The sequence below is a fragment of the Octopus sinensis genome, linkage group LG3 (genome assembly GCF_006345805.1).
Source record: "Octopus sinensis linkage group LG3, ASM634580v1, whole genome shotgun sequence".
Classification (NCBI taxonomy): domain Eukaryota; kingdom Metazoa; phylum Mollusca; class Cephalopoda; order Octopoda; family Octopodidae; genus Octopus; species Octopus sinensis.
Window position 1 is genome coordinate 91,294,094 of NC_042999.1, and position 144,179 is coordinate 91,438,272.

Here is a 144,179-nt window from a genome sequence, read left to right on the forward strand (position 1 = left end):
TCAAAATCACCAAATAAATTAAATCTTATTAATTTAAAAAAGGCTATTTTTTTTAAAAGGTTAATTTTAGAAAAAAGGTCCATTTTAAGCCGTTGGTCCAAAGGCTTAGACCTGCGGTCATTAACAATTAAGAATTAACACCGAGCGAAACAGGATATATTTAACGAGATGCCCCTAATGACATCACTTGACGAGACACTTCTGCACCGAGGGATGCACCACAACCAGTTGTACAGTTTCCCACTCGCGAAGGATCGACACGATCGTTGTGAACAATAAAATTTCTCGTATATTCCATTTCCGTCTCTTTCTTTTGTATTATATATATGTATGAATGTATGCATGTATGTATGTATGTATATACATATATACATACATACATATATATGCATATATGTGTGTGTGTATATATGTATATATATATATATATATATATATATATATATATATATATATTATATATATATATAATATATATTATATATATATATACTAGCAGTATCGCCCGGCGTTGCTCAGGTTTGTAAGGGAAATAACTATAAAGCATTTTTAGAGAGTTATAGCCCAAAAATAGCAAAAAAAAAGGAAAAAAATGATGGTAAATTTTTTTGAGAGTAAAAAAAGGTGGAGTTGCGTCCCCTAGACAGTTTGCGGTTTGTGTTTCTGATTCTCGACCCCATGTCGAATTTATCGATTTTGTTCAGAACTGGGGGAACTTTTCAAAATTTTCGCTGCGTTAGTTTTGAATTATGACATTGGGCTATGTGTGTGTCAAGTTTCATCAGAATCGGTTGAAAGCCGTGGTCAGGGTGAGGGTACAAGCAAACAGACACACAGAAACACGCACAGACAAACTGCCGTTTATATAGAGAGAGATTATTGTATTGGCATCCTTTCTGTCTCGGGAGACAATGGAGTTGCGCATGAAGTAGTCTAGTCCGGCTTTTATATTTCATGTCCTGATACATTTCCTGCTGTGGCTGTGTAGTCCTATCCTGGACAAACACTCCCTCTGGCAGGTACCGCAAATGTAGCGAAAACTGTTCCTGGCTGGTTGTAGTGCCATAGTCTCTTGTTTACGTCTCTTCCTTTGTTTCCATTTCTCCTCTCTCTCTCTGTCACTCCTTTGTATTCCCTCTTTTACGGTACGTCGCCATTCTCCACGGTTGCCGGCAACTGCCTCCCAACCGCTAATATTGATGTTGCAGGCCTTCATGTCCCTTTTGCAAACATCTTTGTAACGTAAGATCAGTCTACCCTTAGACCTAGTAACCCTAGCAAGCTCTCCGTAGAGTATGTCCTTGGGGATTCTGCCATCTTTCATACGGCTAACATGCCCAAGCCATCTCATACGTCTTTGTGTGAGGAGTGCAAACATGCCTGGTATTCCTGCTTGCCTGAGGACATCTTTGTTGGGGATATGATTCTGCCATTTGATGCGGAGGATTTTTCGGAGGCAGCGCAGGTGAAAGATGTTTAGGCGACGCTCTTGGCGTGTGTATAGCGTCCAGATCTCACTTCCATACAGTTGAGTGCTGAGTACACATGCCTGGTAGATCTTCATTTTCGTGGTCTTGGTCAGCTTATTGTTGTCCCAAGCCCGTTTGGAGAGTTGGGCCATAGCAGCAGCTGCCTTGCCAATGCGTATATTGAGCTCAGCGTCAAGGGATAGGTTGTAGGTGACGGTAGAGCCCAGATAGGTAAACTTCTCCACCTCTTGTAATCTGTGGTCTCCAATATGTATGTTTGGGATGTCCGATGTAGCCTGGCCCATGATGTTGGTCTTCTTAAGGCTGATAGCTAAGCCAAAGTCGTTACATGCTTGCTCAAAACAGTTAATGAGCCTTTGGAGGGTTTCTTCTGTGTGTGATACTAGAGCGGCATCATCAGCAAATAACATCTCCTTGATCAGGACGTTTCTGATTTTGGTCTTGGCACGCAGGCGCGAGAGATTGAACAGTTTCCCGTCACTTCTACTGTGCAGAAACACTCCATCATCTGACGTCTGAAAGGCATGTGAAAGTAAGAGCGAGAAGAAGATGCCAAACAATGTAGGAGCGAGGACACAACCTTGTTTTACACCGTTTTTTATTTGGAAGGCGGCTGATGTTGAACCGTTGTGCTGTATGGTGCCTTGCATGTCATCATGGAAAGACTTGATGATCCTCAGCAGCTCTGGTGGACATCCGATTTTTTTTTTTTTTTCATCATTACACGGAGATCCTTTCTGAATTCTACTCTATTGACCCGCAGTTACCACAGCGCGAATTGTGACAGAAACCACTCACTAATTAGAAGCAGGGTGAGGATTCTGCCTAAAAAAGTCCATCGCTCCAAGAAAGTGGGCCGACCACGCATCAACACCGCCAGAACCTTGGACCCTACACTGCGAAAATGTTTTGCTGCTTCTATCAAGGTTGCCCTCTGTAGCTGCCCAACCTCCTCTGCTGAAAGTAAGTGGGACTATACCAGGGAAGCCTTGTATACGACATCATTGGATACTTTCGGCATGAGAGAAAGGCAAAACCCAGATTGGTTCAATGCTGGGCTCTCAGAGCTGGAGCCAGTTATCGAAGCAAAGCGTGCAGCTCTGGTGCAATACAAGAGTGACTCTTCTACAAAGTCACTCGAAAAACTCAGAAAGGCACGAAATAAAACCCAACTGACAGCCAGACGCTATGCAAATAGGTATTGGCAGGAAATCTGTCAGAGTATCCAGTCAGCTGCTGACAGGGGCGACACCCGTGGGATGTATGCCGGTTTGAAGAAGGCCCTCGGTCCATCCGCAACCAAGTCAGCCCCTCTGAAATCAACTATTGGAGATCTCATCAGGGATCAAGGCAAGCAAATGGATAGATGGGTGGAGCACTGCCAGGATCTCTACTCACGGGAGACCACAGTGGCTGAGGCTGAAGTCGAGAGTGTCAAGATCTTGCCAGTCATGTGCGAACTTGACAGTCCGCCATCTATAGCAGAGCTCACCAAGGCTGTTGACTCCCTAGCAAGAAATAAGGCTCCGGGAAAAGACGGCATCCCCTCAGAGATCATCAAAGCCGTCAAAAACACCATCCTGCTTCGGCACCTTCATGAGCTTCTGTGTCAGTGCTGGGAAGAGGGTACAGTCCCTCAGAATATGCGGGATGCTAACATCATTACGCTTTACAAAAACAAAGGTGACCGTGGTGATTGTAACAATTACCGTGGTATATCCCTTCTAAGCACTGTTGGAAAGACCTTTGCCCGCGTTATGCTGGCCAGGCTACAACTACTTGCTACTCGAATCTATCCGGAATCGCAGTGTGGCTTTAGAAGAAGCAGATCAACTATCGATATGATATTCTCCATACGCCAACTTCAGGAGAAGTCCAGAGAGCAGAAAATGCCATTATATATGGCCTTCATTGATCTAACAAAGGCTTTTGACTCGGTAAGCAGAACAGGCCTCTTCATCCTGCTCCAAATATATATATATATATATATGTGTGTGTGTGTGTGTGTGTGTGTGTGTGTGTGTGTGTGTGTGTGTGTGTGTGTGTGTGTGTGTGTGTGTATGTGTGGTGTGTGTGTATGTATATGCATATATAAAATACAAAAAATACAGTTATATCTTGAGATTGATAGTGATAATAATACTCAAAATATAATATAGACCTGAGTTGTAGTGCTCCAAATGAACTATATTCCACTTCTTAATTTGAGCTGAGGCAATGCTAGCAGATCAAATACATACATATATTCATACACTCCTTTATATTTACAGAACGGATATAAAATTCGATATATATAAATATAATAATATAATAATATATATAAATAGATAAAAATCATATAATATATATAAATATATAAGAATCAGTGTTACATACAAAACACAGTGAATTTACGCTTAAAGTTATAAAACATTGGTATAATAAAAAATTTGGTATAATAAAACATAAAAAGGTCATATTAAATTTTTCATCTACGGGCCATTTCGGAGACGCGCGAATTAATATGATACATTTCATATTTTCGAAGGGCAGCAACATCAGACTCCTTCATTTACCAAATACCACACATCACGGGAGATTTAGTGAAAGTATAGCAAAGTAAACGGCAACCCTAGCTCTAAAATGGCAAAGCTAACCCTAACCCAGTATGGCCGCGGCTCTCGGTCTGAAACTAGAAAAATAACAGAAAAAGAAATATATATATTGCTTAAGATTAATTATACATACACCTCATTTGAATTATATTTTCATATTTAATATGAAACCGCATCTACCTAATTCGAAATTTTCAGAAAGTGCAAAAAAATAAAAGCAAAAGAAATATATTCATTAATCAATGCAAGCGATTTATTTAAATACAGTAACGACTGCTGCTTTAAGATCTTTTACATTAATCAGATATTAAGTTTTACAAAAAAATTCTTTTAAAAATGAAAAGTTTTTCTGATTTAAACTTTTATCGTTTTAAAATCGAAATCTGTGATGTTCGAAGCAGAAAATCAAAGAGCGTTTAGAAAAGATAAAAAATAGTGGGTGTGGGACGTATGGTTAAAAGCATCCACACAAAAGTGAACGAGTGCTGTAGTTTATCATTAGCTATCGCTCGAGAAAATGCCATTAATAATGTTGTAATACACTTATAAATGTTATTAATTTGAATCTATGAGGAACAACATAATGTGTATGAGTTTGCTTTTAAAACGGATTGAAAAGTAATAACGGAGAGTCAAAAAATGAACGTTTATCAAAATAATTAGGGGACAAAGAGACAACTTACGTTGATAAGAAAATAAGTTTTCAAAGCGAGAGAGACAGAGAGAGACTGAGAGCGAGAGAGAGAGAGAGAGAGAGAGAGAGAGAGAGAGAGAGAGAGAGAGAGAGAGAGCGAGAGAGAGAGAGAGACAGACAGACCGACAAACAGAGAGAGGTGAAGAGATCAAGAACGAAAGTAGCAACAATACTATTCTGATCTACGTGTTTTACAGAAGAAATATAATTAACTACAACGAATATAATTGGCGTAAGATTTTTACTGCTACAGGTGTTACTGGTTTATCTATCTGTGCATTTGTTTTTAATGTTTTCTTTTTTGTTCCAGTCATTTGACAGCAGCCATGCTGGGGCACCACTTTCAAAGATTTGTTGTCGAATAAACGAATGACCATGGGATTGCACCTAGAGAGTTACCCTCTGATGCACACGTCCAGGCAATGTTGTTTATAGAAGAGTAGCAGTCACCCATGCATACAAACCTCCCATCTCCACGCCACCGAATGTTATCTAAGGGAAATGACTGATATTTGGTTTCCAAGATTCCCGTGAATTCGTATGAAAACAAATCTAGAATTGTATCGGGTGAGTCATTGTGTATAATGTCCGTCCGTGCAACATCTACATTCTTCTCTGTGCCTGTGATATCTTTTAGCCCTGCCGTAAGGCTTTACTTCCACACACGCCAGCTTAATTTTATTCGTCCTTAGTCGAAAGACTCCTGTTGTTATGTCCTGTTATTTGTATTTGTGTAACTTTCCCTAATTTTCCGTCCTTGTTTTCGTATACATTCGCTGCTTTCTTCCAAGGAAGCCAATGCTCTTAGCTTAGTTTTTCCTTGGGGGTGGCCAGATTGGAGCAACCTCGAGTATAACCAGCCGAAATTACAAAGATAATCTGGAACTCGATTGAGAAAGAAAACTCCGAATGACCCGTCCTTGTTTTCTTTGTATCGTCTATCTGGATGTTTTGTGGTCCGTTTCTTGTATCACCTAACTCTTTGGATGTTTTGCGTTCTTGTCCCATTTTGTGGAAAGGATGAAAGCCACTTGTGAAGCGCTCTGTCTGCTGCCAGGAATCGTTAGAGAGTGGGTTAGGAATGCCTTGGCTAATGATGCGCAGACATGCGTTGAGGCTGAGACATCTCTGGCGCCACCTGGAGGGTGATAAGGTGTGGAGTCCGCTGGCAGAGTAATTCTTCCCGCGACCGGCCTCTATGGAGTGATTCAAACCCGGTTTCATTAAAAGATATAACCTGACTTTATGGTAGAAGGAGTGCCGACAGGCACTCACGCTGATCAACAAGACAGGCAAGGCCGATAGCGGGAATACCAACTCGGTATTCTATAGAGGGCTGGTAGAGGCTAAAAATGATGACGTCCTAGGAGGGGCTGTGGGGTTCGATGAGAACCAGCTTACCAACCTTTCAGGCCGGGGTATTTGGATAATTACCAAAAATCCCTGACCTGGCAGCGTTATAGGAATGCTTTACCTGTTCGCGATAAGTTATCGAGACATGGAATGTCAGTGCCACCGACATGTCCAGGATGGAGGCTGGACGACAAACCTGTTCAGCACGCTTTTGTACGTTGTCGGTCGGGAGCTGTCAAGCTTGATAAGTTACGTAGAACACGTGTTGTCGTATCTGGGACGAGTACAGCTGTCGGCTGAATGTGCGATTAAGCTGATACCACCAACTAGACTCTCGAAGGAAGGTGAAGCATGCTTTCACTACATGGTTATATAATATATATATATACACACACACACACACATATATATATATATATATATATATATACATACACACACACACACATACACACACACACACACACACACACACACACACACACCACACACACACACATATATATATATATGTTATATCGCAATACTACACAGTGGCTGTGTGTGCTACGAAATCCTCGTCATTACTGTTATGTCGCACGTTCGGATGACCTCTACTCGACTCAACTCTCAACGTCTAGACTTCTCCCTCTATATCTATGTATTGGGCTAGCCTACTTCAGCGTCTGGGGGCGTCCACACAACAATATATATGTGTCTGTGTGTTGTGTGTGTGTGTGTGTGTGTGTGTATGTATGTGCGTGTATGTATGTATGTGTGTATGCATGCATGTATGTGTGTGTGTATGTATGTGTGTATATGTATGTGTGTGTCTGTATGTGTGTATGTATGTATGTGTGTGTGTGTGTGTGTGTGTGTGTGTGTGCAATACTTAGGTTACTTAAAATATGATTGAATTCTACCAGATGCTATAATTTCGTATACGGTGTATAAAATTTGTTGGATATTTTTTCAAGGAACTATTTTCACTGGGATATTTATACGCTTATCATTTCTTTGGCATTTACAGACCACTGGTTTGTGACATTAATCAAAGAGGAAAATGTAATATCTCCTAAGAGTTGTAGACATTTTAAAGTGTTCTCTTTAACAGTGTTTTATAGAAGGTTATATTTAGTCTCCCGTCAATTGGATAGTAATAGACAAGTACTATCTTTTACTGCTTGCACTTCACTAAACATAAAACAGTTATCACAAATTTCACATATGGCAATCCGAAATCTTAAGTAAATTGTTAAATATATTATATATATAAATCACCAACTGTTACAGTGGAAAGCTGATAGCGTGTCTAATTGAATGTATTTCCTTCAGTCTTGAACAGTTTAAGTTCAAATCTTGTTCGTTTCTTTAAGCGGTCGTTTAGTAGAGCCGATACAATTAGAAGGCACTTCAGTTTTCTGGCGTTTGCAATTGAAACAGTAATGGTTCAGTGCCCTTTGTTCCACACCTTTCAAGTTTTATCCATGTTTTTGCACACACACACATATGTATGTATACATAGGTTTATATGTGTATATATGTATATGAATATACGCGATATATATTTCTATATGCGTGTGTACATATATATTTATATATATATATATATATATATATAACTTAGATATGTTTCGGCCAGAGATTGGTCCAGGCCATGTCTAACTTAATAGCACCACCTGATAGGATTATTCGAATCCTGTTTAAGTCAAGTTTTGTTCAAGTAGTGAGTTCTTGTTGGGTGAGTTGTATCCAGTTTTGTTCAAGTAGTGACTTCTTGTTGGGTGAGTTGTATCCAATTATGGGTGGCTTATCTGGTATTCTTTGAAGGAATCTATCCAGACTCTGTTTGAAGTTGATGGGATCCTTTTCCTCTTTGATCTCCCTCGGGACAATGTTAAATAGGGCAGGGCCTGTTGAGGAAAAGAAATTATGTTGCAGTGTACATGTATGTTGTGATCTTGAATTTGGCAGGGGACGTATAGCCCGTGGTCCAAGTCTTGGATGAACCTTGAAGCTAATGTTTAGGTCGTTTGGGCAAAGTTGGCGGTATATTTTCCAGTTGGCGGTATATATATATATATATATATATATATATAATATATATATATATATATATATATATATATATATATATATATATATGTGTGTGTGTGGTGTGTGTGTATCTATATGTATATGTATGAAGTTCGCGTGTTTAGTGGTTAGGGTATTAAATCCATGATCATAAGATCGTGAGTTCGATTCTCGGCGGCGAGTTATGTCCTTGAGCGAGAACTTTATTTCGCGTTGCTCCAGTTCACTCAGCTAGCAAAAATGAGTTGTGCTTATAATCCGACAGACCAGCCTCATCGCATTCTGTGCCACGCTGAATCTTCATGAGAACTACGTTAAGGGTATCCGTGTCTGTGGAGTGCTCAGCCACTTGTACATTAATTTCACGAGCAAGCTCTTCTGTTGGTCAGCTCAACTAGATCACATGTCGACGTAACCAACGGAGTGTCAGGATATGTATGCATACGTATGTGTATGCATGCATGCATGCATCTATGAACACATGTATGTATGCAGGTATGCATGCATGTATGTATATATTTGTTTGTGTGACTATGTGTAGGTATGTGTGTATGGATGTAGCTGTAGTATGGCTGAAAAGATAAGTAGTTCGTTTCACATACCCGAAGTCTCTGATACGATCCTTTTGCATGGCATCTCGGGCAAATGTTATTTTTGATAACCTCAGGTCGACATACACCTTGTGAGAGAAATTGTATTTGCCAAAAACTATATAGAAGCCAATCGAATGGTTTGTACCAGTAACTTAAAAGGTACAAACTTATTACACTGATTTTGTTAGAGAATTATTAAAAGGGTGGTAAGAATTATTAAAAAGGTGGTACACGTGTTTGTGAAATGCTCTGGTACTTACGTGTTAATTTGGGAGCAAGTAATTCAGTGGATCAAACAACTGAGTTTTTATCGTCCATCGACGGGGATCCACCACCATCATATACGTACTTAAATGTGTATGTGTGTGTGTTTGTATGTGTGTACGTGCATACGTGTGTGTGTGTAAGCTTTTGGTGGGAAGATTAAAACATATAAGTGACAACTTCAATATGATACTGCAATTTTCTCCCTCGCATTAGCGACGGTCTTTTCTTTTTTAAGTATCTTTTGATACTGCACGACCTGTGTAATCTGTTATATGAAATACATTGCTGTGTTATTGGTAGGTTGGTGTGATATTGAAGGTTAAATTGAAACGAGACAGGCTTGACTAATATAATCAATCTGATGTAGCGTTAATATACAAAATGTATCCAATCGAACGGGAATCTTCTCTGAAAAATTTCATCACATTCCCAGTAAAGAAAAATCAAAGTGTGTATTGGCTTTTTGTTCCGCTGATAACAGACTCGTTTTAAATTGGTTAATAATTAATTGTTTTCAACACCATGATATTTTCTTTCTTTACATAAATTACAACTTGGTAATTAGTAAACAATACTACATAATTAATTAAATTTTATTTTAATAGCTCTTTTTTTTTTCTTCTTTACAAATCACATTATATTCACTCAAGAATATCTGTGTAAAGAAAACTCGATACGTGAGCAAGATCAAATAATGAATTGATTATTTCATAACGATACTTTTATTTCTGAATGTTTTATATTTAAAAGCTGTATTCTTTTGATAAGCAGTGAAGGAATGATGCATTATTTTCTCAGACTATACTTCATTAAATATTCAATTTTACATTCATGTTTCTTAAGATATTCACATACAAATAATTAATCTGCGAGTATGTTTGTTTGTTTTCATACATAAGAGATAGTGTCGAAGTAGAAGGCTGTCAAACGACAGAGTGACTGTAGGACTTCTATGCTCTGATACAATATAGTATGTGTAAAGAACATGCATACATAATAAAAATTTTAATATCTAAATCTGTTTCTGTGTATATGTGAGTGTGCATATATGTATGTATGTATGTATGTATGTATGTATGTATGTATGTATGTATGTATGTATGTATGTATGTATGTAGGTATGTATGTACAATGTGTGAATGTATGTATGTGTGTGTGTGTATGTATGCATTATGTACGCATGTATGTATATTTGTGTGTATGTAGTATGTATTTAGTTAGATAGATAGATAGATAGATAGATAGATAGATAGATAGATAGATAGATAGGTTTTTTTGGAAAGAAATTCCTGTCACATTTTTGATATGATCGCGTTGAGGGTACTTTTTCAATACTTGCGGTAGAATAAACGTTTATTTCTACATTCGAGTGCTTCATTCCTTTTTAAATTACGTTATATGCATGGTGGTTAAATTCGTATCGATTTTATCCTTTTAAAACGAGTTTAGATAAAACTTCTATCAGACACTGCATGTAGTACGGATTTAAAAGGGACTCTTAAGCAACAGAAGCGGCAAGAAATATTCGTTCTCTCTATGGAAATGCAGTTTTAAGTGCCCGGACATGCCAAAAGTGGCTTGTGAAGTTTCTCTCAGAATATTTTTCTCTCGTTGATTCCTCTTGATCTGGACAAGTTCCAGCTCTGATCGTGGAAGATAAAAGTAATACACTGTGATATATATATATATATATATATATATATATATATATATATATATATATATATAGATATCTTTATATATATAAAACTGAGAATGTGTGTCAGTCTGTCTGTGTGTTTCCCTAAAACTTGAGAACTACACAACCAATTTCATTCAAATTTTACACATGCCTTACTTAGGTTCCGGGGAGTGTCATCGGCAAAAAAAATGTTCAACTTCTTGCCTAGAGCGAGCCCATAGTAATATCATATCTTCTCCACTATTTCAGTATTACGTGTTAAAAGTGAAACAAAAACATTTCTCTATTTTATGTCAGATGCTTTCATTTTAACAATAAAAATAATAATAACAATTGAATTATATGTAGTAAGTAATAATTAAAATCAAGCTAAAGTATAATATAATCGTAACATACAAAAGTGAAAATAGCAATTGCTATAAAATTGCATCAATGATTTGTACTTGAATAAGTGGTTTCACATGAATGGGAATAAATTAAAAATAAAATTAGCGTGCAGAAATGAAATAGTCCAGATGGATAATAAAAAATTAAATTAAAGAAAAGACTATTGTCTATAAAGTATTACAATGTAGAGAAAAAAGAAGAGCTTACAATTCCAGTCTGTTATATATTTTGAGTATTGTTATCACTAGCGATATCAAGATATAACTTTGTATTTTGCATTTTATGTGTAGGTAGATGTATAATTAAATTTACATGTAATATGTACACATATATATACACATATATACATGCACTAGCACTATGACCCGGCAACGATGGGTCTTCAATGCTAGTATATATATATATATATATATATATTTATATGTGTGTGTGTGTGTGTGTGTGTGTGTATACATACATACATACATACATACATACATACATACATACACATACATACATACATACATATATGTATGTATATATTTATAAGTATATGTATGAAGGTGGAGGCGCAATGGCCCAGTGGTTAGGGCAGCGGACTCGCGGTCATAGGATCGCGGTTTCGATTCCCAGACCGGGCGTTGTGAGTGTTTATTGAGCGAAAACACCTAAAGCTCCACGAGGCTCCGGCAGGGGATGGTGGTGATCCCTGCTGTACTCTTTCACCACAACTTTCTCTCACTCTCACTCTTACTTCCTGTTTCTGTTGTACCTGTATTTCAAAGGCCCGGCCTTGTCACTCTCTGTGTCACGCTGAATATCCCCGAGAACTACGTTAAGGGTACACGTGTCTGTGGAGTGCTCAGCCACTTACACGTTAATTTCACGAGCAAGCTGTTCCGTTGATTCGGATCAACCGGAACCCTCGTCGTCGTAACCGACGGAGTGCTTCCAAAATATGTATGAAGGCGCGTGGTTTAGTGGTTAGGATATTAAGTCCACGATCATAAGATCGTGAGTTCGATTCTCGGCGGCGAGAACTTTGTTCGTATATCAGATTGATTATATTAGTCAAGCCTGTCTCGTTTCAATTTAATCTTCAATATCACACCAACCTACCAATAACACAGCAATGTATTTCATTGGTCGTGCAGAATCAAAATATGTAATCCCATTTGACAGCAGAATAAATATCAAGGTAGCTCAGAAAAGGAAAAAATATCGGGACCAAGCCAGAGAGATGAAGGAATTGTGGAAAACGAACGTGAAAATTGTTCCTGTGGTGAAAGATGCATCGAGCACAACGCCCAAACTTTTTTCTAACAGGCTGAAATGCGCTGTAATTGAATCACATATTGTCGACCCGCACAAACAAAAAACTCTATCCTCTATTCTCCAAGAGGCCTAGGAAGGCTTTTGAGATTTGAGGAGGTGTATTATCATTCAAACCTGAAGATAAGTTCCGTGCAACTTAAATTTACATGTAATAATTTCTGTAGTATAATGATAATAATGGTTTCTTATTTATTATGACACCACCCAAAACAAAAATCCGTTTGGTTTGTATTTGAAACCAACCTGACTTTTGATTTGTGGGAATGGAAAAAAAGTTTTGTGCACTATTCTTACTGCACAAAATTTAATTGTATATCAAATTTTGTTGTAACAAATGCTTACGAGATAAAATTGCTCTAAATGTTTGAAGCAGTAATATTAATAGAAAGCCTCAAGAAAAAAAATAGTGAGGAAAACAAGGATTACCATCACTTTGGAATTCGAAGAGTATCTTTCTACGTGGATTTATACCCGCGAGCATACACACACACACGCACGCACACATACAGATGCTTGAATATACATGCATATATACATTTACATACATACATATATATGTATAAATATGTATATGCATATTTATAAATATGTATATATATATATATATGTGTGTGTGTGTGTGTGTGTGTGTGTGTGTGTGTGTTGATGCTGTTGAAATTCCAATGAAGGAGCCTTGGATCTAGGTTAGAAACCGGCTCTTTCTCTATTGGCAAGAAATACTGAAATAAAACTAAATAATGACATACATATCAGGTCATCCATAAGTAATGTCCAAATTCTGTGTAAGGAAAAAACTAATCTAATTTTACTTTTTATTAAAGTTTAATCTGTATATATTTCCCATCATTGTCGATGGCTTCCTTCCATCTATTCATGGTTTTTTAAAAAGTTCATTGGAGAAAATCTCTTGCTTTTATTGAGAAGGATGAGAGGTCAGTTTCAATTTATTCGGGGATTTTGAGTAGTAATCCAGCTAAATGACTCAGTAAGCTTCGAAACAAATGGTAATCAGAAGGAAAGAGGTTCGGGGAATAAAGCAAGGAAAGGGGTTTTTATCCCAGCCAAGTTCTTCGATTTTTTCTGTTGTAATCTATGCAGTGTGGTGCATTGCATTATCATGATGAAACACCACACCCTTACGATTGGCCGCAGCAGGCCTTTTCCCCCAAAGCAGCATCCAAACACTTCAATTATTGGTAATAGGCGTGAGCAGTAATTGTTGCATTAGTTGGCAGCAGCTCAAAGTGGATGACTTCAATGCAATCCTTCGAAACAGAAAGAAGAAACTTTTTTACATAGAGGTCTTTTGGGGTTGTGGTTTAACCTGTTTTCCACAACTAAGCCATTGCCTGCATCGCTTAGCATTTTAATAAAAAATCCATTTTTCATCAAGAGTAACTAATCTGCCCAAAAATGGTGAGATACGTTCACAAAAGTAATGAGATGAGCAGATGTCTACTCGTAATTTTCGGTTGGCTTATGTCAAATCATGGGTAACCCATTTTCCAAGTTTAGGCATCTTTCCAAGCTGTTGAAGATGACAGTGAACTGTTGAATGGCTTGAATTGAGCTTGCTTGCCAATTCTTCAGCTGACACAACATTAGCCTTCTCAAGCTCTGACAAAAAGAAGCTCATCATCAAATTCAACAAGGCGTCCTATTCGTGGCCTCTCCCTTAGACTGAAATCACCATTTTTGAAATTTAGAAACCATGTTCTGCAACTTCTTTCGTTCAGCACTATTCCCCATAAATAACATGAATATTTCGGCTTGCATCTGCTGCACTGTTTCCCTTTCTGAACGCATGAAGCATTATGTGCCTTAAATGCTCCTTCGATACATCTATCTTTGAGGGGTTTATGTTAGTAATTAATTCAGTCAGATTATTCTGTAAAAAGAAATTATATTACGTTAAAGGTTTCCAAATCCATATGAGTATCAATCAATACCATTTGACATTTTAGAATACAGAAAAAATTTGACAGAAATTACATATGTGATATTTCGAACATTATTTACGGAATGACCTGACACACACACATACATACATACAACATACATACATACATACATACATACATACATACATACATACATACATACATACAAACTGACACACATACATACACACATACATACATACATACATACATACATACAAACTGACACACATACATACACACACACATACATACATACATACATACATACATACATACATACATACATACATACATACATACATACATACATACATACATACATGAGAATAATGTACAGCCATATATGTTAGCTATCCTGCAGATGTGAAGGATTCTCCTCATGCCAATGAGAAGGAACTGCTTCGAATTCTGCAGCATATTTAAATTGATTCACATTTATGTTAAAAATTATCGGTGCATTTGGTTGTGTTCTTAAATGTTTAAGCTAAGGTTTTTAGGCGACGAAAGAGAGGGGCTAACATGCACACTACAAAAACAATCTGTTAGCGGAGCACTAAAGATAGGCAAGACTTCATTTTATTTAAATTTGAACGTTTAACTTTTATTATCGTTGTCATTCATATTCATATCTGTTTCTTACTTACAAATGAGCTTTCCTTATGGGGAGAATTCTTATAAATAACAAATAATATATAGGCGCAGGAGTGGCTGTGTGGTAATTAGCTTGCTTACCAACCACATGGTTCCGGGTTCAGTCCCACTGCGTGGCATCTTGGGCAAGTGTCTTCTACTATAGCCTCGGGTCGACCAAAGCCTTGTGAGTGGATTTGGTAGACGGAAACTGAAAGAAGCCCGTCATGTATATGTATATATATATATATGTGTGTGTGTATATTTGTGTGTCTGTGTTTGTCCTGCTGGTGTGTTTACGTCACCGTCACTTAACGGTTCGGCAAAAGAGACCGATAGAATAGGTACTGGGCTTACAAAGAATAAGTCCCTGGGTCGATTTGCTCGACTAAAGGCGGTGCTCCAGCATGGCCGCAGTCAAATGACTGAAACAAGTAAAAGTGTAAAAGAGTAGAGAGATATATGTATATGTCTTTTTCCGTTCATGCACACATATATACATGTACGGTAAATGCATGCATTTATTTGCATTGCATGCAAAGACTATATAAACACAATGGACTGACATGTGAATAGATTCAAGGGTGGCGGTGCAAAGTAACAATAATCTTTGTCCAAATAAATTGACTGCTGTAATGATTAGAAACTGAAGAGTTGCATATCATTAAGTAAGGAAGTTTACATTCAAAACACGTATGAAATAGCGTTATTGTTGTTGTTATGTAGCACCACATCTGTTCTGAACAAGCAGAATTATGATTAAAGGCTTTGTAGCTGAAGCGACCATATAATCTTTTATTCAAACACACTTTATGTAGGTGTACGTTCCCCAAATGTCCCTGTTTCTAAGATTTGACTGCTAATACATCAGATCGGGCGACCACGTTGATAATTTATTCTAATGATTGTATTCTACTGCATTTTCTAAAAAAGAAAAGTTATTTCTATTAAGAATACTGTTAGTGAACGACCATAATCTGTTCGTAAGATTACTCTGCTTAATTTTCCAAGTATATTCTTTAATGACATGTCACTTCAACTTGTCAGAAATGTAAATAAGTAGGGGCTGGATTGAACTTCACAAACAAGTTAGATGAATATTAACACAACGTTATTGGTGTTGATCAGCTGGTGCTAGTTCATGTTCTTAACCTTACAAGATGATTTATGTAGATTACGAATTTTACGTTTCATGAATACTAATGAATGTATTATTGTATTTCTAAATTCGTGTTCGCCATTATCACGTTTCCAGATTCCATCCACTCCAGAATCCCGGCTTAGACCTCTAAGTAAATTGTTATTAAGTAAGGAACAATATGTGTATGTTTGTGCTTATGTAAGAGTGAGAGTGTGTTTAATTGTATTTTCTGCAGTTTAGAATACGTTTTGTTATCATGAGTCGCTTCGGAATATTGGGGCTTTACTAATCATTGTGACGAAATCAAATAATATTATTGATGATGATGATGATGATGATGATAATAATGATAATAATAATAATGATGATGATGTTGATGATGATTTCTTTTATTTGCCACCAGGGTCTCCCCGAGCACGTAGTCGCACTTCTCCGCTATTAATCCTCTGTAAATATCTAAAGTGGAACATCCACCTATCCTGTTGTCCGACTTATAGAGGACAGTGAGCGCCTGAAGTCATTCTAAGTGCCAGGCACCCAGTCTCGGCCTATCCTTTACCCAAGATTGCAGCTCCGTCAAGGAGACGAGCTGCGGAAATGCATGCCTCATAAACGAAGCCCACACACATTCACCTTCTACAAATCGCTGCAGGTGACGCAACCTGAGCTCGTGTCAGCACATTAAAATCCATTGAATGCCTAAGCCGCCACGAAAAGGAAGTTGGCAGCAGACTGACCGCCTGACTATTGGAATGCGCCCTTTCCACAAGAAAATAAACAGGATACGCTCCAATCTAATCAAGCAGTAACTGAGGCAAAGCACAACAGTCAGACGATAAATAATGCCTGAGGCAATGTAGGCATTCGCCACCTCTGCCCGACCTTTCGGGGACAACTTCCTCTCTGCCCATTTCTAGGTAAGAGAGGTCACCCTGTTCGTCACCTCTTCCCAATTCTTATCCACCTAGAGGTCGGGACCAAACTAGATCCCGAGTAGAATCACTGGTCTGTCAGTCTAGCGTCCGACGACGCCGTCCGAGAGCATTGATCTACCTCTACAGGTGCCCAGTCATATTTTTTAACTGTTTCAACTTCCGCAGGAGTGGCTAGAGAGCCAGCACACACAGAAGGGGTGACAGTGGGCAGCCCTGACGGACCATACGTGCGATACTAAACGGTTCCGCTAAGTGACCATTTACTTTGACCATCGAGCAGGTGCCGCTGTGCATTGCAGTAATCCAGCCTCTTAAAACGGGTCCGAACTGGGCCGCTTTAAGCACGGCTTCCAAGTAGAGATGGCCTGCCCTTTTGACTGATCTAAATTTATCAGGACCCCGCCGAAGCCACCTTTAGTTCCAGCCCTCTCTACGATGTATCGCATAAGGTGGAGGTTGTCATAGATAGACCTGCTCGGGATTGCGCATATTTGTGCCTCCCCGACCAGACTACCAACAACGAGCGCCAACCTTTTCGCTAACATCCTGGCCAAAATCTTAAATTCTGTGTTTAGCAGAGGTATGGGCCTAAATTTCCCTAGCACATCCCCATTGTCGGTTTCCTTTCTCAGCAGTGTTACTACACCCCGGCTAACAACACTAAGAATTCTCCCGTTCTTACTGTAGACATCTGCCAAGAAGCTTCCAAGCAAATCTGGCATGGAAACCGGGCGATTTGCGACTTGTGCAATCGCTCATCGCCCCCTGTATTTCAGAGCCTGTAATCAGCTTTTCGCAGAACCTCACGTCCGTCATCGAGAACCATGGTAGGCCATCTAGGTACGAAGTAAAGCTCGCTACCGTCATCGACCCATCACCTTCCCCAAACAGCCGCGCAAAGTGCTGCTGGAAAGCGGCATACATATCTGCTCAGAACCGAGTAGCACACACCCGTCCTGATCTGTCAAAGACTTGATCGCGATTTTGTTTCCACGTCGCGTCTCTACTGTTCAGGCCCATCGGACAGCTTTAGTTCCTTCGTGTTTTAGCGCACGAGCCTTAGCTCTGGCAACTCACTCTTCGTGTTTTGCTTCAAAGAAGTGGTCAAGGGCCATTCTTGCCGCTAACACGTCGATCGCGATGCCTTTACTAATAGCCTCTTCTAGTTTACTAACTAGTTCTCCCTCTAATCTATTTCTTTCTATTGTTAACTCTTGGCTAAACGCTATCGATTCTACTCTAATCGCTCACTTCAGAGCGATTCACCACCGGTTGTTGACGATAGCTCCCGTCAACTGCCGCTTAACTAGTTCGCTAGTCCGGTCTCGGTAGTATTTGCGAGCCGGTAAGGATACATTCAACTTCCAGTAACCGGTACCCTGTCTGCGGGTCCTATCTAAATTGACTGAGCATATCACAATTTGTGATCTGTGTAGCCGAGTAATTTAAATTGTAGACAACCTATGCTTTCCCTATCCTCTGACCTAACAAATATTCTATCCAAATACGATCTGAATGACCCGCTGTGGTTGCTCCATGTCCACACTGGTACATCAGAGAAATCCATTCGGTACCTGTCAGAAGACTTAAGTCCTGAGCAGGTTTTCGAGGCTTTTACACCCCATTCTACTATGTACTAAACCTACACAGTCCTTCCGTGCGTGCGTCCAAAATACTATTCCAGTCCACCACTACTACTAAAGTGCGAGACGTTCCCAAGAATGTTTCTAGACGCCTGAAGATATATGGCCTTCCAGCCCCTGTTGCGGCATAAACCACCACTATTTTAAGGGTGCCACCTTCAGTGATGCTCACGTCCAGGACCACCAGCCTGCCATCGTCTAGATCCACGAAGATAGTCCGTACTTGGAGATCTAAGGATTTCCAGAGTAGCACTGCTACACCGCCACCCGCTCCCAATAGACCACAAGATGAGAATAATTCGTAGTTTTCGAAAATGGCTGCTAGAGTTTGTTTTCTGGAGATCCTTGTTTCACTAATGGTAGTCACTTCCAAATCAAGTGACCTGAGATCATTGAGCAAGCGAACTTGCTTCGAGGCGGATCCCAAGCTACGAACTTTCACACTCCTTGTTCTCAGCACAGCCATGCTAGTCGAAGAAAGAAAACGAGGGGGTTACTCACCTTGGTTTTCGAGAAGCCTGGAACTTTCGGGCTTCTCTACTGGCGAAAAGTTTATAAAGGATTGAAAGGTACTGTTGATATTGGCGTGAATGGAACTCAGAACATAAAAATTCAGAACAAGCACTGCAAAGATTCAGCCAATCTTAAAACTAATAATCAATATTAGTATTTGATTATATTTTTATAGACCACAGTATAATGAAAATAAGAGTTACTCCAAATCTTGAGTCTCCAGACAGAAATTCTCTTCCCCCAGCAATTTAAAAAATGCAGTTTGTCTAACGTTGATGCATGTTATTACTCTTGTTATTGCTTTTGTTGTTGGTTAACCCTAATTCAGCCCTATTTCATCAATTCTGACGCAAAGTATTCCAGCTTTGATTATTCCCACTCTTTTTCATTCTCCATTTTACCCTTTATCTCTTTTTTTTATCATTGTATTGCGTAAGAAGAACGCGGTTTAGGAAGTAGGGCTACTGTTCTAATTATGATTAGCATCACACATATCTTCTTTTTCCACATTCTTCAACGCCGTAACCACCGTTCCCTCTAATTTTTCTCAACCACTAATTAGAATTTTTGATGTATTGATCAAAAGTATTCTAAATTCAAAGTTAGTGCGTGGCATTTAAACTTCCATGCAACGCACATTTGTAAATTAGGATAAGCAGCAACATTTTCATGTGCGCAACAGCAGTTTGATTGCATATCTGTTCAGAGGCGCAGCTTAGTGGATACGTTAGTTGTAATCTAAATTTTGAGTACTTACCATATATTCAAATTTTTAAACCTTATAGTGGATTCTAGGTGTATCAAAGTCCCATATAAAATATTCGTTAAACGATTTGAATGCTCTACATTCTACGCCCTGGCCTGTTAGAATATAGTAATCCTTTAAGGTCATTGCTATATTAGTTTCCACGACTTTATGATATGATATCAGTCTCGCTTCACAGTCGCGTAAAATGCAATTTCTCGACACGCCTTTCAGCACATTTTGTCATTATGAAATTCAAGATTTTCTGGTCTTGCTTTTTACAGCATCTGATAAAGTGTATCAAATTCTTTTCATTATTCTTTGAAAGTTAACATTAGTCTTTTATATTATGTACACTGTTTACATTAGTTGGACTGGTGTCCTCATCTTCATTGCTGTTTTAAATACCTTTCCGCAGTTGTACGCTTTAACCTTCTTCAGGTGTCATGTGATTCGTCTTAGTGCCTTGGTGAAATGTAGTGAAAGTAACCACCAAGATGAGGACACAGTCCGACTAATGTAATTAGTGTACATAGTATAAATTCTTCATCTCACAAACATAGAATTTATTAGTCTTTCAGGTGGCAGATACCTTTCATAACCGAGTTTATACTGAATTAGCGAAACACGTGAATATTTCACAGAATTAATACTAAATTTATGGAATTATTCCTGAAACTTTTATCCAAAAAGCCTGAAAGCGTCGCCTGCGTTGTGTCTGTATCAAAAGTGAAGGAAATTAGAATACGATGATTACTTAATGCACTCTAATAAATGTTCACTCATATTTTTCCATTTTACTCATAAACAGAAAATATTACATTTTATAACTTACATGGTCACAACTTCATATCTAGGAAACAGAAATTTTATAGTAAAAAAAATCATCTTATATGTAAAATATAGAAGTAAGATTTTCACGAGGGTAAAAATTTAATGCAACATGGCATACTCTGAAAGCCACATCATAACTTATAAGCCAAGGCAATGCGTCAAAGTCAATACACATATCAATTTGCGTACACCTTTCAATCCAATACTTCTTTGCAGACTATGTTCTTCGTGTAAGTTCTCCTTCTTATTTTCCCTTGTTTGTCAGTGTTGATAATTTTAATTCTCACATCAGATAATTTGCAAGCCTTTGAGAATGACAGATATAGCTGACCATGGCCGAATACACGTTTAGGCAAGAACAGTCTCACTTTATCAAATGTCTGCCCTTGTGATTTATTGATAGTCATTGTATATGACAGGCGAGCGAGAAACTGGTTTCTTTCTAAAGTTGAATGGTAAGTTTGGGATGATCATGCGTTAAGTGATAAACGATATAAAAAACTTAGTTTAATTTTTTAAAAATACCATCGCCACCTCCGCCACTACAACCACCTCTCTCTCTCCCTCCCTCCCTCCCTCTCTCTCTCTCTCTCTCTGCCTTTCTTTAATCTCACCATCAGAACATCACCCCTCTGCTAAAATTATATTCCCGACACTCCTCTATATCACTACCTTCAACTAACTTTTTTAAATACGTAATAAATATTACGTCCCCCCTACCACATATCATGCACGCTTCTCTCTCCGTCTTTACTCTCTCCCTCTTTTTCTCTCTCTCTTTCTGCCTACTCTTCGCCTTATTTTCTTTTCCTCTCTCCTTTTTCGTTCTCTTGTTCTCTCTTTCTCTTCAACTAATCACGTGAAAGCGTTACAATTACGTTCCTATCTACCTCACGTCATAGACGCTTCTCTCTTCCTCTTTTTTTTCTCTCTCTCTCTTTTCTTTCTCCCTCCTTTGCTCTAATCCCGTGAAATTGTTACCGACGGACTAAGTAACGTGATGACAAGCAGAATTATTATAAGATGCTTGATTTTTAAGAGCTCGGTATCTCTCTTTAAATCTTATTTTTGCTGCCAACTCTTAGGCTTTCTTTTTTATCTCTCAAGCTGTCCATAAAAAGGGATAATTTCATCCAATCTCTAATTTCTCTCCGAACCGTGCCTTAATCCCATTCCTATCTAGATTGGCAGCAGGCGCAATACATTGCAGATATTACATATTTGAATAATGTGAAGTGAAATTTCTTTTGCCATTAACTAAACCAGGCATGGGCAACTTTTCCGAGAAACTAGCCGCATGAGACGTAGTTCATCATCATGTGATCTGTACTATTAAACATATTCAAGATAATTTTTCGTCCAGAGAGTCCTGCGAGCCATAGTTTGCCCATGGCAGAACTAAACGTTACTTGATAATTATTAGATTCATTCCTCCACATTTTCCCAATTCATAAAAACAAATTAGGTTGGATCGTAGATAAAACTCTGTATTGTTTAAGAATATTACGATGTACAACAATAGAATTAGTAGATACCGAAAAGTTACATAATGTCATGATATTCATAGAACATCTATTCGGCTCATTCAGCTTTTGTCAACATAGCGATACCTACATTCTTCGTAATACCAGTCACCCAAAATTCGTGACCTTACGTTGAAATCCTTATTATTAGGAGGACATTGAAATTCGTAGAAAATGCATACACACACATACACACGCACACACACGCATACATACGTGCATACATATATACATACGTACGTACATACACACGCACATACACACATACATACACACATATATACACACATACATACATACAATCATACATACATACATACATACATACATACATACATACATACTACATACATACATACATACACACATGTACGGTAGTTTCAGGTTTTGAGGGGTGAGGAACCGCTTGGCCACTCTTGTCCTCTGATCTACACTGACTCGAAGTAATTGCGTCTGTTAGGATCCCAGCTGTAGGTTAATTAGGAGAGAACCTCTAGTTCTCTTTGGAATACCCTTCTAAGAGAAGATAAACCCGTATAATAGAAAAAAACTGAAGTGCAGTTAGTTTTTCGTCGTTTCAACCTTTGTTGTGTCTGCTCTGAAAAGTGGGTTCAATGCTAAGAATTTTATGAACTCTCAGAAGGTTTGCACAGAGTATGGATTGCTATGTTTAAGTGGTCTTAGTCACGAGTTCAGTTCAACTATATGTGTGCTGGGGTCGAGACAGTTGCATTGATCAATAAAGATTCTGGTGCCTTCCATTTTCCGTCTCTCTCATTAGTCATATGTGTGTGTGTGTGTGTGTGTGTGTGTGTGTGTATTAAAAATAAGGAAGACAGGTTTATGGAATTACCCTGGGTTTCCCCGTCTATAAAGCGGGCGTATCGTCAGACCCCAAAACCTGTTGCACTAAGACCTCATTGCGGCAAAATACCCACCCCTAAAAGGAAGAAGTCTTAGGCCAACAGGTCTTGTGGGCTGACAATACACCATAAAGCTAAACCCTTTATGGACGGGAAACCCATGGTAATTCTATAAACCGGCCTTCCCCATTTTTAATATATGCTGTTCTACATCTTAGAGTATGCTTCTTCTCCGGATGTATGTTTTTAACAAACGATATATATATATATGTATATATATATATATATATATATATATATATATATATATACATACATACATACATACATACATGCATGCATACATACATACATACATACATACATACATACATACATACATACATACATACATACATACATACATACATACATACATACATACATACATACATACATACATACATACATACATACATACATACATACATACATACATACATACATACATACATACATCTTTTGGATTTTCAGAAAGAGAAATCGACTGGCTAATTCGTACATTACAAGTGCAATCTGTGAGTGGAACAGTAAAAATATGCAAGACTTCTCTCAAGTTCCAAATATAGAGCCTTGTATCTTTGTTGGAAACCGGCTCCCTCCTCAGTGGAAGATTTCTAGTAATTAAAAAATAGAAGAGACATACATACATGAATTCACACTCGTACATATATTCGTGCACGAGTGCGTGTATATAATGAGCTTAAATATAATTAGCGCATATATTAAATATTATGACAAATATATTGATATTTCTTAAATCAGAGACTCCAAAATAAAACGTGGAAGAAATTTATACTAAAATCATCTTGAGGCAAAATAGGTTCATCCTTATGAAATTTTCAGTTGGATAAAAAGAAATCGATAATTCGTAGCTGGACAGCATAATTATTCACTATTTAAAATTTCCAAAAATTTTCCGATTTGAAGGAGATTCGATATTACAAAAAAAAAAAAAACTCCACTGTGCTTTGAAGGTATTAATTCGTATGATACGTTGCTGTCGTTGCGGAAAATCGTTGCTATGAGAAACATGACCTCACATTCTCAGCGTGGCGCTGTAAATAACTGAATGAATGAATGAATGAATGAAAAACGTATTGCTAATTTTACAAAGATTTTTTGTAATATAGAAGCTTCTAGTAATTTCAATTTTCATGTAAATTTTAAATTATGAATAATTTGGGTATCCAACTTCAATTATCGATTCTTGTCCGCTGAAATTCCACATGAACCCAAGCAATGCAATTTCATGTTAGGTAATAATATATAGGAATGATATATAGGAATTGCACAGCGATTCATTAGGTAATGATATATAGGAATGCACAGCGATTCATTGAGTGTGGCAATTAATCAAACGGGAAAAATGGATCTCAAATATACCAAATAAAGGGAATATGAAATACTTGTACAAATTACTTAACGGGACACCTCGATGCGTCCACAACTATTCACCTCATCGTTTGACGTTAAACTAAAGACAATAATTCGTATAGCCACACTGTACATAGCATGGCTCAGTGGTTAGAGCGTCGAGCTTACGATTGTGAGGTTGTGAGTTCGAATCCCGGACCGGGCTGCGTGTTGTGTTCTTGAGCAAAGCACTTTATTTCACGTTGCTCCAGTTCACTCAGCTGTAGAAATGAGTTGCGACGTCACTGGTGCCAAGCTGTATCGACCTTTGTCTTTCCCTTGGATAACACTGATGGCGTGGAGAGGGGAGGCTGGTATGCATGGGCGACTGCTGGTCTTCCATAAACAATCTTGCCCGGACTTGTGTCTAGGAGGGTAACTTTCTAGGTGCAATCCCATGGTCATTCATGACCGAAGGGGGTCTTTACCCTTTTTACATAGTAATTATTTACATCATGAATGGTTGTTATTTAAATTAATCAAGAAGGAAGAAAATTACGAATAAGTCACTTTGTGGTTCAATGAGAAAGAATGAGTATTTTACTGAGATAATATATACATACACTCACAATACACAACTGAGTAGGCGTCAGGTAAGTTGATATGCTTTAATCAATACCAAGAGTTATATAAAAGAGAGCCGCACAGCTACCTAGGTAGTATAATTTTAGGTCATTTAAGCAAAATATTAAATTACACACACACGCTCATATGCATGCACGCTCACTCACACACACACACACACACACACACACACACACATCAACACGGCTGAGTTGACGTCATTTATCCACACTCTCATCGGTAACTATGATTACTCGCATGAAACCTATGGTATCGTACTATTGAATTCGCCACTAATAAGTCCATATATACGAGAGGGTTCTGAAAAGTTCCTGGCTTTGGGTAAAAGAAAATACAGGAGAATCAGTTAAATACGACTTTATTAAGCATATACCCCTCAGATTCACACACTTATTGCAGCGGTCCTTCAGTTTTTCTAAGCCCTGTAAATGAATTTGAACGGTTGGGCCTCCAGCCACGCCTTCCACCTTAACCTTAAAGCTAAGAACTTTTCAGCACCACCTCGTATATAAATGCATAAGTATACATACCTGTCTGTGTGCATGTGTGTGTGATTGCTCATATTGACTATTCAGGGGTCAAAGGGGCACATAACATCAATTATATAGCATGTGTGGTTCACCTTGTCCGCCACCACAAGGTTCTGCTAGTTGTGCTCTAACATCAGTTCTGTTTGGATTGGGAAATTTTACAGAATTTTGCAGGTCTTCGACTCCGCCACTCTCTGCAGTTTGTATTCATACCACGTCTTACCTTTCTCTAGACCCCACTTTTCACATTATTCTCTTCGCAGGACTTTCACTATCTCATCGCTTCACCACAACTTATAACGGTTTTGGACAAATCTACGGCATTCGTTCACGATATGGGCAATAGTTTTGTATACTCTATGACAGATTCGGCACAGTGGAAACAATTGCTCACTCCTCCAATTTGTAGCCAAAGTTTGATCTTGCGGTGCTTGTATGGTGGTGGTGGTGGTGTGGTGGTGGTGGTGTTACTTTCGCACAGTTTATACACACTTTACCGAATTCTAATTCGAAAAAGTGACTTCCCACTGTGGAAACTGCAGAGTAACATACCACTAGGTTGTCCCAAATAAACTTTCTCTTCTACATTTTGTAGTAATTCTTCATTACTTAACAACAGGCAAACACACACACACACACACACACACACACACACATACATACATACATACATACATACATACACACATACACACATACATACACACATACATACATACATACATACATACATACATACACACACACACACACACACACACACACACACACACACACACATACATACATACATACATACATACATACATACATACATACATACATACATACATACATACATACATACATACATACATTTCATTCACCGATCAGCTAATCCATCACCATGCCAATCGGAGAGATTTCTAAGACAGAATGACCACATACCTTGAAAGAGAAGGCAATTGTCAATTAGGTCAACCCTGAAAGATGGGAGACAAAGTCGATGCAAGTATGGTTTGAACACAAATTGTTTGATCCCACGCCTTGATTCTTTTGCTATTCACTTCCAGCCTTTTGTACCTAAAATCTATTATGGAATCTATTTTGGTGTTTTCTCGTTATGTAAATAGTTCCATCGTTGATCGCAATGACTTTACTCTTACAGTATTCTCCATTTATTGTGTTTAGAATACGTTGCTTTCTGATTAAATCGTTTATTTCGTTCCAGATCTTAGATCAGAATGATTTAGATCTTCCTGGGAAGAGTACTTTTTGCTACGATATTTCCCCCTCACCTCCAAATATAAAGGGTTAAAAGCAAACTTATGGTTTATATTGTCTCATTGTAATACTTTTTTCTTCCGTTAGTGGAGTTTCTTTTTTCAGAACGAAGCCTGGGCTCACATTTCAGAAATATTAATTCCCCCTCAAGATCTGGAGTAGAATCTCCGTATATTTTTGTTAGTTGTTGGTGTGTTGTGAATTTATCGCTAGTTTTTCATTTTATGATAATATTTAGCTGCCATATTCTTCAGCATAAATTCTTTATACTTTCTTCTTGAGTCTTTATCTACCTGCGTTGCTTATGATGGGTTGTTTCATTGCTCCACACTCTGCAAATACCTCCCAGATGTTCTTTAAGAGTAAGAGCAGCGAAATATTCCAATATTTGCCTTCACATTTTAAACACCGTCTGCATTTATTTTATCAATAACGTTTATCGTGAAGGGAGCTAGTTTTCTCTCCTATCAAAAAGATCCTGTTGCTAAACTTTGGCTATAAAATGTTTTTTTTAACTGCGTATATTCTACATTTGTTTGTGCTGAAATAATATGTAGAGATACCGTTGCATGCATGTATGTATGTATGTATGTATGTATGTATGTATGTATGTATGTATGTATGTATGTATGTATGCATGTATGTATGTAATGTAATGTAATTATTCAGTTTTACTTCAAGATTTCTTGCAAAGAGCTGGTTTCTAACCTAGATCCAAGGCTCCTTAAATGGAATTTCTAAAACATCAACAGGGTATTTTTGTATGTATGCATACGTGCAGATTTGTATGTTTTGTTTTATGTATGTATTTTCATGCATATAGTTGCATATCTAGACATGCACATATATACTTAAATGGTAAACTTCTGGAAAGTTTTACATATTTTTACAGTTCCAATGATGGCGTGAATCTGCAATCTTCAAATCAGCTTTCTCTTTTCTGGTTTTGAGAAACCTAATTTCTCAATGTTGGTTTTGTATGTATGTATGTATGTATGTATGTATGTATGTATGTATGCATGCACGTATGTATGTATGCACACATGTATGTATGCACACATGTATGTATGCACACATGTATGTATACATGTACATGTTATGTTACGTATGTACAGAGTGTTATTATGCATTCAAGTCTACATGGGAATGTATATGTATATACGCTTATATGTATAAACGTATCCAAGTTTTAATGTAAGCTTGCACAAACCAACGCATTCACTTATGCATAAAATATGAGTTTATATACATATCGATGGAGAGTTAGGGAGTTAGGTAATTAGATAAAAAGGCTAATGAGTGTACAGCTAAACAAAGAGAAGACATAATTAGCCATCAAAGGAAGAATACACAAATGATATGACAATAAAATGATAAAAGCGATTGGAAGAAATGTTCCCAGTAGATATCATTTATTCTCCACCAGTCATTTTGCTCTATATGTAAAGTGCAATAATAGAAACAAAACATCTATTTCATACATACACCCACGCACATGCACTCACATGTGCGCGCGTACTCAGACAAACACACACACACACTGAGGCATAATATGAAAATTACCTTAGTTTATTAACATAAATGAAAAACTTACACCTTGAAATTGAAATTATCTGAATGTAAAGTGAACTGAGCGCCTTGAAGTGTAATTTATCAGTTTGTCGACGAACTGGTGCTACTTTTGTACAATTTATTTGTTTAACAAAGCAATTACCACTAGCATGATACTTCAAAGATAAACTTTTCTTTGTCAGTGATATGTACAAAACAAACACACATACATATCATACATGCATACGCACATGCGTATATATGCGTACGTAGCTATATGTATATGTGTATATGTCTGTGTGTGTGTGAGCGTGTGGGCATGTGAGTGTGTGTATATGTGTGTGTGTGTGTGTGTGTGTGTGTGTGTCTGTGTGTGTCTGTATGTATATAGATACAGGCGTGGTGGTGTGGTATGTAGCTTGCTTCCCAACCACATGGTTCCAGGTTAAGTCTCACTGCGTAGCACCTTTGTCACGTATCTGTTGCTGTAGCTTCGGGCCGACCAACGCCTTGTGAGTTGATTTGGTATACGGGAACTGAAAGAAGCCCGTCATATATACATGGGTTGGACAAAATAATGGAAACACCTAGCATCATAGCATCATAATTTTGAAATATCTATATAACCGTCAAAAGCTTGTTTATTTTTATGCTTTTTGATTTATTATTAGTGTTGCTTAATGTGTTTCTAACACTGCTACTTCTTTTCAGATATCATCAGAAAAAGGTAATTAAAATTCTTTAAAATGACAGCTCTATTGGACTTTCAAAGAGGTCAAATTGTTGGTGCTCGCATGGCAGGCGCTAGTGTAACGAAAACAGTCGAAATGCTTGATGTATCAAGAAGTACTGACTTGAAAGTAATGATTGCCTTTGAGAAAGAGGGAAAAAAACCTCATCGTCGAAACAAAACTCCGGAAGAAAACCAAAACTTTCAGATAGGGACCATCGGACTCTTACACGAATTATTAGAAAGGACCACAAAAGTAGAGCTCCCAAAATTACTGCAGAGCATATCGAGAACCTAGTTTCCACAAAAACTGTTCGCCGGGAGCTGCACAAAGTCGGATTTCACGGGAGGACTTCAATCAGAAAACCACTACTTTCAAAAACAAATTTGCAAAGCGTGTGGAGTAAAAACTTACAGAATTGGTCCCTAGAGCAGTGGAAGAATGTTATTTTCTCAGACGAGTCATCCTTTAACTTATTTCTAACCACCGGTCGAGTATACGTGTAGAGACAGCCAAAAGAAGCTTTTGATCCAGACTGCCTTCTTCCAACTGTTAAACATGAAGGATGATCTGTGATGATCGGCGGGGGTGCTATATCTTGGAAATCCGTTGGCCCAATAGTTTCTCTTCATGGCAGAATTAATAGTGAAGACGTTTTAAGCATTTTCTCTGATCAAATTCATCCTATGGTTGCCGAACTGTTTCTGAAGGGAAACGCAATCTTTCAGGATAAGGCATCAATTCACACAGCTAACGTTGTTACTGAATGGCACGAGGAACATTCTAGTGAAGTTGAACATGTTATCTGGCCAGCACAGTCTCCAGATCTCAATATTATTGAACATGTATGATGCATTTTAGAAAAACAAGTAAGGAGTCAATATCCTCCATCATCATCACTACAAGAACTGGACACTATTTTAGCTGAAGAATGGACTAGCCCAGTGAGAGATATGCGGTGTCCTTTATTAATATTCATGAATGATGCAATATGGTTCCGATATTGACTTTTGAAGGAATCTGCAGTCTCACCAATATATACAAATACATCTGCTAGTTTTCTCACTATGCATTTGTATATTACATTCTTCCGAAAGCATTCGTTTTGCAGAAGACATATGTTCTCTTCTCTGAAACTACAACTGTTTACCACACTGCCTTCTACTCGATCGTAATATGTCTTTCTTCAATTCCTAATCTTTCTTTTATAGTTTCTGTTGTTATTATTAGACTATTCTATTGGGTGGCGAGCTGACAGAATCGTTAGCCCGCTGGATGAAATGCTTAGCAGCATTTCGTCTGTCTACATGTTCTAAGTTAAAATTCTGCTGAGGTCGACTTTACCTTTCATCCTTTAGGATCGATAACTTAAGTAACAGTTGAGTACTGCGATCAATGTAATCGACTTAACCCTTCCCCCAAAATTTCAGGCCTTGTGCCTATAGTAGAAAGGATTATTAGTTCTCTCTACAGAGCGGCAAGCTGGCAGAATCGCTGGCGTGCCGGGTAATATGCTTAGCGGCATTTCGTCCTTCTTTGCATTTTAAGTTCAAATTCCGACGAGATCGACTTTGCCTTTCATCCTTTCGGTATCGATAAAACAAGTACCGGTATTACACTGGGAGTTGATTTAATCGCCAGTCCCTTCCTCAAATTTCAGGCCTTGTGTCTATAGTATAAAGAACTATTAGTTCTCTATATATATATCCTTCATTACCATTCTTGTGGTTGCGTTTAGATCTATTATCATTAAAATTTTCAGTGTATCTCTTTTTAATTGCACTATTCTTGCCATCGCTTATATTATTACTTTTGTCATAATTATTTAGATGGGTTTAATTATTTTCTTCTTTATTATTACAATTCTTATTAGATTGATAATTTTTTTTCAACCCCATTAATTGTGTTAGTTAACTCTTGGTTTATCTTTATATTATTAAATTCATGAATGTAGTATTCTAGGTTATTAGAAGTAGGGAACGATAATTTCACTGTATGTCTGATTAAAACTTCGTAGTATTCGTCAGATTTTGGAAAATGTTTATCCAATGCAGCAAGCACGCCCGGATGATATTTGTAATCCGAAAATTTGATTATATAACAAAATATTGCATTTTTATATACTTTTTGTTCGGTCTATACTAGTATAATCTGTGGTAGGGCCATTAGCTAAGGAGTTACAGCTATGAGTGATACTTCGATTAGTCCTATTTTCTCTTCTAGGTTTATTTATTGTGGCATTTTCTCTCTTTCTTGGGTTACGACGGCCACCTTCTTTTATTTCGTGTTTATAATTTCTTCTACCAAATTAAAGTTTAGTGCTAGTATTATTGTGGCTATGTCGATTAATAAGATCGTTATTAGGAATATCTTTGATATTCTTAGCATAACAAGCTCTAGCTAATATTGCGTTGCAATAATGTGTCAGTGACTTAAATATTTTATTAGCCGATATTCGATTAGATATTTTTTTTTTACAGATCCGTTTTTTCAGAGGGTAGGTGATTAGAGTTACATTTGTATATCTTAGGTTTTCGTTAGGTTTATGGTATGGTTCAAATAATCTGGTATCCAGACTAAACGTTGCCTCAGAAAAAAGTGCCGTATGGTAATTATTTTCTATAGCGACAAATAGTCCGGAATTTTTGAAGAATTTAAAAAGTCGTTTCATGCATCTCTTCATTTCTTCCTTACTACACCTACCTAGTATGAAGGGAGCTAAGTATACTGCTCCCATCTTAGGAAACCGGGACTCGATCTGGATTAGACTATATAATCCGACAAGATCAGTGATTTGTGCTGAGTCGCTTGATTCCGTTGCAATGTCGAAAGTGTCAACCCTATTGGATCATGTCCAAAGCTTATTATCGAAATCTGAGCACTACGTGCAGCTAGTATAAAATCTATATCTTATCTAGATCAATCAGAATTGCGCACAGCAAAAATTATAATATTGTCAAGAAGTTTATTCCTTATTTCACCATATAACGAGTCAGAATGTTACCGATTGTTCCACACCGACTATTGCACTAGGATAAGCATTTTACTCAGTCCCAAAGATGTAGGACGTTATTCAGTCAGCATAGATTAAGAGTACAGCTTAGCTGTGCGTTTAGTATAAAAAATATTGGTGAACGCCCATGTGGAATGTTATAACATGTAGCTAGCTACATATGGCGAATAAAAGAAGAAAGAACTCCGTACAAAACTGGAAACTACAAGAACAACCTGAACTGTATCTGAAAGATGTAAAAGATGCAAGATTTGCTTGGCCGAGAGAAGAATCCTAAAAGCACTCACACGAACCAGATGGCTTCATGAAGTCAAAGAATGAGCTATTTTGCTGTTACCCTCGTAAAAGGAAATTCGTTCTGACAACGTGGCCTTTCTCTTTTATGGATTAGAGAAGAGAAAGCATGGGCACATGCACAACTGACTCCCTTTCGAGCTGCTACAATCACCCTATGGGGGTGGGGGAAACTTTTCTTTCCCTCCTACTTATTACCATTACGAGTACACCAGAACAGTAATATTTACTTCCAGCATAAAAGAGGCTACGCACTTCCGGCCAGCATATATGAAGAGTTGCCAATATATCCTAACCCAGTAATTTGCACGAAACCGTCGGTAACATCCCAACCAGTTTTATGGCATAACAAGGAATACTGGGATTGACAATATAAAAGTATAACCACTCAATTTCTCTTTTAGAGGGAGCTGCTTTCTGATTTATGGACAACTACCTCATAATATATTTACATACATACATACATGCATACATACATACATAATACATACATACACGCACACACACACACACACAACTTAAAAATTGAACCTACCAAGTTAGAACACAACCGGCTAGATATCGTTATGTTGGACCACAAAGAAAAGACATGTTCTGTTGTAGAAATCAGATGCCCTCTTGGTTAGAAAAATACTAGAGAAAGAGGACATCTATAGAACATTGATAAGGAACTTGCAAATCCAGTACCAAAGACACACTTTCAGCTTCATACCCATTGTTATTGGAGCAACAGGATACATACCAGGATAGCAGAGTATGGCTGAATTTGGAGTCTTGGAGAGAAAATGCAAATCCTTAATTCATAAACTACAGATATCTCGGTAAATGAGAGGGTCACTGGTTCCGTAGTCAAACGGAACAAACTCCTTAAGTATCGGGACTTGTCAGTGAACCATTTCTTCTAGACTCTGGTGTTTGCGACGTTTGGAGGGGCTGAGGCACTAACAGCGAAATTCTTGTCGCAGTTAGCGGTTCGCCTCACCGAGGTGTCAAGTGATGCCCATGAAGGAGCATGACTGTTCCAACGCCTTAGCTTCGCCATTGCCCATAGTAATGTCGCGAGCGTGTTGGCTTGCTTCTGTAGGTTCCGTTGAACCTTGTTGTGTGCGACAAATTGAAGCACTTAGCGTTAAATTGATGTTTTCTTCTTTCTTCGCTCATGTTCGTGTTTACTTCTATTTTGGATTTCTGTTTTAATGTCTTATATATATATATATAATTTTAAAATTTAAATCTCAATTTTCACGGAATATTAGGGGGGAAAAAATGAAAAGACACCCCGATGGCTCGGAGTTTATTATAGAGAACCATACAAGATATATTAATAATTTCTTCTGAAACTGCATTTTGTTTGAAGCATTTGATTTTTTAAATGGTGAGAAATTTCACATAGATCTCTCATAGAGAGACATCTCTCAAAGCTATAGTTCTTGTTACTTATCACTTCTACCCTGAGAAATGTTATCGACAATTTTTCACTTTACTTCAGTAATTTCAACCATGCAACCAAATCCATCTCTAATATTAATCCACCCTTTCACTTTAGATTAAGCCATAAAAAAAAAATTTAACGATCATACACAGAATTGTTATGAACATCCCAATTACTATTCTGTATGTACGCAGGTAATAAAGTGACATTTTACATATGACGAAGCTGGTTGACGTGAAAGAATAGTTCTTAGACCATCAAGAATTGAACTCAGAATGTACATGTACGAAAATAGACACTAAATTGCGTTACGTTTGAATTTCTCTAGCCTAAAATTAATGGCAGAATTTTAGAATCGTAAGACGTAAATAATTTTTGTTACATAGACTTAATAGAAAAATTAGAAGAGTTATTTCCCTTGGTAACTAATTTCTTAGTTATTCCCCTTTAATTTTCTTGTTTCTCGCATTTGTGTTTACTTCTCTGGGTTCTTTCAGAAATTTATTTTTGTGATCCTCTTCATAAGCTTTATCAGTTGAGGAAAAGTATTTTAAGGTTCAGTGCATATCAATTACAGTTGTATCATAAAGAGAAACAGAGTATAGTTTACAAAAATAACATTACTGCATGATTAAGAGTTCAATAAGGTAAATAAAAGCGACAATGATTGCTATTTACCTTATTGAATTCATCATCATCGTTTAACGTCCGCTTTCCATGCTAGCATGGGTTGGACAATATGACTGAGGTCTGACGAACCAGATGGCTGCAACAGGCTCCAATCTTGATCTGGCAGAGTTTCTACAGCTGGATGCCCTTCGTAACGCCAACCACTCCGAGAGTGTGAAATTGTGAAATGAAAATATAACATTACTATCATACCTCGAGTTTGGAGAAAAATACATCCAATACGCAAGGGCGAATAGAGGTAGCAACTAACTTTATTGCATATGCTGCTGCATACTTCTGAAATTTAGTAAATGCCATTTCAACATGGTTGTCATATACATATTGTTAGCTAGATTGTAAATGACTTATAGGCGCAGGAGTGGCTGTGTGGTAAGTAGCTTGCTTACCAACCACATGGTTCCAGGTTCAGTCCCACTGCGTGGCATGTTGGGCAAGTGTCTTCTACCATGGCCTCGGGCCGACCAAAGCCTTGTGAGTGGATTTGGTAGATGGAAACTGAAAGAAGCCCGTCGTATATATGTATATATGTGTGTGTATGTTTGTCCCCCTAGCATTGCTTGACAACCGATGCTGGTGTGTTTACGTCGTCGTCACTTAGCGGTTCGGCAAAAGAGACCGATAGAATAAGTACTGGGCTTACAAAGAATAAGTCCTGGGGTCGATTTGCTCGACTAAAGGCGGTGCTCCAGCATGGCCGCAGTCAAATGACTGAAACAAGTAAAAGAGTAAAGAGTAAACTTATGCTGCAGAAATAAGCAGGATGAAATATGTATTATGATAAATTAATCATACATACAGCAGTTAAATCTGAGTGTCGTCATAGAGTTTTCATCTGGCCTCTAAGAATTATAGTGAAGTCCATATGATTTCTACAGAGTATCAATAATTTAGAGTATATATGTTGCTGTAAAACCACAACCACATAGAAATACACTACTGCTATCCAATGGCCAAGACAAAAGTAAAATCAACAGATATGATGTTAATATATATTCAGCTTTATCTTTCTCAGTTGATAATCACAATTATTAAATTTGAACAAATTGGTACCAATAATATACTGTTTGAGTATGTGTATACTCTTCCACCTACAGATTATTGATTCCATTATCTTACTATTGTTGTAAGACCAAAGAACATGTCATCAAATTTCTTTATGAATCTTGATGTTTTGCAAACAACTTGCACATGCACGTGCTACCAGTTGAAAGCTCTGCATACCAGAAGTCAGATCATTAGGAGAGAATGTGTGCCGTTTTGGAGCCTACCTTTTGATGGCATCATTGCACACCAGCCCCACCTCACTAGATCAACTGGTTATCCAAATATAGCTCAATATTTCTCTAGCCATCAGTCATCATCTCCTTTTAACCAAATCCAGTGGCTAGCCTTTTCCACTGTAGTTGGGATTTTGTTCATGGTGGTATTTACTTTATGATGAGTGAGGCCTAATGATAACAACAGTCACCTCACACTCTGTACAATGATTCCTCTACATCTGACTTCGATTGGAAAGTGCTCTGCTTTCCAATTATAGTCCCATCCCCATTTCAACATGGACAACGAACGTTAAATGATGATGATTTTGAGAAAAATAATTATATGATGAAAAATCATTGGAGTTGAATTCAAAGTGTGATTGTGGCATCTTCTTTACTGGTATAATAAATTCAGGACTAGTTTATCCAGTGTATATATTAAGATGTAGGTTAATATTTGAGGAAAAATTTTGTAAGATCAGCAACTTCACAGAGGCTGCCTGAATATGATTATTTAACATGCTGACATAGTTTAAGCAATTGTGAAGCATAGTAAATACTCATTTCAACCTTACCTCATCTGATCAGTGAAGACAAACTTCTTGAGATGCCATCTAACCACTTTTTCACATGATCTTCCTCTACTAATAATACTTTACACTGTCAATCAACAGTACATTTCTAGTCATCTTTCACTGTCTGTTTAAAAAGATAGTCCAAATTAACTGAAAGCATTCGAGCCATGACAATTCCAACTTCTATCCAGACACAGTGAATCAAAGACAACATGACACAATATTCTTTCCAATGTTGGTAGAGTAGAATCTGAGAGAGATCTGAGTGCTATACATTTCACCATCAAGCTCCATTCATTGATTCAGCGGATTTATGTATCAACCACATGCCCAGGAAGAAGTTACTATTAACAGCAAATCCAAGTAAATGAAAAACACAGTAACACTACAATAAAAAAATTAAATATTTATTGCATTATTTATGCTTCTTGGATTTCTTGAATTTTTTTGATTTCTTTTGGACAGTATTGTCTTCCACCTCCTTCAGTTGACGTTTCTGCCTGATACTGCAAAACAAAAACAAAAAAAAACAAACATTAGTGACTACTGTGATTTTGCATAAAAACACATGTATGTTGCTTGTTACTCAACACACCTAAGTGCGCTTGAACTTATCAAATATGACTTTACACCAATAAACATATATACATATTTTTGATATGTTTAACATTAACAATGAAAATGCTGACAGTAACTTTGAAGTTTCAGCTCACCTTGAACAGACTGAAAAGTATTCAGTAACTCTTCTGAATTGATAAATTGTTTTCGACATTAATGTGCCCCAGCATGGCTGCTATCTAATGACTTAAGCAAAGTTAAAGGTTTATAACAATTCAATTGTCACACTCTTTAATGTTGTGACAATTATTGTCAGTGTTCAGGTAACTAGCAATAATGCTTACATGCAAGGGATTCTCTATCTTCGAAGCATCATAAGGAAATGGTCATACTAAATAGCATTACCAAATAGACCCTTTAAGTGTACACCACTTTTAATGGTAAGCTACCACTAATGAAAGAGTAGTTGTGGTTTTCTGGATATTCACAACCTGCAGGCCGTTGCCAGTACCACCTGACTGGCCCTCGTGCCAGTGACACGTAAAAGCACCCACTACACTCATGGAGTGGTTGGCATTAGGAAGGGCATCCAGTTGTAGAAACTCTGCCAGATCAGATTGGAGTCTGGTGCAGCCATCTGGTTCGCCAGACCTCAGTCAAATCGTCCAACCCATGCTAGCATGGGAAGCAGACGTTAAATGATGATGATGCATTTCATATTTAAAATGAAGATAAAACCTGGAAACTAAGATTGAGAAACATAATCTTGAAAATATATGTAAATGCAACATAGTGAATATTATATCACTCTACCCATATTATATTTCGTTATTTGTGTCTGGTACTGATTGTAGTTATGCCTAGGCATTGTCTACAAGGGTTTCAGTTAATTATATTGTCTCCAGTACTTAGTCAAAGTTACATTTCATCAATCTTTAGCTACTGAAAAGATGCATTCAACAGAGTCACGTCCCTTCAAGAAATTACCTCCCTGGGGATGTAAATAGAAGAGCCAGTGTGATTGAATTCAAAATTAAGAGACAGTGAAGCAAATTTCTTAACACTGCCATGTCTGCACCCATATCCCTTCCTTATTCTCCATCGACCACTGCCAATATACCCTGCATGTCCTCTCAAAAAGTTATACACTAATATTCTTGCAGAGCCACTCAAACTCATGGATATTCATTTGAGATGAATAGGTACAATATGGTATAGAGGGAGTTTTCTTAGAAATATAATTCTAGGGAATACAAGCAAACACAGCACGGAGAGTCTTTCAAACAGACAGAGGTGATAATGAGAAGAGATGGATGCATTTTAGCCCACCTGAGAGTACAATAAAATAGTAGAGAGAGATGAAGAGAAACAGAGAGAAAAAAACAAACCAATTTGAAAATATAATAAAACAGCACAGAGATTGTTGGTGGTGGTGGTAGTAGTACAGAATTCACTAACCTTTTGATACTGATACTTTTTAAATTCTTCTTCCCAGTAGAGAGAGCCAAATTCCACTGATCTTCATCTCCCTTCACAGCAAATTGACTGAGCTCAGATTCTTCCAGGATTGGAGCTATTTTCTTTCTCATCTCCTCTTTGACTTCTATGGCAGCAGCATCCTGAAAGGGAATCATACCAATTTAATCTTCATATGACTGTTAATAAAAATTTCTTACCAAAGAACAAGGTTTCAAATTTATGAGTTGGGATATAGTCAATTATGGCAACCCCACAACTTCATGGCTAATTTATTTCCTCAACAAATCTAACCAATTTGAACTTCATGAGATTTGAATTCAGAATGCAACTAATTGCTGCAAGCTATCAGGTCATTAAAAATGAAATGTCCAATTTTCTAATGTAGCAACTTTGACAGTTGTAAACTCTAATGTTTTATCCTGAAAATTCTTTGTTTTACAACACTGAAGAATTACATTATCACTTTTTGAAATGCAATTCATGGTGTCTGATTATATTGAGTTTATGAGTTTTCTCTTGTAAATCAATTTCTGTGAACCCATGGATAGATAAAAAATTTGAGTTGTTTAAGAAGCATTTTTCCACCCAACACTCATCTCGTCCATACTTATTGCTAATTATACAATTGCCATGATCTTCCCAACATATATTGACAGATCTCTTTAATGCCCATCTGCTCTTTCAGCTCACAACCATCATCACTTTCGTGCAGGTGAATGATACATGTCTGATCAATTACACCCACTTCCTTTTTCTCAGCCTTTGTCAATATTTCATATCAACTACTACAAAGTACCATACTTTCTCTAATGGGTTTCATACAGGCTACCCACATCATGTCAAGAGAGAAAAAGAAACCTCCTTTTGCTAAGCAGTGCGACATTGAAATAGTGACAAGGAAACAGGGTTCTATTTTATATTGCTCATTTGTGAGCAATAACATTGGCAACTGGCTAATCATTAGCTGAACGTGTTGAAGCAACTAAAAAAAACTATAAAAAAAAAAAAAGCCCGCCTTAGTAATTTTATTGGCAATTTCTCTCTCTCTCTCTCATATACACACAGAGTTTATTTCTATACAGCTATCTATTAGTTTTCATTTACAAGTCATATGCTCAACTTGAGATTATCACTGAAGGTACTTGTCGCAAAAGCAAGTACTGAGATTGAAACTAGAACAAAATAGCAAGTCAAGCAAACTTCCTATTGACATGGTCATCTTTGTTCACTCTAAGTTTCCACTAAGGAACTTACCAATTCATCATCTAGCGTCTGTGCCACTGGTTCCATGGTAATTTTGTGTTCCTTTATAAGGGTCTGCTCCACAGATTTCTCAACAATAGAGTTAAGATGCTGTTAAGATAAAAAAAATATTTCAATCAAGAGAAAAAAATCACCAAATGTTTCATACATAAACAAATAATCAAAATGCTAAACAGAAACAATTTACAGGAATGGCTAATTTTCCACAATTATTTCTTTATTTCATGTACTGAAATATGTGCTATATCATCATAGCTAGAAATATTTGAGTAAGATATCATTATTATTGGTCAGTGTGTGTGGAGCTTCTTTCAGTTTCCATCTACGTATGATGGGCTTCTTTCAGTTTCCATCTACCAAATCCTCTCACAAGGCTTTGGTCAGCCCGAGGCTATAGTAGAAGACACTTGTCCAAGGTGCCACGCAGTGGGACTGAACCCGGAACCACGTGGTTCATAAGCAAGCTACTTACCACACAGTCACTCCTACGCCTATTTTGTTAGCTAATCTAGAACAATATATCTGTAGACTGCATATGATTATATAAACAGCTATGTGTTTATGCCAGAGGAGCCATCTACGCATTAATTAGTAGTAAAAACAAAAAACGCAGAAAGCACTGACCATATTGTCCCACACAATAAATTAATGCATGTCAGAGCAGAAAAGAGATACAACATATATATATATAGAGAGAGAGAAGAGAGAGAGAAAGAGAGCAATGAATAGCACCAACTTCCATAAACTAATCTATAAAATAACAAAATATTTATTTCTATAGTTATGGTCCACAACAAACAACAGTCATGCAACTATGGTCTAAAACAAACACTACAGCCCTGTTGCTACAGCTAGCAATAAATTATAGAATCATGTTGCAATACCAACAACAAAATACATAATCTATTTTCTCTGGCTAACAATACACTATACAGCACTGTTGTTATGCCAACAACAAACTACACAGAATTATTGCTATACCAACAGCACACTGCATAGTAACGTTGCTATGCCAACAATTAACTACACAGTGCTGTTGCTATGCCAACAACATTTTACGGATTCATATTGCTTTGTTAATAACAAACAATACAGTACCTTTCTAATGGCAACAACAAATTACACAGCCATTGGCTATACAAGCAAATTTGATTTGAGCAATATAATAAAAGTAAGACATGAGATTACCTGGACAACTTTGCGAATAATTCGGTTGTAGAGACCCAGCAATTGACTGGCAGCGAGTCCTATGTTCTTCTCTAGATCGTCAACTGTCTTGTGTTGCAGACCAATGCCAAGTAGCAAAGCCTGAAAGAAAACCCCAGATAGGAATTAGTTGCATAACTGAAACATCTAATGTGAAAGTCAGCACCCCTCTCTCTCACAAGCAATTCCTTCTTCATCATCTATATACCTCATCATCATCATTTCACATTCATTGTCCATGCTGCTATGAGTTGGATGGTTTGACCAGAGCTGGCAAACCAGAGAGCTGCACCATGCTCCAGTCTGATTTGGTATGGTTTCTATGGCTACATGCTCTTCCTAACCCCAAAAACTTAACAGAGTGGGCTAGGTGCTTGTACATGGCCACTGCACTGGTGCTTTTATGTGGCACCACAAGGTGATAACATCCTCCAGTCACATCCTCTCCCTTTTATTGCACCCCATCCTCAGAACCACTTCCATTCCTTGTTATCTTCCTCCAACCATGCTATACTCAATCCTTAACACCCCTTTAATTGCTATACTCCCAATGCCCTCTCATATATAACATAATCCCCACCCCTGAGCCACTTGTATCACTCACTTGTATCACATTTAACCATCTCCCCCTTATGTTCTTATGAAACATACCCTTCTAACCCCTTCCCTGCTCACCCAGTCCAATCCTCTGTATCACTTCACCTATGTTCATCCCATCACTGCACCTTGAGGTTTATGTCCTGACACAAATATCTACTATCCTCACTCACTTTCTCCATTTCTATCTAAGTCTCACTTTCTTTACTTTCTTCTATAGCTGGAGTACCCTTAAATCTCTTCTACAACAGATTATGTTATTCCCTCCATTATTCTTTTAATCTCTCATGAACTGGCACAAAGCCAACTCTCTCAACACTACTTCTCATAGGCAAGGGGTCTTTATTTTTCAAGTAGTTTTGCAATCCAGCCCCATGCTACTGCCATGAAGAAAGCACCCAGCAGACTCTGTAATGTGGTTGGCATTAGGAGAGGCACCCAGCCATAGAAACCAGGCCAAATCAGAATATAAAGCTTGGCAGTCCTCTGACTTGCCACCCCTTGTCAAACCATCCAACCAATGCCAGCATGGAAAACGTATACACACACACACACAATCAGCAAGGAAAATGGATGTTAAATGATGATGATGATATAAACTAAACAGAAGTTATTTTTAACTTATATCTGGTAGGAGAAAAGGAAGGCCAGGAAGGACTTGAATAGACATGCTTTGGAGTAGTGTTGAATGCAAACACCCAGCAGTCTTCGGTCTCTGCAGTGCTGTAGCACTACTAATAAAGTGCAAGATTGGAAATAAGAGGCAAGTATGAAACAAAAAGAAAAAATAACATTTACAAAAGTAGTAGCAGTAATAATAAGCACCAAATATGCACTAGACTAGTGTGCACAAGAGTATAATACAGGGTGGATTAAATCCATGCCCACTATGGCAGATGGTTGCTGATTCACTAAAACACTGGAAACAAACAACTTATGAAATTAGTTATCTCCCATTATGTTGCAAGTTACAACACTGCCTGGCTTCACTTGGCTTTTCATTCTTCTTAGGTTGATAAAGTAAGTACTGCAGTTGATATAATTAACAATATTATGATTTCTCAAAGATAAAAGATACAAAATCATAAGCCAGTGTTACAACTAATTGAATTATCGGCAATATATGGCTAATGTTACATTCTCTGTTAATCTCAGATGGATGTATGAATGGTAGAGTCGGTTCTAGCAGAGATCTCAGTTCAGAACATAACTCAATACAACAAAGAACTATTTCTACTATACCAACTCCATACAATGAATAGGAATGGATTCTGTTATTGGTGCAAGGCCAAACATTTTAGAAAGAGAGTGTTGGAGTAAATTTTATTGGAATATCATTTGTTCAGAATAGCTAGATTTGGGCTCAGAACACAAAGGGTTGTAGCCAGGTACTGTGAGGCCTTCTTTGTGGCAACCTTCTGTTTCTAGATTTCTGAACCAGAATAATGGAAAATTTCTTGTATTGGAGCAAGTAAAGTGTGATCTTGTTGCATAGAAAAATATATTGCATAGAAAAGTATATTGGGGCATTCTAATGATGATGATGATTGGGTTGGAGTGGCAGGGATGCAGGAAGTGAAAAATAAACTAACAAAGTGGAAAGACAATAAAAATATGAAGTAAAGAACTGATGCAATAAAAAAAAACAAAAAACAAAAAGCAAAACAAATAAACAGAAACTAATTCTTTTACCTGCTGCACAGCACTGAGATGAAGATCAGGTAAGCGTTGGAGATAATACAGTTCAGCAATTGTTGGCATCAGATCCATGATCAGATGATAGTCTATCATATTTTGGGAATATAACTCCAGTCGCTTTAAGTCAAATACAGTCAGTTTGAAATCCAATTCTTGTTTTGCCAGAGCTACAACCAGAAACAACAGGTTAATAGAATGCATCATATGATCCCCAGAAGTATATGCAGCATTGATATTAAGACAATGAAACTTGACTGTTATAACATTTTTAATGATTTCAGTCAATAGGCTTCCCTCCACCTACATCACGAACAGCAAGTGTTATTTCAAACTGCTTTAGACACCCATCTTTCCCCATCAACCTACATGGACTATGACTGGGTTCTCTGTTCAGAATTAAAGGACCTTTCATATCATAGAAGTAACCTTTATTCTCAGTAGCTTAAAAATGCAACTGCAAGCCCACTTGGTATCCCTACACCAGAAAGAGATGTTTGTTTCTCAGCCATAGTGAAGGCAACCCACATAGAAACTCCAAATATGAAAGCAAACCCAACAAGAGCAGTAGTTACTCTGAATGAAAACTAATACTGAATACATTGTTGTGGCAGACAACCTATCTTATGGTGGTAATATGATAAGATACAAGAAAAAGTCTATGATGTGAAGTAATTAGAAATACAAAAGCCATCTAGGTCTAGGAATCCTGTATAAAAGAAAACAAAATTATGTACTTTGCTATGTCACTCAAATTCACTAGAGCAGTAGGCTGAGTAATTTTTATGGTTCTTGGGTCACAATGGTTATAAGAATAAAGTTTGAATTTAGGAGTACCAGAAATATACATTCATTATGCTTAATGTTCGAAAAGATTTGAAAATACTGGGTTCAAATTTTGGCACAAGGCCAGCAATTTTGGGGAAGGAGGTACGTTGACAACGTCAACCCCAGTGCTTGATTGATACTTATTTTATTGACTAAAAAAAAAATGAAAAGCAAAGTCCACCTTGGCAGAATTTGAACTCATAAAGATAGATGAAATGCTGCTAAGTATTTTGTCCAGCATGCTAATGATTCTGCCAGTTCACCATCTTAAGATTTTAAAATATTAAAACTTAAGCAAAAACAAAATACTGCTTGAATCAATAAGGGAACATCTATATGACCTGCTAGAAATAGTAACTAAACCTTCTTCAAATCACATCCAATTGTCTTTAAAAAAGACACATTGGGAAATGTAGTCCTACGTATACATGGATGTATGGCCATAGATGATATACAAATATTGGAACCCATAAACAAGGAGATGACATGACAACATTCTGCTTACCTACTGCCTCTTCTTTACAGTGTTTCTGTTGGAGAATACTAAGTGCAGTACTGCAGCTGAAGGAACGGAACTGGTAAGAACACAGGGAAATGAAACGACGACGGAAATCTAAAGTGAGAGAGAAATTTGTGAAATAATGTAAACATACAAAAAGAAATACAAAAAAATAAAAGCCTGCAGGTGTGTGTGTGTGTACACAGGAAATATATGTACATTAGGAGTGAAGAGTCACACTTTGAGAATTACAAATAAAAAAATGTAATTAAAACAAATTTATTAAACTTTCAGAAATCTGTGACTTTTGAGCCACCCTATATATATATATTTCTATACGTGCACACACACACACACGCACGCAGACATATATTGCTGATTTATTTTAACCATCTTGATGGTGATTATTTCTTGGCTTAGAATGAAGAAAGATAACCTCAAAAAAAAAAAAAAATCAATTCTTGATTTACTGATGCTATGTTTGTTTTAAGAGAAGGTAAATGAACAGGCAATTCATTAACTGTTTCAACCTTAATAAATAGACTGGCCTTTCTTTTATATAATCCGGGGGAGGCAAAGCAAGTTTCTGTCACTCTAATGAGCATCAAATATGTCAGCATTCTACAATTTCTATGACTCCACTTATCATCATCATTATAATGTTCACTTTTCCATGCTTGAATAGGTTGGCTAGAATTTGTTGAGATAGGTTTTTTTATGGCCAGATGCCTTTCCTGTCGCCAACATTCACCTGTTTTCAAATAAGGTAATATCCCACCATGGCCAGACATATTTCCCAGAATATTGGAAATGAAGACTACCATTATCATGACAGAGATACTTATTTACAAATATTGGGTGATGTCAAGTCATTGAGACAGTAACACAAACACACACTCACATATATGTATATATATGATGGGCTTCTTTTGGTTTCCATCAATCAATTCACAAGACTTAAGTCAGCCCAGGGCTGTAGTAGAAGACAGTTGCCCAATGTGTCACGCATTGGGACTGAACCTGGAACCATGCGGTTGGGAAGCAAACTTCTTTGCACACAGCCATGTCTGTGCCTAATAGTAATGATATCTAACATACTGAACCAGGCCACAAGTAAAGTAGGGGAGACAATTGATTTAATCATCATCATCATCATTATGGAAAACAGACGTTAAACGATGATGATGATTAAATTAATTGTCTCCCATACTTTACTTGTTTTACTAGCTGACCAAGATGCATATTACAAAATATTTAGCTGGTTACTTCTCTTCTTCATTCATAACACATTGATGTTACTAAATGCAATCAACAATTTTTCCATGATCTAAACTTTCTTCTTCAAAAAATCAACTCTGAAGACAATATGCTAATTAATAAATTCCACTTGTACATTATGAGTTAAGATGGTTTAGATGTTGTCATTTCAGAGTAGCTTACATGGGATGAAAATTAACTGAAATGTTTGTTGCTTTGCCTCAGGTCAGTCTTAGAGGAGCATTCCAGCTGTGACCATCCAGTCTTTTCAGATAGCACAACTCAGATTTACATTATACTTTGAAGAAAGTAGAGTCTGACTGTAGACACACAAGGCTGCTATTTCTAGCAGATTATGTGACTGTGTAAAAACCCTTTATTGGCTTTAGTTTTAGTGGCAAAGAGTGAATAAGAAAATAATGAAGTATGAAATGATGTTAGGAGAAGTAGAGAAGAGAGGGTGGAGGCATAATGATAATAGCCAAATCAGACAATGATAAAATAAATTACCTTTCCAGAATGATAGCAGCCAGTTTTTGTCATACAATGTGTTTGATTCATTTTCTTTATCGTGAAGAGCCTTCAGCATGATACAGGAGTGTTCTCCAGTCAAGTCATTCTGAAAAACAAAATCAATAGAGTGTAGACTACAATAGAAATTCTGGGAATTTGCATAAAATTATAAAATCATACTATACTTAGAGAATAGAAAACTATACACGGAGTGCTGAAAAGTTCCTGGCTTCTGGTAAAAGATAAGGAGGATCAGTTAATTATGATATTTTATTCACAATTTTCCCCTCTCAGATTAACACATTTATTGCAAGGGTCCTTCAGTTTTTGTAAACCTTGTAAAAGAACTTGGAAGGTTGGGCCTCCAATCAGGTCTTTCATGATAACCTTAAAACCAGGAACTTTCCAGCACTCCTATCGTACATACACATGCACACACACACACACATTGTGCGTTTGTTTGTGTTGTGTTGTCTTGACATTGCAACATAGTCATAAACATGAGCCACTATCACATGCATTGTCCTTCATTTTCAGTCTTTTGCAATAACATGTCCAGCCATTGGAAAATATCACCTTGGTTATTAAGAGGAGGGACTGCAGCAGGAAGAGCATCCTGCTTTAGAAAATCTGTCATGATGATTCCATCTGACCCATGCAAGCATGGAAAAGCAAACATTAAATTATTGATGATGACAATGAAGACATAGATAGAGAAAATTGCAATACTCTAATATACATGAGCCATTATTATTTAGCATCTGTATTCCATGCTGTCGCAGTTTGGACAATTTGATAGGATCCAACGGTTCAGAGGAATGTGATAGGCATCAACACCAGTTCCTATGGTTGGGTGTCCTTCTTAACAATATCTCTTCTAAGGGAATGTCTCAGTGGTTCTACATCAATGGACTGCCCTGTTATAGTTATGAACTAATGACAGACTCTCTACATATTCATTCAACTTGCTGGAAATAGCAACCAAATTTCCCTCAAACCACAATTCAATCTCAACAAAGGCTATGCTAGATAAATAATGTAGTCCTGGGTCCTCTGCATATAGGAAAAAGATAGAACAGTTATAGCTGGAATGCCTTGACCACAGGTCTGCTTCATCAGGGCTGACTTGGAAATAAATAATAACAACCAACCTAGTTGGATGGACTTATACAATATACAAAGCCAAATACTGTAGCAAGCATATCATTTACTAAAATCAAGTTTCTAACATTCTGGGGAAATTATCTAGCAGAAGGAAAAATCAAGACAAAATCAATGTAGCAAGAGATTGAGACCAAAACCTCATTTTGTGTAAAAGTGAAATATTTGTTATAGCATAACACTGCTTCTGTCACTAATAAGGAATTTTTACCCAGCCTGCCAGCTTTTTGCAATACCATGATTTGTTAATCAATGCTTTCCGATATCAATAGAGGCTAAATTTATTTGACCCTTCAGCATTTAAACCAGCCAGATCTAGCCAATCACACCTACCCTTCAATACAAAAATAAAATGAACAATCACATCAAAATTTTGAAGCTACAAAAAATAATGCAAAATTAATTAAAAACAATGTGAATGAAAAAGCATTACATTTGACAAAATAATCTGAATGTGATTGCAAATATGCATAAATCTGGATTTAGAAATTCTACCACCTCTGCCAGGTAATTTTCTTCTGCTGCTGATATTCTTCTGTACATTTTAGCAATATAAATCTGTATCAGATGCTTTCTTGAGGCAAATACTACAGTTGTAAGCTTTTCTACAGTATATCCACATTAAGTAAGGTGTACAGAATGCTATTTTGTTAGTGAAATATATTCTATTGTTTTTAAACATACACACAATACGACTGGTCCTAAATTATAGAACAGTATATTTTGTAATTAAAATTAATTAGCTAGAACTAGAAACACAAATACTGTGCTGTGTCTCACTGGACATCTCTATGCCCAAACCATGTTGAAAAGAAATGTAGCAAGTATTGCTTCAAAGAACAATGAACAAAATAATAACTCACAGCAGTTTGTCTTAAGTAGACAGGGACAAAGCCATTTCGTTTCCAGAATCTATTAAAGAAAAAATACACAAATTAAAAAGATTACAGAATTATATATAAAATTCTGTTAAGGTCTTACAGCAATATATAGGTTATAACAATAATAAACTAACAAGACTGACATGACCTGGGAGAAAGAGTAGCCAAGATATACCATGCAATCTTAAAGAAGGATAACATCAGGAACACCTTTGCTTAGATCATAGGTCTGCTTGAGCAAGGCTGACCTGGTACTAAATAACATAGAATACCACCTATTTCCTAGCATAAGTGGAGTTCTATGTAATGTGCACAGTATTAAAAAGTAATCTTTAGTGTATACTGAGAATATAGGCAAGTCTGGTATATACCTAAATATATGTATGTGTGTGTGTGTCTGTATGTGTATATATATATATATATATATATATATATATATATATATATAGGCACAGACATGGCTGTGTGGTTGAGAAGCATGTGGATTTGGTAGATGGAAACTAAAAGAAGCCCACTGTGTATATGTGTGAGTGCAAATGAGCGTTAGTGTCTCTTTGCATTAAGAAGGCATTAAGATGTAATAGTTGTGAGTATTACTGTCATACAAGCAGTGTCCTTCACTTGCACTCTACAAGTTGTCTGACCAAAAAGAAATATTACCTTCCTTGAAACAGGTGAGACTTAGTGACAGGAAGGGCATCTGACCATAAACAATCTACCTCAACAAATTCTGTCCAACTCATGTAAGCATGGAAAAGTGGACATTCAAATGACATATATATCTATAGATAGATAAATGTACACATGCACACAAACATATTTTACACCATCCACTTTATATCTATTATAAATACATTTGTTTCTGTTTCTCAATTTCCAAACATGGGATGTCACAACACCTATATATTATAATATCTTAATTTTTATCAGGAAATTTGATTTCAATTGAAGTTGTTAGTTATAACAGTAATAACGATCACAATTAGAAGCCTTTGAAGGGTTAATGCAGTGGGTAATAGATGTGGTAGAGTCATTAGCATCATAATTTAATATCCATTTTGTTAGATGATGATGATGATGATAATAACTCAACTAATGTAATTATGTGCCTTGCATTCTGAGTTCAATCCTAGCACAGCTGAACTTTGTCTGCCATCCTTCCTGTTTCAATTAAATAAGTACCATGTGGTAGAGGTCTTACATATGTAACACAGCTTCTTAAAACATATTTTTTTAAACTGAGATTATCAACGTAATAAGTAAACAAAAAGGTGGTGTTTAAAAATCTAGAGGTAGATTTGACTACTAAATTACCTGGTTAATCTCAGTTAATTATCAACTCACTATACTACAAATGCAAAATCCTTTTGTACAAGTATCAAGTACTCAGATGCTTCTCAGTGTAATATATTCTTCTTAGTCCTATTGTAAATAAGTACTAATCAAGTACTGCAATCAACAAAATTGACAGCTACTCCATTTCAAAATTTGTATCCTCAAGGTTATGTTAGAGACCCCTCAATATTTTAGTAAAGGGATGGCCTTAATAGTAGGGCCCAGTGAGACTGCTATGTGATATTTAATTATGCTTGTCATTGTTTGCAGTCCAATTTAGCTGGGATTGATTTGACTTTATGTTCCTTGAAGTGTAAATGAAAAATTTAAATGTTCCTCACAACCTCAGAGAAATGTATAAACAATTCTTAAAACTGGTGTCATCAGATACAATGGATAAAATATAAACCTTCCATCCCAGGTGTGGCTGTGCGGTAAGAAGTTTGCTTCCCAAACCACAAGGTAATGGGATCAGTCCCACTGTGTGGCATCTTGGGTGGACCAAAGTCTTATGAGTGATTTAGTAGACAGAATCTGAAAGAAGCCAGTCGTATGTGTGTGTGTGTGTACCTTTGTTCCTGTGTTTGTCCCCCATCACCAGTAGACAACTGGTGTCAGTGATTACATCCCTGTAGCTTAGCAGTTTGGCAAAAGAGAACAATAGAGTAAGTGTCTGACTTTAAAAAAATAAATAAGTACTGGAGTTAATTCATTCGACTAAATAAATTTTGAAGGTGGTGCCCCAGCATGGCCACAATTTAATGACTAAAACAAGTAATAAGGAGAAAAAGATAATATACTAATATACTGGAGTTAACTTTCATTGATCTACTTATTTCTGATAACCAGGTGAACTACACCTGAATTGCAGACATCTTTCACAGACAAATACTTCTGTATTATAGAAAGACATGAAGATTCAGAAGTGAAATATTGTATAAGCAGCAGATAAAGATGTTTATCATTTCATGGAATAAACTTAATAGGAAAGTAAGATTAATGAATACTTTACTTGAGAAGGTCAGCTGTCAACCCAAATGATACACCCATATAATCAAGCTGTTCTGGGGGTCGTTCAGTTAGCTTCAGTAACAATGGGGGTAGGTTTTTACGAGGTACTGGCTTCTCTTCTAACAGATCAATTTCCTGCAAATAGGCAATTAATGAAACAAAGATTATAAATGACATTCATGTACACAGTCAGCACTCTTAATTAAAATATTGGCTATGAAAGTTGCTCAATAAAATTTCAGTCCCAACTGGTCAAGCTGTTATTATATTAGCAGTAATTCTGGTAAAGACACTAAACCCCCCCAATGACAAGAGTTCTGCTACTGATAAATAGATACCAACGAATGATACTCTAGTGCAGCATCAAATCCTTCAAGCTGAGTGAAATCATTGCTGTGGCCAGTGCTGGTGACATGTAAAAGGCAGCCATGCCTGTGATACGAAAAAGGCACCCAGTACACTCTATAAAGTGGTTGGCATTAGGAAGGGCATCCAACCATAGAAACCAAGCCAAACCAGACAAATGGATCCTGGTGCAGCTATCCAGCTTACCATCTCCAGTCAATCTGTCTAACCCATGCCAGCATGGAAAACAGATGTTCAATGATGATGATGATTTGTAGTGCCTGATGAGCAATTGATAGATATCGTTTATGATACCAAACATATCAGAGTATAGCACCATTCCTTATGACACCAGACTCTCTTAAACTAGAAGTCATAGTCCTATGCATACCTCACTTAATGGAAATGTTAATAAATACTTGAGTCTCACCTCGTCATCAACAGGTTCAATGTCTTTAGGAACTTCTTCAACATCTTCATTAAGTCCCACAATTTCTCCTTTATAGTACTGAGAGAGGAGCTGCAGGGCACGAGAACCATAACCCATCTAAAACACATAAAAATGAAACAAAAATAAGCATAAGACTAAAGCAAGAAATCAAATGGGGCATTAGTAAGAATATGCATTATGTAAAAAGGCTGGTTCTATCACGAAGTGACAACAGTATCAAAGCTCTTCCTATACTGAAGACACAGAATGCAAAATGTATTTGTATAGAATGTATATGATGTGTCTTTTTATACATAAACTGCAGAGCAGTATTTGCACAATCTTCAAGAACCAGGTGGTGCAGTGAAAAGCTCATATGAAACTATTGAAAATACAACAATAAAAGTAATCATAAAATGTAACATTGGAACAAAGCTTACAATGGTTGGAGGGGTTTTTCAGTAGTTTATGCCAACCTAAATGCTTAGCCCTGGAAGGATGAACAATCAAGTCTACTCCAGCAAGATTTGAACTAAGAACATTATGTAACATAATAAAATACCAATAAGCATTCTATTAATTCTGTTATTTATAGATGTTACAATAATAATAATAATAATAATAATAATAATAATAATAATGATAATCCATTCTACTATAGGCACGAGGCCTGAAATCTTGGAGAAGAGGCCCAGTCAGTTACATTGACCCCAGTGTTTCACTGGTATTTAATTCATCAACCCCAAAAGAATGAAAGGATTAGTTGACCAGAGTGTAATTTGAACTCAGAACATAGCAGCAGATGAAATATCGCTAAGCATTTTACCTGGTGTGCTAATGATTCTGCCAGGTCACCGCCTTAATAATAATATAATCCTTTCTACCATAAGCACAAGGCCTGAAATTTTAGGGGAGTGGTAAATCGATTACATCGACCCCAGTACTCAACTGGAAATTAATTTATTGATGCTGTAAAGGATGAAAAGCAAAATCAACCTCAGCAGAGTTTGAACTCAGAAAGCGAAGACAGCTGAAATACGTATTTCTTTACTACCCACAAGGGGCTAAACACAGAGAGGACAAACAAGGACAGACAAATGGATTAAGTCGATTATAACGACCCCAGTGTGTAACTGGTACTTATTTAATCGACCCTAAATGGATGAATGGCAAAGTCAAGCTTGGCGGAATTTGAACTCAGAACGTAGCACGTAAAGTCAGACGAAATACCACTAAGCATTTTGCCCGGCATGCAAAAAATTTTGCCAGCTTACTGCCTTATTAATAATAATCATAATACTTTATGCTATAAGCACAACGCCTGAAATCTGGGGGAGGGGTAAGTCAATTACATCAACCCCAGTACTCAACTAGCACTAATAACCTCCAAAGATGAAAAGCAAAATTGACCTCAGTGGAATAATAATAACAACAACAACAACAAATGCCCTGATGCAGTACCAGGCTTCTGATCTTAACTGATAGAAAGTGTTATCATGGACACTGTTTTGTCTTGGTATAAAAAGATGGGCTTCAGTAAATATTCTGCTCAATACCACAGATTTGCTTGTCAGTTGTTTGAGCTTAACCAGTCAAGCATGTCCCTTAGTGGCTGACGAGATGTGCATCTCTGATCATGAACAGAAGCAGTAGGGGAGCATCATAGCCATGTGTTGAAAGGAATTCTTTAGGGTTTGGCTAATTCATCTTTGGAAACATGGGTGTTTTGTTCAATATCCTTAAAGAACCCTTATTCAGGGACCTTTTGAGCGGGATGGGCTACTCAACCCAAAGAAAATTCTAACTGGGCTCCACCTGCAAGGTCATGTGCTGTTCATTTTGATATGAGATCACCATGTTGTGCACATATGGTTTTGATGGATGTGCCTGGTGTACCCTTATCAGATGGGTAGTCATGATGGGTATACTGGGTACCATATATTTTACCCCAGTGTTACTTTGATGGCATGCACTGCTCTCTCACTCAATAATAATAAATGCTTCTAATTTAGGTATAAAGCAGCAATTTTGAGGACGAGGGTTAGCTGATACTAATGAACTTGGTATTTGACTAATACTTTATTTCATCAACCTTGAAAGAATGAGAGCCAAATCAGACCGCAGAGAGGATTTTAACTCAGAATGTAAAGATATTTTTGCAAGACATTTTTTTCAACACTCTAATGATTCTTCCAGATCCATTACCTTATACAATAATGATAGTAAGAACAATAATAATGAAAGCATAAATTACCTTTTGATAGTCTGGGTGGGTTGCTATCCGAACCACCCTCACACCTGATAAACTGGCAAAGTCATTGTCTTGGAACTGTAAAGAATTTCAATATGATAGTTAGTATACTATCAGTAACAAACAGTATGGTGATAATATTGGTGACTAACAATGATGTTGATGACTATTGTTGTTTTGGTTGCCCCAATAAAAGTTCAATGTTGCAGTTCAAGTTAAAGTGGCAGAATGGTTTCAACTTGAACTGACTTGAGATTTGAAATTTTTGAGAAGATCCTGGTTATGAGTTATGAGCTATATGTTCATAGTCAAGTTCTATTCAGAAGAGATGAAACACTACACCATTTGAACTTTGATAACAGTATCAATATTAGCAATGATAAACATAAAAATGAGAAAGCCAGACCACTTTATCTTCTATTTTAATTAATTAAACACCATTATTCTGCTGTTTAATTAGTATCAATAGAATTGCTAACTGAATTCAGGGTCCTTATGGTCGATGCAACTACTTAATTAAAAACTGCTCCATGGTCTCACCTACTTAATCATAAACTCAACATAAAATGGAATTAAGTTTCTAGCTGTTATGACCATGAGATTAAACTATTAACATTATCTTTCTCACCAGCTATATATATATATATATATATATATATATATATATATATGAGTTCTTTATGGTATACATTTATGCCCTCTGTGACCATCCCTGTATAAATGTTTTACCTTTGACCTCTACATTGCTACATTGCTCACATACAAATCCAGTACCAACTTTCATTATAAGATACCATTACAAACTCATGCTTCTAAGATGCCCCAAAACAGAAATACAGAAAATGAAAATAAAATTAAAAAATCATAAAAACAAAAAGAAAAAGGCTAGGAAATAAATTTACCTGCTGGGAGATGGTCCACGGAATCAAGTCTCCTGATGCACGTTTACCTTGTCGGAGACCACTCATCACTGCTGCCTTAGAAATATCTCCTTCAAGACACATCTATAAAAGAAAATATCACAATTAAAAATGAAACAAAATTTGAACAAGGAATACAGACAGGTCATCTGCATGGAAAAATAACAGTTAAGTTAGTGTTAATATATTTAGTAAAGGAATCATAAAAAAACTAGCTAGAAAGAAACAGGCAATTAGAAAAACAGCATTAACAGTCAATGACTAATGTTATTTTAATCTCACCAAGAACAGTGATCAACCCCAGACAAGTTTTATTCTTATTCTGAACACATCAACAAATCACTGGTTCTAATCATACTTGCAGAAGCAGTGATAAAAGAAACATCAAGCAAATATACAAGAAAGGACTTTGTGGTGGTGATGGTGGGAGGAATAAAATGATTTTAGAAATACGTAATTCAGAAAAGCCATATTCACATGAAAACAACAGCTAAGAGCTAACACATTTTAAGTAAAGATAATTAAAAAGCTACGTCAAAGTGATTTCTGTTATAAGGAAAAAATAAATGGCAAATACTATTTTCTATTTAAAAAAAAAAAAAAGGTTTGAACATAAGAAGTTGTAATCAGTTATTTATCAGATTAACCCTTAAAGTTTTATACTGCAGATATCCATAGGATTTTTCTTCCTCCAATTTTTGAGTTAATGGTGGTTAATATCTCAAGTAGAGAATTAGAGTTTGATAATTTTATTTACTAATGATGGAATACCCTTCCTAACACTAACCAATTTACAGAGTGTATTGGTAGCTTTTTAAGCCAGTGCCGCATAAAAAGCATCTAGCACACTTTGTAAACTGGTTGGCATCAGGAAAGGTACCTAGCTGGAGAAATCATGCTGTAACAGACATCTGGGGCCTGGTGCAGCTCTCCGGCTTGCCAGCTCCAGTCAAACAGTCTAACCCAGGCCAACATGGAAAATGGATGTTAAATGATGTTTTGATTTATTATTTATAAATGTTTCAGTTAAGAAAACAATACTCAGGAAATGAAATCTTGAAAACACATGTAATCAATTTAGTGGTATTCAACCTATTTTAGTAGGTGAAAGAACATGACAGCCGATACATGTACATCACCGTTCCACAATGTACAGCAAGGATCATGAATTCATATCAAAAAATTTAATCCAAATTCATCCAAAAGATATATTTTCATAATTTCTATATTGGACTAACTGCCTTTTATCAGAATCTCGTTACTAACAGAAATGCGATATTTATATACAAAAAGTACAACAAAACTCTAAGAGATAATTAACATCAGTTATCATGTTTCTTTAACAACATTTAACTCAATCATTAAATTTTCTCCAAACAACATTAAAAATAAGAGCTAACCTGAACAACACAAAGAACTTCTGGAAGAGCCTGTTTGGTTGACTCCATTGGACCGAGTAAAACAAAAATATGATGTGCTGGAGCATCAGATAACATCTGTAAATCATTAGGTGTGTTCTGGAAAGATAAGCAAAATAAATTTTTCATTAATAGTGAGAAATGATAAAAATAATAAAATATCTGATGAATTGATGTTCAAAAGTTAATGTTAAAGACTGGGTTCTGAGATAAAACTATGCCAGGGTTGAATTATATGGTTCAGTTGGAAAGACACCCTATTCTCAATCCCCTTGACATTTTCCAGGATCTTCAAAACTGGTGGAGTAAAGGGTTAAATAAATCACAACTCATGAGTTTCTGCAGGTGAAAGCAATGCTTAACAATATGAATTTTAACCTTAAACGTAAAGACTTGGTCTAAATGGCTGCAATAAAGTGAACTCAGCTAGAGGTACCGAAAGCCAGATGGTGGTATTAAACCAAGCAAGATTAAATGTCAATCAAATTGTCTTCAAATTACAAATCCACAAGCAAAACAGAAGACAGATTAGATAATGTAGTCTTTGATTAGTGAAGGTGAAAATGTTTAGCCTGTCTTGTTAAAATTTCAATTTCTTGAATATTCCTATTATTAGAGTAAAGGTCAAGGGTAAAGACCCATTTTGGTCATGAATGATCATGGGATTGCACCTAGATAGTTACCCTGTAAGGCACAAGTCAGGGCAAGGTTGTTTATGGAAGACCAGCAGTTGCCCATGCATACCAGACTCCCCTCTCCATGCCATCAATGTGATCCATGGGAAAAGCAAGGGCTGATACAGCTTGGCACCAGTGATGTAGCTGAGTCAACTGGAGCAACGGGAAAAATAAAGTGTCTTGCTTAAGAAAACAACACAGCTTGGTCTGAGAACTCACTACCTCACGATTGTGAGCCTGACACTCTAACCACTGAGCCATGCATCTTATTTAGAGTACCACATCTATTTTACTAGAAGTAAATACTTATAGATAATTTAATTTTTTTATAACATCTAATATCTCCTCCCCATTTTTGAAGACAATAGGCTGTATGTGATTCAACAGAGAGTTGACTGCTGTTTCTAGCAGGTCACAGAACTACATTGAAGTTTTCTCATTGGCTTGAGTATAGGAGTGAGGAAGATTAATAATCATCAGTTGTACTGGAGTAGTTGCTAACTTACATAAATAATTTTTCATCAATATTGTTTTCTTTGAGTAGATTTTGTATATTGTTGCTCTCCATATTGTTGAATAGAAAAAATGAAACAGTGCACATTTTAATGTTGTTATCCCATAAACAGCAAGGCAGTAAGCTAGTAGAAGCATTAGAGCATTGAACAAAATGCTCCGTGGTATTTCTTCCAGCTCTTTATGTACCAAGTAAAAATCTCACCAAAATTGTTGGCTTTTAATTGTCCCAGTCATCAATAAAAGTACCAGTTAAGTACTGGAGTTGATGGTACTGATTTATCCTGTTCTTCAAAGTTGCTGACATTGTACCTAAATCAGAAACCATTTATTCCATAACAGCAGTTCTGTATTTCTTATGTTTGCTGTTTACCATATCTCATAAACTATGTCAATAAATGTAATGAATTTGTAAAAATAAATGTTATAACTTATGAATACAAGGGATACTTACCTTATAATGGGAAGATACATAGAGTGACATTATTCGATGCAGGAATGCCTCAGAACCTTTATGGAAAGAAAACAATGTGTCCCTGTTGACATAATACAGATCACAGTCCTGCGGTAGAGGGCAACCAGAAGTTATTCTACGAACATTCGTCACATCAAGACATAACAAATCGTTGAGCCATTTCTCAACAGGGTCACCATCAGCATATCTTATAGATTCATTGAGTTGCACTTCATAAAGGACACGTCCTGTGGAGAAAAGAAAGGACAAAGATATATCTATTTTGAAATAACATTCTCAGATTTTATCAACTGATTGATGCAGTCAACACTTCTCACTGATGCATTTTTTAACCATGCAAAAGCCATTGACGATAAAATGGATGAGTTTAGTAGAAATCAGAGGCAAAAGAGTAGCACAAATGTTCAATGACATGAAAGTGAAGATGACAATAATAGTATATATTTGGCACAAAGTCAAAATTTTAGAAGAAGGGCTTTGTCATTTTAATAGACTACAACTGATTTGTAATTATTTTTATAGAATAGAGAATGGCAAAAGGTGCCCCTCTTCATGTCATATCGCTCCTGTAAATCATCAGTAGCATGACATTATGCTTAACCCTCATACTGCCCTTGGTACCTCTCATGATCCTGTCCAGCTTTCCTAACACTGCCAATCTGAGTGCATTTATTCTCATGATCTCTAGGAGAATATTGCCAACTTGTATCACTGTTCATCAAAGGTTATTATAACTGTCCATCTGCTCAATGATTTTGTCATCTACAACTGCACTGAAGTTGCATGGTTGATACTTTATTTTGATTTTATTGATGTGCATGTTGAGTCTGGTTGATCACGTTGTTACTCCTGCAATCCCAGTTGATATTCCTAAAAACAGCATCATGTAGACAAGAGGTATTCAACTTAGGTGAAATGTTGCCTCTTTCTTTAACTCCCCTCTTCAACCTGATCAGTTCCTAGCAGATCCAGAATCACTGTCCAAGATAGCAAGCAGGATGCAAAGAATCTTTGGATAAAGATATACTATATGAATGTCAAAAATGGGACATATAATGAAAGGACAATCTCTTTGAACGATAGAGTGATGGAACTTGAGAAAGATCTGTCCAAGATCAACTGTGATGCTATTGGTATCGGTTTGGGATGGTAAATCATACCACTGGTGTGTTGGCTTGGCTTGCTACCAAGAAGAATGGCATGGTCTACCTACCAACAACTAACCACATAGATGTGATGGTTGACACACGCATACAAACATATATATGCATACATATATATGTGGGTATGCATCACAGATTTCCATAAACATTTTGTCAATTAATTTGAAATTTATTGATAAAAAGTTTATGGAAACTAGTGCTCAGGATACTGCTCAGTGAGATAGAGCTTATCAACACACTCATGTTGGGTATGTGAAAATGGATATTTATATATCATCATCATCATCATCATCATTTAACATCCGCTTTCAATGCTAGCATTGGTTGGACGATTTGACTGAGGTCTGGGAAGCCAGAAGGCTGCACCAGGCCTTCTCTGAACTGGCAGTGTTTCTACGGCTGGATGTCCTTCCTAACGCCAACCACTCTGTGAGTGTAGTGGGTGCTTTTTACGTGCCACCGTCACAGGTGCCAGACGAGGCTGGCAAACGGCCACGATCGGATGGTGCTTTTTACGTGCCACCGGCATGGAGGCCAGTCGGGGCAGCACTGGCAACGGCCACGTTCGGATGGTTCTCTTACGTGCCACCGGCACTGGTATCACAGCTACAATTTCCATTGATGTTGATCGATTTCATGGTGGCAGTTATAACGAAATTGTTTTCTTATATCAGAGTAATAAGGCATTTCAATAGAACATCTTTACCCCCGGGAACTACCGGGTACACCAGCTAATATATATATAAGTAAGTATGGATGGATGGATAGATAGATAGATATAGATACACACACACACACAGATACACAATGAACTTCCATAAAGTTTTTGTCAACCAAAATTTCATTTATAAAGTATTAATCAACTTCTCTCCTTCTCCCTGTGGTTTGGGCAACTTTAGTAGTGATCAGTATTGGAGTAAACTAAAAATGGTAGGAAACAACAGTTTAACTAGAGCAATATATTAAAGAATGGAAGTGTTGAAGAGGCAACTGACAATTGATGGTGAAGTATCTATGATAGCAATAGTGACACTATTAACATATATACATACATATAATAAAAGACTTACCTGACAAACTATTAGTGGTACTCTCAACAGCTGTCACCTTTTTCACTTCAGTTCCTGAGAAAGTAGCAGCTTGTTGTCGGAGTTGTTGGATAAGTTTCAGAGATAAAGAACGACCTGTTCCCTCATATCTGAAGATGGCCAATAAAATGAGATTTAATCATTAAACAATAAAATTTGAAATGCAATATTAATATAGTAAAAGTGCATGATAAATATTTCTTTCAATATTGTTAGGTCCAAGGAGAAATAATTGTTGTTATCACAGTTGGATGCTACTTTCAAATCTAACCACACTATCTTGAAAGAAGAGAGGCTATGTTTTCCAGCCAAGCAGGACAGAGGAAGAAATCCAAATAAATACCTTGATTCAAAGGATAAAACACTAACAGAGGAAATAACTGGACTCTTGTCATTTCCCTTCCATTCTTAGCATTACTTGCAAGATAATACTTTTCTATACCTAGGCATGTTTCTTCATAGGAGATTGGAAATGAACATCACCACTTATATGGTGGTGACAGTTGTTTACAACCATCATGTTACATCAAGCCAAAGCAACATAAGTACACATATTTATAATGGGCTTCTTTCAGTTTCTTCAACCAAATCCACTTACAAGGTTTTGGCTGACCTAGGGCAACAGTTGAAGACAATTGCTCAAGGTGCCATGCAGTAGGATTGAACCTTAGGTTAAGAAGCTTGCTTCACAACCATACTTGTATTCCAGTAATACCTACTGCAATATCAAAATTTCACATCACATTTTTACTGCAAAACTATTACTCTTTCACTGGTTTCTGTCATTTGACTGTGGTCATGCTGGAGCACTACCTTTAATCGAACAAATTGACCCCCAGGTCTTATTCTTTGTGAGCCTGCAATTTATTCTATCGGTCCCTTTTGCTGAACTGCTAAGTTACGGGGACATAAACACTCCAACATTGGTTGTCAAGCAATGGTGATGGGGGACAAACAGACACACATATATATATATATATATATATATATATATCATCATCATCATTGTTTAATATCCACACGACAAGCTTCTTTCAGTTTCTGTCTACCAAATACACTCACAGGGCTTCGGTTAGCCTGAGGCTATAAGCAGAAGACACCTGCTCAAAGTGCCACGCAGTGGGACCAAACTTGAAACCATGTGGTTGGGAAGACTGGAGATAAATAATTTAGATGAAATGGCTTAACTGTTACCAAGTGAAAGTTGAGAAATAAATCTACTGTTGCTGAAATTTCAACAGAATGTCTTGAGGTAGCACAGGAAAAAATGTTGATGGTTAGACAAGACTTTCAAGTCTGTTGAAATGAGTAGGATAACAGTTAACTAGCACTTAGATGTAAAACAAAAGTAGAAGAGCCAAAAAGAAGGAACTGTTATTACTGGGCCTGCTACAAAATAGCAGCCAAATCCACCCCATATTATATGCTAGTCATTAATGGCCAATAAAACAGGAATGCATGAGTGCTATATGCTCCAGTCTATCATAATGTTATACACTACAGACTTTAAGAAGGTGAATGGCATATTGAACCTAATAATATCATCTTAGACAAACTAAGAAATCTGGTGCAGTAACTGGGCACGAATCCTGGAAATGCAGAAAAAAAAAATCAAGTAACACTAATGCAGAGTTATCTCCCTTAGACTGCATGGCGCTACAAATTATTAAGTAATTTAGACACACCTAAAGTTAAAGTAAGTGATGTATGTAACAAGTACAGTTGTATTGTTGAAGATTAGGTCTTTGGCGTATTAGCAATAGCATATATAAATTTCTATATATGCTTGCCTAAGATTTCTTTAATTGCAGCTGCGATGAGAGGGATGTAAATTTTTTTCATCATGAAAAGACCCAGGTGCTGCAAGTGAAGGCTGTCAAGTACCAAACACCCAACTAACCTTTATACATACTTAAAAGATTAAAGCATGGTTGAAGAGATTCCAGTGAGAATATTACAAGGAATAATAAGCAACAAAAAGGACTAGATACTTTCCTAATGAAAATATATTTAAAAATACAGAACAAAATCCTTTCCAGCCATGAAATGACAAGTAGAAATAGTTCACCTATTTAAAATAATTCATTTAATGAAGTGAATTCTTAATGTATGTGTGGGTCATTGCCAGTGCCGCCTGACTGGCTCCTGTGCCCGAAGCACGCAAAAAGCACCCACTACACTCTCGGAGTAGTTAGCATTATTAGGAAGGGCATCCAGCTGTAGAAACCTTGCTAGATCAGATTGGAGCCCGGTGCAGCTTCCTGGATTGCCAGTCACCAGTCAAACCATCCAACCCATGCCAGCATGGAAAATGGACGTTAAATGATGATGATGATGAGACAGACATATAGAGAGATAAGTACATAGACAGATAGGTAGACAGGTAGATAGATACATAGACAGACAGACAGATAGATGGAATGATGGACATACAGACAGATTGATTGCTAGATAGATATGCTAAATTTATTCCTTAATATAATATTGAAAACCTTTAAAAATGATGATGGCAATGAAAAAGTGAATGCAAGGGTACTTACCCATTAACAGTTGAAGACATGAAAACAAGGTAGGGTCCGATGAGTTCCTTTACCAAAGGCAATGGAATGGCAGCTGCTTCATCAATGCAAACCAATTCAGCTTGACCAAGCTTGTGAGCATCAGTAGGATGAATATACTAGGGAAAAAAAGCAATAAAACTTACAAAAATGTTCAAACGTAAAAGAAAAAAACATGTTTGAGTAGCTTGCTTCCAGACCATGTGATCTTGGGTTCAGTCCCACTGCACAGCACCTTGGGTAAGTGTCTTCCATCTTGGTAGATGGAAACTGAAAGAAGCCTGTCATATTAAAAGCATAAAAGAATACACATAGATAGATAGATATATACATATACACACACATACAGGGGTTGGACACAATAATGGAAACACCTTAAAATTTCAAACAAATTTAATTTTATATGGGGTAAGACAGCCTTTGGCAGTAATTACAGCATGAATTCTACTAGGTATGGACTTGTACAAAGTTTGAATTGTTTCCAAAGGAATGTTTGTCCATTCTTCATCTAAAACAGTCTCCAGTTCTTGTGATGATGGTGGAGGATATCGACTCACTTGTTTTTCTAAAATGCACCATAGATCTGGAGACTGTACTGGCTAGATAACATGTTCAACTTCACTAGAATGTTCTTCATGCCATTCAGTAACAACTTGACCTGTGTGAATTGCTGCATTACCATCCTGAAAGATTGCATTTCCCTCTGGAAACAGTTCCGCAACCATAGGATGAATTTGATCAGATAAAATGCTTAGTCTTCACCATTACTTCTACCATGAAGGGACACCACAGGGCCAGCAGATTTCCAAGATGTAACAGCCCTAGTTCATCACAGATCCTCCTTGATGTTTATCAGTTGGAAGAAGGCAGACTGGGTCAAATGCTTCTCTTGTTTGACTCCACAGGTATACTCAGCAGGTGGTCAGAAATAAGGTAATGGATGACTTGTCTGAGAAATAACATTCTTCCACTGCTCTAGGGACCAATTCTGTAGGCTTTTACTCCACTCTAAACACTTTGCAATGTTTGTTTTTGAAAGTAGTGGTTTTCTGATTGCAGCCCTCCTGTGAAATCCAGCTTTGTGCAGCTGCCGGCAAACAGTTTTGTGGAAACAGGGTTCTCGAGGTGGTGATTAAGCTCTGCAGTAATTTTGGGAGCTGTACTTTTGTGATCCTTTCAAACAATTTGTGTAAGAGTCTGATGATCCCTATCCGAAAGTTTTGGCTTTCTTCCGTAATTTTGTTTCAACGAGGAGGTTTTTACCTCTTTCTCATAGGCAGTCATTACTTTCGAGATAGTACTTCTTGATGCACCAAACATTTCAGCTGTTTTTGTCATGCTAGCACCTGACTTACGAGCACCAACTTAGTGAAGATTCCACTCTAAGCATGCTTTGGGTATACTGATAAATGTTCTATTGATAAATGCTACAGAGATCTGTTGGGATGTCAGGCTCAACCAGCATCCAATTATTGAAGAGAAACTCAGTGCTTCATTACTCACTGCTCAACAAAGACTGAGAAATGCAATCATTAAACTGCTGGTAAATATTTAAAAATCATTAGTCATTTCAGGTCAAGATGCTTTATGATACACTTTGGTTGAAGGTTGGTAACCAGCTGCTAGCAGTAAATATGGATATCTACAATCTGATTTATGGTGGGTGCTTCTTTTCGCAACATCTAACATGAGTGGTACTTTATTTTATCAAACTTGTAATGGCAGAAGACAAAGCTAAACTCAGAAAGCAATGATATTGAACTGAACACTACAAGTTCTTTTCTGATTTATGGGTCATCTCATAAATCATGCGCTTTTTTCAATTGCATGAGGTGGATGGGATAAACTAACCTGATCAACTTGCTATAAAAGCAAGTAGTAATTTCACCTTGTCCTTATTCTAAGTGCAAGTTTTGAAGAGTGCAGTTTGATTTTAACAATTATTTTTTAAAGCTATAGTGGAAGTAACAAAAGAGCATATTTGGCATATTTTGCTTTATGAGTTCTATAAAGGCAGCAACACAACAGAAAGTGTGAAGAATATTAATGCAGTATATGGGGATGGGACAATAAGCGTAAGTCAATGTCAACGGTGGTTTCAGAAATTCTAAGCTAGATAGTGCAGCCTAGAAGACGAGCCTCATCCAGGAAGATCTGTAGAGCTCTTCAAAATCATTAGGATGGAAAAAGTATGAATTTTGTATATGAGGTCAGAACAGTACTAAAGGAGTATTTTCCATCATGGACAAGTGAATTTTGGAAGAGAGGCCTTGAAAGTCTACCAGATAGATAGAAGAGCATTGTAGAAAATGAAGGAGAGTGTATTTTAGATTAAAAAATAACTTTATCTTAATTTTGAAAAATAAAAGAAGTATAAAAAAAACCCACATTATTTATGGGATGACCCAATATTTGAATGGTACTATCATCATCATCGTTTAATGTCCACTTTCCATGCTAGAATGGGTTGGACCATTTGACTGAGGACTGGCAAGCCAGATGGCTGCATCAGGTCCAATCTGATCTGGCAGAGTTTCTACAACTGGATGCCCTTCTTAACGACAACCACTCCAATAGTGTAGTGGGTGCTTTTACGTGCCACCGGTACAAGGGCCAGTCAGGCAGTAAGAATAAAATAAACTAATTTCAGTGGGATATGAGAAAAGAATGTAAAAAGCCAGAAATATCACAAAGTATTTCATCTGACACATCAGTGATTGTTCAGATACATAACCTATATCTACAGTGTTACAAACATTTAATAAGCATAGAATAACTTACCTGTATTGTCTGCCGATGGTCTCTGAATATATTGACCCTGACAATGGCTTTGTTGAAGTCAGGGTTTGATGACTGGATTATTTCATAGTCAATGTGTTCCTGCAGTAGACAAATACAAAGTGTACATCAGACAATGTACCAAGGTAGAAATGGTATGAACCACATAAACATATGGTACAGATTTACACTATAATAGAAAACACTCTTTTAGAGCATATATATTAATCTCTACCACAGGGATTGTCAGAATATTAACAAAATATAATACTGAACACGACAGGCGCAGCCATCACCATGTGGTCAAGAAATTTGGTTCACAATGAAATGATTTTAGGTATGATCACATTGCATGGCACCTTAGTCAAACGTCTACTACTATATCTTTGAGATGACCAGTACCTTGTAACTGAAAGTTAATAGACAGGAAATGAATGTTATGCATGTGTGTGTGTGTGTGTTCGTGCATTATGCATGTGTGTGAGAGAAAGAGAGAGAGAGGAAACCAATAAGTGTTTGTAGGTTCTCACAGAGACATTGTCGAGCAACAGTAACCATCCTTGTGTCACACATTAACAAAAAATCTGGCAGCTCAACACCTCAACATAGAAATATGTGGAATAAGGTACTATCTCATAAACAATAAAGGGTATACAGCTGAACAATACTGCCTCAATAACTCCCTCTGGCTCAACATAATGATCTGACTTTAGCAAAAATCTTGTCAAAGGTTGTGATGACAAAATGTTTTTGTTTAGACATAAATCTGTTCTTACTAACCAAACCTACAATCATAGATGTTCTGACTCTGACAATTGTGGGTTTTTTTAATCTATTTTATCAAGGAATAGAATAATGACAACTGTATTATCCAAAATGTCTCAATTTGAAGACAATAAGGTGTGACTAGAGGGAAATTTTTATTATCTTTTTCTAGCAAGTTGAACAGCCACATCAAGGATCCCTCATCAACTCACACAAGCAGTGATTTCAAAGAAGGCTGGAATATGGTCTTACAAAGTTCTAATTCCTATGCTCTTTGGTGCTTTGCATAACAATAAGGGATAGCATTATAAACTATATGCCAAGCAAATTCCATCAAGCAGAAACTAATGTTACCTTTAAAAAGCTCTACTACTTCTGTTAAGTTGTGTATACTCATGACAGACCAAGAACAAATACAAATGATGAAACAGCCTTACCTGATATTCTAGAACATCAAAACCTTTAAATATGAATTCAAATAGAGTTTTTAAGTTTTCTGGACTTGGTGATGTAACAAAAATATTGGAATAGCTGAAAGATAAGCAAGAAAATTTTATGGATGACTAAAAGTGTTAACATTTGATAATATGACTGAAACAATGGTGGCTAGAGAGAAAGAAGGTAATGGTGAAAAAGGAAAAGTGACAGAGCAGAATAAGGAATACAAATGTGGAAAAAGTTAAATGCACATACTGAAATATTGACATATTTGTAGACATAACTGTAAAAAGTCAGAAATTACACTATAAAATGTTATATGTGAAGTGGTTAGGATTAGCAATATAGATGTGTACCAACCAACCCATGGAATCATGGAAGATGGACATTAAATGAAGATAATGAGTTTCAGAGATTTAAGCTCCATTTCATTCAAAATTGAACAAGTACAGATTTGGAAGAGATATGCAAAGCACAACTCAAATAAGTATTTTTATTTTTCAACCTTAATAGTTCTGCATAAATTGGAGATATCGTAAGGACATTACCACGTCACAGTCACAAATATAGCTTTGGTTTTCTATCTAATCCTTGACCTTAAAGCACATGTGTCTCTGGGATGTGAATGGATTGAATTATTAATTTATTACAAAACATTCATACTGTTAAGTAAACGTTTGAAAAGTCATAGAATTAACCATTCAAATGATACATTGCATTGGATATTAAGTGCATCATGGATATTTTAGAATACAACATAAGGATTTACAAATTCCATATTAATATTTCAGTATCCAAAGGCAGCAAGCTGAGTAAAATGTTTAGCAGCATTTCATCTGTCTTTATGTTCTGAGTTCAAATTCCATTGAGATTGACTTTACCTTTCATCTTTTCAGGGTTGATAAAATAAATACCAGTTGAGCAGAGGTCAATGTAGACTACCCTCTCCTAAAATTGCTGGCCTTGTGTCAAAATTTGAAACCAATATTTCAGTATCTTGAACAACATTATTCATTATTTTATTATACAAAGATTATTAATAAATCAACAAAAGCAATAATTTTCTAAGTTTAAAATTTAAGTTTCCTTAACTTTACATGTATGTGCACCTCAGTTACTAAGATAGTGAAGCACTGACCTAGAGCCACACATTAAGTTGAGATTATTTATAAAAACTTACCCAAATCCCACTGCTGTAGCCATGGCAAGGCCTAGTGCAGCTGATTTTCCTCGGCCACGAGCTGCTGTCATCACAACTGTATTCCGTAAAGTCTTCTCAGACACTGAGTCTATAAACTTTAAGAGTCCTTTAGCCTGTAAAATAACAAAGTATATACTTCAGTAATCCTTTAAACTCTGACATGACCATAAACTTTAGTCCTTTAGGCTGAAAAATGAAGAAACAAAATGATTGCATTGAAATAAAAACGAGAACTGTCATCATTTAACACCTGTATCTTGCATGAGTCAGATGAAATTGAGAGAAATATCCTATAGCAGGATGCACTTCCCCTTGCTAACACTCACCTGTTATTAAGTGAGGTAATATTTGCCTTAGGCCAGACATGTTTTTCATGAAAGACTGGAAATGTACATCTTGTATGACTGATGCTTGCTCTAGTCATCACATGATATTAAGAGAAGGGTACACACACACACATATATATGATAGGCTTCTTTCAGTTCCTGTCAACCAAATCCACTTACAAGGTTGTTGTTGGCTAGAAGGCACTTGTCCATGGTGCCACGCAGTATGACTGAGCCCAAAACCAAATGGTTGGAAAGCAAGCTCCTTAACCACACAGCCACACCTGCACCTACATGTTTCAAGTCATGAACATTGCAAGATATGTTGTTCTAAGAACTCAATAAAGGGTGTTGAAAAGTAAAACAAATATCATTAACTTTGAAAGACATTTGTCAAATATGGAAACTTTGAAGGGAATACTTCCCTTTCAAATATATATTTTTATCATTCTTAGACATAAAGAATGAATCAGAAGTCTTTCTAACATTCCAGTATATCTTTCTACAACATATAACATGGCACTGATAAGCATAATGTTCAATTTCTATTCTTTTTCATCCTTCCAAATATCTTCCCCAAAAGCTCAACAAAAAATATAATAATCTAATAAACAACTTGAAATTGTAAACTGAAGACAGTTTCAAAAGTTGTATTACAATATTGGTTCCAGGATTGCATGAACTTAAAGTTTGGTGCGCTATTCTGTTACTTCGTAAAGCATATTTCTGTGTCAGTATTTCTGAAAGCAGGTACTACTCTTGTCCCTCAGTTAATTATGAGAAATGATAAAAATATTCGTGTATTTTAGCAACGTTTTTAAAAATCATAAGATTCTAGCCATCCGACTAATCAGAGTTATGTACCTTGCCTCAGAACACAGAGTAATTGATAACCCTCCAATGAAGTCAAAGTGAAGTACAATTAGTGAAAATGCTGGACTCACAGAAAAGCCTCTACATACAGCTCTAACTACATAGTCTACTTACCTACATAAATATGTGAAGTTTTCAGAGAAGATGGAGAAGGTTTACAACCCTTTTGATATGGGATCATTTTTCTAGATTAAATGAAGTACTTTACTAGCCTGTTTCATAGTTTTAAAATTGAAGTGTCAGAACCAATGAAGTACCAATGATCAGGTACCAATGAAGGTACACAAACCATTAATTCTTAAACAGAAAGTGTAATGCCTTACTAACTCAGTCAGAAGTTGTTTTCCAACAATATAGATTAGTACAGTCCCTGCTGTTTCAGAAGACGTTTATGATATAATCTGTTTTTAAAGGACGTTTATGACATAATCTTAATTATGATTAAATAGCAGAAAAAAATTTCTTACTTGATCTAAAGTTCGGGCACAATTGATGATTGCACCAACAGGTTGAGTATCTTGCAAGGATTCTTTTAAAGCTACCAATTCACGTTCAGATTGACTGAGAGATTCTTCCTGAAAAATAAAAATAATAATGAGACAAATGAAACTCAGTTGTTGACCTCTAGAGACCAAGCACTATATAGAAATGTAGAAGATGGTAATTTATTAGTTTGGCTATGTGTGGCAGTCATGTTGTGGAGTGGGATTTTTAAATATTTTTTTTTTTATTAGATTGTGAGATATGATGTGAGGGAAACTGAACTACAAGCAAGTTGCATGATTATGAAGAGGCTCTATTACTTGTTCAAGAAGTAATCATGAATGGGTTGGTATAGTAACAATCAAGGTATGTGAGGAGAAGAGAATTCAATTTTATACATCCAATTCATTATATAACCACCTTTGATATATCCCAATATTTTAGTAATAATGATAACCGAAATGGGTAATCAAACAAGTTTGACTTGGCTATGCTACAACCTAATTCCTCACACAAAAATCTTAAACCCAATCAATGTTCCTATTTTTGTAAGATTTGTGCTTATCTTGAAAATGCAAGAAAAGGTCTTGGTCTTCCAGTGTTGTACTTTGTATATTGTTGAATTGAAGTAGCTATATGTTTGTGATTGAGTGTACATTTAATTCCTTGAAGGGACAGTATTCATGATCTGTCAACCATGTATGCCTTCTGAGCACTTATCCCTGACTAACTTGCCTCAGATAATCTTATTATATAGTGGTAGCTAACTAAATGGAACTAAACGATAAGTGCTTTAGCTAAAACCTTTCTATCTTCATGATAGTCTATGTTCTAAAGTTAAGATTTAAAGCATGTGGTCCGTTATTAAGACATTATATTAGCTGAGGTAAATTTGGCCAATACATTGGGCAGGCCAATGTCAGCCACAGCTGAGCAGCAAATAAGTGAGACAATTAGTTACATTAATTAAGCATCACAGGTAGTACTATGTGGAAAATCACTGTGGCTAATTATCTAATTGTGATAGTCATAAATCTATCACATTAGTTATCGAAGGACTTAGGTATATGCAGCTGTAATTCATAATGAAATAAACGAAAGAGGAAGACACAGTGATGGCATCAAATGAAGGGGTAAAGTAGGAAACAAATATGAATTACCTTGGACAACTTAGGCAAAGGAGTGACAGTAGATGTTAGAGATGACAAAGGTAAGATGTTGTATTGGTTGTCAATGACCAAACACTGGCTGCATGTGGTAAGAGACAGCAGAAATCTAGACAAAAGAACAATAAAGGTTAGGGAAAAGCAATGAAACAAATATATACATAGTCTTACTGATTCACTTGTTAATGATCCATGATTTCTAGAACTGAAGGGAATCAATAGTAATATGTGACAGTAAGAGCCAATACAGTAAAAGCAAATTATGAAGTGAATTAGTAAGAAATGTCAAACATTTTCAGATCCTCTTTTCAGAGCAAACTAACATACATAGTTTCTTTGTTAAAAAAAATAACAAACAAGTTGATAAGATAAACATAGACAGAGGTGATTGGGAAACCGTAATTTTTTACTGTTGTCTATAAATCTGTCTTTCAAAGTGATATCCCACACTGAATCTTAACCAAAATCTCTCTAAATTACTAAGATTCAATAGAAAGCAGCACACATACACACACTCATATGTATATAGAGAGAAATTTCAGACATGGAAGTAAGGCCTAGAATCAAAGCAAAAACTAAAATCTTAGTAAGTAGGAGAGCAGACAAATCACAAATCCTTTCAGGTAGATGGCCCTGCTTGATCTGCAGAAAAGGCATAGGTAGAAACTCCATAACAAGTATCCAGTGTAAGTTATGGACACATAAGAGGTGCAGCAATATTAGATGAAAGTTAATAGGGAAAATAGTTTTTGTATTTGGAAGGTGTTCAGGTACAATTAACATTAAAAATGTACAGATAATAGACTCCATCAAATGTCAAGGAGGAAAACTAGTAGTCGATAGCTTCTGTTACCTAGGCGACCAAGTCAGTAATGGGGGTGGATGCTCCAAGAGCATAGCTGCTAGAATAAGAATAGGCTGGAAAAAGTTCAGAGAGCTTCTGCCTCTGCTGCTAACAAAGGATCTCTCTCTCTCTCTCAAAGTGAAAGGCAGATTGTATGATGCTTGTCTGTGAACAGCCATGCTACATAGCAGTGAAACATGGGCTGTGACCACCAAGGACATATGTAGTCTTGTAAGAAATGAAGCTAGCATGCTTTGCTGGATGTGTAATGTCAGTGTGCATGCACAACAGTGTAAACGTCTTGAGAGAAAAATTGGACATAAGATGCATCAGATATGGAATGCAAGATAGACTGTGCTGGTATGGTCATGTGATACATATGGATGTGAACAGCTGTGTAAACAAGTGCCACTCTCTAACAGTGGAGGGAACCTGTGGAAGAGGTAGACCCAGGAAGACATGGGACAAAGTGGTGAAGTATGATCTTTGAATGTTGGGTGTCGTGGAGGCAATGCCAAAGGAGTCAGACTTTTGGCGATAAGCCATGCTTGAGAAGGCCTGTCAAGCCAAGTAAGATCATAGTTGTGGCTGATGCCAGTGTTGTGTGACTGGCATGTAAAAAGCATCCTTTGAATGTTGGGCAATATGCTGTGCTTAAGAAGACCAGACAGATGCCAGTGCTGTGTGACTGGTACCCATGCCAGTGGCATGTAAAAAACAGTGTTCGAGTGTTGGGCCTCATGGAGGCAGTGACTGGTAACCAAGACCTTTTGTAATATACCATGCTTGAGAAGACCTGTCAAGCCAAGTGAGAGCATAGTCATGGCCAAAGCTAGTATCACATCAATGGCACTTGTGCTGGTGGAATGAAAAAAGCACCCACTACACTCTTGGAGTGGTTGGTGTTAGGAAGGGCATCCAGCCATAGAAACCATGCTAAATCAGATCGGAACCTGGTGCAGCTCCCCAGCTTACCAGTTTTCAATTAAACCATCCAATTCATGCCAACATGGAAAACAGATGCATGATGATGATGGGGATGATGATAAAGACAGACAGACAGACAGATAAATAATAATTAGTGAATTGGTAATTATCTTATTGGATAACAAGAGATTTCTCTAAGACATATAGACACATATACAAAGCAAAGAACATAGAATACCTTTCATTAAAGCGACCTGTGACTTCCTGATGTGATTCTGTCCTGAATCTTGAATGAACATCCTGTTGACCGGAAATCAAAGCATATAATGTTACTAAAGTAGTATTTTTGTTGCATTATACATTACATGGACATGGACACTTACAAACACACACACTTAAGTACAATGCTTTATAGCCCACCCTCGTTGTTGTATGTCTATAGATTTTATAAACAGACAATTAGAGATAAACACAGACATTTGCAATAACAATAAGCTCTAGAAACTATGGAATGCACTTCTAAAAGACAATACTTACAACAAGAAAAAAAAAAAGAATCCCTTTCCCCAGGGTAGATACATGCAGCATCAGTAAGAATTGTATGTGTGCACTTACCATTGTCATTGTGTATAGCTGTTTTAAAGATTTCATTGTTCGCAGTAAGATCACAATTAAGCCACCTCCTTCAACAGTTTCTACAGTACGAGCCAAAAGATTTGGAGTCAAAGCTTCAAAATCCTGAGAAAATAATACATAGGGAATTGAATTATGGTTACCATTGTTGATGTTAATATTACTGGATAAACTCTTTTGTTACCATACTTTGGTTGAAACAGCCAACATTTGTTTTGTTTTAATTTTGAAATTAATGAAAAAAAAAACTCAGTAAAATAACTGTCATTATAAAGCTAATAAAGTACTGAGAGAAGGTTTTGATTTAGATCATTTGAAAAAAATTAGTTCGTTTCATAGAACCAGGACAGTTGCAGATGTGGTGGAATCAAATGGGTTAAATCTTTATCAACCATAACAGAAGATTACAGTTATCATTGTATAACAGCAGATAGCTCAACAACAGTAGCCCCTCCAAGACATAGAAAAATGAATGGATGGCCAGAAACAATCTTCAGTCAAAGTCAGAAGCATCCTAAATAAGATGTCACATAAGGAACCATAGATCAGTTTACTGATTTAGCTCCAGCATCTAAAGCTCAGTGAGAATATTCTATGCCAGTGCTGCCTGACTGGCGTCCGTGTTGGTGACACATAAAAGCACCAACCAATCGTGGCCGTTTGCCAGCCCGCCCTGGCCCCTGTGCTGGTGGCATGTAAAAAACACCCACTACACTCATGGAGTGGTTGGCGTTAGGAAGAGCATCCAGCTGTAGAAACACTGCCAAATCAGATTAGAGCCTGGTACAGCCTCCATGGCTTACCAGACCCCGGTCGAATCGTCTAATCCATGCTAGCATGGAAAACGGACATTAAATAATGATAATGTTATAAAGAGAATTACTGGATGCAGGGCATTTAGCTAGAATACTGAATTTGTTGAGCTCCAATATAGTCTGATATTATATGGCACATTCCATTACTTATCATATAGGAAATTTCATAGCTAATCGTATAGATTAATTTTGTATTTCCTAATTTTTCCAACACCTGGGCCATATCCATGTTTCAAACATTTGACAAATTCTTTCAAGAAGTGATGTAATGATCTTTACAAAAGAAGAAGAAAGTAGTTACCTGAAGAACACACATGCCATAAGTGTTGCCAAGAATTTTATGAGTCTCCTTGTAATAACAGTAACGGATGTTGGTTGATGCCAAGAACAACTCAAAAGCATCAGCATCTTTCTCAGACATTGTTGCAATACGACCAGTCTTTATCTTTTTTTGCATCTTGCGCATACGTTTTTTGTGACCATGTCTGTAAGACAAACAAGACCAATAAGTACCAAGAACTTCACAAGAATTCAAAGAACAAGATTATGTGTACTGAGAGGGTTTATAACCAATTCTAGCATGAAAAGCAGATGTTAAATGATGATCACTGTGATAGATGAACAACCAAGTTTAATTATTAAACAACTTGTAGTCTATAACTGAGATCAGTGTAATCAACACAGTTTGTGTTCCTCTTGAAAGTAGTTGCATACTCATGGCTACCAGAAACACTCCAGCAGGAAGAGAATTTCAGAAGACCATCAATGTGTGTGTAGTGGTTATTGCAACGTCTATGGTAGTGAACACACTATAGGTGACAAGAAAAGGAGTGCTTGAATGAAAGTGACTCAATTATTAATGAAACATGTCTATAACAGAACAGCTAAAATGTGATGAATATTGACATATTTTTTTTAATATAAAAATGAGCTTATTGTATAGTGCTCAGGAGCACTGTCAGAAAATGGTTAAAAAGGAGGCACAAAGCAGTAATAAGACAAGTAAGAAAGACTGCAATGATAGGCAAGTGCATGCATAGTACAAAGAAGAAAACAAAAAGTGGAAAAGTCGGGAAAAGAAAAGGGTGCATAGGCATGTCAGGAGAGAAAAAACATTTCCAAAAGTCATGAGTGTTGTATTGTTATTTTATGCTAGAAGCATGTCCATGAATGATAAGAACACTGAATTCAAAAAGGTGGCCAAATATGATGTGAGAAATCCAAAATTACAATAATACCAGCAAACCAACATATCTAGTTCTGAGAAATTATATTTCTATCTCTTTTAATTCGGGCATATATAGCGTGTAAAGAAAATAGATAATATTTAAATATACTATGATGTTACTGCTGTTTAGACCCAGATCAGATTTATCAGAGGTATTCTAAACACAAACATTTTGTTCCCTATTTTCCATGCAGTTTGTATCAAGGACTACATTATCCAATGTGTCCTTCATTTAAGACAGAACAATATGATTAAACAGAAGATTTGACTGCTACTTATTTCTACCAGATAAAGCAGACATTCTTTCATTTATAAAGTAGTAATTGTTTCTAGCATAGGCACAGGGTTGGAAAGGGAGAGTGTAGTAGTTGAAGCTGCTTGCCACAGTCTACCTGGCTGATGTAACAACTTCCTATTGCTTTTCAAAAGTTGAGCGATTAGTAAGCATCCAATCTGTAAGAACTGCTTCAACAATATACAAAGACCCACAAATCCATCCAATGTGTTTTCAAGGATTTTAAGGACTTGCTTCTTAGTCCAAACAGCTAAGTTAAATTTCATTCTTCCTTTACAGTGTTAGGAAATTAACCATTTTATGACTATTTTAAATGAAATACACGGCTTATCTGTTCCAATTAATTTTGAAAATAAACAAGAATTTAGAAGGCTTTGATAACACAATTCATGATTTTATAATTAATCTGCTGATTGAAGGAGGCAAAATGGCAGAATTATTAGTGTTGGAACAAATGCTTGGAAGTATTTGTTCCAGTGCTTTATATTTCATGTTCAAATCCTATTGAAGTTAACTTTCTCTTTTGCCCTCTCAAGGTTGATAAAGTACCGGTAAAGTACATTGGGGTTGACGTAATCAACTCCTTCCACTTAATATTGTTGGCCTTGTGCCTAAATCAAAAACCAATATTAATCTGGTGTTTGGGATATCACTTAAGAAAAAGGTTTTTGCTTAAATTAAAATGGAAAGTCTTTATTTAAACAAACAATTGAAGATGAGAGGTTTTCTATCATAGATCGTATCAGAGTCTCAGATGAGTTATTAATGAATGGGTTAAAGTGCAAAATTACTTACGAAGAGAAACCAAGTTCCTTTTTATAACACCACAACACGGAAGGTCTGGCTTTTACCTCGGCCTTTGTTAACATATGATGGAGTACAACAATCTGGAACAGGAAATGCATCAATATTATATCAAGTATTCTTCACAAATATTGTCATGATATTTATGTCTACAATCCTATGTTCATGTATACTGGGTGGAATTCACTGAGACAGATTTTCTATGGACCGATACCTTTCCTGTAACCAATACAAGGTTGTTTCCAAGTAAGATATTTCCCTATAGCCTAGCATATTTTCACAAAAGAGTGGAAACAAAAGACACGTTGTATAATGGTGATGCTTGTTTACAACTATTAATGTCAAGACAATGTAACATATGCAGACACATACACACTATATATATATATATATATATATATATATATATAATATATATATATATATATATACAGAATAGGCTTTTTTCAATTTCTGTCAACCAAATCCACCTCACAGGCTGTGGCTGGCCAGGATTACAGTACAAGACACTTGCCCAAGATGCCATTGTATGGCATCTTGTGTAAGTGGTAGGGAAGAAAGCTTCTTAACCACAAAGACATGCCTGCACCTATGTATATATGTGTGTGCGTATTTATATGCACACGAGTATGCTTGTATGTGCATATTTGTATACATACATACACACACATAACATACATGTGTGCATGTTTGCCTGCCCATCTTTATATTGAGAATTCTTGAGCATGATGTTTGTGTTCATCACATACAACTTGTCCAGTAGAATAAAAAGTATCTGCTTGAAAAATAAGAGTCGGTAACAGGAAATGTATCTAATCATAAAAACTGCCTGAATAATTCTCATCCAGCCCATGCAAATATAGAAAATGAAGACATGAAAAATGATGATTAAAGTGAGACATCAAATCAGGATAAAGAAGACCTACTTCAGCTGTGACTGATTAAAGATTAAGTTTCAGGTGTAACCCTCAAATTGTTAGCTTCAGATTTTTAGGATAACCTTTTTACCCAAAATACATATGCCCTATATTTTGTACTAAGTACTTTTACTTAGGGATAAGAGAGAGAGAGAATATATGTGAAACACTATACCTGGTCATGTCCTTGATCAGCAACCACAACAAACATAGTGCGATGTTTTTTAGCCACACCATTCTCAATTAGTGTTTTGATACGGTTATCAATTTTCTTGCGAGTCATTTTAAAATATCACAGTTTAAAATACCAGCTGTAAAAGAAAGAAAATTACTAGAGACAAAAATTGGAACTAGTCAAATTAGACATGCTGTTGCATTAGGGGGAACAGAGCTTTTGACTACCCTAAATAAGGAATTGTTTATTATTTTCTCATGAAGAAGCAAATTAAATAACTTTAGCAAGAAATAAGTCATCAAGCACAGAAAGAAGAAGCAATAAATCTGTCTGTTAGACCCATTTCTATGTTTACCAGTATGCAAAAGATTCTGAAACAATACGAAAATGTTTTGAGCCAAACTACAAATCTTCAACTCTCATTTAAACTTGTTTCCATTGCTCATTCTTTATTTTCATTTTTCTTAATCTAAAGGAATTTCTTAGAATCTTTTACTTCTGAAGACAACGTATCAACTGAATGAGAGTCCTGTTTTTCCCAGAATATATTCTCAGTATATTACACATTCATGACCAAAACCTTTAGTTTGAAGCCTGTTGAACAGAAAAGGCTACCTTCTATGTCTTGGTTTCATGTGTTTTTTTCCCAATATTTTTAATTATGTAAAAAGCACCATCCGATCATGGCCATTTGCCAGCCTCGTCTGGCACCTGTACCGGTGGCACGTAAAAAGCACCCACTACACTCACGGAGCCTTCTGGCTTCCCAGACCCCAGTTGAACCGTCCAACCCATGCTAGCATGGAAAGCGGACATTAAACGACGATGATGATTTAGAGTAAATTTCAAATACAAGAGTATTTTTATTCAATTTCTCGTGTCTTTCACAGTAACAGCTAGTTTTTGCATTTTGTCACAGTATATCTGTCTACCTAAGATGGTTCATGCAAATATATGCTCTACAAAATAAACATCTACCTATCAGCAATGTATAGCAATGTTCTCAATGCAGAACGAAAGACAAAATACATCCAGAACTTTGTGCCCACATGATTATGTGGTCCTGATATTTGTTTCATAACTGCTTGGTTCCAGGTTTGATCCTACAGAGTTGTGTATTGGGCATGTGTCATCTACCATAGACTTGAGTTGTTCAAGGCATTCATCATTAACCACATAGAAGAGAAAAATCAAGTGGAAAGTGGCAATATATCTGAGCGTGTGTATTTTGCAGATGTATAATGGTGAGAAAACTAATAAAACCAGAGCAGATACAAATACCTTGTGGTATTTATTCTGGCTGGGTTACACAAGCACTGCTGTCACTTTCATCAAAAGTGCAGTGAACTAGTGATTGACCCATTGAAAACAACCAACAATGTTCTTCATTCATAAAATGTATCATAAAGAAAAAAGAAAGGTTATATACAAGTGGTTTCCAACATGGAGCCTGCGACGCCAAATTTTTTTCCTGCCACAAACATACTACACCTATATTCGGCCTAGCCAAACCAATCCCTCCAACCACGCATACAGTGTGATGACTGTTTGCACTATTCTAATACATTAGTGCAGATATTTCTTTAAAGAAAGTATATTATGAAATATTAAAAATAAAATGACTTTTTTTCCAACCACCAGTGGAGCATACATTCTTTCTGGAAAGTTATTTTGGAGCCTGGAGGAAATATGTTGGGAAACATTGTTATATGCCATTGTTATGATTGATGTAAAGACCAAAATTCTAGGCAGGAGCTTCTGGGGTTTAAGAGAATATCTGTTGCTGGAATTATGTCTAAAAAATGGAATCTAAGTGCTCCATAGCTGACTGCGCAATTGGCATATTTGATTAATTTTTGAAACCCAAATACCTAAGCTTTTAACAGAATGTATTAATATTAGACTTGAGAATGTTTCTTTTTATTATTTTCAAGTTATACTAAGTAATTAGATGATGGTGGATGATGCTGTTGTGGTGATGGAGAAAGCAAGACTTGGTGAAGGCAAGTTGTGAGGTCAGATATTAAAATTTGAGTCTCAAAGACAACATAAGACAAAGTAGTTGATTTGAGTTGCAAAATCTATCAAGGTAAGCTGATATGAAACGATGATTATATATATTAACCATAATAAAGCAGTTCTATTAGAAACACAAACTAATCAGTCCAGCAACTCATCTAAATAACCCTTTAAACACATTATTTATAATTTCTCAGTGTTTTAAAATTATTTTCTTTTCACAGTCATCAGCCCCAGACAGAACATACGCAAATACCAAAAACAATTTGCAATCTTGTAGTGGTTAAGTATGAGATTCATATCTTTCCCAATGGCATTTTTCAACCTAAGTGATGAGTCGGTTCATTTATTAAATACTCTTATTAGTATTAAGATTTGGTGTCGAAGCAATAAAATAATAAACACATACATAGCAGAATAGCATTAAATACTCTGGTATTTAGCAAGATCATTTTATTAGACAAGCAGTTAAATGCGTACGATCGGCACATCCTCCTCCCTACATCTTAAACATTCAGAGCAAACACACCCAACAATTTGTTATTAATTTAATGGTGCTTAATTGCAATTAGGCTGTTTCTACTTGACTGTAAGAAAAATGAAAGATTGCCTGCAATTAAATAGAACGGACTGCTAGAAATTCTAGATGTTTTAAAGCAAATTAGCGCTGACAGCATATCTATGAGCGTTCCAACTGTGGCCATCACGTCCCGACAGTTGAGCATTATGTATCAAAGACTGCATTATCCAGTGTCCTTTTTTTCAAGGCGGCCAGGTATAGTATGAGGGCGATTTTTTGGTAGCTATTTCAAGGAGCTCGAACGACCACACATTGGATCTCTCGTTGGGTTGGAGGAAATCGAAAGATAATACCAGGAAGGTAACTCAATCAATTCCGAACACCCAATCTTCGGTAATGACGTAGCGTTATAAATAAAAATCACGTGAAGAGAAAAAAATATATTTGTAAAGGACATAAGAAAACAATGAATGAAAGAGATTTATGGCAAGAAGAAAATTTATGTTGAGTGAAAGTAATACTGAGCCAACTCCAGTGTTTACTCCACGTGTTCAACACGTAGAAGTACCTAACATATAATAAAAGGGTAAATTATATAGTAAATAAGTCTCATATCCACTCAAACATGACATATGTAATAAAGAGCCAGTGTTCTACTACTCACGGTTATTCAGGGATTAGATATACTTCGTAAAAAAATATATTTAACACATGCCGATTACTTTTATAACAACTAAGTTTGTATCGGTTAAAGGAAAACACCGGTTAAAGTGTTACCACATGACATGCGCAACCGGAACATCTCAACGATATTTGAGAGCACATGTTTGTTGCTAGTGAATTCTGATCGTGTATGTTTATAATTAATGTCATTTCCGTCGTTACCATACCATCTTTTAAGATATCTAGTTCTAAATTATCTAACCTGTCCTTTTCTTTTTAAAGATGAGTGTAGAGAACATTTAACTGTTTGTTTTTTTCGAAGTGGAGAGCCTGCATAGAAGTTTTTTCGCAGTCTTGAAGGTTTGTTGTTGTATCGGTATCACCGATCACTCCAGATTGAGCCGAGCTATGATGAAAACAAATTCCTACCGTAACCATCGCATATTTTAAAATCAGGTAGTGTGTACCCAGGACCTCATTATTAAATGATCCTCATATAAAGTAGTAGGGTGTGTTTTGATGGAAATATAGCTGCTATTTCTAGCACTTCGTGCAACATGGTAGAAGATCATTTCTATATCGTTACTCGAAATAAATGTATAGATAAGTATTGGAAAAAAATATTAAACAAGTTAAACTAAAGTGTGTCTGTAGCATATTTTATGAAGGGGCGCTGAATCTATTTGATCGACTTATAATTTTTTTTTTATGAATTCAAGAGCGTATATATCAGCGGGCATGGTGTGGTGATATGTGAAATAAATGCAAAAGTTCCACTTTATTATTTTACATAAAATTTAATATTTGCCAGCTAGCCGACCTGTCTTGTTTGAGGCATTTAAAAGATAAACACTGGGAATGATAGCTTTGAAATGGTAAATTATTAAACAAATGAGTAGGCATTTCCCCTATTGATCTTGATTTTATATCAAACCTAGTTTAGAAACACGAAGCATAAAAGTTAAAACATCACGTAAATTCACTAAGTACTCGTCTCCCGATACTCAATCCTAATATGATGTTCATTTGTTTTCCTGGTCTAGCGTGAAAATGCGACTATTAATTTAAAACTGAATTGAGCTAGAAATTTTGCATAAGGTAAAAGTAGAGACTCTTTATCAATAAAATGTTTCTTACCTGCTTAAAAATACCTATATGATTTAATGGCTGCAGCGTAACGGTTTGTATTAATAGCCTTTCTACTATAGACACAAGGCCTGAAATTTTGGGGAAGGGAACTAGTCGATTACATCGACCTCAATGCTCAGCTTTTACTTATTCTATCGATCTCTAAAGGATGAAAAGCAAAGTCGATTTCGTGGGGTGGGGGTGGGGGATTTAGCTCAGAAGAAATGCCGCTAAGCATTCTGTTCGACATGCAAACGATTCCGTCAGCACGTCGCCCTAAAGGTATATCTCTATATATAAAACTCTAGTTGTGTGAGTGTCTGTCCCCTTCGATTTAGATTCCTAACTACTCCCACATTTTGCGGTGCAGTTTAACCAAATTCGGGTATCTTATAGTCGTGATTCATATCGAGCCCGTCTGGCTATTAGCGCGCGTCAACGATGAGTCTACGATTTTAAAAATAATTTAACATCATTTTTTATTCCATTTTAATGCATAATTTTTCGTGTGTCGATGGCGGCGGAGTTGGCGTCCACGCTCACAGCTGCACCTGTTTGCTTCTCCCCCTTCCCTCCCTCGTGAAGCTGTGGGGAAGGGAGTGTAAAGAAATCAACGTCGTAATGCGTTGTCAAGGAGACCAGCGTTCTTTTAGAACAACGACTTCATGGCTTGAAGACACCAAAACAGAAATGGCTAAGAAAGCCCGAATTGGCATCTATAAGGGAAGTAACTCTCTAAAAATGCTTATATAGTTATTTCCCTTACAAACCCGAGCAACGCCGGGCGATACTGCTAGTCTATATATATAAACCTGTAGTTGTGTGAGTGTCTGTCCCCTTCGATTTAGATTCCTAACTACTCCCACATTTTGCGGTGCAGTTTAACCAAATTTGGGTATCTTATAGTCGTGATTAATATCGAGCCCGTCTGGGTATTAGCGCGCGTCTACGATGAGTCTACGATTTTAAAAATAATTTAACATCTTTTTTTTCCATTTCTTCCAATTTTTTCGTGTGTCGATGGCGGCGGAGTTGGCGTTCACGGTCACACCTGCACCTGTGTTGTTTCTCCCCCTTCTTCCCTCCCTCGTGAAGCTGTGGGGAAGGGAGTGTAAGGAAATCAACGTCGTAAAGCGTTGTCTAGGAGACCAGCGTTCTTTTAGAACAACGACTTCATGGCTTGAAGACACCAAAATTACCATAATTTTTATTCCATTTTTAATGCATCTTTTTGCTATAACTCACTAAAAATGCTTATATAGTTATTTCCCTTACAAGCCCGAGCAACGCCGGGCGATATTGCTAGTATTAAATACATCAGTAATATACTGATTCGTTCAACGGATTTTATGAGAAATAAAACGATTACACTCAATTATTATATGATGAGTTAATGCATCGAAATAGAGAACTAAAATGATAAGTATTAGACTTGGAATAAAAACTAGTCAGACTTTTTTACGGTTGCTATCCATTCAGTTTGATTGTAATTTGTTTTGCAACATCAATATTAGCAATTGGGAAGCAGTTGCCAGCAACCGTGGAGATTGCCAACGTACCATAAAAGAGGGAACACAAAGGAGAGACAGAGAGAGAGAGAGGAGACATGGAAAGACAAGAAAAGACGTCAACAAGAAACTATGACATTACAACCAGTCAGGCAAAGTCTTCGCTACATTTGCGGCACCTGCCAGAGGGTGTGCTTGTCCAGGATAGGACGACACAGCCACAGCAGATGTATTAGGACATGGAATGTAAAAGCCGGACTAGATTGTTTTATGCGCAACTCCATTGTCTCCAGAGACAAAAAGGATGCCAACAACAATATATCTGATCACCTTTCATAAAAGTTGAATGCAATATACTATTACCATCATAGAGCAAGTACGTAATCACTGAATTGGAATCGATAGCCTGCGAACATTTTTAATTAAAAGTGTATTGGACCTACGAACAATTTCGTGTGTTGAATCAACCTGAAACAACGAATCTTTCATATAAGTTGAAAGGTAGTACAATACTATGATAATAAAGCTTGTTGCATGTGTCCTCTATCATGTTACTCTTCGGTTATTCGGCGTCGAAACGAACACACTACATTGGCATTCTGGTCATCGAGCATCATAAGAATGTACTTCCTATCTGTTTTGTTGATATACTGAAGCTCTTTCAGTAACTTCATCGTCATATTCTGTCGTTGAGGCGTAGATTTTGTACCTCTGTAAAACTGAAAAGGGTTTTGCCTGCAGAGGAAAAAAATGGTCATGCTCGTGCTGGGCACTGGTTGGCACCCTAGTACAGAGTTCTTGATGTACTAGGAGCCCTACTCCATTTGCATTCTCTCCACTGAAGGAGATGTTATTCCTCTGTTTATTTCTTTTCAAGTGCTCGTTGTCTGATTTTACTGAGTTCGAGGAGGTATCAGTTGTACCTTTCCAGACTGGAAGGATATTCTTATCATATGTTGGAATGCCAATGTAGGGAAGAACGCACAGTGTGATTGTGGGGTGAGAGGGGATAGCGCCTATTGGAATTTGCCTGATATCACATATTGCTGTCAAAATTATGGTAAATACAAAGCATCTTGTAAGCGGACTTGGCATGCTCCTAATAAACCAGTTTACCAGATCGAAGTTAGTACTAGAACGGTACAAAACTGGAGTAAAAAGAGAAAAGGCAAGAACATTCCTAGGAGTCAGTCGTTCATGGTTCGCAAGAAGAAGAAGAAGAAGAAGTGCCAAAATAGATAAAGAAAACGTTTAGTTTAGAAATAATGTATTCCAAACCAGATGCTATGTACATATTCAAGATTAAGATATTTAATGACGGTCGGAGATTAACTTTATCCATAGGCAGTGTATATGTAAATATTAAAAGCACAAAAACGTTCATCACTGAAGATGTGGTTAATAGTATTAAAACATTTAATTTCACTAATAACTGACCTCCAATATTTAGAATCACTTCCTCCTGATTGTGGTACCTCTAAACGTAAGATATATTTTTTAGTCTTATTTTCACTAGATTTTGAGGCTCACTTCTAATTTACAAAATATTTCTGTAGAATTTGTCAGTATCATTGCATCAGTGAGTCTATGTGTTAGAATGTTCTTGTTCACTTTTCTGGTAATACTGATTATTAGTTAAACTTCCACAGCTCCTAACCTTAACTGTACTTAAGCCTTATAGGATCTATGTGACGTTAGTTTCTCAGACCGAGTACTGGAATTGTAAAATGTCAGCCGTTTCCGTCTTCTGTCACCTTAGAAATGAAGTATTTATACGAATGTCGATGTGTTAAATGAATCCTAGATTTGATATCAAAATATTTCTGTAAAGGATCTCCTGAAATATGACCGGGTGGCAATATAGATTTAGTGTAAGCTAAAGAAGCTGCATCTTAGGTCTTCACTATCTGCAGTGACCTCAAAATAATTGAAAGACATATATATTTCCAGTTATTGTGAGGGATTCGATGTAATTTTTCAATAAGGATCATCCAAGATTTATATAGCCTAGGATAATGGCTTCCAGCATAGAGCTGTATCTGTATGGTTTCGTGAAAAACGACAATGATGGTATGCGAAAACATCCTTCATTAATTTTTGTATTTAACACCGTATTTATTTTATTATGCATGCAAGGAATATTCTTTAAGCTAGGCAAATCCTGGCATATGTAAGTATTAAGGAGAACCTATGGGCTGAGTAACTTTCTAACAGGAATTGTTGGGGATTTTGGCCTAATCAAGTTCTTTGTTTAGACGGAATTTCATAGAACTTCTTTGCCGATGTCTGATGCATTTAGCACTGCCAAGATAGTTTTATGATTTGTTTAATTTCTTTGAAATCTAACTTTAGGAAACAGAAAGGAAAGGGTTAATATTGAGACTTTACGCTGACATATAAAGCTTCAAAGATCAAAAGCTTTGAAACACTCTGCCACTAAGGACATGTCAATTTAGTCTCCTTCAACAGCATCAAGATACAAAATCACCATGCAAAATCCATCTCATCCTCTTCCTTATGTGTGAACAATAAGCGCCCTTCTCCTTTCACACCAAAGGCACAACAAATGTAATCCTTTCTAATCTCAAATGGTGAATTCGCGTATAAACTATGGTCGAACCAAGTGACAAACGTTGAACGTCTAAGTTCGAGTGGCTGGATTTGGAAAATACAAATATGGAATGTTACAATTAAATTCAAATGAATTTTAACTTTCCGTGCAAAATCTTAATGGTTTTTTAAAGAATAAGTAAAAGAATTATTTGACATGTACAATATGGTTATTTAAATATTCTTACCTTTAGTTATATTTCTCGGATGATTTGTCTTTCTTAACAGATCCTTGTGTTGCAGAGCTTTATCATAAAATTCCTTACAATGATGGTCTAGGTTCCACTTCTATTCTAACATGGATTATATTGTAGCCGCTTCCTACTTATTCCGTTCTTTTAGCCATTGATCACTTCTTAACTAGAAAACGCATAACATTTAAACATTACGAGTTGGTATGCTGACGAAATAAGTGAATGTATAAAAATTAGTAACTCTGAGAATTATTCTTTAACTTAAGCTTGTTGAAGAAGAGTCTGCCATTTTCATTGCATACCTTCGGGATTTTACATTCCATTTCTTGTTCAATAACAGCACATATGATGAGTCAACTTGTCCCCTTGTTGGAAGAGTATTTGATAAGACCTATGGAAAAACCATTAAAAATTTTTCAACAAATCTATTCTGCAAGTCAATCAGAGTGTCATAATAATTATCCACTTCAAAGGGCAAATTTTTTTCTGCTCAAACGTAAAGTTGTCAGTATTTAGGTAAGCCTTGACACGGAGAGGGATAAACTTATCATTGTATCTATCATTTACAGTTAACGAGTTTCTTTAAGCAATGGCGTAACCCAAAACAGTATTTGGTCTGTTTCAAGTTTGCTCAATGCTATTGTTAAAAAGATGATGAAAATTGTGAATAAGAAATAAGTAAGCTTCACTCAATCGATTATTGAAAAAATACCGAGAAGAATTTGCGGGTTCTTTTCTATGGAATTACTGTAGAATTTCAGCGCTTCAATAAAGAAAATATTCGCTTCGTTGCACTCACTGAGGAAATTCTATGCGTTTTAGAATGTGAGTGAACAGAAAGATATTTATTGAACGGCAACCAAATCACACAAATCCTTCGAACAATACGAATGCTGAAGAAAAATACAAAAAATATGATAAATCATTTTCATCGCAGTTACTTCAACATCAACTGAAAGAAAAGCAGCCGAATGAGCAGAACTGTACGGAATATGAGTTGAACAGCCCAACTCCTATTCATGGAATCATTCATGCTTTGTTTTGAATTTCTATTGATGATATTTACACATAACGACAAATGACCAATTATTATTGCGTTTCCCTATCAAAAGCATTTTTTCATGCCCAATTTTTAACTCGGTAAAACTTACCGTGCAAAATCTTAATGTAGTTACTTAAGTCTCACTTGGAAGCAGTTTTACTAGTAATAAATTTATCAGTAAATCTTTCTTTCTAAGGAAAAAAATACGGCACATTTATAGGAAATTTTTTTTTCTGCTTTGTACTTATTTGTATCCATAAATATTCTGTAAAAAGAAGTGGTATTTAGACCTTTGACAATCTCTGGAATAGTGGATGGAGGAGCTACTACAATTTTTAAAATTATCATTGAAGTATATTTCGTCTTAGTTCATTAAAACTTACTTGTCTTCATAATTAGAAAACACTGCCTGTAAAAGTGATTTTATTTAATCATTCGAACTAAATGACTGATTATGCTGGACAGTGTAGAAGGCCATTACAACTTCTGCAGCTACTATTTTAGAATCATCTGTGGAATTTGAGGAAAATCTCTATCATTTGTGCTTTACAATTTCTATATGCTGTGTTTCTCAGCGCGCTCAATATTAAATGTACAATTACATATTCAGCAATCAGCTTCAAAAACAACGTTTTCCCTTCTTTAACAGACGTTCAATCTTTCGAATATTCATCGCGAAATTTATGTTTGCATTTCAGTATTTCAGGATTAAATAAATTACTATTTACTTAGAGAACACTGATGCACCTGTGACCTGCACAATATAAAATGCATAACGGATACATTGAGAACGCGTGCGGCAAGGTTGTCGGTTGGACCAGCCATACAAACACGCATTACATCCTGTGAAAGACTCATGCGACAGAGTATAGGCCTATCGACGTACGCATCAGAAGAAGGAGAGTTACTAAGAGACAAAGTGTGTAGTCTATTTTGAGAATATCCCTGTGCGAGGTTTGGGGTTTATATCTCATCGACGAGAACACAGATCAATTTCTTCTGATATAGCATTTATATTTATTCATATTACCTATCCGAGATGAAGTCTTTTCTCAGAAGGAAAGCATGAAGAAAGAGAGAACAGCAAAGATATGATGAAACGTAGGAATATAATACATACGTATCTCAGGACAAGGAGAGTGGCTGTTTTTCAGTTAGGATAGTCCTTGTTAATTGTTCAAAAGTAGGAGAAATGCTTACGTTGAAATGTTATCACTTAGAAGTCCGGCAAGACGCAAGAGATGTCCCACAGCAAAAGCAAGAGGTGGATTCGAATATTAACTATTTCCTATAGCTACTCATTAAACATTTGCATCTGTCAACAAGATTTTATATAATTTTAGACTTGGCACCAAAAGAGGATTACACGAAAGAGTTTTCTACATTCTCTTAGAATTACGATCAAGTAAGTCAGATTATTTTTGATTTATAGAGACAGGTTGCGGTAGGCGTTGATTGACTGACGAGAATTGGCCAGCTCTTCCAAACATAAAAGTCGTAAGGAAGTTGACTGTATATCAGTACGAGTACGAGGTGTGTAATATACATGTACAATTGCTTGTGAGCTAGTAGTTCGACCGACTTAGTGCTACATTAATGTTATTTTAGCGAAATAAAAATTAATACAAAATTTTATAATTTACTTAAAAAAAAACGGTTTCGAATACAGAACAATATGGTGTCCCGATAACATGAATATAAGACAAGAAATAAAAGTGATTAAGCAGGAGACATGTTCCGATACACAGGACGTTTAGCAATCCTACCCACATAGTGGCTGCTCGACCTGCTAGAAATAGCAACGAAATCTCTTTCAGTTATCATCTTACCAGATTAAATAATCCTTTTTATTATAAGCACAGGCCTGAAATTTGGGGGAGGTGGCCAGTCAATTAGATCGACCCGGGTACACAACTGGTACTTAATTTATAAACCTCGAAAGGATGAAAGGTAAAGTCGACCTCTGTGGAATTTGAACTCAGAACATAGCAACGGGCGAAATACTTCTAAGTATTTCGTCCAGCGTGCTAACGATTCTGCCAGTTCGCGGCCTTTTTCCAGATTAAAGAAGGCAAGACATGCTGGATAATGTCTTCATAAATACACTATGCATTAAAACTGGCACGTCATATATCAGTGCATGTTAGCACGCCGGACAAAATGCTTACCAGCATTTCTCTGGGCTCTAAGTTCCGAGTTCAAATTCCGCTGAGGTCAAATTTGTCTTTCATCATTTCGGGGTCGACAAAATAAATACGAGTAAGCATTGTGGCCGATGTAATTGACTAGTCCTCTCCCATCAAACATCAGGCCATGTGCCTATAGAAGAAAAAAGTTTGGATCTTTTCCTTTTGAACGGCACTTTGTAACATAATTTCTAGTTAACTAAACACTTTTAAACTTCGTATACTGGTAGAATGTGTCTATAAAACATCATTCTATAGGTTGTAAGATATTTCGTCTGAAATTTCGAGCATTTCAGCAATTTTAACCAATCGCTGGAGTCCATTTAGGCACTTTGTAACATAATTTCTAGTTAACTAAACACTTTTAAACTTCGTATACTAGTAGAATGTGTTTATAAAACATCATTCTATAGGTTGTAAGATATTTCGAGCATTTCGGGAATTTTAAACAATCGCTGGAGTCCATTTAGGTAAACAACATTCCGTGCTGTATGAATATGTCCCACCTTTAAGAAACAGATTGGGTTTATTTACATTTGTGAAGAAAAAATATACCCTTCCCCAACCCCTAACCCTAACTAACCCTAACCCTAAATCTAAAATAGATTGAAATGCAATAGATCGATCCTAGGGCCATAATTATGGGTGACATTTTCATTTGACACCGCTAGAAAAACATCCCATTTTCCGTAGCGGTGTCGTATGAAATTGTCACCCATAATTATGGCCCTAGTATCGATCTATTCAATTTCAATCTATTTTAGATTTAGGGTTAGTTAGGATTAGGGTTAGAGTTAGGGTTAGGGTTAGAGGTAGAGGAAGGGTATCTTTTTTCTTCACAAATGTAAATAAACCCAATCTGTTTCTTAAAGGGGGACGGAATGTCGTTTACCTAAATGGACTCCAGCGATTGGTTAAAATTGCCGAAATGCTCGAAATTTCAGACTAAATATCTTACAACCTATAGAATTTTCTCAATAAAGCCAATAAAAAACGATGTTTTATAAACACATTCTACCAGTATACGAAGTTTAAAGTGTTTAGTTAACTAGAAATTGTGTTGAAAAGTGCCGTTCAAAAGGAAAAGATCCAAAAGTTTTACCATATCTACACCGGAAACAGAGCATTGCTATTATCTATGCTGTAGCCACAGTACTGTTGTTACCTATACTGCAATTAAAACATTACTATAGTCTATGCGGTGGAGGCACGTGGCTTAGTGGTTAGAGCAGCGGACTCGCCGTCGAGGGATCGCGGGTTTGAATCTCAGACCGGGCAACCAAGACATAACTGATCCTCATACTGCAACTAGAACATTGCTAGAGGGTATATTGTAGTCACAGCACTGCTGCTTTCCATACTGTAGCTAGAACACTGCTGTCGTCTGTACTGCAGTCAGAATGTCGATACGGTCTCTGCACTAGCTACAACATTAGTGTGGTTCATACGTCAGCCAGAACACAAGTATAGTCTATAATAGTGAAGCTAGAACACACAGCTTGTGTCCATTATGTAAGATAGTGGAAATGGCTGAGAGTTCAATGTATGCGCTGAAATAAATGAATAAGTAATTAGTCTCATCTTTAGTTCGTTTTTCGTGCCAACTAAACTTTAATTTACATTTTATTCCTCCGGGTTTCATTAAATTAAATACTTTCGATATACTGCGGTCGATTCATCTGATATGAATACATTTATTAAAAGTTTACTTTTTGTTTAGTAAAATAATAATCTATTAACAATTCATTAAAATTAATGCAATTTTGTTCGCAGTTTTGCTTTCATATAAGTAACTTGAGTCAAACTACACTCACCGTGCACACTATGTGTTGATATAATGAGTGAATTGGAGTGGGCTGATAACTGGGGGATAGCGATTGAGAAAACAGTAATATATCCTTTATTATATATCATTGTATGTAAGTATATAATGACGTTCACGTCATTACCTACTGTGAAGGCGGCGAGCTGGCAGTACCATTAGCGCGTCGGACAAAATGCTTAACAGCATTTCTTCTGGCTCTTTACGTTCTGAGTTCGAATACCGCTGAGGTTGACTTTGCCTTTCCTCCTTTCGGGGCTAATGAAATAAATACCAATCAATGACTGGCGTTGATGTAATCGATTTGCTCTCTCCCCTAAAAAAATCTCAGGCCTTGAGCTTATATTAGAAATGATTATTTAGCGTGTGGCTTTGTTGTTAGGCTGCTGGACTGGGTAGTGCAAGATCGTGGATTCAATTCCTCGGTGGGCAACACGTTGTCTTTCGGCAAGACATTTCATTTCTTGCTGTTGCAGTTTCACTCAAATGAAAGTGAATTGCGTAGAAGTGCTGCTGTACGTCCACTCTGTCGTTATTTGTTCGTTCGAAGCTCTAACTCTCCACAAATGTTATAGTCATGAAATTTCTGGATGCTGCTGTTTTATGGTTTCCTATCTTGTCAGTAAAATTTCGAAATAGGGACAGTCGACAACTGAGGCGAGGTTAGACTTCTTTTGGTATTTTGTCCCGTACTTGTCTCTCATTATGTGTTTACGTATTTTTCACTTGTCGATGATGTCCTGTTCATATCGTATATTTTTTGGTATACTATCCTGTACTTACCTCTCGTGTGTTTACGTATTTTTCACTCGTTGGTGATGTCCTGTATTTGATGTATTTTAAATCTATTTATACATACATACATACATACATACATACATACATACATACATACATACATACATACATACATACATATATAAAGTATGTTTTCTTGTGTCAATTTCTCCTGGAGAGAAGAGTGGAACAGTTAGGTTCCTAACTTCGAAATTCCAATAAAAATTAACATTTTTATGTTATGTCACACGTCGACAGCTTTATTGTGAAGAGATAGAATATGAGTGTTTATAGTAGCTTTATATTTGTAAGGGTTTTTACAACCCTCTCCGTTATAGTTGTAATTTATTGATAATTATACACCCTTCTTTTATGAAATTTATGATTGCCTGTTTTGGCCATTGATATATTCATAAATAATTATGAATTGTTTATGATATATCCTTCGTAATGTATTTTTAAATTCCTTTTTAAATATATATATATATGCTAACAGAGTTAATGCAGCCAATTATATGAATCTCAATAATTGATTGCTGCGTTATTTTCTGAAAGATGAATGGTAAAGTCGATCTTGACAGGACTTGAGCTCAGAATGTAGAGTGATGTGACTAAAAACCGTAAAACCGTAGAGTGCTTTGCCTGCCGCTTCTCTGATTCTGTCACAGCAAGAAGCATTGATTAAGCGTTGGCTTAAACACAAGTATTGAATCAAGGACATGTCTGTCTGATAAATCCCATTACTTAACTGGTATTTATTTTAACACTGGAGGGATGACAGGCAAGTTATCCACGACAGGATATGGATGCAGAACGTAAAGAAACGTATTTAAATACGATGTAGCTTCTTATCCGACGCTCTGATGACTATAAGGCTTTCTATTTCCACTCATATTCTCCGATGACTTGTTGCTTGTTTACAGAAATATGTGCATTGAAGCAATGTAGAATTATGCGTTCCTTCTAAATAAATAATGAAAGGTTGCAATGGATTTGAACTCAAAATCTATGAAATGTTGCTCAAATATTTCAGCCACTCAATCATATCATTTTCTAGTTAGCATTGTACCTGTTTAACTCAGGTGAATATTGCAACTGCTCTGTCAAAAACAGCGATAAAACTGTTATAATCCAATTACATATAAAAGAATGTGAAATAGACAGAGTAACTGAAAGAGAGAGAGAAGAGAAAGAGAAGAGAGAAAAGGAGAGAGGGAGAAAGAGAGAAAGAGAAGAGAGAGAAGGGGAGAGGGAGAAAGAGAATAGAGAGAAGGAGAGAGGGAGAAAGAGAGAGAGAGAGAGAAAAAAAAGAAAGAGAGAGAGAGAGAAAAAAGAAAAAGAGTGATAAACAGACAAAGATGTGTTTACCATTGTTTTTCCTTTTATTGGTTATTCCGATTTTCCTCTGTAACTCTCTCAGATTTTAGTTTGATTGTTGATTCGTGATTAAACAACTGGAAGAGTAATATAATTTTCACTGAAATGGGTTTTAGAAATCGATAAGACATTCAAACAATATTTATGGAATATTGAAAATTGAAATTAGAGTTTAAATGTACAATGATTTAAAATAAACTGCACACAGAGAGTTGATAACTAATTCACTGACGGAAATAAAATAGAAGAGCATCAATAATTCGTTCGAAAAAGCTATCACGAACAATTTTAGAAGCAATCAGCTAGAAATGTCTTCAAATATTGTGCTGAGTCAAAAGTTTCCCAATGTTTTGGTAACTTATTTGCTTTATTCATCTAGTTACAACAAAAACAGCCTAGCATTCATAGTAGTGATCATTACGTTGCACTGTCTGAAGCCACCTTTCTGCCAGTCTTTTGACCTTACGCTGATACCAGTTCTTGTCCTTAGAGGCGAAGAACTCCTTCATTGTTTGGCGTCAGGTTTTGGAAGCTTATGCATGTTAGGATTATGGAAAAAATATCTTCCTCAGATTATTACTTGTTCTAATCCATACTTCCTGCGCTCACGACGCTTCGTCAACCAAGAGGTGGTGGAAGATTCAGAGAAGGAGTTCTTCGCCTCAATGGGCAAGAACTGGTATCAACGTGGGATCAAAGAACTTGCAGAAAGGTGACCTCAGACGGTGCAACACAGTGGCCTCTACTTTGAATGCTAGGCTACTGTTGTAACTTCACAAATAAAGCAAATTAGCTACCATAACATTTAAAAATTTACCAAAATATTGTAAAAAATATCGTAAAAAAATATTTGACGACATTTTTTAAATATTATTTCTAAAATTATTCGTGATAGCAACAGATCTCCACAAATAAATAATACTCAGACAGCACTTGACTCCATTCTTAAATTTTCAACAACCATTAATAAACAAATATTCTTGTGTTGTGAGCAAATAGTTTCTTCACTTCTTGTTTCAAGACAGAAAGCTCTCCGGTGGCCAGTGCTCTGCATGGATGCCCTCTACCACTACTCTTATAGAACTCACTCCTTCTAAATATATTGGATCTGACATGCAAAGCATGTTCTTTGGGGTGAGCATAATCTCCGCTACTATCCTTAGCTCTAACTAGTTTTTACAAGATTTTCGCTTTTATTATTTCATCATATTTCACCAATATTTTATATACTAGCAGGACCCGTGAATATTTCACGGAATTGATGGTAAACCTATTCGGTTGTCTCTGAAAACTTTATCCAAAAAACCTGAAAGCGTAGCCTATGTTGTTTCTGTATAGAAAGATAGTTGCTCATCTGCTAATCATTGAAAAGTGAAAGAAACTGGAATACGATGATTACTTAATGAACTTTATTTATACATTTTATATACTTTATACACAATTTTTTAGACTTAATACACAGCACTCATAAAATAAATATTTACTCTTATTTTTCTAGTTTTCCCATAAAAAACAAACAAAAATATCCCGTACATATGATACAACCTTTAGTTAAATTGCATATGTCTGCCACGTAAATAAGAGTGAATAGTTCACGGAATTGCACTTATGCGCATGCGTTAAGTGATAGGTGATATAAAAAATTTAATACAGTTTTGTATTTAACAGATGAGGAATTATATAAATTATTTACATTATTTACATTTGCCGGATATTTGTCCTCATCTTGTTTGTTGTTAACACGTTTTGGCTGATATACCCTCCAGACTTCATCAGGTGTCTTGGGGAAATGTAAATAATGTAAATAAAAGATTTAGTTGAATTTTTAAAAATGTATACTTTTCACTATCCAATCACTGTGTGCTGAAGTGATGTCGACTCGTTTTTCATTTTTATTAATGCATCTACACCTCGTTGTATATTTGGATTTTTCTGCTTCTGAAAGATAGAGCAATTTGGTTCCTGTTAAACAATTTTTGTGGTTCAGTCTGAATTATATTTTTTGTCTTCCAAAGACGGCTCATTTCACGTCTTTCTGGAAGCTGCGAAAAGCATTGCTGTATTTGTGTTTGAGGGAATGTCAATGGTGATGGGAGTGCCTATTCATATCTAGGGCCCACTTTTTCGAACTAGATCCAGCGAATGAAAGAAGCTTTCTCTCTCTCTCAGTTCGAACAATATATACGTTTCTTAGCTAGCCGAAACGTACATATGTGAGGGCGTGTGCTAATCGTTCATCTTGTTCATATCTACCGTTTTTTTTTGTCGTGAAATAAATATCGTCTGCTCAGAAATTGAATCTGTTTTCTTTTTTTCTTGTAAAATGTGGTTTTGAGGGATTGTTTTCTTTATATCTATTATATTTTTTTTGTAGGGAGGGGTATTGGCCGTGGGGAAGTTTTGTTACGCTGTCGCATTTCTTTTTCTTTATGAATGACAGTAACAAACAAAATCGGTTTTACGAATTAAAGTGTCTTTTCACGCTAGCAAGAGAAAATTTAATACAAATAATTAAGTTCCTAAATTTATTTAGAAGTGATGCATTAAAAATGTTTGTTTCTCGTAGTTTCTCCTGGTAATAATCAATGATCTAGTGAGCTAGACTAAAACTATCTGACTAACTATATTATACATAATACCATACCTTGACACTGTGTGGGCTGAGATTCGAGTTGGCGGGTTACGACTGTGTCATCGTTGCTACTTTAAGTCGGCTACACTGAATGTTTGTAATGTTAAATTGATGCAGAAGTTAGTACGGTTTCACAGTTTATATCGGGCGCAATATTCGAATCCTGTTGACAATGTTGACAACTGTTTACTTTTTTTATTATATCAGATAAAAATTCATAAAGTAAAATGAATAATATTGGTAATAATAGCTGTTTCAGTATACGTACAAGACTATAAAACATGAAAACAGTCAAGTATATCGATCTCAGTACTTGACTGGTACTCTATTTTATCGCATTCGGAAGAATGAAAGGTAAAATTAACTCAATAGGATTTGAATTTCTTTCCTACAACGAGGACATGCTGCTGAATACTTTGTCGTTAGTCTCTCAGCAGCAAGTTTATAGTCATCATCTCCTACTTGTCAGTTCCTTTTGTGGAAACATTTGCGATCGAAATTGAATCATGCATAGAAAAAAACACTTACTACGTTTTCGCTGCTCAAATTTACGACTCCGAACGCACGACTTTGTACTGAGAAAGCTGAAGACTTTTCCTTTTTTTGGTTACATTTTAGTGTGGATCATTCTTCTTCATGAAGGGAATCTTCTTTATTCTTTGCCGCCAGTTTGCTCTTCTCAAGCTTTCCTTTCTCATCAGAAGATGATAGGATGATAGTAAGTACTTGCGCCTGCTGTGGGCATTGGGATAGGTATCAGGATCTCTGTCTGTTAGCTTTTAGGTAACCTCTTCTGTCATCTCTTAAACTGGAACTATTAGTGCTCTGAAAACTGGAATCTCAACTTGCTGATGTTGATCTTTGCTGCTTTTCCTTCTCTGCTTTTCTAGTTCATCAGGGCAACATTCCTAAAGTCAGTCTTGCTGCCACAGTTGCAACAACTGGACTTTATGCCATATACCTTCAGTCTCATGTCCTTTAGTCTCATGTTCAGTCTTACACACCTCATGTTCTTCCTCTCAGAACTGGAATGATCTCCAGTACGACCCAACAAATTTCAAGGAGAATTAGGTTTTGTAAGCCCATCCCGAACCCGTATTCACACGACAACACTTCTCTTTTTACTTCTACACTGATCTATCCACCACATTGTGATATAAAAATGAAAATAAGTCAAAGTTCTATATCATAGTAGATGACACTGACTAACACTTTTGTTTCTTGTGCCCAAAGACCAACCTTCTCGCCGCATTTTCTGTTTCGAACCCTAAGCAGACTACCCAGTAGGCCTTAAGGCGTTGCTTGGGAAGTAGTTCGTCTCAAACAGCGGATATAGCAATTCTCAAACTATTGTTTTGAGGGCAACTGAAAGCTTCCACTTCATTTTCGGATGCCCAAATACGTAACTTTACTCTTTAACAAAACATGGATATAATGTTCAAGAAAAGAAGGACCATGTAGTCTGACATAATTTTGACAGTCCATTACCTTTTCCTCGCATTTGATTATATCAAGTCTTTCTGACTACGTGAGAATATTGTTGCTAAAAAACAAAAACATTGTTTATATTAGACATTTTTAATAGAAAAGGCATTAATTCTCTACTTTTCGACGTGACTCATGAATATGTTGGCGAAGGCTTGAATGAAGAAGAAAGTGTCTGTTTTCGGTCCTTTTAGCCACCACACACCCTTTTCTGCCATTGCCACCGGATTGAGGAAACTATTTGCTTTTCTCAGCAAAAAGTAAGTAAGTAATAAATAAATAAATAAATAAAGCAGCGAGGCAATCTTCCCGATTGATTCGGTTGATAGCTGGATCTGTTCTACTCGCAACAATTGCTGTTTGACAAACAAACTACACAGGGCAGCGATGCTCGAACGTTGAGTGAGTGCGTACAGATCGGTTTCATTGTTCTATATCTCGGATGGATTTGTTAACTGACGGCACTGATCACGAGTAGTACTGTCAGGCCAGAGATTTTGGGGAAGTACCCATAGTTCTTGAGCCTCAAGTGCTTCGGAACAGATCAACCAGATAACTCTCGTCAACGCCGAGAAATTATTAAGTGGACATCATCGCTCATCTCTTCCACTGATTCTCCATAGAAGGCCAACGTAGAAGTTGTTTCATCTTTCGCATTGCCCAAATCTTGAACACTGCTTAGCATCTGGAATGTCGATAGACACTGTTTGCATTTCAAATGCCACGAAGATCAGGACCCGGTCTTGGCGTTCGCCTGATGCAAGACCACTACTAGTTCAGAAAACGATCTGTACTAAGACAAAAGGTGACTTCAACTACTCATCGCTTTGGAATGTTTGTGGATGGTAAACTCAATGCTTATTTATGCATCAGCAGTCACAGCCTATCGAGTCCTCAGATATGTTTTGGAAGGCTTGTATTACTTAAGGACAATTTAAATAGCTCGTTTCTTTTCTTTCTTTTTTTTTTTGAAGACAGGAATATATTAGTTTTTCTTTCGCTTCTTCCTAAATTATCACTAGGGACAAAGAAATGCTGTTGAGATCTAAAAATTATACCTGTTCAGTTTTTAAAGGACTTAACAATAAATAAAAAGTCCAACATGCTTCATTTTTCTGTCAAAAAGTTAACACTGAACTGACAGACCCATCCCTTAATATCACTGCCCAAACGAAAAACAAAACTAAAAGAGAATGACGGACAGATGACCACTACATTGAAGTATTATGTGCGTTTTACACTTCAACATTGTACACAAAATGCACAGGAATAATAAAAGAAACATATGAGATATGGAGGGAAAATAATAAAGATATAACGAAAAACATCACACAAAAGCCATTTGCAAATGTCCGACGATATATCTTGCGAGAAAGAAAGTTCCCAAAACCGAAATAGACCAACTCATAGAAGAAATACTCACTGACAATAAAACAAAATAATGGGCGACAATCAAACGAAAATTGCACATCAGACATTATATCGCCAAAATCACATAAGACCCCCACAAAAAAGAAAGAAACACAACAGAGGTTACCGTACAGACAGTGAATAAAAAGCTGAACCAAATTAAAATCCCTACACAACTACTAACACTTGCAATACATAGTACAGCACAGCAAATCAACAACATACAGACACGCAGATGCTTAAATACAAAACAACAACAAACAAACTAACACACACCATGACCAACTATAATCGATGCTGGGGACGAACTGTCTGAAGCAATAGCAAATATAGAAGAAAACATCACAAAATCGATAAATATGAATAAGCGGAAACGTCTCCCCAACACTACAATAAATAAATAAACAGCTTTGTGATAGGATAAATGTATACAGCAGAACCCTACAAGTAATAATGACGACATCAAAAGATACCCTGAATAGCGACAGACTAAAAAACCTATCCTATTTAGCAGGTGTAGTGATATCCAGAGAAACTATTGCCAAATCTCAAACCCCAAAAGAGTAAGAAAACATAATAAATAAAATTAAAAAAATACAAGAAAGACTTAACACTATTTTGTGAATTAGAGAAAGAGGGATCAAATATGAAAAAGGAAAAGAAGACGTATATAACAAAACAATACAACTTAAGAAATAAAGAAAATACATAGGAGATAAAAGAAACTTAGACAGGGAACAGCAGTAAAAACTTGTTGCATATGACGGAGTGAAATACGTGAATGCTTCTTCCGAGAAAATGCAGTGTTTAAGATAAATACACAATGATTTTATTGAAACTTAAAGAAAAAAGCCGTATCAGTACCTGACATGCCAACAACAATATCTGAAATTCAGTCATATTGGGAAGGGAAATAGAGCAAGCAAGAACAACACAACAAAAGTGCTCAATGGATAAATAGGGAAAAGGAAAGGAAGAGGAAAATAATTCCGAAGACATGGCCCAACATTGCAAGCCAAGTGATCATGGACACACTGAGGACTACCAGTAACTGGAAAAACACCAGGGATAGACAAGGACCCCAACGTTTGGTCGAAACACCTCACCAGTACCCATACTCAAATAGTGGAAGAATTTAATGGGATAATAAACAAGCCAGAATCAATATCAAAATTGGATGTTAGAAGGTCAAACCCACTGTTATACCAAAAAAAAAAAAAATGTACACCCACAAAATTATAAGCCAATAACATGCCTATCAACAACTTACAAAATCCTCACATCAGTTATTTATACCCGGCTTGTAACACACCAAGAAAAATGTTTACGAGGCGAAGAACAAAAGGGATGTTTAGTTGCAGAGAGCAGCTTCTGTAAATCGAGCTTTTATAGAAGACTGTTAAAAAAGAAAAACAAACTTCAACATGACTTGAATTGATTACCAGAAGGCGTTTGACAGTGTTCCATACTGGGGTCTCTCTACACAAATAAACTTAAAAATATTAAAATATATCATCCGCAATGGCTAACTGGAAAACCAGCAAACCAGCATACCACTGAAAAATGAATCACAAGCCATTAAAACCTACCCCATATCCATAAGAAAAAAAATTTTCCAAGGAGACTTGTTGTCTCCGCTGCTTTTCTGCCTTACCCTGACTCCACTGACAAACTTGTTAAATGAAACCACCATGTGTTACATATCTCAGTAACACGGTGGTGTAACAGATGATGTAGTAGAAATTTGCCTGAAACTACCGAATTTCGAATAATAATAATAATAATAATAATAATAATAGATCCAACAACAATTTAAGGAAGACCAGAGAGAGCAGGGGAAGCAAATTTGGCAAGACAAGAAAATGTACAGTCAGTTCTTGAAGAATAAAGATGAGATTGGTTGGAATGGAACCTGGCAATGGCTGCAGAAAGGAGACTTAAGAGGGCCCACTGAGGCATTAGTGTGCAGCGCTCAAGAACAAGCTCTCAGAACAACCTATTCCAAATATCACATTGATAAAAGCACTGTTTCGCCACAGTGTAGGATGTGCTCTGAGAAAGGAGAAAGTATAAACCATATTGTTAGTGAATGCTGTAAGCTAGCACAACGCAAATATAAAAGGAAATACGACAATGTGGTCACCTGGCTGGTGTGCGGTAAAGCAAAGCTCGACGGAGCCGAACAATTGTATGAACATAAGCCAGAGGGAGTTATGGAAAACTAACATTACAAAATACTCTGGAATTTTAACATGCAGTGCAACCAAGTCATAGAGGCGAGCTGACCAGATATTGTGATCATCCTAAAAAGATGAATAAAAAGGTAAAGATAATAGATTCTGCAATACCAGGCGATTCGAGGGTGAAATGTATGGAAACAGAAACTTGTGAGAAATAACAGCCACTGCGGGACGAGATAGGAAAGTTTGGGGGCATGAGAAAAGTAATGGTGGTGCCGGTTGTAATTGAGGCGTTGGGAGCAGTCTCCAAGAGCTTTGAAAAACATATTAAAATAGTGGATCTGCTGTCAGGCCCGAGGTGATGTACAAGACAGCATTGTTGGGTACAACTCGCATTCTAAGGAGAGTATTGTCTCTTTGAGTCATAGAAGAAGGCACTGCTTGAAACCTTTGGTGATTTGTCATCGTCTGTTTTCAATAATAAGAAGAAGAACAACAACAACAATAATATTAATAATAATAATAAATAAATTGTCACCTTAGTCTCCTGGCTGTGGACAGCTGACACTTTCCATTATACCCAGCAAAATAAGATGTGAGTTTTCATATAATGATGATGATGATGATGACGATTCTTAAGAAAATGCCAAATAAAGAAAGCCCCAGGACCAGTGATAGTGGCTTTAATATCACACAAACATGCACACTTATATACAACTGTTTTCTATTGAGTGTATAGAATATGGAACATTAACATGGATGACAAAGAGAGAACCAGAGTTAGTACAGAAGGACAAAGAAAAGGGAGGGAAGTCAGTGAATATACACTTATTTCATGTTTATCATTACTTGGGATATTATTAGCAATTTCATTGCAGATAAAATATATAACTTTCAAGAGAAGAAGAATTTATTGCCTGGAGAGTAAAAGAAGAACTGCTGAATATCGATTGCTTTAGATTGAGTTACGAATAAAAAAGAACTTAGCTGTTGGTTGGGTACACCACAAGTAATCCTACGATATTGTACAAAACTATTGGCTCTCAGAGTGGTTGGGGACCCTCGAGGTCAATGAGAAAATTAATGGTTATTTCTTTTAGAAAAAGCTATAAAGTTGTGGGGAGTAAAACTAAAATGTAGAATCTTGTTGTACCTAGAGAGGGTCATTATGCCAATAGAAATTAAAATAAACACACGCACTGATTCAATACCACGTCATCATTGTGTTTCCTTTATCATTAATTCTCTGTATTCTGTTCCAATGCTTGCCTCGGAAATTAATCATTAGAAAATATGAAAATACGCAGATAGGTATTTCGAGAAGAAACGCCCTTTCCTCTTCCTTTCCTCGTTGCATTAATATACTTTGAAAATCGAAGCCTACCTATGAGCTTGATAATACCAGAGTGAAGATTAATTGCCAGCAATATATGGATGACCTCAAAGTGTACTCGGAAAAGAAAAAGAACTGAATTCTGTGATTGAAACAGGAAGGATATTCAACATGAATATTAGTATACAGTTTTGAATAAAAAAAATAATGTTTATTATGAAGAGAAGCTGAAAAATTATATCTAAGGATAGAAAAATACCACAAGAGAATATTTCTCAGGTCCACCAGTTGCATGAATAAGACTGTGCGTGAGGTACTTTTCTAGCCATAAGTAAAACAAAAACAAGAGCAGTTTTATGATTGCTTCGGCAGAGTGGAGGTCAAACCTATCGTCCGAGGCACTGTTTAGCCTGAAGTTGAAGATTGAACCATACCTTCAACAACTTAACTAGTTCGTCGGTCAAGGATCCTTTCACGGTGAACTGTGTCATGAATATACATCTCCAAGAGACAAGCAATAAACCCACCGAACTATCCCGGTTAATCTTTGGATCCTGTCACCGTCTCGAAGTTCTTCAAAGTATTAGGCCCACCACTGTCATGATTCTAACATCCACCGTCATAAAACGATAGAACAAACGATAAGTCCATTCAGTTCGATTGTTATTGTTTGTAGACTCAGCGTCAGCAAAACAAAACAAAATAAATTTGGGTACTTTGCTTTCTTTGTTGGATTGAGTAAGAGCTACACTGTCCATAGCTTTATAACTCTAACTTAGTCGATAGAGACGACTGGGTAGAATTGATGTAAGCAAGATGTTTCAGTTTAGTTTTTAAATTGAAGAACAAATATATGGACAAGGAGTTGGTTCTAGTAAGTTATAAGAAATATGTTTAGAAGACAGTATAGGGGTCATAAAGCAACACATGGACTGATGATAAAAATAAATCGGTGCGTCTAGTGACTTTAAATGGGGTACAGCATGTAAATGAAAAGATTATAAACGTAGGTACGTAGCTCCGATTCTATGGCATTCATCGGATAAAGCATAAATCTTACACTGGAAGGACACCTTGCTATAATTGGTAAAATTCTCGGAGCATATTGGTAAACTGAAGTAAGATCGAATAACGTCATCTGTATAGAAACTCATCGAAACGCTTTGAGCTTATATGAACTCATGACTTATAGGATTATTGTTTCAAGCACCTAGTGCACGTGTACACAGACACAGATACACATTCACACACACACACACACACACCACACACACACACACACACACACACACGCACATCTAAATCCTTTTTCTCGTCCTCTCCCTCTGCATCTGTTTATTATTCCTCTTAATGTATCTGTCCGATGGTATGTCCCTTTGCCTGTCTATCTGTCTGTTTGTCTGTTTGTCTGTCTAGTCTGGTCTGGTCTGTCTATCTCTTGTTCCAGTATAACATGACATAAGTTATATTAAAAACAAGATATTACAATATTATTGTAGACTGGCAAATAACGAAGACCAAAACAACCAGAGGGAATCATAGATTATGTTTGGATTAGGATATTCATGAAATTGCTTATTTCATTAACGAAAAGATAAAATAGATTTGAAGTCTTGACCATCACTTTTAGAATCAATATTACCATTGCATTTCCCATCTCGAGTTCCCTATTCATACAATTTCTGTTCAAATAATTACTGTTTGCTTTCTTTCCTATTTTAATCCTTGCTTCTTTTCCATTCTCTTCTATAATCGTATTTTTCACTGTTCTCTTCCGTCTTACTTTTCTTTCTTTTGTTGGTTTTTGTTTTCTCATTGTCTTCTACCCAACTGTGTCTCTCTCCCTCACTTCTCTTCAGGTAGCATATCAAACCTACAATTACATCGTGTAGCAAGATTTTTATCCTTGGGTAGCAATTATTATCTTCTATTTAGTTATCCCTAGGAAGGTATTGTTACATTCACTCAAACCCCAAAGAATGCTTAGTGAAATTGTTTGTCAGAGAGTAGGAGTGGAAAAGAAATTCCAGTGGAGAGTCGAACCCATGTACGTAATCCATTAGTATGTAATCGGGATTTTTCATGTCAGTCCCACAAAGAACCCTTCTCAACACAGGACTATGATGTGATATTCCCCCACTACTCTTGCTTATGACCAGAGATGCACGTATTGTCAGCCACTAAGCGACATGCTTAAGTGGTTAAAGTCATGTAACTAACAAGCAAATCTTTGGTATTGAGCAGAAAATTTACTATAATGATATTTATACCTCAGCAACTCAATGATGAATCTATCTGAAATGTAATGGGAAAAGGTCAGTTTGAAAATATTGATACCCAGGTCTCAAAAGCAAAGATTGAAGGGAATAATGGTCACTTCCTTTGATTTATAGATAGAAGCAAGTAAGAAATAACCAAAGACAAAAAAAAAAGAGAGAGAAAGACCCAAAATATTGTTAGACAGGAATGTGGTATCTGTAACTGAGGTGGTAAAGATAGCCAGTTTAACAAGTCTAACACAGTCCAGAAAGAACATTTGATCGAAGTAAGACGACCATTTTCATACCGGTGCTACGATAAAACATCTCTTATTGCAGACGGAGTAGTTTGGTTTAGCACACTTAAACCACATTTTGACATTACCACATAAGTTTAGCCTAATTCTCTCATTCGTAGTAAGCTGGCAAACCTGAGGCACACGGCCGCGTGCGGCCCGCAGACCTTTATCTTGCTGCCCACTTGATACTTTCTTGAAATGGGTTTATTTAAACAAACATTTAAAAAATTTGTGTCAAAAATTAAAGAGTGTAAGGAAAAGTAAAAAAGGAACATACTTCTGTTTTTGCAACGATAATATTTCATATTGAATCGACAGTCATTCATTCATCATTATAATAATAGCATGAGAAAGCAAAATGTTTTCAATTCTGTCAGTATACAAGCAGCCCCCAAAAAACTTTCTGTAATTAAAGTGGCCCGTAATGTAATTCAAATTGACCAGGCCTAGTGACTAGACCCTTATTTGAGGATAACACAGTTTTCCCTACTGCATCGTTTGTTTAGTGAAATTGTTTGTCAGGGAGTACAAGTGGAAAAGATGTTCCGGTGCTAAGTCGAACCCATGTACGTAGTCCATTAGTATGTAATCGTGACTTTTCAGGTCAGTCCCACAAATTCATAATAACTGTTTCTATGTAGATACAAGGCCAGCAATTTTAGTGACTGTGGTGGTGAGGTTAGTCGAATAAATCAGCTCCAGTTCTTGACTGGTACTTTATTTTACTAACTTTGAGAGGATGAAAGGCAAAGCCGACTTCGGTGTGACTAGAACTGAGAACATAAAGAGCCGGAATGAATACCACAAGGAATTTTTCCGCCGTTATCCTTTCACAAATCCACAATAATGGGGAGATTGAACGACGTTTATGATGTTCTCAGTGGTTTGTAGTTGAGTAAGCGAAGTGAATTTATTATGACCATAGACTAAACAGGTTCATTGCAAACTTACTTGCCCCTTACGTTGCTGATTTACCTTGAAGAAATAAAGCACAAGTTTGGATTATTCTGCTGTTACGAAGCAGCAATGGAACCTCAGCGTGCTTGCCATATCTTTTCCAAATTTCACCATACAATCTTAAATAAGGAAAGGACACGTAAAATTATGTAGTCCAATGTACATCTTAAAAGCTGTGGTCATTGCAAGAAAAGTGCGTATCACAGGTCCACTTGATCAGAACTAAAACACTAACTCCTGCTTCAAGGAAGGCTGAGCACCTTGAATAAATTTCCCTACACGTTGAAAGGGTGTGTAACTTACTAGAACGATTAACGAAATATTAACAAAATAACAAAATATCAAACGAATTTTAATTTTGAATTCAGATCCAAGTTTGGTTCGATAAAGAAATAGAATAGTAGAGACTATCATTCCAAAAAGATTGTGAAATATAATGAAAATGATAAAGAAAGAAAAAAAAAATGAGAGGGAAATCTTAGGTATTTCTCATTTTACATTACCTGTTGGCAGGTTGTTTGACACAAAGACAAGTACTTAGGTAAAATTAAATTAAAGAAAAGAAACATTTGTAATTTGGAACAGTTGGATATTAAATATATTTCATTACAAATCGCATCTTCCTTTGAAAGCATCATTTGTTGTTTAGAGATAGACATACACTCACCTGCAGTTGTTATCTGTATGGTTAACACATAAAATAATTGCGCACTTCAGCGAGAAGACACAATCCTGATGTCGACAAAAAGCTCTTAACTTTCTGATAATAATAAAAATAACAATAACAAACAACGACGACGACAACCATGATGATGATGATGTTGATGATGATTGTGGTACTTTTAATGCTTTGTTCTCGCTTATTTTGTTCTAGTTAATCCCTTGTTCTGTTAATCCTATTCTACAATGAAATGCCATACAAAAGCATCTCTGGCGACATGAAGACTTTCATGTTTTGAAATTGTCGCCAATAATGCAGCCTCCGGATATTACTACTACTATTGATAGATTGGAGTTCTTTCACCTGTCAATTTCTGTAATTACTGATTGTTTTCTGATTCTGGAAGTCTAAAATGTAATCTTCTTCGTTCAGAATCGTAAACATCTTCATCTATCTTTTGCTTTTATATTTTTCTTTTATTAATTCTTTTATCGACCTTTGTCACGTTATCTCATTCTTCCTTGACATTTAGATATTGTCTCACTTTTCCGGGTTAACTTATTTACACATTCACGCTGTTCCTTTTCAAATTGCTTTAAATGAGATGTTAATTTACTTTGCTTAATGGGTATGTCGCGATCACAGTACTCTGTTTCCGGCGAACCAAGTAAACTACAAGGTTTCAATTTCAAACTAGAAATATTTCACTTTATGTACCAATGAACGCATTATTACAACTGTTATGTAAGAGATTATGATAATATATGGACTCTCATTGTTTTCTTAAGGGCATTGCAGGCAAATGTGTTTAAGAAAGCAAGGAACAGTTTTATTTGTATTGCCTCTAATAATAGTTGTAATAATAGGTTGATGTAAGAAGTCAATTTATTTCAGACTCAGTCCACAAAACGACTTCACTCTACACCCATGGAAACTACGTATCTAAACACACTTAGGTGCATCAACAACATACCTCAATGATGACACTGATTCACGCACGCACACACACACACAACACACACACACACACACACACACACACACACATAAATACACACACACATACGCACACACACACTTACACACGGGTATGCACAAGCACATGCGCTTACTCTTTCACACACCCATCCAAACACACGCACACGCACAGACACGGATATACACACACACACATACACATTTACACACAGATATGCAAAAGCGTACGCGCTTACTATTTCTCACACCCATACAAACACACACTCACACATACGCACACACACACACAGACACACACACACACATACGAACAACACATCATGATAGCTCTGTAACATCAACTCATGTCTAAGTATTCACAAGTGCCTGCATACACATCAACGTTACGCATGAACATCACTGCAGCAACAAAACTCTCGAGGCTACTCCATGTTTAACTGTTATGTCCACGCAGCAAATATGCATACAACCACGACCACAAATGATATACTTACATACTATTCTGCAGACAAACCTACATAACTATATCAGCCTTGCATCAGTCACTTAAAAATCTGGCTCCACATGGTCGTAGAAAAAGAAACACTTATCAAATCCCCTATGTGCCTTGTTACTACTAACACAAGTGATCATCAGATACGACCAGCAATAAAAAGAGTTACATTCTACAAGATACACCACCTAGAAATTGACAAAATTTACAAAAAAAAAAGACAAAAAGAAAAAGAAGAAAATCCAGTCGTATTCTGTAGAGCACAATAGAACTCTGAGTGTCACATTCTACCCAAAAAGCCAACACGGATCATCATATTCTAATAAATAAAGCCAAAAAAAAACAAAAAAACTACTGCGAAATTCTACCAAATACAGCAAACAGTAAATGTCTACCAAACACAACCGTCACTGAATATCACATAATATCTGATACCAAAAACTCCGACTGTCACCTTCTCCCAATCACTGAAATACTGATTGACATATTCTATCAAAAGAAAATAATTGACTGTCAAATTGCAGCAAAATAACTTTGCCTATCGTATTCTACCAAATACAGCAAATATTGACGGTTTGACACACATAAAAAAAATATTGACACACATAAAAAATATACTGATAGTCACATTCTATTAAATGCAACAACGATTAACACATTGTACAAAAAATAATAAACACTGTCTCTCGCATTATATAAAAAAAAAAAAACTACAAGAACCACTGAGTATCAGACTCTACCAAACACCACTCTGTTACATTCTAGTGAGCATGACAAACATTGACCTGTTATATTCTACCAAACACAATACACACTGACTGTCACCTTTTTAACGAAGAAAGCACGTCTGCTTCTCGCATTCTTCCAAGCACAATAAACACTGAGTACCACATGCTACTAAATACAATAAACGCTGTTACACTACCAAACACAACAAACATTGTTACATTCTAGAAAATATGACAAACAATAACTGTTGCATTCTACCAAACACAATGCACAATAACTGTCTCATTCTTACGAAAAAGCACTCTGCTTCGCGCATTCTTATTTCTTTATTGCCCACAAGGGGCTAAACATAGAAGGGACAAACAAGGACAGACAAACGGATTAAGTCGATTACATTGACCCCAGTGCGCAACTGGTACTTAATTTATCGACCCCGAATGGATTAAAGGCAAAGTCGACCTCGGCGGGATTTGAACTCAGAACGCAGCGGCGGACGAAATATCACAAGGCATTTCACCTGGCGTGCTAACGTTTCTGCCAGTTCGCCGCCTTTGATAGAATGCACGAAGCATTCTATCAAACACACACACACACACACACACACACACACACACACACACACACACACACACACACACACACACACACACACACACACACACACACACACACACACACACACACACACACACACACACACACAAAACGAGTGTCACATTCTATCAAAGACAGAAAACAATATCTGTTACAATATATGAAGCAAAATGTCTTCAGGATGGTACATTCTGCTAAAGGCATCAAATTGTAAGTGCAACGTTCTGCTATACATCCCATACCCTGCCTGCCACAATCTATCAAACACAGAAAACAGTGATGGTCACAATTTCTCGAACAATAAACGCTGAGTAACATGATGCCAAACACTACAAACCCTGACTGCCACTTTCAAGCAAACTCATCAAACACTGGGTATTACCTTCTACCAAAAACACGACAAACATTCACATTCTAACAAACATGACACGCTGACTTACATTCACCAGCTTTGGAAAACACTGGCGGTTGCACTCCACCAAACGGCAAACAATGACATTTGTATTCTATCAGACACAATAAACACTGACAATTACATTCTACCAAATGCAACTAAAACTGACTGTCACATTCTATCAGACACAACAAATGCTGACAATTACATTTCAAACAAAAACAGCACACAGAAATAGTTACATTCTATAAAACACGGCAAACACAGAATGCTACATTCTACCTAACACAAGAACGCAATGACTGTCACATTTTAAAAAACTACCAGTACTGACTGTTACATTCTACCAAACACAACAAACACTATCACATTCTACCAAACACTACGAACACTGACTTTTACATTCTACCAAATACAACAAATACGAACGAGTGCGTTTCTACCAAACACACCAGACACTGACTTTATATTCCATCAAATGCAACAAAAATTGTCACATTCTACTAATTTCTACGAACACAGTCAAATTCTAGCAAACACAAAAAACACTTGCATTCAACCAAATACGACAAACACAGAATGTTACATTCTGCCAAACACAACAAATACTGTCACATTCTACCAGACATAATAAACACTGACTGTTACGTTCCATGGAACACAACAAACGAAGGCTCTTATATTCTGCCAGACTCAAACAAATGTTGACTGTTACATCCTACAATGGCATCAAATTCTGACCATCAAATTCTACCAAACACAGCAAAAACTGATTGTCGCATTCTACCAAACACAAGAAAGACTGTACCAAGCACTGATTACTATATTCTACCAAACACAACAAACATTGACTGTAACATTCCGCCAAATATATCAAACACTGTCACATTTTACCAAACATCTCAAACATTGACTGTCACATTCTTCCATATATAGTAACACCTGTCTGCCAGTCACATCCTCCGCAAAGTATCTTGATTGCTTTAATACACCCGTTTATCACAGCCTGGTTCTACAAAGCGTGCACTAACTCCCGCACTACGTCCCCACGCAACGTACATTGACTTCTAATCACACTCACTTACACTAGCCGTTTGATTTCACTCCATGCAGCCTACTCACATCGCTTTGTTCCCCGCCACTACCTGATGCGAGAACAACAATAATAACAATACCAGGTTTACTGTTGTAACAATAACAATGAAAATAGCATTGTATTGTGACAGCAATACATATATCATCGAGTATCTGACATCCGGGACCTTGACTGCTGTGTAAACGAAAAGAGGGAGAGAGACTGAGATAGAGACAGGTAAATATAAAAATTGATAGAGTGAGTGAGAGAGGGAGAGAAAGAGAGAGAGAGAGAGAGAGAGAGTAGAAGTGGGCGGAGATAAGCTGCACCCACGCTCTTTCATATATAGAGGTGTGGCTATGACTATGTATGGGGGGCGGAGATAACGTTGTGTATGTGTGGGAGGCGTCAGCGGTGTATTTGCGTGTGAGGGTAACACATAGATGTGTGTGTGTGTTTTTGCATATGTGCCTGTATGTGTTTATATAAGTGAAAGTGACACATCTCTGTGTATATGTATGCGTGCGTGCGTGCGTGTGTGTGTAAAAGCTTATGCCAGTGTGTTGTGTGTGTGTGTGTGTGTGTTCGTGCAAAATGAACAACGTAATGTATCAGTGTGGGTGTGTGAGTCAGGTTCGATATGTACATGTGTGTGCTGCCATCGATTAATATTTCATGTGTATGTATGTACGTATATATGTATATATGTACGTACTTTGTATGTATGCATGCATGAAAGATTATATACACACACAGAGGCACATATATATATATATATGTATATATATATATATGTGTGCGTGTGTATATATATATTTTTAATATATATATTTATATTTTTTGAATATATATATATATATAATACACAATAATGCACACACACACACACGCACGTGCACACACACATTTAGTTGTATATACATGTATGCATATAAGTATGTGTTGTATACCTGTGCGTGTGTGCATGTGTACGCGTCAGTGTGGGAATATGTAGGCGCATGAAACGACCATTCCATTTGTCGCTACTGATCACACATTAGCAACATTACTCATTAGACATACCTGCATAAGTGTGTGAGTGTGTGTGTGTGTGTGTGCATGAGTGTTTTGTATGTGGATGCGTGCGTGCGTGTGTGTGTGTGTGTGTGTGTGTGTGTGAAAGAGAGGGCAGAGGGGGAGAGCAGGTGCGTGCACGCTCCTGTGTGTGTCTCAGCGTGTTGTGTGTGTGTGTGTGTGTGCAATCGTGTGTATGTGAGTGGTACTTATGCATGCACGCAACACTGGCTTAAACGAATGAAAGATTAAGTTCTTTCCGTATTCGTGAGGTTCAGGGTTCGGTTGCAGTGTTACACCACGAGCAAAAGATTTCTATCCTAGCTTCCGGTGGACCCAAGAATTGTGAGTGAAGAAGTGTTCAGTGAATTCTGTGAAATTCCTTCGTAAGGGTTCCAAACCATATCTTAACACCAATTGTATCACACTTGCTTTGCTTGTTCCTTCTCGAGCCATGCCTGGCTCATAAGGGTCGGTTTCCCGGTTTCCTTGGCGTATAGGTTCCCCACCTGGACGGGACGCCGGTCCGTCGCAGGTGAGCTGCAAGATGCAGGAGGAAAGAGTGATAGAAAGTTGTGGCGAAAGAGTCAGCAGAAGTTCGCCATTACCTTCTACCGGAGCCGCGTGGAGCTTAGGTGTTTCGCTCATAAACACACATCATCCGGTCTGAGATTCGAACACGCGATCCCTCGACCGCGAGTCCGCTGCTCTAACCACTAGGCCATGTGCCTCCACGATTGTATCACACTAACGTTGGCTGTATAGTTAAGTAGTTCACTTCGCATTCACGTGGTATCAAGTTCAGCTCCATTGCACTGAAACCCCCGGGGTAAATGTTTTTACTATAGCGTCGGACCACAGCACATAGTCTGCTTTCACTTACCTTACTACATTTTTCATGTGCTTGAAGCTACGGAACTAGTAACATTTCATCCTCGCAGATGGGCAGAAAATCCCATCTGTCCACTACGAACCTATTTGGTCCTTAATTAGATATCTGATAAACGTGTCACCCAGGTACAGCTTTTATTTGTTTCAATCATTAGACTGCGGCCATGATGGGGCATCGTCATTTTTAGTCGAATGAATCGACCGCAGTGCTTGTTTTTTTTTTGTGAAGTGCTGAAACTTATTCTATCGAAATCTTTTTGTCGAACTGCTAAGTTACGAGGACCTAAACACACCAACACCGGTTGTCAAGCGATGGCGGAGGACAAACACAGATATAAACACACACATACACACACACACACATGACGGTCTTCTTTCAGATTCCGTCTACCAAATCCACTCACAAAGCTTTGGTCGGTCCGAGGCTACAGTAAAAGATATTTGCTCAAGGTGCCACGCAGCGGGACTCAACCAGGCACCATATAGTTGGGAAGCAAGCTTCTTGATTCTTTATTGCCCACAAGGGGCTAAACCTAGAAGGGACAAACAAAGGGATTAAGTCGATTACATCGACCCCAGTGCGTAATTGGTACTTAATTTATCGACCCCGAATAGATGAAAGGCAAAGTCGACCTCGGCGGAATTTGAACTCAGAATCTAGCCGCAAACGAAATACCGCTAAGCATTTCGTCCAGCGTGCTAACGTTTCTGCCAGCTCACCGCCTTTTTACCACTCCGTCATGCCTGCTCCTATATTGCAGTACACTGAGGTTTTAATGCTAGACAAGCACAACTTTTTATATTCTGTTATATTGAAAGAAAGAGCTGCACACACATCAGATTCATTCGTTTGACCTCGCACAATATGTTGCATGCTAAGATAAAGTCAAGAGAAATAATATTGTATGACGATGCAGGAAACTGCCAAAGTAACTGAAAGGATCTTCAGACCTCGCAGTAGCATCTAACTTATACAGGACATAAAGCATCATATCAGGCATATGCCCTTCATTACGACTTCTATTCTAGTACGATCTTATGCTCCCAACTATACCACTTTCTTCCCTTTGGGTCTTGCTAGCAATTTCAAAGATGTGATGAGATTTGCATAATTTTTCAACGCGAGCATGCTAGTTAAACATGGACACACATGTTTAATGTCCCTGTGTACATATTGTTGGTTGACTGATGAATCCTTTGAAGTTTGCTGCGCATTAATCGTTCTTGTATCACATTTTGTCAGGTATCCAAAATCACTCTCCATACCAAGCGAAGTTGGGTGGATTGCCAGTTGAGTTGCCGACGAAGCAAGCGTGCAAAAAGTTGTTATGGATCACATGTTACCTGTAGTGCTCTCAAGAAACGTGGCTACACACACGTGCACGCACAAGTACACACATGTACGCACACACACGTGCACACACAGACACACACACTCACACACATAATCATATTATGCTTAAAGATATATGAATGTAGACACACACACATACACACACATGCACATGAATGTATCTTCACATTTATAAAGGCATCGAAATTGTGAGGGATTCTAGTCGATAACTGATGAAGAATGGCCATATCTACGTCTTCTGTGTGTGTGTGTGTGTGTGTTTGTGTGTGTGTTTCCTATTCTCTGTATGTTCCATCGTCATCTTTCCGTGCAAAATTTTACTATAGGAGGGTAAGGGATGAATTAGTAACCGGGGCAAAATGAGTAACTTCTGAATTCTTATTCTTTTCCTACCTGTTTGAAATCATTACATTGAAGTATAACATCATCATTTTGTATTACTACATTATATTTATGAGTAAAAATTGGCCAGTAGGGATGTTGTTGTTGAAGTTGAGGGAGTTCGAAAAATAGCTAGGTGGTAGGGTCTCTTTTATCAATAAATCTTTCCCCAACTTTGACCCGATTGTAATTGAGGTTGCTAATAAAATATATGGATAATTTTTGGTGTTTAAGTATCAATATTATTTTCTCTGTTGGATTTCAAGTCAACCTTTTCACAACTATCGGAGCGCGAAGCGCTCCTCGTGAACGCAGGTTCGTGAGATGGTTGTGATCTGTAAACAGTTTTGTTTACAAACCGGAAAAAGAAGTATGAACACGCAGTACGTATGTGTATACCGAATTCATAAAACAGTAAAGAAAAATAAAAACGCAATGTGAGTGGCTGTGTGGTAAGTAGCTTGCTTACCAACCACATGTTTCCGGATTCAGTCCCACTGCGTGGCACCTCGTGCAAGTGTTTTCAACTATAGCCTCGGGCCGACCAAAGCCTTGTGAGTGAATTTGGTAGACGGAAACTGAAAGAAGCCCGTCGTATACACACACACACACACACACATATATATATATATATATAAGCATGTGTGTGTATATGTTTGTGTGTGTGTGTCCCCAATATCGCTTGACAACCGATGCTAGTGTGTTTACATCCCCGTAACTTAGCGGTTCGGCAAAACAGACGGATAGAATAAGTACTAGGCTTACAAAGAATAAGTCTTGGGGTCGATTTACTCGACTAAAGGCGGTGCATCAGCATGGCCGCAGTCAAAATGACTGAAACAAGTAAAAGAGCATGTCAAAATAAAAAAAGGAAGAGAATAGTAAAGACGTTCTGATGTCTTGTGATGGATATTGATGTGTATGAGTCTGTTTTCTGGAGAATTGAAGGGGCAAATTTACCTTTTCTTGGCTTACTCATTTTGTCCCAGCCAAATTTGTCTTTTATATGTTCTAAGAGAAAAGGTGATAATTTTCTGAAACAGAAATCAGATTACGTTATAATGCTTTTCAGCATTTTACTGTACTATCGAGGGTAGTTGGCGTGTAACATTGCGTAATATTGTTTGAATGTTGTACGAAAATCTCAATAAAATGTAATTCCAAAAGAGTCGACATAATGATGTAAAAATGAGGGAATGAGTTGTTTAGGGGATGCTAACAATATTTACTGTATCACTGTATCGACCCGATTATCATACACCGTTGGTCATACACCGCTGGTCACAATTTACTTCCATTGTTACAGCCTTCGAATGATGCCACTTTGCTGACTAGGTGGGCAGGCCAATATACCCACTGAACGCCAGTCCGACGTAAAGTTACCCGTTTACTGTAAAGTTACTCATTTACCGTAAAGTTATCCGTTTAACATAAAGTTACCCGTTTATCGCAAAGTTATCTGTTTAACGTAAAGTTACCCATTTACCGTAAAGTTACTCGTTTACCGCAAAGTTACTCGTTTAACGTAAAGTTACCCGTCTACTGCTAAGTGAACTGAGTAACGTGAAATGAAGTGTTTTGTTCAAGCATACAACACTCCGCTGGTCTGGGAACTCCCTGACCACTAGGTCACGCGCCTTCACAGCAGAGCATTAAAAATATTAAAATGGCTAAAATATGACAAGTCTGCTGATATTATAGCCAGACTATAATTCTAGATTTATATTGTATTTATTAGACCATTTAGTTTTGTAGCTAATTACTTCAATAATATCTTGAGAAGCTTGGATTCACAAAACCATTAAGGGTATGGCTGATTGGATAATTACAATTATAAACCATTATTGGATCTGCAAAAATATATAAAATATTCAAGATAATTTAGCTTCTAATATGGACACAAGCACGCTTATAGACATATATACATATATAATTTGTATGCGCATCCGTCCGTCTGTCCGTCCGTCTGTCCGTCCGTCTGTCCGTCTGTCTGTCTGTCTGTCTGTCTGTCTGTCTGTCTGTCTGTCTGTCTATCTATCTATCTATCTATCTATCTATCTGCCCGTCTGTCTATTTACCTGGTATGCGTAAATATATACATATATATATATGAGTGTGTATGTGTATGTGCGCGCGCGTGTATGTGTGTGTATCTGTGTGTGTGTGTGTGTGTGTGTGTGTGTATGTGTGTATTTGTGTGTGTACAATTTATCCACTCGGTCATACATATGTACACATCAACCAATTCAGATAACCTCAAACAAAACGAAATGTCGACTCAAATAAAAGCCTCACATTTTGTTAGTGACCAGATTGAATTCTGCAAAAAAAAAAAATCTGAAATAAATCCAACCCACAAATTCTTACATCCGTCCGTCCGTCCATCCATCCATCCATCCATCCACCCAGACAGACAGACAGACAGACAGACGTGCAGGCTGTTAGATAGTAAGACAGAGAAGTAGGGTTCAGGACAGTTTGAAGATCAGCTGAAAACGATCCAATGCGAGTAGTAAGCAGGAACCCTCTTATTACTGTATAACGAAGGAAAATTGTCCGTCTCGTTAAATACCTTTGAAAAACAATCATCTAGAGCAGTGATTCTCAACTGGGTCCATATAGCCCTTGAGGGCCCGTATAAGATTGGGCGGGGATGAGGGTCCACGCAACAAAATAGCGAATTGGGGATGCACAACATTATTTTAAGGACCCCCGAAAAAAGTTTGCATCAGATGTATGTATTGGTTTGTATTGCAAGAAACAGCTACGTTTATTTCTCTAACATTTTACATAGTTCAAACCACACAAATTAATGTGCGAAAATCAAAATAGGAATCTTGAAAGAAAATTTCTATAAAACTAGCTTTTAAACAACGAATGGATATGGGGGGGGGGCACCAGAATAAAATAGTAATCAATGGGGTCTAGAGAAAAAAAAATGGTTGGGAACCCCTGTTTTAGAAAGTTAATGTTTCATTAGATCAGGATTCCAAGAAATATGAAATATTTACATTTGAATGAGCAAAAATTGTTGAAGGCATGGTTGAGGATGCCTTGGATTATCATATCCTCAACCATGCCTTCAAGTATGAAAAGGAGGATTAAAGCAAAATTCACTCTTTCATCACACTGTATGTTAACTCTGTCTTAACTCGTTATGTACAATTTCGATGTAAGAAATATGAATAATAGATTTTCAGATACAAATTAAAGGAGTCTTACCAAATTAAATAATGTCATCAATAGATATTCCCGTTGCCTTATCTAAAATTAAAATGTAACTTACAATTTACATTTTAATTTTTGGCTTTCAACACTTCTTGAATAAATATCAAAACATCTTTCATGAGTTTATGGGAATCTCCAGAGTGGAAAATATTAAACTGAATTACTCACATTGTAAGTGCATTTACTGTAATGAAAGCGTCCTCCAACTAAGATGTCTCGGTTATAGTATGTTAGGATACAGTCAATCCATACTTTGAATTTAAAAGTTCACAAAGAGTTTTGAGTTTCAATTGTGTGTGTTCGTTTATCCACTCAATAAGTGATTCAAAATGTTCTTATTTAATACTCTTGAGTTTGTCACGGACACCTTCAGGGTGCAAATGAGATGCACGATCTGTATATACCTGCTGTTATATGATGCTATCTTCTTGACAGCTTGTGCTGCAGTGATGGATTCCCAATTCACTTTTTCAGCAACATATACTAAATGCATACGAATTACTAGTGAAGACTTCTTGTGTGACCTCTACTTATTTAACAGTTCGTGGAATATCAATACTTACAGATTTATAAAAAGTATCGTTGCTTTCCGATTGGTTTTCCTCATGTAAACACAACATTGAAACTTAAGTGAATTGACGAAATTAATTTAGATTCAAATCGAATCAGTTGTAAATACAATCGCTTCAAAATATCTACATCTATTCAGTTTAATCGAAATATCCATTACTTAATTTGCTTCGTGATTATTTTAATTTACTTCGAGGTTATTCGAATTTGCTTCGACTTCCAGTTCATAATAATTTACTGGGATATTTTCGAGGTTTTTATTTTTCCTTCTGGTTTTGTTTGCTTCAAGTGTATTTTAATTTGCTCCAAGATTATTTTCATTTGTAAACTTTATATATAATATGAAACGACGCAAATCACATATTTCCCCATTAGAATACGTGTATCCAGTTAAGTAAATCATATAAAGATACAATACTTATTAGTATCATGGAGCTAGTGGATCTGTTGGCACTATAGCACATATTTATATTTGAGCGGTGCGTAGGCTGTGTAGTTGACGTTTCCAGACTCGAACACAAGTTATTTCAGTTGATACCCCGCTGTTCTATTACTTGAGCCCCCAGCTATTAATTCCAGAATACCAACTATATGATTCTGTACTGTACCATCATATTTATAGAATTTAAAATTCGCTAATGTCGGATTTCTTTCTACTGGTTTCGACAATTAAATTATCGCTAATAGATAATATTTGATTCAAATGACTTTACACTTCTCGAAAATTTTCCCTTGTTTAATATATATATATATATATATATATATATATGTATAAAACCTTAGGGTGTCAAGCAAAATCACATTATTCAAATAGCAATCAGCTTATTGTAATAAAATTTATCGAAGCATAAGCTTGCAATGAAAGCGATACATGATGATCTGAACGAATTATGAACAGTGCGTAAAACTTTGTGAGATATATAATTGTTTTATATAGAATTGAAAACCAGAGATTTTGTTTCAATTAAGGAAGGAGGACAAAAATGAATTCATTTGAAAAGATATAATTGATTAACCTTGGTAGATTGTAGAATGATCAATCATGTACAAATGAGTGTGAAATTCTTCGTGTGCTAAAGGCTACATGATTTGGGTGATCTGCTGGAAATAATTAATTTCCAAGTAATAAAATCCTAAATCGTTCCCTATTTATTGACAATTGAAGAGAAACGAAGATATAATGACACATTTGTGGATGTAACACACAGACAAGTTTCATGTCATAAGTCCTCCAATAAAGAGTGCAATGTTAACGCAGTACACACACACACAGACACTCCTACACATATTGTCATACGCGTCCCTTTACACATCTGCATACACACCCAATACACACACATACGCACACACACACACATACACGTACACGTACACACAATCTTCCATACACATACAATGTATATAAATGAATTCAATTTATATTTAGATATTTATTGAATAGGAAAAGAAAATTAGATTGCAATATATATATATATATAAATGTGTGTGTGTATATGTATGTATGTATGTATGTATGTATGTATGTATGTATGTATGTATGTATGTATGTATGTATGTATGTGTGCGTGTGTATGTATGTACGTGTGTATGTATATATGCATGTACTGTAAATTTCCTTTTGCAGATCTTTGTGCTTCACTGGTCCCAATTCATCACCGACGTCTGTGTGGTGTGAGGAGACAAGTAAGACATTTAGTTCGTCCTTGGATGCTAGACTTCAGCTCGCAAATATTACACTGTTATTACTATGGAAACAAGTGCAATCGAATATAATGCCCATGCACATTCAATGTCACAGTGAAAGGAAGAAATAATGACTGCATGTAGAAAACATTACTTAAGCGTTGATACAGAAAGATTATATTTCCGATGGATACGGGCAGGAAGGGGTTATCTGCAACTGAAAACAATTACAAAATAGCCACTTTAGGGCTAGAAAATAATTGAGTAAAGAACAACAGAGCTCTAACATGAATAGCTGCAGAGCACGAATAAGCCAAGAAATATAAAATAAAGGCTAAGAGTTAATGGTTGGCAGCTGTGAGTACAAAGGAGTAATAACTATGAAAGTTAAAAATCTAAGCTAAAAAATGGGGGTGGAAAATGCCGGAAAACTAAACATGTTGGGAACATACATAGAAAACTTTCATTACAGGTAAAGAAGTCAAGAACTCAAAGTTGATGCCGAGGGGTTTTTGATTGCAGTAAAAGTCAAAACATTTTCACCAGAAACTGCAAAAAGCATTTTTGAAGAAGCAAAGCACATTAAGTAAATGTTGTAAATTTGGAAATGGGGAATGACCGATGCTCATAATGATTTCTGTCGTTATTTTATGCTTTGAAATGACTTCTAAAATTTTTACCTTTCTGAAAGAAAGATAATGATTTGACACGTGTCGCAAACCCCCCCCCCCCCAAAAATCTAGTATTCAATAATAGATTACTAAATACATCAAAATGGCAAAAAAAGTGCTGCTCAATAGATAAAGAAGCCAAATATATTTAACAGAAAAAGTTATTCTTCCATAGATCCTTTTACATTACACCACAATTACATTCTTCATTAAATACATATGCAGTCAAGAAAGAACGGATTCATAAGGATCCGAACTTAAATCTTGAAAACGGTATGACGAAACGAATGTCTCTTATCGACACATTCCTAGAAGTATACTGGACAAGTCGGAATACCGGATGTGTGGGTTCGATATGTAAGCTCGTCCAAAATAACAAAGACGATAGTATTCACTTTCTCTAGTATTCTGCATGTCTGTTCAACTGCAACCATCAACAAGTTGTACATAAGAAATAAAGTTTTATTTTTGAGGTGAAAGATAATAATGCACAGATGCTTTTTCAATTGCGTACAACACATTTTTTTTTATTAAACCCAGCAGGCTTTGCGCAATACCAGAGAATGTTTACTCACTGTTTTTCTATATACCGTCTAGGTATGTGACTAGCGAAATACACATCATTGAAAAGCCCAAGAAAGTTTTAACGCGTCTGGCGTTGACGGGAGTCACTTCAGTGACTAAGTTCATTCTGCTCCGATCTCGTATATATACTGTGTTTTGTAACAAGACGTCTATAAAGAGACTTTCTTTCAAACAAAATTCACAACATTTCTATTTACAGTGTATATACATTAAGTATGGTACATAGATGGCTCTCTCTCCCTCCCTCTCTGTATGTGTGTGTGTGTGTGTGTGTGTGTGTATGTGTGTGTGTGTGTGTCTGTGTGTCTGTGTGTGTGAAGAAGCTACGTGTGTAACAGCAAAATTAGTAGACAGCGGCATCGCTGAAAATAGATAACTAAATTTATCAATGATACAGGTACGGAACTCTTATATTCAGAAATGAGTTTCTGAGCAGCGATTCAACGCTCGCTCTACTTCAGCTTTTGCAAGCTTAATGCATACTTTATATATATATATATATATATAATATATATATATATATATATAATATATATATACATATACATATATACACACACATATACATACATGCATGCATGCATACATAAATACACAAGTATGTGATGCATGAACGACATTGGAATAGACAGAACATATAGTCATATGCCAATTTCCGTACGAAAAATTGTTGTGTATACCATGATATACTATGAATGTATGCCCAAGATGCAAGTAGATCTACATGCGTCTGCGTAACCTGCTTGTAAATATCCAAGATGCATATGATTTCGCATACATGAATAGGGCGAACTTTCTGTGCCATAGAAGCGAACATGTAGCACTTGATGAAAATTGCGCTGGTTTATAAAGTAGATAAGTTGTAGAAATCGGTTCAGCAAAATAGCTACAGGTGAAAGGTGTTCAGTTTCGAGACGGTGTTGAGAAAAGCTCAGATTACAATCTGTTAGCTGGAATGATAAAACTGTTGAGGTGGCCACTGCTTTACACGAGGGAATCTGGACCGCTGGTCGAAGTGGTATTTGAATTGACACTACATAGCAACCCTGCGCCTGTATCTGCTTCGAGATGACTAGTAATACAGTCTCTGACCTACGTCGAAAGGCTGAGTTATTCTGACCACATAATACCGCAGTAGAGGTACGTGGCTTAGTGGTTAGGGTCTTGGACTCATGATCATAAGATTGTGGTTTCGATTCCTGGACCGTGCGACGCGTTGTGTTTCTGAGAAAAAACACTTCATTTTATGTTGGTCCAGTCCAATCAGCTGGCAAATATGAGTAATCCTGCGACGGACCGGCGTCTCGTCCTGATGAGGAATACATACACCATGAAACCTGGAAACCGGCCCTTATGTATCGGTAATGCTCGAGAAGGTAACTTTACCTTTACTTTTTACATAATACCACATCAGCTGGTCTTTATACCAGATAATCAATAACAATGATAGTAAGTTAACCCAAGTAAGAGTGATCGGTGATTGTCGTTAATACAATATCAGTCTGTATCGCTAACTTGTTAGTCTGGTTTTTGTCTCAGTTTATATGAATAAATGGATGAAACGGCGTATATTTTTATTGGTTCGAAAAAGTAATTACAGCGACCCCTGCCGCTTCTTATTGTTACTTTGGAAACTGCTGCTGTTATTAACTAAGTAGGTTCACAAATGATTTGTCCATAAAGTTATGACATTGTAAGTATTGGTGCCCACAAGTCTCAGGTTAAAATCAATTGGTGGTGAAGTCAAACAGGAAAACCGAGGATTTACATTTGTGTGACTGGCTGGCTGGCTTTGAATATAATATGAGATATTCGTTATTTACCATAGACCAAATAACATCTGGGTGCTTCATATCGGGCGGGCTAGAATATATAGGGCATGACAAGATTGCTACCTACTTTCATTGGACATATGTGAGGCAATGAATCCCCTTCCCATCCATCTGCAGAAAAATAGCATATGCGTAACCCATGGTTTATACTCTTTTACTCTTTACTCTTTTAGTTGTTTCAGTCATTTGACTGTGGGCATGCCGGAGCACCGCCTTTAGTCGAGCAAATCGACCCCAGGACTTATTCCATGTAAGCCTAATACGTATTTTATCGGTCTCTTTTGCGAAACCGCTAAGTTACGGGGACGTAAACACACGACCATCGGTTGTCAAGTGATGTTGGGGGGACAAACACAGACACACAAACATATACACACACATAATGCACACACACACACACATATATATATATATATATATATACGACGGGCTTCTTTCAGTTTCCATCTACCAAATCCACTTCACAAGGCTTTGGTCGGCTCGAGGTTATAGTAGAAGACACTTGCCCAAGGTGCTACGCTGTGGGACTGAACCCGGAACCATGTGAATCGTAAGCAAGCTACTTACCACACAGCCACTCCTACTTACAAATTCAAATATTGTTATTTTTTGGAAAGTTATGCAGATACACAGAAACGCAGACATAATAGTAATAATAATAATAATAATAATAACATTTAATGATCATCGAGTACTTAGATCTGTTTGGAATTGCGAGGAATGTAACGTGCTTCCTCAAGAGAAGTATGGTGTGATAGAAAACTGAACTGACATCTTACGGAAAAAGCTGGGCACTCTGGGTATCAGAAGAAGAATCTTCCAGAGTGACAGCCTATCTTCGTTGCTTTTCGTTCTCTGCATGATAACCTTGACCTTGGTACTAAGGAAATGAACCTGGGGTCCCAACTAAAGGAAAAATCCCAGACAATCAACCACCTCCTCTTCAAGGGCGATTTGAAACTGTATGGCAAAGATGAGACACAAGTGAGTTCCGTGGTGAACACGGTCCACTGTTTTAGTACTGATACTATGTGGAGAGGCAAGGTACAGTCCCTAGCATGGCTAGAATTACCGAATAGAGACTTGATTAAGCGAACTGAAACGGAAGGATACAAATACTTTGGTGTACTAGAGTGCATCGAGATAACAGAAAAGGAAATGAAAGAGCAACTGAGGATGGAGTATTTCCGAAGACTGAGGTTGGTAAAATTCAAGCAATTAATACGTGGCGCTAGCATCACTTCAGTATGGAGCAGGAATTATAAAATGGCAAAAGAGAGAAATGAAGACGATGGATAGCAAGAGAAGAAAAATGTTGACAGTACACGGAGTCTTCCACTCTAAGAGTGACACCGATAAGCTGTACTTGTCCAGAAGAAAGGGTGAGGGAGATTTTGATCAGTTGCTAGGACTGTATCGAAGCAGAGGAAAATAGCCTAGGGTGGTATATATAAAAATGCCGTGACCACACTGTTGAAACGCGAAGAAGGCTGGCGTCATCAAAACTGAAAATTATGTAATTAAAGAGAAATTTAAACAAGAAATGAACAAAGAAAGAAAGAAAGAAAGAAAGAAACGAAAAAGCATGTTTGCAAGAGATGTGAACGCCAAGACGGATACAGAGGCCTGGTGGCTATGGATGAGGAAAAGTGACCTGAAGATAGAGACAGAAGCACTCATATGCGCAGCTCAGGAACAAGGGTTAAGGACTAATTATATGAAGTGCAGAATTGACAACAGTACCGATAGCGACAGCTGCAGAATGTGTGGTAAGAGGGGTGAAACGGTATGGCACATCGTTAGCGAATACCCGAAATTGGCACAACGCGAATACAAATGATGCCATGAATGATCCATTGGAAGCTCTGTGGAAATCACGGCCTACAAAAGCAAAGACTTGGTATGAATAAACCCCAGAAGGAGTCACCGAAAATGAGAACTGCAAAATCCTGTGGGATGTAATGATCCAGTGCGATCACCTGACCAGACATAGAAAACCGGACATTGTTGAGGTGAATAAAAATGAAGGAACATGTATGATTATCGACATAGCATGCTCCGGTGACGACAGGATCAATGTAGAAGACAGAGTAGAAGACAAAATAAACAACTATGATGATTTAAAGTAGGAAATGGTAGTGGTCAATGAAGAGAGTAGACGTGATACCAATAGTAATTGGTGCACTTGAAAGTATCAGCACTGAACTACCAACATGGCTGAAAAAGATCGGTGCAAGTATGAGGGTAGAACACCTACAAGAATCAGCAATGCTTAGAACTGCAAGAATTCTTCGCAGGGTTCTTGAAACATGACCAGTAAGCAAGTGTCACCTTAGTCTGCTGGCTGTGGACAGCTGACGCTTTCTATCATACCCAGCAAAATAAGCTGCGAGTTTTCATATAATAATGATGATAATAATAATAATAATAATAATAATAATAATAAGTAAATATATTAAGTAATGTTCATAGAGATATCATTAAGAACAAAACAATTAACTGACTGGCGCTGAAATTAACCAAATTAGAACACAAATATTTCATGGTAGACCAAATGAACACAGCAACAATGCAGATGAAATTGGTAACAGATGCACAAAATCCAGTTTACGAGCAGTACGTCCCAACGAAGAAGCTGAACAAAGAATAGCAAAGAACAGAAATGAAGAAATAGAGGAAAGTATAGACCTACCTTAAGGACACCAAAATATACATGACACAAAGTTTGAGAAGAATCATAGAGAAAAGATCATAGAAGCAAAGGAAGATATTATTAGAGAACTCAACAAGACTGAGTTTACTGACATATCCAATAGAAAACTGCTACTAAGGTTTTCAAGCAGCACAACAAATAACAATATAATCATGATATATAACGTTGCTCTTCGACAGATCACAAGAAATAAAAGAAATGATCTAACAACCTTAAATAAACCTATCTATTTCACTGCTAATGTAGTAACTGCTCACCTAGGTATTAGGATGTCACAGAAAAGGATCAGCCAGGTCAATAAACCTTATTAGTGAAAAGCAGCAATACAAAAAGAGATTCAATCTTTGCAGGCGGATGTATCAGTTCTCGATGACCTTGCAACAAGAATAAATATTAAAATGCAAAAAGCTAGAAAACAAAATCAAGCAAAAATATAAAATCAAAGATTTAATAAACTATTGAAACAGCGCATACAGTTGAAAGCCAAACGGCTTAGAAGGTATGATAAAAGTATTAAATTTTATCAACAAAACAAAGTATTCTAGACAGATGTAAAGAAATTTTATAGAGAAATTAGCAAAAGTAAGATAGAAGTAAAGGAACCATTTAAGACTGAGAAAATAAAAGGATTCTGGAAGAAGATATGAAGCAACGAAAAAGAGTATAATGTTGGGGCTGACTGGATAGAAGGTGAGAAAGTGAGACTGGGTGAAGTTGAAGAGCAGAAATGGGAGGCAATAGAAATACAAGAACTAAGATGTGTTCTTAAATAATTAGAAAACCCCGGAATGGAGCAAATCCCTAATTTCTGGCTGAATTATTTGACAGAAGTACACCAAAATTTTGCTGCATCTCTAATAGATGTCATTCAGAACCCAGAGCAAATACCTCCCTTGCTGACTAAAGAAACTATATACTTACTACCAAAAGGTGAAGACACAAAAAATCCGGAGATCTACCGACCAATAGCATGTCTCAACACCACCTACAAGATCCTCACATTCATACTAAGTGAAAGAATATACACTTCAACAAGACCAAAAAGGTTGTAAACGAAATTCTTATGGGTGCAAAGAACAATTGCTCATAAACAGAATGATTGCAAAGAATTGCCGGGGAAAAAACCGAGAACCTGAGTATGGCATGATTTGACTCAGGCTCGGTCTTATTTCTGGTAGGATTTATGTTAGTAGCAGGTTACTACCTGTAACCTTAAGTATCCACAAGTTTCTACTAGTCTTTCAAGTGCTTAGAAACCTCCTGATAATCTTTCCTATCTCTAAGAGGCAAACTTTCTGTAGAAGCTCTACAGAACATTCTATTTCAATCTCCAGGAAAGCGTTTGATACTTTCTTACACAAGTGGCTACTCAAGGCCCACGAGATATATAAGATCTCTCCTGTCGTCTCTAAATTCTTACAGGGTATCATGGCCAAGTGGAAGACACGTCTCTTTCTAAATCATAATAATGGAACGAGCTAATTCAAAAACATCGAATGAGGCATCTTCCAAGATGACTCCTTTTCTCCATTACTTTTTTGCATGGTCCCACTCTCAAACAAGCTGAATAACACCAGGTATGGGTTCAAAAGTTTTAACACAATAATTAATCATCTGTTTTACACGGACGATCTAAGGCTGTTTGCTAGGAATGATGAAGAGCTAGTAGGGCTCTTAACAACTGTTACAGAGTTTAGCAATGACATCGGAATGGATTTTGGCCTCGATAAGTGTGCTAAAGCAACTTCTGTAAGATGCAAGCTCAAACAAACAGCTTTCATCAAACTAAGGGACTTGAAAGTTAAAAATACCAAGGAATAAACGGATGGTATACATCATACTACAATGAAGAAAAAAAATTAAAATGGAGTACTATAGGAGAATAAGACTTATACTGAGGACTGAAGTCAACTCGAAAAATCGCACCGAAGCCATTAACACCCTGGCACTACCAGTATTCCATATAGTTTTGACATCATTAACTGGGATCCTACGGAGCTCCAACGCCTGGACAGGAAGACAAGAAAATTATTTTACATCCAAGAACATGCACCACCCAAAAGCAGACGCTGACCATCTGTACCTAGAATTTGTGAAAGAGGAAGAAATGATGCAATTAGAACTGTGCTATAAAACCTCCACAATAACAATGAACTGGAACTTATCTAGCACAGAAGACCGGATGCTGCGACTGGTGTGCAAACATGAAAGCAGCAAAAAGTCACATTCTGTTGTCAAAGAAGTTCATAAATTCGCAAGGGAACTTGGCATTAAGCCCAAATTCGATGAAGAATCTGAAACCACTACCAACAAGTAAGCAAAACGAATCAAGCACACTGCAAAAAAGAATGGGCAGAAACAAACTGAGGAGTAGGAGAGCCAGAAGCTCCTACATGGACAATATATTCTTCGAAGACAAAATGCTGATGTAGACCAAGCAACAACCCATGAGTGACTGAGAAGTTCAAGACTGAAAGCAGTGACTGAAGGTTTGATATAGGCAGCACAAGATCAAAGATTGTTCACCAGAAATAATCAGGCTAACGTTCTTCAAAACGGTACTGATCCTAAATGCAGATTCTGCGACACATTTGACGAAACAATAGGCCATCTCGTTTCAGGATGTCCAGTCCTGACACCAAACAAATACAAAAATCGCCACGATAGGGTAGGACAGTATTTACACTGGAAAATATGTAAACATTACAAAATCAGCACCACTGCTTACTGGTGTGAACATCAACCTGAACCAATCATTGAAGGTAAAAATCTCACTATCCTTTGAGATTTTCCAGTCAATACTGGCAGAGCGATCCAAGATAATCGGCCAGACATAATATTAAAGGCAGGGAAGAAAATACTTGTAGACTAATAGATGTAAGTGTTCCCCTGATAAAAATATATCTGTAAAGGCATTTGAGAAACTTAGAAAATATAAAGACCTGGAATTTGAAATACAAAAGATGTGGTATCTTAAAGCAAGATCTGTTCCTATTTTTGTAGGTGCCTAGGTGTGATAAAAGAAGGATGTCAGAAACATCTAGACAACATTCCAAGAGAACCATGTCTCAGAGAAATCCAAAAGATTGTGCTGACAAATGCTGTCTACATCCTTAGAAAAACCATATCAATTTAAATATCTGTGTTGTATTACATGGAGATATTTCGCTATTGCCGCTGACACTCCCCCTCCCCTAGCTTTCACTTATACTGTAACATCTCTTATTCTTCACTTGCCCTAGGGCGCTAGGTGTGTATCGTCAAGTAATTGCAACAAACATGCAGATTAAAAGTGAATAACAATAATAATGAAGGAATATGAAAACTATAATGGTTGTGCCTATAATGACTGGCATATTGGGAACTCTAAGAAAAGATATAGACAAATGGTTGAATGAGATTGAAATAGAATGTTCTGTAGAGCTTCTACAGAAAGTTTGCCTCTTAGAGATAGGAAAGATTATCAGGAGGTTTCTAAGCACTTGAAGGACTTATGGAAGCTTGTGGATAGTAACTCGCTACTAGCATAAATCCTACAAGAAATACGACCGAGCCTGAATCAAATCTATAATAATAATAATAATAATAATAATAATAATAATAATAATAATAATAATAATAACAATAATAATAACTCGAATGTAGAATCTAAGAATAGAAACAATTCCTATCATAGTGGGCGCATTAGGTATGATAAAAATATATTGAGACATATACATACCAAAAACACCAAGATTTACAGATATATATAACATACAGAAAATTGCACTACTGGGCATTGCACACACTTTCAATGTAGTAACTATCTGAGCATCACAGCAAACCACGGCACATACCCAAGGCACACAGAGCTCTGCTCGGCAGTGAAGTGAATGAACGTTATAAAAATAAAACTACTGCTTAATAATAATAATAATAATATAATAATAATAATAATAATAATAATAATAATAATAATAATAATAATAATAATAATAATAATAATAATAAAAAATTAATAATAGTATAATTTTCAATCAGTATATAGGTATTATTATTTCTTCAATACTTCTCTATTTGCTGAATTTTTTGAAGCAGTTAGGTATTTGCACTAATAAGCTACCGATGCCGACATGGTCAACACACATGCTGATAGCGGGAGAAAGAGCAATAACATAGCAAAAATGAACAAATACAAAACCATGAAAAACTATACAAAGAAGCAATATGTATGAGCCTAAGAGAACAAAAAGTTTCACGAAAGGAAGGAAAAGGAAAGCATCGCAATTGCTTTTATAACTGTACTTAAAGTGAAAAGGCTAGGAAATCTCCCTTTTATACTTTATTGCTGACTGTGAAGCAAATAGAATATGATGTTTAATCTGCCACAATAACATTTCATATCCATATACGACAATTCTTCGTATAGTGTTTACACAAGCACATATACAATGAGTGGATTAAGGCAGAATATGTGAAAGAATATTCACATTCAAATACACATACGACATACATCAGAGATATGTGTGTGAGTTGTGTGTGCATGTAAGTGTTTGTATGAGTGTATTTGATACATATATATATATAATATATATATCTGTGTTTTTGTGTGTATATATGTACGTTTATATATATTATATATAACTTATGCACACAAACACGCATGCTTAGATAGGGAGGTCGGAAGACACAAACAGTTTGATAGATAGATAGAAGTCTGTACGCTTGCATGTGTGTGTATGTGTGTGTGTGTGTGTGTGTGTGTGCGTTTGTGTGTGTGTTGATATGTACTCAGATATATTTTTCTAATCAACTAATTTTGCTATCTTCACAGTGCTACATTCTCTGCTAGTACTACTTCATTCTCCAACTTTCTTCTCCTTCATTCTTCATGTATGCGTATATGTGTGTGTGCCTGCGTGTATGCGCGTATATGTGTGTGTATATGCATATATGCAATTGCATATGATACGTTTCTAATAATTACATTCGGTGAATTGGAAGTATCCTCGGAGTGTTTAAGCAAATGCCCTAAGGCATTACGAGTTCAAATACCACCTTGGTCTATATGGGTCACTTATTTGATCTGTGGTCCTGTATAACATAGTCATTTGATCATTAATGCCTTCAATGGAATCCACCCTATTGCAAACACTCGAGCAGGGGCCCCGGTTTGGATATACCCTTCTCCAATTACTCCCGAATGCTCTTTTATGAGTCGTAGGCCCTGTACCCACTTGTATGTACGTACGTTCGTATATAACTAGCTAGCTAGTTAGCTACGTAAATACATACGTACGTAACTACCTACCTACCTTTCTATGAATATTCATACATGCATTCATTTGAATACTGGTACTACATCCCAATAAAATCAATATCCAGTGCAGACACAACGTACCTGTTATTGTTGTGTGGGATACAGCACACAATTTGTATGCTATTGCTTTAAAGAGGCTTTGTTGGGTAAGGCTGGAACAGTACAAGAAGATATAAAGTAAACTACAAAAAGAAAAGAAAAGAAAAGAAAAAGGAAAACAAGATGAAGTTATAGTTTTACCTTATGTTTCTATATTTCAGGGCTATGCCTACATCTTCGAGCCAAATGGAAAAGCGAGGGATGGAATAGGTTGTTTCTCAGATGTATGGAAGAAGAAGGAAGAAGGTGAAAGGAGGAAAGTGACATGCGCAGACTGATGTTGCTATATTAACCAGTCTGCATGATGAAGTTCTTTCCTGTTGCTTATGGCTGGTCTCAGTTTGTTGATAAGGAGGACCGCCACGATTCTGAGATTGCCTTTGTTGCGTTGAGTGGCCTGGTGGATACCTTAAAATCCTGGGTTTGGCACTTCTTTAGGAGATTTTCAATCGAAGTGTTTGCGTGCTTATGTTCTTTTATTCTAACATTGCTCTAAATGTAGGATTCCCCACATTTACTGTAGACTACCTCGTATACAACATAGGCCTCGAGTACGTTTTGAATTCGTTGATGGGACAATTTGATAGTGTACACCCCAAGATTTCATCTGTGATATTATTTCTAGACAGAAATTTCTACAAGGGTGGACCTATAACCTGTTGTAGTATTCGGCTTAAACGGGAGTGTGAAAGTAAGGTCTAAAGATTTCGAAAGTTTTAACATATATTGCAAACTACTGCAGAACTTAACAGCTCTTGTATCCGGGCTGTGGATTTCCATTAGTTATTATCATAAATGCAGAAGGTTATGTAGCACTAGATCTGCATAAAAGTCGTCTGGAAATGCTAGGGGTTTCCAAAAACGAGCAAAATAAATTGAGTCTCATCCTCCAAATCCAATCGATTACATGTACTGCGAATATTTACGAGACATTCCAAACGTTTACCCATTCGGGTTTCATGGAATAGACGTACATAGTCACATGATGTGCATGTGGGCTACATATATGTGCATACATAAAGAGTCATCACTCATATTTTTGTGCTAAAAAAGACATGTAACTTATAACATGACCTCATGCATATCCACAAATTTTCGTGTCTCAAACAAAAATCTTTGCTAATTTGTTAATGACCAGATTGATTTCTGCGAACAAATTTTAAAATATCTCGAAGATAAAACATACATATATAAATGTAGATAGATATGTGATCAAGTTTATATAATTAAGTTGATTAATTAAATTTGTAATTAGAGATTCAGTTTACTGGTGTTTTGTAAATGTATTGCAACCATGAAGCAGTTTAGGACAGTTGATAATTTGAGAGCTATGCTATGCGTGAAGGTATCAGTTGTAGTTCGAACTGCGGTCATGAGGAGTAGGTAAATTTCTCCAGGGATTATAGGCTTTGTTTATTTATTATTTATTTTTTATTTAGACAGATGCGTTCCTCTACAAGTGAACCATTTTTGTTCGGACATACCTAAGAGGATAGTTTCAATCAGCTAACTGTTGCTGATGAATGAGGAATGAAGGAAATATGCTGTCAAGGATAGTTAGAACAAAATTTGAAGAATTTCGATCAGTGTTAAAATCTGGAGAAAGAGGAGCGTTCTGTAGTATGAAGATGAGGGTTAGATAGTTGCAAAGAGTCAGTGGTCGAGTAACCCGATAAATGCACAGACATTTATGGTCTGGATTAGGTCTAGAAGTGAGAAGTAAATCAAGGCGGATTGAAATGTTTCAGTATCGATCTGGGATGAGGCCAAATTGTATTCGTAGTTGAGACTTGCGAATGAATCAAATTCAGCTTCTGCACCGATAATAGCCGTATAGGAGTGTGAGATCCACGAATAGTTGTGCATGTCGTAATCACCAAGTTCGATGATTCCGGAAAAGACTAATGAGAGGTATATATTCCCAATGCAAGCGATGTGGTCAGAGAAATGCTCTTGGTTCGAGGAGTTTGGAAAGTGGGAGAGAGAGAGAGAGAGAGAGAGAGAAAGGAGAGAGAAAGAGGAGAGAGGGAGAGAGAAGGGAGAAAGAGATGGAAAAAGGGCTGAGGTACTTGGTTGTGTGTGTGTGAGAGAGAGAGTGTGAAGGAGAGAGAGAAAGGAGGAGAGGGAGAAGTAAAGGGAGGATATTTGGGAGTTGTTATTGCTGATATCCAGGTGAGAAAGGTGAGTGACAGGGAGAGCGGAATCTATGTTTGTGCAGACAATGAAGTTTTAGTTGACTGTGGAGTGGACGGCAGAAATGGATTGTAGATAATGGTTGCTAAATTTGTGTAGTTCACAAAGAATAATAATTAGGTCTGAAGAACCAATATACTTTTTACAGTAGTAGTAGTAGTAGTAGTAGTAGTAGTAGTAGGAGGAGGAGGAGGAGTAATAGAAGTAGTAGTAGCAGCAGCAGGAGCAGCAGAAACATCATCATCATCAGCAGCAGCAGCAGCAGCAGTAGTAGTAGTAGTAGCAGTAGCAAAAAGACGATGAAGAAGGAGGAGGAGGAAGCAGAAAGGGAAAGTAGTAAGGAAGTAGTTAATGAGTACATATGCGACTGGTTGGTCACGTGAGACATTTTGTGCTTGGGGCAGGTGCAGTCACGTGATCATTTCGGTAGGAAGTACAGAGTAACCACGTTTTTGCTGTTGTCGTTCTCGCCGTCACCGCTGCTGCTGGCGTTGTTGTTGTTGTTTCTGCTCAACGTGTTGCAACCGTTGCAATATAGCAGCAGAGAATTTATTGTTCGAACAGAATAATATGCATTTATGTCTTTATTGCCCACAGGGGTCTAAACATAGAGGGGACAAACAAGGACAGACAAAGGAATTAAGCCAATTACATAGATCCAAATCAGTGCATAACTGGTACTTATTTAATCGACCATGTTTGCCAGTCTGGCAAAAAATCCACAACCTTCCGTCTCAATAAACCAATATTGTCCCTGAAAATAGGTTTCTTTCTGTATTTATTACGGACTGCTTGAAGCTAACTTCCTTCTCGATACCTGGATCTGATATATATATATATATATATATTATATATATATATATATATTATATATATATATATATATATATATATATATATATTATATATATATATATATATATATATAAACATCCATCGCTCTTCAAACATATCGTCAACATTAACATAGCTGGTTCTAATCTGATACAGAAAATAAAAGGCACATCGGGCTCGTGACCTCAACTATTTACCACTGTGAATCGAAAATCACTAGCTTCCTCGGTATGGCCTTGTTTTACAAGCTCAAGTGTTAGCAAAACCTGTACGTCTCTGGCAGAGAGATGTGAAACAGCTGCCAAGTGAAAGCAGCAGCTTGTGCTGGAAATCCGCAACAATTACAGCGAATTAATAAGGGATAATACAGAGCAGCTCAAAGTGATGCAGTCCTCTTCTAAATGAGTAGATGTTAAGGACATCAGGTAAAATCCTAAGTAAGGATGAAAGAACAACGCATGTCTGACAAAATACCGAAAATATATTGTAGTCATGTGACCATCAATATTGTGGCCTTTCTGCTCCCCTGATCGGAACCCTCTTGAATACCTGAACTGGGGTGTCACTAGAAAAAGAAACCCACCGACGGCTCCCTCATACCAGGGATACTTTACGGCAGCAGAGACGAGAACCCACTGTCCTGACATGTAGTTGTTTCCATTCATGTATTTGAGCTGTGATTGGGAAAAAGAGCTACATTCATAAATTGCCTGTTTTCTGTGTTTTATTATTTTTTTTACATGTCTAGTAGAAAGTATTATTTTTCTGTGCATCTGTGTGTATGTATGTGTGTCTGTGTGTGCGCATATGTGTGTGTACAGGTATGTATACGTGTACATGAATGTATATGTATATGTATAGGTAGATATGTAGGCAATTAACCATTTACGTACCCCACAGTGAAATCTTTATACATATGCAATCAAAAACTTATGAATGAGCGGTCCGCAATATTTGTGTGTGGAAGTAATGCGTATATGCACGTGTTTATGTACTTATTTGTATAATATATACATATGGTCATTTGGAATACTTTTGTGTGCATATGTGGGAATATTCTCCTAACTCTCAACTATTTTTAGGAATATAAATTGTGAGTAAGGTTTGGTGGAAGATTTTAATTCAAAACTTATGAAAACAAGATATTTGAACTCAGAGCCAGAGGCGGTTTCACCCGGGTTGGTAATGAAAGGGTTAATCGACAAGAAATCAAGATATAGTAAGTATGGAATATGAAATGTTCGATTAATAATTAAGTTCTCTTCCGGCTCATCCTTAGGCTTCACTCCCCTATTTTATTAAATGAACACTTTTATTTAGCTCTAAAAACCAATAATACAAGTAAATTATTTGCGTTTTGCTTCAGTAACAAGGCGAAATGCAAATTCTCAATACTTTTCTACTTATTAAATAATAAAACGTTCTATTTACCATTTGTACATTGGTAAATGAAACGTTCTATTTACTATTTGCACTATGATAACATCTCTATTGTTTACCCCTTGCTTTGGTGTCATAAGTACGTGTTTACGTTCTACAGTGGTTAATCCGGCACTATACGTTATGGAGTCTATAAATACTGCGTTGGAAATTTAGTTATGACAGAAACCTATATTATAACATCCACCTATGAAAGTTACTTTATTTACTGTAGGTCTGTTTGTTTGAAATGCTCCATACTTCCCCGACACTGTACTAAAAAAAAAAAAGCACTGGACCTTGCCGTCACTACTGTGTAACTTTCACTTTTAATTGAACCTGTCTCCGAATATTTTTTTCTTTTTTGTCATATACCACTGTTTTCCTATCAAAGATTATACATTCTTTGTCCCGATTTATTGATAGAAGATATAATGTTATTGTAAGATTCTCCATTCATTGTCTATCTTGTTGTTTTGAGACTTACATGTTATATTCCTTTTATCAGTTTCCTAACACAGCTTTCTACATTGTATACATTACTAAACCATCTTAATCCAAACATCTCCGGCAATAACTTCGTTGTTAAGATTATTGGGTAACTGTATAGTTTATCGTTTTTCCTTCCTGTATTGACTGATATCTTCACCATATTGATTATTGAAACACTGATTGAGGCAACGCAAAAATAAAAAAAAAAGATCTATACACTGTCACTGGAGCTGCTAAAAATATCAGTCAAATCGCAGTCAAATGTCTTAATAATTCAATGAATATTATAGTCTTTGATACACTGTCTACAAACAAAAATTGGACGGACAGGAGTGAAGCGACTTACATCATCGGTGTATTTAGTAACAGTACTTCCATGGCCAAACAAGAACAACAACGCAGACACAGATACACAGACACATATACACATACGAACAGACAGACAGACAGACACACACACACGCATACACACACTCATACTCATACTAAAATATACATTTATGCAAATGCACATCTGTGTAAACGAATGTGCGTGCACATGTATGCATATACATACACACAAATATATATGTACGCATTTGTGTGTGTGTGTGTGTGTGTGTGTGTGTGTACAATACAAGTACTTTGAAATCAGAAGATCCTACCTGGATGGCGACTAGAGTTTTGTAATTCTTTGAAATTAATAATGTCTCTCCTGAAAAAGTCTCAAAACTTCTGGAATGTACCTTATACTCGTATATATATATATATATATATATATATTATATATATTATATATATATATATATATATATATATATATATATATATATATATATATATATATGTATGTATATATATATGTATGTATGTATGTATGTATGTATATATACATATGTATATTAAATAAATGATTGTGAAAAACCAAATGAGATGGCCTGACCATATTGTTAGAATGGCGGATGAAGGCATAGCTGTCTTATGGCGAGCTTGCAGAGGGGAAATGTAATCGATGTAAACATAAAAAGAAGTTTAGGGATGTCATAACGACTACATGAAGTCACTTGTAATGAGCCCAAAGGTCATAGAAACCCTTGTGTCGGGTCGAGCTGGATTGCGAATAAAAGTGTAGAGTGGAATGAAAGCCTTTGAGGTGGCTAGGATTACACAAGCAAGACTCGGTCAGACTCTGCATAAGGAGTAGATATCCACCATATGATTTGCTTTGGAGTTTTGCATTCGGTAAAATTTTGTTTATTTTAGTAGTTTTGACCGCATTGGTCCCTCTTAGCGTGTGGTATCTACGAATAGTAGTACCCTCAATATAATATAAATAAATATTTTCAAGCGGAAAAATTTACGGATTTTTCTCTTACGAGGTTTTTCACGCTAACTACTGATAATTTCTTTTAAAGATTTTATCCTCAATTGTTAATTTATATATATATATAATATATATATATAATATATATATATATATATATATATATATATATAATATTATATTATATTATATTATATTATATTATATTATACACATACATGGATGTGTGTGCTAAAACTATCTCGTACAAGTGATGTTATATTGATACAACAATAAGATGAAAATATACAACACCTTTTGTATTGCAATTAACTCTTCCTAATATACATTTTGTAATTAAATTGTTTCATATTATTACATATTCTAAAGTTGCTTACTTCATACCGTCTTCACTTCTATTATTCGGTGTAGTCAATGTACTGTACATGTGTAACGTCTGGAAGTTAGCCTCCAGAAAATACTTACTATGTTGTATCAACTGGACGCAGCCTTGTTTATATCGTGTTTATGGTTGGTGTAAGCTATGCTTTTAGTTGACCTGAACATTATTTTCTTGACTAGTTTACGTAATTTATGCACACTCGGGAAATGTTTTTCGATTAAGTAGAATAAAAGTTTTGCAAAAAAAAAGTAAATAAATAAATAAAAACGAAGATTTTATGCTGAGGCGCAGGCGTGGCTGTAAGGTAAGAAGCTTGCTTTCCAGCCACATACTTTCAGAATCAGTCACACTGCGTAGCAACTTGACAAGTGTCTTCTACTATAGCCTCGCTCTGACCAAACCCTTTGAGTGGATTTGCAAGAATCTGAAAAGAATCGTGCGTGTGTGTGTGTGCGCGCGAGCGTGTGTCTTGTGTATGTTTGTCCGCCCCGTTTATCAACCGGTGCTGGTGTGTTTACGTCCCCGTAACTTAGCTGTTCGGAAAAGAAACCGTTAGAATAAGAACTTGGGGCGATTCATTCGACAAAAAATAATTAAAAAATTCTCCAAGGCAGTGCTCCAGCATGGCCGCAGTCAAATAACCGAAACAAGCAAAAACAAGACACGAATTGTTATACGGAGAGGTATACCATATAACACTTGCTTAATGATTTTTAAGACTCTTACTAATTGAGACACTTAACCGTTTATTCTTTCATGTTATCCATGACAACAGCACTTACAGTGTTTCATTTTAGTACTATGAAGTCCGTCTGAAAGTGGTTTCTTCTGTTATAGAAAGTACACTCAGCCACTTGTTGAGATTCATTGAAACAAACTTCATGATGTTCAGGGGATTATTGGATACAATGAGGGCCCTATCTGGTTTCTTGAAATGTTCATACGGCCCTGGTTTTAGTTTAAGCATCATACGGAGGAAGTTTACTTGGGTAGCATTTACACCCATGGACATTTTAAAGTTAAACCAGTTAAATGTTTTAATTATCCAATTCCCGAGGATTTCAGCTGTATGCTCTCTTACACTGTTCGAACTCATGACCTCATTCTCCTTTGGACCCGCATAATTCCAATTAAAGTATTTCTCTATTCAATGAGTACCTACTTACCTATGCATCTGTGTAAATATGTGTATGTAAAAAAAACACGTAAATAGGTGGTACACACAAATACAGTGCACACTTACATGCACAACACACATACACATGATATTTTTTTCCTTCTCGAGCCATGTCTGGCTCATAAAAGCCGGTTTCCCGGTTTCCTTGGCGTACAGGTTCCCCAACTGGGCGGGACTCCGGTCCATCGCAGGTGAGTTGCAAGATGCAGGAGGAAAGAGTGAGAGAAAGTTGGGGCGAAAGAGTCAGCAGAAGTTCGCCATTACCTTCTGTGGGAGCCGCGTGGAGCTTAGGTGTCTCGCTCATAAACACACACATCGCCCGGTCTGAGACGCGAACCTACGATCCATCGACCGTGAGTCCGCTGCTCTAACCACACACATACACATAGATGGATATAGATGTATAGATGCATATGCACAAACAATACACACAATAGTATGTATGTGTGTGAAAGAGAACGAAAAAGAGAGAGAGACAGACGGACAGACTGAAAGAGAGAAGCAGAAAAAGAGAGACAGAGAGACAAACAGACAGACAGACAAAGTGTGATAGATAAATAGATAAGCAAGTATTCACTTTGTACGCATTCACTCTCCCACATACACTCAAGCGATTTCGTACGTCAAACTGTCAAAAAGAATTTCTATACCATTTCTTTCATGTTCTGCAGAGAAAGCAGGGAAGTAATTTGAAATCAACTTAACAACTATATAAAAAGTGTTATGGATGACTACGTGAAGGCTGCACACAGTTGGATACTCTGTTACTGATTTCATATTTACAAGAAACGGATTAGGGAAGAGCTGTTGCTTCCAGCAACTGTTTTCATTCGTTGCGTGTGAGCGACCGCTACATGAATAGTAAGACGTATTGGTCGTTATATTTGGATTAGGGCCACACATGTTGATAAAAGGAGCATTGAAATTATATATCCGTATCCAAATAGGTTTGAAGCTCGAATTATAAACACACCCACAGATACACACACAAAAGTTATTTACTCATACATGTATGTATGTATGTATGTATGTATGTATGTATGTATGTATGTATGTGGAAACATACAATTACTTATGCATATACACGCACACGTAGATCTTTGCGTGTATCTATTTAATATGACATTTAGTTTGGAGATATAAGTACACTGTAGTGCAATTTAAGTTCGTTAAAGATTTCTTCTCTTCCCCACCTCTCTATCTCCTTGACAGTTTCTCTCCCTTTCTGTGTCAATATATGTGGTAGTAGATATTCTTTTATTCTTTCACTTGTTTAGTCATTTGACTGCTGCCATGCTGGAGCACCGCCATTTAGTCGAAGAAATCGACATTGGACTTATTCTTTGTAAGCCTGGTGTTTATTCTATCGGTCTGTTTTGCCGAACCGCTAAGTTACGGGTACGTAAACACACCAACATTAGTTGTCAAGCGAAGTGGGGGGGGGTGCATACATATGCACACACATAAATATATACGACGGGCTTCTTTCAGTTTCCGTCTTTCAAATCCACTCACAAGGCTTTGGTCGGCCCGAGGCTATAGTAGAAGCCTCGGCACTGAACCCAGAACCACACCACGGCACTGAACCCAGAACCACACAGTCACACCGGCACCTAAAGAATTAACGCTACAGAAAAATATAGGAATTCTCGAACGCAGAAAGACGGTGAAGACAGCTTGGAATATCGGATAAATACCCTTAGAATACGGAGAAAAGCTTCTACAAGCTTGCTACATACACATATATACATAAGTATTCACATACTTATAGACATGTGTATGTTTGTATTTATGTGTGTGTATTTATGTGCTTGTGTGTGTGTGTGTGTGTGTGTGTGTCCATCTGCGTGTAGTGGGCTATAAAGAGTAAATAGTTCCTCGTTTGGTTTTGAACTATGGGAATTACGGAATTTACCCAGGCAGAAAGAGTGTGACATTATATGGGACAACGTTGGCCCTTTAAATTCTGGATACAATCTGTTTAGCAGACATTCTCACATCTTCCGACCCAACATCGCCGTAGGATTTTCGTGGATCTGAGGTTTCCTAAGATGCCAAGAATAGTGATCGAAACAGAGAACTCGTTATTTTGAAACTCGTCTATGCAATTTTCATATCTACATTTATCTCTATTATCTATGTTGCAATTTTCATATCTACATTTATCTCTATTATCTATGTTGCAATTTTCATATCTACATACATCCACATATGCAACTTTTTCAGTTGTTTTGTAGAAGCGATGAAAATATCACACACTATTATGAGTTATTGTATCTCAGCAATATACGTACAAATTATCCATTGAAAGCCTAAGATGCTTGACATAATGAAAATATGTGAATATTCATAGATCAAAATACATTTCCTCGTGTCAATATCATTAAACATTGTTTACAGCACTGTGTGTGTATACATATTCATACATCCATTCAAACATACAAACACCCGCGCGCACACACTCATACTTGCACACTACTCGGAGCGACGAATCGCGTATTAGCTGTGGCAGATTATTTGTCGAAAATACGATAAATACTATCTCCAACTTTGGTGCCACAACTACCAGCTTTGATAATTGACTGGTTAATCTTTAGATGAATTAATTGAGGGAGCCTTTTATTCTGAAACTTGAATTTAAGCATGCAGAGAGTTACTACGAACAACATGGCTAGACACATCATCAGCAACAACACAATCGAGGAACAGAACGAAGACAACAGCTCAACAGGTAAACAAATTCTTTCTAGCTGTAGTCATAGAAGAAAACGTAACTACAAAACTCATTTCTCTTGGAGTTATGAATTGAATAATGATCTATTTAACTGCTACGTAAAAGCGAAACAAAACCTCACTATTGGCTATATGAAACGATTGAAATCATATTGGGACGATCTGCATCCAGAATTAAATCATCTTACTGCGAAGAAACTACGCCAATAAACAACATTTGTAGAGTATAGAAAGAAGGTTAGTAACTCTAACTTTATTAAAATATCGAAAATTATTCTTTTTTCCCAACTCTATAAACAAAAATGAAAATGTGAATGATATAAGACCACCACGTAGTTTCGCAGCTAGCGACATTCCAACAGATTCAATAGTGCCTGCCAGCCAAACTACGTTACTGGCTCAAGTAACTGACCACTGTCCCCTACTACCACTATGGATTATATTTCGGTGAAATGTGACCTTACTGACATTTTCCGAAAAAAAAAAAAAACTTTGACTTTGAAGTACTCTCTCGAGGAAAGAGTATTCGCTACCAAAGTAAGTAAGAAAAAAACACCAGACACAGTATTAAAAGCTTTTAACGAAATTGATGAGTATTTACAGCAGTGTAAACACTCATACATGCAGATTAACTCCTGAACTCACATACATGCAGATTAACGCCTGTCTATATGCTCTGGCTACTACTGTCAAACAGGTTATGAATGATATTCAAAAAGTAAACAAAACCGAATTAACAAAGAAAGTAGCATCATGGGTTTTGAAAACAGAGAAAAATTTAACTAGTCATGTAATGGTGCTTATTGCATCCAAACAAGCAAATCACTATACGTCTCACCAACAGAAAGTAAAGAGGAAGATAGAAATGATGTGTAGAGACAACAAAAAGAGAACACTCAGTTGTAAACTGATTACCCTCAAGCAGGAGCTAAAAACTGTCAGTGAAGAACTCCGACATCAGAAGAGAATAAACGAGAGAACAATAAAAAAATTAAAAAAAAATTAACTGCAACCAGTCAGAAGTATAGAGAGACATGGGGGGAGGAGCAGTAAACATCACGGAAGCTCCTTCAGGAGAAGACATAGACTCCTTCTAGAGGAAAATCTGGAGTGAAGAGAAGGAATTTAAACAAGATGCTCTGTGGCTGGAAGAAATCGGAAGAAGTTATTGCTCCTGCATTACATCCAAGACATACAACATTAATGGTGAACCTCTTGCAACTGTGATCCAGAAACTCCAGGATGGAAAAACATCTGGAAGAGACTTGATTGTTGGATATTTGTACAAGAAGTTAACATTCTAACGACCATATCTTATCAATCTGTACCAGCAAGCTTTCATTGGGAACAGTAGCATCCACGTGGCAAAAAACTACCGGCCAATTGCAAGCCAGAACTTAATGTATAAGATGCATACAGCATGTTTAAACCTCTACCTCCAGGACCATTGTAAAACCAATAACATTATATCACAAGCAGCTGAGAAGAAGGGAGTCTGGGGATGTACCGAGCAATTGTTAATCAACAAAACCGTAATGTCAGAGGTGCGAGAGCATAGGTGGAACCTAGTTTCAATGTGGCCGGACTAAAAAAAGCCTTTGACTCTGTTCCCCACTCATGGGTGCTAGAAGCCGTTCAACTTGCTAAAGTTCCAGCGAGAATAGTCAAAGTCTTAGCTGACCTGACTTGATTCTGGCTCCCCATTTTGAAATTAAACACAAATTATCACCGTATTGGATACAGTATCGCCGATAGAATACAGCATCTCAAAGGCGTATTCCAAGGAGACAGCCTCTCTGTGATGTTGTTTATACTTTCTGTAAACCCCTTGTCATTCATATTAAGGACGTCTGAAGGATATCCTGGTTCGCAAGGAAGCTGAAATATCAAAATTACAGTGTTTCTTTGTGGACGACTTAAAACTTTATGCAAAGAATATGCATGCGACGGAAAAGAGCCTTGACCTAGTTACAGCAATCTGAAAGGATGCAGAGTTGGGGTTTTGGTAGGATAAATGGTGTTATATGGTTGTAAAAAGGAGGGAAACTATATACCAGACTAGTAACATCTCCATCTGTGATTTGACTGTTTCCCCTATATTCGACGAGGAATGTTTCAGGTATCTAGCGTTGTATGAAAATATATCTTACAATGGCACCTGTAACAAAACACGTGTCACTAAAGAATATTACTGCCGAATGAAGAAAATTTGGACCTCAGAACTCTCTGCATTCAATAAAAGAGTGGCCCACAATGTGTTTGCAGTGCCAGTACTCACACCAGCATTGGGGCTGCTTGATTGGACGCTTGATGAGATCCGAGCCATTGATGTGAAAACTTGAAAAGTACTAACAAGCACACATAATTTCCACATAAACAGTGACGCAGGCCACCTGTACCAAAAACGAAAACAAGGCGGCAGAGGCTTAACATCGATCCAAAATGCCTTTGAATGTCGCATCTTATCCTTTCGGCAACATCTTTAACCACCAAGTGTCGAAGTTCATCCCTTGACCAAGTTTGCATACATGAGGCTTCTAACATCATAAGACTTGGAAGGCAGCTCTTTGAGCAACACTCCTTGTCTGATAACCT

General features: G+C 36.8%; 1 protein-coding gene across 1 annotated transcript; it reads right to left on the reverse strand.

Annotated features, from left to right (window-relative positions):
• Positions 1–36,970: 36,970 nt before the first annotated feature.
• On the reverse strand, positions 36,971–80,671 carry LOC115209270 (RNA cytidine acetyltransferase). Its single transcript, XM_029777574.2, has 27 exons — positions 80,572–80,671; positions 77,369–77,504; positions 76,268–76,359; positions 74,251–74,434; positions 73,117–73,239; positions 72,740–72,801; positions 70,725–70,839; positions 69,549–69,656; positions 67,862–67,995; positions 66,681–66,774; positions 65,482–65,580; positions 62,683–62,819; positions 60,125–60,252; positions 57,871–58,118; positions 56,209–56,325; positions 54,791–54,892; positions 53,892–53,966; positions 51,638–51,754; positions 50,864–50,997; positions 48,499–48,547; positions 46,472–46,580; positions 44,711–44,818; positions 43,375–43,547; positions 41,068–41,187; positions 39,871–39,969; positions 38,596–38,756; positions 36,971–37,085 (listed from the first exon to the last, which is right to left on the reverse strand). Exons 2-27 carry the CDS (start codon positions 77,474–77,476, stop codon positions 36,995–36,997), a joined length of 3,087 nt encoding a protein of 1,028 aa, XP_029633434.1. The 5' UTR covers positions 77,477–77,504; positions 80,572–80,671; the 3' UTR covers positions 36,971–36,994.
• Between the last annotated feature and the right edge of the window lie 63,508 nt (positions 80,672–144,179).

Excerpts from the sequence above, each read along its gene's own strand:
- LOC115209270 (XM_029777574.2), bottom strand. The coding sequence starts at position 77,476 with ATGACTCGCAAGAAAATTGATAACCGTATCAAAACACTAATTGAGAAT. Across the intron at positions 66,775-67,861 it reads GCTACAGCAGTGGGATTTGG|CTATTCCAATATTTTTGTTA; the intron begins GTAAGTTTTTAT and ends CTTATCTTTCAG. Across the intron at positions 43,548-44,710 it reads CTGTAAAGAAGAGGCAGTAG|CTCTGGCAAAACAAGAATTG; the intron begins GTAAGCAGAATG and ends TTCTGGTTGTAG.